The 134,822-nt window shown below is 56.8% G+C and overlaps 9 protein-coding genes and 1 non-coding gene across 53 annotated transcripts; 7 read left to right on the top strand and 3 right to left on the bottom strand.

Annotated features, from left to right (window-relative positions):
- Positions 1–29,238: 29,238 nt before the first annotated feature.
- Positions 29,239–45,222, bottom strand: ZNF623 (zinc finger protein 623). Of its 5 annotated transcripts, XM_063816651.1 has the most exons (3): positions 44,826–45,089; positions 39,848–40,686; positions 29,239–31,717 (listed from the first exon to the last, which is right to left on the bottom strand). In XM_063816651.1, exons 2-3 carry the CDS (start codon positions 39,924–39,926, stop codon positions 30,132–30,134), a joined length of 1,665 nt encoding a protein of 554 aa, XP_063672721.1. In that variant the 5' UTR covers positions 39,927–40,686; positions 44,826–45,089; the 3' UTR covers positions 29,239–30,131. The 5 variants fall into 5 exon arrangements, with proteins under 5 accessions (XP_063672721.1, XP_003312006.3, XP_520001.4 ...); XM_003311958.5 differs by lacking the exons at positions 39,848–40,686; positions 44,826–45,089 and adding an exon at positions 45,096–45,222; XM_520001.9 differs by lacking the exon at positions 39,848–40,686.
- Positions 35,636–35,695, top strand: LOC112204273 (U7 small nuclear RNA). Its single transcript, XR_002937845.1, has one exon. It is a non-coding gene; the product is annotated as a U7 small nuclear RNA (small nuclear RNA).
- A 28,216-nt stretch (positions 45,223–73,438) lies between the features above and the next one.
- On the top strand, positions 73,439–78,401 carry GFUS (GDP-L-fucose synthase). 3 transcript variants are annotated; one of them, XM_520000.8, is made up of 11 exons: positions 73,439–73,546; positions 74,296–74,452; positions 74,799–74,913; positions 76,105–76,233; positions 76,323–76,396; positions 76,567–76,700; positions 76,792–76,856; positions 77,202–77,268; positions 77,416–77,495; positions 77,724–77,823; positions 78,054–78,401. In XM_520000.8, exons 2-11 carry the CDS (start codon positions 74,307–74,309, stop codon positions 78,107–78,109), a joined length of 966 nt encoding a protein of 321 aa, XP_520000.3. In that variant the 5' UTR covers positions 73,439–73,546; positions 74,296–74,306; the 3' UTR covers positions 78,110–78,401. The 3 variants fall into 3 exon arrangements, with proteins under 3 accessions (XP_520000.3, XP_001153426.3, XP_016815514.2); XM_001153426.7 differs by having other exon boundaries at positions 73,471–73,592; XM_016960025.4 differs by having other exon boundaries at positions 73,527–73,982.
- A 3,009-nt stretch (positions 78,402–81,410) lies between these two features.
- On the top strand, positions 81,411–86,986 carry PYCR3 (pyrroline-5-carboxylate reductase 3). The gene is made up of 6 exons (XM_528256.8): positions 81,411–81,571; positions 82,906–82,970; positions 83,899–84,078; positions 84,352–84,564; positions 84,877–84,969; positions 85,149–86,986. The coding sequence occupies exons 1-6, from the start codon at positions 81,445–81,447 to the stop codon at positions 85,329–85,331; spliced, it is 861 nt and encodes a 286-aa protein (XP_528256.3). The 5' UTR covers positions 81,411–81,444; the 3' UTR covers positions 85,332–86,986.
- An 836-nt stretch (positions 86,987–87,822) lies between these two features.
- On the bottom strand, positions 87,823–93,303 carry TIGD5 (tigger transposable element derived 5). The gene has a single exon (XM_016960004.4). The coding sequence runs from the start codon at positions 93,143–93,145 to the stop codon at positions 91,214–91,216; it is 1,932 nt and encodes a 643-aa protein (XP_016815493.1). The 5' UTR covers positions 93,146–93,303; the 3' UTR covers positions 87,823–91,213.
- Positions 93,304–93,323: 20 nt separating this feature from the next.
- EEF1D (eukaryotic translation elongation factor 1 delta) lies at positions 93,324–111,301 on the top strand. Of its 35 annotated transcripts, XM_063816637.1 has the most exons (12): positions 96,532–96,634; positions 96,981–97,159; positions 98,108–98,335; positions 100,309–100,439; positions 100,950–102,040; positions 104,180–104,300; positions 104,731–104,802; positions 109,711–109,810; positions 109,885–109,985; positions 110,312–110,533; positions 110,833–111,027; positions 111,199–111,301. In XM_063816637.1, exons 5-12 carry the CDS (start codon positions 100,950–100,952, stop codon positions 111,235–111,237), a joined length of 1,941 nt encoding a protein of 646 aa, XP_063672707.1. In that variant the 5' UTR covers positions 96,532–96,634; positions 96,981–97,159; positions 98,108–98,335; positions 100,309–100,439; the 3' UTR covers positions 111,238–111,301. The 35 variants fall into 35 exon arrangements, with proteins under 35 accessions (XP_016815483.1, XP_016815490.1, XP_016815484.1 ...); XM_054657554.2 differs by lacking the exons at positions 96,532–96,634; positions 96,981–97,159 and adding an exon at positions 93,607–93,699 and having other exon boundaries at positions 98,108–98,403; positions 104,177–104,300; XM_063816636.1 differs by lacking the exons at positions 96,532–96,634; positions 96,981–97,159 and adding an exon at positions 93,637–93,699 and having other exon boundaries at positions 98,108–98,403; positions 100,312–100,439.
- A 1,163-nt stretch (positions 111,302–112,464) lies between these two features.
- Positions 112,465–116,473, top strand: NAPRT (nicotinate phosphoribosyltransferase). Of its 3 annotated transcripts, XM_003311956.7 has the most exons (13): positions 112,680–112,966; positions 113,116–113,243; positions 113,320–113,402; positions 113,660–113,790; positions 113,882–113,997; positions 114,217–114,413; positions 114,487–114,627; positions 114,898–114,982; positions 115,388–115,468; positions 115,565–115,667; positions 115,745–115,899; positions 115,997–116,104; positions 116,190–116,305. In XM_003311956.7, exons 1-13 carry the CDS (start codon positions 112,714–112,716, stop codon positions 116,250–116,252), a joined length of 1,644 nt encoding a protein of 547 aa, XP_003312004.5. In that variant the 5' UTR covers positions 112,680–112,713; the 3' UTR covers positions 116,253–116,305. The 3 variants fall into 3 exon arrangements, with proteins under 3 accessions (XP_016815471.3, XP_003312004.5, XP_016815472.3); XM_016959983.4 differs by having other exon boundaries at positions 112,682–112,966; positions 113,882–114,413; XM_016959982.4 differs by having other exon boundaries at positions 112,465–112,966; positions 113,882–114,413; positions 115,997–116,473.
- A 1,762-nt stretch (positions 116,474–118,235) lies between these two features.
- MROH6 (maestro heat like repeat family member 6) lies at positions 118,236–124,164 on the top strand. Its single transcript, XM_024345342.3, has 14 exons — positions 118,236–118,657; positions 119,222–119,374; positions 119,586–119,740; positions 120,412–120,529; positions 120,749–120,933; positions 121,026–121,163; positions 121,376–121,490; positions 121,601–121,744; positions 121,825–121,998; positions 122,690–122,857; positions 123,148–123,267; positions 123,521–123,623; positions 123,733–123,798; positions 123,944–124,164. Exons 1-14 carry the CDS (start codon positions 118,364–118,366, stop codon positions 124,162–124,164), a joined length of 2,154 nt encoding a protein of 717 aa, XP_024201110.3. The 5' UTR covers positions 118,236–118,363.
- An 80-nt stretch (positions 124,165–124,244) lies between these two features.
- Positions 124,245–124,907, top strand: LOC129135798 (splicing factor 3A subunit 2-like). The gene has a single exon (XM_054657563.2). It carries the CDS (start codon positions 124,245–124,247, stop codon positions 124,794–124,796), a length of 552 nt encoding a protein of 183 aa, XP_054513538.1. The 3' UTR covers positions 124,797–124,907.
- Positions 124,908–128,339: 3,432 nt separating this feature from the next.
- Positions 128,340–134,519, bottom strand: GSDMD (gasdermin D). Of its 2 annotated transcripts, XM_009456114.5 has the most exons (12): positions 132,951–134,519; positions 132,603–132,720; positions 131,885–132,105; positions 131,468–131,660; positions 130,631–130,799; positions 130,298–130,400; positions 129,979–130,032; positions 129,574–129,660; positions 129,271–129,443; positions 129,052–129,193; positions 128,881–128,954; positions 128,340–128,740 (listed from the first exon to the last, which is right to left on the bottom strand). In XM_009456114.5, exons 1-12 carry the CDS (start codon positions 133,219–133,221, stop codon positions 128,498–128,500), a joined length of 1,848 nt encoding a protein of 615 aa, XP_009454389.4. In that variant the 5' UTR covers positions 133,222–134,519; the 3' UTR covers positions 128,340–128,497. The 2 variants fall into 2 exon arrangements, with proteins under 2 accessions (XP_009454389.4, XP_001152706.3); XM_001152706.8 differs by lacking the exon at positions 132,603–132,720 and having other exon boundaries at positions 132,951–133,587.
- Positions 134,520–134,822: the final 303 nt, after the last annotated feature.

Genomic DNA, 134,822 nt, shown 5'->3' with positions numbered 1-134,822 from the left:
TCGGCACCTATGTAATACTCCACCCACACAAGGGCGGCCAGCTGTTCAAACCTAGACACGCCTTTCTATAGATTCCAGGTCTTAGGTAATCACTTAACTTAGTCAACCAATTGCCAATCAGAAAATCTTTGAATCCACCTATGACCTGAAAGCATCCAAAGTATAGCCAAGAAATATATTTAAAAGTAAAATAGGCCGGGCACGGTGGCTCCCGCCTGTAATCTCAGCACTTTGGGAGGCCGAGGCGGGTGGATCACGAGGTCAGGAGATCGAGACCATCCTGGCTAACATGGTGAAACCCGTCTCTACTAAAAATACAACAAATTAGCCGGGCGTGGTGGCAGGCGCCTGTAGTCCCAGCTACTCGGGAGGCTGAGGCAGGAGAATGGCGTGAAACCCAGAGGCGGAGCTTGCAGTGAGCCGAGATCGCGCCACTCCATTCCAGCCTGGGCGACAGAGTGAGACTCTGTCTCAAAAAAAAAAAAAAAAAAAAAAAAAGAGTAAAATATTTTGATTTCCTTTATCTGTCATGTGACGTTATGCCAGAGTCAGGTTGGAAACTAAGCCAATTATATAGGGTTAAATAAAACCCATCTGATGACATTTTATGGTTTGTAGGGCAGACTCCCCAGGCCCTTTAGATAAGAACTTGAGCAAGAGAGAAAAAGATCAGTTTAGTCCTCACTGGTAAAGGAGTGATAGCGACAGGAGGCAGGCAGCCAAATGCCCAGCCAAATGGGGGCAGGTCCCCAGTGAAACCTCCACCTCGAAGCTGAAAACAGCTTAAAGCCTGAAAGCCAAGCTGCAAGTCGAATCCTCAGACCGGATTGAGAGCCTGTCTTCCTGTCTGGCGCACTTTCCTCTGATTGGTCCCACCCTTCACCTATTTTACATATACCTACCCTTTTCTAATTGGCTTTCTACACTGTCATGCCCACCTTTCAGTGGTGCCTTTGCTTTAACCTTTTTTGCATTACTCACAAACCAATCAGCACGCCCTCCCCATTCTGAGTCCATAACACGGGGAACTTTCCTGCCTTCATGTGGGGGACCACGCCATGTCCCCTCTCCACTGAAAGCCGCCCCGTCACCCAGTGAAATTCCCCGCCTTGCTCACTCTTCGATTGTCAGAGCCTCCTCATTCTTCTTGGCCGTGGACAAGCATTCCGGAACTCGGGGGAGTTGGCGGGCTGTCTCCTGCAGCAGGTAGTGTGGTCAAGCGAGGCCTGGGCGGGTCGTCGCTGGCTGGAGGTCCCTGGCTTGCAGAATGACTAAGAAGAACATCTGTGTCAATAGGAATGTCTTCAAAATTGTTAGTTACATATAATTTAATACTTGTTGATTTGCTGTTACTTATGTTTTTGGTTTTGAGCCTCTGGAATCGGGGCTGGACAGGTGGCCATGGTGAGGTCTGGGGACAAGTTCTCAGTGCCTCGACCAGCAGCTCCCAAGCAGAATCCAACCCCATATGGTCCCCTTTCGCCAGTTTTGCCTCCTGGCTAGTCTGGGAGAGGTTGGATCCTCCAGGCATCGCCTTCACAGCTCTGTCTTCTGTCCTGAGCTCTAACCTAGGATGTAACTTCGGGCCTCAGACAGTGAGGACTCAGACAGCCTTGACAGCCTCCCTGGGTGCCACATGGCTACTTGAGACCCAGCAGGACTGGGAAAGACTGTAGGGAGGGCACCTGTGTCATAGCTTCATGCAGGGAGCCGAAGGCCCGTGGGACGTGACCAACTCAGCATTCTGCTGGAGGCTCTATGATCAAACAGCAAACTGTTTACCATGAATGCAGGATGTGGGTGAACTCACACTGCCCTGCCACCAAAAGGTTTGCTGAGGGCCTCGCCCCCTGGCGCTGGGCTCCTTGAAGTTATCTATTGAGAAATACAGCGCCTTTTGTCCAAAGGATGCAGCCTGTTCAAGGCCGACTGACAATTACCCGACAATCACCCCCCTTTTCTCACTATCTCTTTTGCCTAATAGATACGGAGGGCTGTGTAAAGCTCAGGGCCCTTGTCCATTAGAGGCAAGGTGCCCCCTGACGCCCTCTTCCAAATATACTCTTTTGTCTCTTGTCCTTATTCCCGAGTTTGCCCCCTTTGTTCAGTCCCCTTAGGTCCGTGCAGGTTACAAGTGGCGCCCCGATCAGCGATAGAATCAGGTGCTCAACACTTTCAAAACTGTTTTTTTTTTTCGGATGGAGTCTGACTCTGTTGCTCAGGCTGGAGTGCAGTGGTGCAATCTCGGCTCACTGCAAGCTCCACCTCCTGGGTTTAAGTGATTCTCCAGCCTCAGCCTCCCGAGTAGCTGGGACTACAGGGGCCCGCCACCATGCCCAGCTAATTTTTTGTATGTTTTGTAGAGACAGGGTTTCACCATGTTGGCTAAGCTGGTCTCGAACCCCTGACCTCAGGTGATCTGCCTGCCTTGGTCTCCCAAAGTGCTGGGATTACAGACGTGAGCCACTGTGCCCGGCCAAGACCCCATCTCTTAAAACATTGGGAAGAAAGAAATCTATAATATTATAAAAGGTGTATGGGCCAGGTGCGGTGGCTCATGCCTGTAATCCCAGCACTTTGGGAGGCCGAGGCGGGCAGATCATAGGTCAGGAGTTCGAGGCCAGTCTGGCCAACAGGGTGAAACTCCATCTCTACTAAAAATACAAAAAATAGCCGGGCGTGGTGGTGCGCGCCTGTAGTCCCAGCTAGTCAGGAGGCTGAGGCAGAAGAATTGCTTGAACCCAGGAGGCAGAGGTTGCAGTGAGCTTGTAGCAGGACAAGACGCAGACAAAACTCCTCAGACACCAAGTCAAAGAAGGAAGGAGTTTATTTGGCCGAGAGCATTGGCAAGACTCCTGTCTCAAGAGCCGAGCTCCCTGAGTGAGCAATTCCTGTCCCTTTTAAGAGCTCACACACAACTCTAAGGGGGTCTGCGTGAGAGGGTCGTGATCGATTGAGCAAGCAGGGGGTACGTGACTGGGGGCTGCATGCACCGGTAATCAGAAGGGAACAGAACGGGACAGGGATTTTTACAATGTCTGGAATCTATAGGTAACACAACCCGTTAGGTCAGGGGTCAGTCTTTAACTATCAGGCCCAGGGTGCGGCGCTGGGCTGTCTACCTGTAGATTTCATTTCTGCCTTTTAGCTTTTACTTCTTCTTTCTTTGGAGGCAGAAATTGGGCATAAGAGGATATGAGGGTTGGTCTCCTCCCTTATTCCCCCTCTTTGAGACTCTCACTCATTTTATTAGTGGGAGTTCTCACCTTCTTCGTCACTACCTATGTCTTCCTGCATGACAGAGCGATAGTGATTCATGAAGTACACTTGTGCTGAAGCTTTTTTTTTTTTTTTTTTTGAGATAGAGTCTTGCTCTGTCGCCCAGGCTGGAGTGCAGGGGCGCGATCTCGGCTCACTGCAAGCTCCGCCTCCACAGTTCACGCCATTCTCCTGCCTCAGCCTCCTGAGTACCTGGGACTACAGGCGCCCGCCACCATGCCCAGCTAATTTTTTTTTGTATTTTTAGTAGAGACGGGGTTTCACCGCGTTAGCCAGGATCTTACTCCCGGCCCCTTACTCTTGCTATACAGTATTGTCTAGTGATTGAGGCTGTTAGGACCCGGAAGTTATCAGGGTGATTTTTCTGAGCCAGGAATTCGTCAGGAACTGGGTCTGTAGGTACTAATTCTTGGGCTTCCCGTGGCCATTGATCTTTTATTATAGTTCCTCCACACACATAGCATGAAGTGACATTGAGAGACTGGGCTACATGCTCGGCTAATTGCAAACAAATTTCTTATTTTTCCTGGAATTTCTGGTACTGACACATTCAGTTCATCATAGAAGGTTTGAAATACTGGCTCAGGAGAGCGTTTATAAACTTCTCCTCAAACCACGATATTTACTTAAAGATCCAGTCCAGCCCCATCAATTTCTAGGGTTACGGCCGGGCGCGGTGGCTCACGCCTGTAATCCCAGCACTTTGGGAGGCCGAGGCGGGCAGATCACAAGGTCAGGAGATCGAGACCATCCTGGCTAACACGGTGAAACCCCATCTCTACTAAAAATACAAAAAATTAGCCGGGCGTGGTGGCGGGTGCCTGTAGTCCCAGCTACTCAGGAGGCTGAGGCAGGAGAATGGCGTGAACCTGGGAGGCAGAGCTCGCAGTGAGCCGCGATCGCGCCACTGCACTCCAGCCTGGGCGACAGACCGAGACTCCACCACACACACACACAAAAATAATAATTTCTAGGATTACACGTTTCCTTTTTTCCAGCGAGGATGAAGGGGGTTGGTTATTCCTAGTTCTAAGGGGTGACACTGGCCACTGGTACAGGAAGGGCCACTTTTCCTTTTCTGAAGGTGGACATTTTTTTCATTTTTTATCCAAGTAGCCTAAATGACACAAGACCAGTAACCACGTTCATTTCCACACAGTCCTAACTCATGATAAATGTATTTATTTTCTGCCATACAGCCTCTTTCCTAATGAAGAGAACCACGTCCTATTCCTAACTTATTACTATTAATGAAGCACAGGCATCAGACTTCAGGGTGACTTGTTTGGGCACCTCTTTTTGTTTGCTTGTTTTGGCTCACACTTTCCTCATATTGTTCATGAGCCCCCACCAGTCCTTAGTTCTTAATCTTATTTGAAAAACTGTGGTCATGGGAGGCTCAGATGGGTCATAACACACATCGGGTTGGTCATTTCCTGGGCACATACCTTGTACAGAATAACATTATACAAACGAGTTCTTTTTAGAGTCCCAGTACACTTACAATAACCGTAAAATAATGGGACTGTAGCAACCTTTTGTCCTCCCTCAGTGACTTGATGTATACACTAGGAACAGTCCTCAGTCTGAGGAGGGTCAGTTGAAGTCCTTACTGTACAAGTCCAAATTTTAAGGAAAATGAGTCCTGCGATGAGTTTCCTCATGCTTCGGCCGTGCATGGACCAGTCTGCTTCTGGGTGTGACTGGAGCAGGGCTTGTCGTCTTCCTCAGAGTCACTTTGCAGGGGTTGGCGAAGCCGCTCCCGTCCACGTACAGCTCACAGTCTACTGATGTTCAAGGATGGTCTCGGAGGTCGGGCCTGCTAGAATAAACTGAGTCCAACACCTCTACACAGTTATGTTTAACTGGGCTCCCTGATACCGGGAGCAAGGTGGCAGCGTTTAGAGTGTTGCAAACTGCAGTGATTATGTGGGGATTTTCACACAGCAAGCTTTGGTACTTGGTTAATCTAGCATTTGTTAGCCAATGATGTCCTTTGGTATTCATCAAAGTTACCACAGCGTGGGGGGCCTTTATATTCAGGTTTTGTCCAAGAGTTAGTTTATCTGTTTCTCGTGCTAACAAGGCTGTTGCTGCCGGGGCCCTTAGACACGGGGGCCAGGCTTTGGAAACCCCATCTAGTTGTTTAGAGAGATAGGCCACTGCCCTTAGCCAGGGCCCCACAGTCTAGGTTAAAACTCCAAATGCCATTTTTTCTCTTTCTGACACATAGAGTGTAAAAGGTTTTGTCACGTCAGGGCTGGGGCCAACAGGAGTTTTTCTTTTAACTCATGAAAAGCTTGTTGCTGTTGGTTGTAATAGATGTAGTTTATCTAATCTACACGTTTATTAACTGTCACCTACTAAAATATTGACGTAAATCCTGTAGCTATTTGATTTCAAGCTTTAAATTGATCTGGTGTTCCTTGTGGGGCCCCAACTGCATCCAAATAGACATGAGAGTTGAAAGACCCATAAGGGGCTTCTCTCGCTTTACGATGCCTTATTTTTTCTCCCTTTGGTTGATGAAATGCCAGGGTGAAAGGGATAGCCAAACGGACTAAAGCACAAGTGCCACTCCAGTTATTCGGCAGAGTGCCCAGTAAAGGTCCACCACAATACCACCACACATCCACTCGGGGATGAACAAGGGCTGACTGATTGATAAGCTCTTGAAAATTCTTAAGCTCATCGCATCCCTTCAGGTCTCCAACGAATGCTGTTTCCTCCCTGTCGTGAGAGACACGAAGTGAACTTAGTGTTGGGAGACGGAAGCTGGATGGCCTTCAGGGGGCTGACCCGCAGGGTGCCGGACTTCCGGATATAGCAGAGAGAGCTTGGCACGTCTTGTTACTCCAGGCTGTAGAATCCTGGAAAAGAGCTACTATGCAGCCACGCCTGGTCGACTGGCGACCACCTTAGTGGAGGGGACAATCTGGGCCTCTGGCCTGCCATGTGCACAAGCATCACAATTGCTTTTGTTTAATGTGTAGATGGAATATTTGATCCATTTCAACCAGGCATTTGCACCTTGGTATCCTGTCTTAATTGTTAAGGTTTGTTTTAAGTCTTTAACTTCTATAATCCTCTAGTATTCTCCATTCCCCTCTTCTGCAGCCCTGGCAACCACCGTTCTACTTTGTTTCTATGAATCTGGCTACTGTGGATACCTCGTAGAAATGGAATCACACACAGTATTGGTCCTCTTGTGACTGATTATCTCACTCAGCACAATGTCCTCAAGGTTCATCCCTCTTGGAGCGTGTGTCAGAATTGACTTCTTCTTTAAGGCTAATATTCTGCTGTGTGTCCATACCACATTCGGTGTATCCATTTGTCCATTGACGGACTCTTGAGCCGCTGGGAATGGGCTGCTGTGAACATAGGGGTGCAAACGTCTGTGTGAGTGCCCGCTTTCACAGCTCTGGGAATATGCCCAGAAGTGGAATGGCCAGGTCACAAGGTCACTCCAGGCATCACACGCCAAGGATCCACCAGTCACTCCAGGCACCACACGCTGAGGACCTGCCATCACTCCAGACACCACACGCCGAGGACCCGCCGGTCACTCCAGGCACCACATGCTGAGGACCCACCATGCTGCTCTCCTTAGGAGGTGTACTATGTACTATTTTACATTCCAAACAGCAGCACACAGGGTTCTAGCTTCTCCACAGCCTTGCCAATACCTGTTATTTTTCTGTTTTCAGTTGTTTCTGTTTTGTGTTTGTTTTGTTATTTTGTTTGCCATCCTAATGGGTGTGAGGTGGTATCTCATTGTGGCTTTGATTTGCAGTTCTCTAATAACGAGTGGTGTGAACATCCTCTCATGTGCTTATTGGGCCACTCTTTTCTTTTCTTTTTTTTTTTTTTTTTTGAGACGGAGTCTCACTTTGTCGCCCAGGCTGGAGTGCAGTGGCGTGATCTCAGCTCACTACAACTTTCACCTCCTGGGTTCAAGCAATTCTCCTGCCTCAGCCTCCCGAGTAGCTGGGATTACAGGCACCCACCACCACGCACCGCTAATTTCTTATTTTTAGTAGAGACAAGGGTTTATCCATGTTGGTCAGGCTGGTCTCGAACTCCCAACCTCAGGTGATCCGCCCACCTCGGCCTCCCAAAGTGCTGGGATTACAGGTGTGAGCCACCACGCCTGGCCTATTGGGCCATTCTTGGGAGAGAGGTCTAATTAGTCCTTTGCCTATTTTTGAATCAGGTTGTTTTTTGGCAGTCGTTTTCTGGAGTGTTCCATGGTAAGTAGGTCTATGTAAACCTGTCTCCAAAGTCCGAGGAAGCTGAGAGGTCAAAGAAAAAGGCTAACAAACCCAGTTTCTTAGAAAGAAACACTTAATAGGGACTTAGAAAAAGAAGCCGTGTCTGTCTTGGCAGCGGCGAGAGGAGACACTGGATCCCACCATTGCCCCCGCCCAGGGCTTGTGTACCACGGGGAGGGTTGGGAGGGAAGTGCAGGACAATGGGCGGCATCAGGGCCGTCTGACCCTGCGGCAGGGTTTATGGCAAGTGCCTGCCCTTACACAAGGAACAACAGATCACCTGGAAACGTCGGAGGCCTTCCCTGGACGGGTTAGTCGAAAGCCCACACAATAGTCACCATCCAGGCTGGAGCGGCTTTGGCCTCCACAAGGAGTTCCTTCGATATTTTGGATATGAGTCCCTCATCGGACACGTGATTTGCAGATATTCTCCCGTTCTGTGGGGAAGGGGCAGCTTTTCACTCTTTTAGGAGTGTCCTTTGATGAACAAAAGGCTTTAATTTTCACGAAGCCATTTGGCTGTTTGTTGTTGTTGCCTGTACCTTTGGTGTCCAAGGGATCATTGCCAAACCCAGTGTGTGTCAAAAGCTTCTGCTCCCAGTTTCTAACAAGAGTTTACTGTTTCAGGTCTTGCATCCAGATCTTTGATCCATTTTTACTTTTTATTTTACTTTATTTACTTATTTTTTTGAGACAGAGTCTTGCTCTGTTGCCCAGGCTAGAGTGCAGTGGCGTGATCTTGGCTCACTGCAACCTCTGCCTCCCGGGTTTAAGGGATTCTCCCACCTCGGTCTCCCAAGTAGCTGGGATTTCAGGTGTGCACCACCACACCTGGCTAATTTTTTTTTGTATTTTTAGTAGAGACAGGGTTTCACCATGTTGGCCAGGCTAGTCTCGAACTCCCGACCTCAGGTGATCCACTCTCCTCAGCCTCCCAAAGTGCTGGGATTACAGGTACAAGCGGTGCAAGCCACGGTGCCCAGCATGATCCATTTCTAGTTAATTTTTGTATGTGGTACTGACGAGGGTCCAACTTCATTCTCTTGCATGTATCACACTTTCCCAGCAACAGCCACTGTAACCTCTACCTCGTGGGCTGAAGCCATCCTCCCGCCTGAGCCCACCACGTAGCTGGGCCTGCAGGAGTGCATCACCACACCTGGCTAACTTTTCAAAATTTTTTGTAGAGACAGGTCTCAATATGGTGCCCAGGCTGATCTGAAATTCCTGGCCTCAAGCAATCCTCCAACCTTGGCCTCCCCAAGTGCTGGGATTACAGGCATGAGCCATGGTGCGCCCTGGCCCCACCAGGAGATTGTATATCCATGGGTACTGGTGACACTGGGCCTCAATAGCACAATTCCATATATACTGTATATGATTCCATTCACAGGACATTCTTGAAAAGATGGAATTACAGAAATGGGCCAGGCACTGTGGCTCATGCCTGTAATCCCAGCACTTTGGGAGGCTAAGCGAGGTAGGCAGATCACCTGAGGTCAGGAGTTCCAGACCAGCCTGGCCAACATGGTGAAACCTCGTCTCTACTAAGAATACAAAAATTAGCCAGGCATGGTGCGTGCCTGTAATCCCAGCTACTGGGAGGCTTGGGAAAATCTCTTGAACCTGAAAGGTGGAGGTTGCAGTGAGCTAAGATCGTGCCACTGCACTCCAGCCTGGGCAACAGAACAAGACTGTCAAAAAAAAAGAAAGAAAAGAAAAAGAAAGAAAGAAAGAGAGAGGGGAGGGAAGGAAGGAAGGAAGGGAGGAAGGAAGGAAGGAGAAAAAAAGAAAAGAAAAGGAAAGGACAAGAAAAGAAAAAAGAATTACAGAAATGGACAGAACAGATGAATGGTTGCCAGCCCTGAAGGAGGGTTGGAGGGAGGGAGTGGGTGTGGCTGTGGGAGGGTGAGGACCATATCCTGACTCTGTGAACATCAATACCCCAGCTGTGTGCACTGCAGGGTTCCAGGTGCTACCACTGAGGGAGGGAAAGGGTGCCCAGCATCTCTCTGTAAAACACCTTACAGCTGCATGCAAATCTAAAATTATCACAAAAAGCTTAATTAAAAATAAATGTGTTCCTGCCTAGCTGCCTAGTCTAATTAAATTAGGGTGGGTGCAAGTGGGACCTGGCTGCCGCAAGTGACGCCAGTCCATAACCGGGGCTGACACCATTGCCTCTGGGGTGCCCACCAGGTCCCCCGCCCTGCGCAAGGCACAGGTTACCATTACTGCTAAGGTTCTAACTATGTGAACCCCTTCTAAAGGGCGAGCCAGGGAGAGAGGCCCCAGAGGGCCGGCACTCTCCCGAAACCAGCTGGGAGAGGATGTGGACACCACACAGAAGGTCCATCGCACCCCTTTCGTAAACCGTAAGTCTCATAATCCCAGCAGTTCAGGAGGCTGAGGCGGGTGGATCACCTGAGGTCAGGAGTTCAAGACCACCCTGGCCAACATGGTGAAATCCTGTCTCTACTAAAAATACAAAAATTAGTCGGGCGTGGTGGCGTGCACCTGTAATCCCAGCTACTCAGGAGGCTGAGGCAGGAGAATCGCTTCAACCCAGGAGGCAGAGGTTGCAGTGAGCCGAGATCTCACCACTGCACTCCAGCCTGAGTGACAAGAGTGAAACTCTGTCTCAAAAAAAAAAAACCCTTAACTAATGGGTACAAAAAAATTAGAAAGAATAAGACCTAGTATTTGATAGCACAACAGGGTGACTATATTCAATAATAATTTAATTGTACATTTTAAAGTAACAGAGTATAATTGGATTGTTTGTAACGCAAAGGATAAATGCTTGAGGGGATGGATACCCCACTATCCATGATGTGATTATTACACTTTGCACGCCTGTATCAAAACATATACCCCATGGGAGGCTGAGGCAGGTGGATCACTTGAGGCCCGGAGTTCGAGACCAGCCTGGCCAACATGATGAAACCCCATCTGTACTAAAAATGCAAAAATTAGCCAAGTGTGGCGGTGCTCGCCTGTAGTCCCAGCTACTCGGGGGCCGAGGCAGGAGGATCGCTTGAACCTGAGAGGCGGAGCTTGCAGTGGACTGAAATCACGCCACTGCACTCCGGCCTGGGTGACAGAGTGAGACTCTGTCTCAAAAAAAAAAAAAAAAAGAAACAAAAACATGTACCCCATAAATACGTACGCCTACTATGTGCCCACAAAAATTCAAAACAACGCAAAACAAAACCTCTTAACACCAAATCCTAAAACTCTTAGTCTTCATATTTGATTTATTTCTTTGAGGCAAGGTCTTGCTCTGTTGCCCAGACTGGGGTGCAGCAGCCCAATCACAGCTCACTGCAGCCTAGACTTCCTGTTGTCCAGGCTGGTATCAAACTCCTAGACTCAAGCAATCATCCCACCTCAGCCCTCTGAAGTGCTGGGATTATAGATGTGAACCACTCCAACCCCATATTTGACTTTTGTACAGCAACAGTTCCCAGATATAAAAACAGGCTAACCATGATGGCTCACAGCTTTAATACCAGTGCTTTAGGAGACTGAGGCAGGAGGATCATTTGAAGCCAGGAGTTAGTTTGACACTTGCCTGGTCAACATAGTGAGACTTCATTTCTACAAGAAATTTTTTTAAAATTAGCCAGGTGTGGCCAGGCGCAGTGGCTCACTCCTGTAATCCCAGCGCTTTGGGAGGCCGAGGCAGGTGGATCACCTGAGGACAGGAGTTCAAGACCAGCCTGGCCAATATGGTGAAACCCTGTCTCTACTAAAAATAAAAAATTAGCTGGGCGTGGTGGCTGGCGCCTGTAGTCCCAGCTACTCGGGAAACTGAGACAGGAGAATCTCTTGAACACGGGAGGCAGAGGTTGCAGTAAGCAGAGATTGTACCACTGCATACCAGCCTGGGAGGTTGCAGTCAGCTGAGATCACACCACTGCACTCCAGCCTTGGCAACAGAGTGAGACTCCATCTAAAAAAAAAAAAAACACAAACAAACCAAAAAAAGAAAAACAATTAGCCAGGTATAGCATTCCTGTAGTCCTAGCTCTTCAGGAGTGATATGGTTTGGGTCTGTGTCCCCACCCAAATCCCATGTCAACTGTCATCCTCAATGCTGGAGGTGGGGTCTGGTGGGAGGTGATTGGATCATGGGGGCGGATTTCCCACTTGGTGCCCTTCTGGTGATAGTGAGTTCTCTTGAGATCTGGTCCGTTAAAAGTATGTGGCACCCCAGCCTCAGCATCGTCTGGGAAGTGAGGGGCACCTCTGCCCGGGTCCCCCCACTGTCTGGGAAGTGAGGAGCGCCTTTGCCCGGCTGCTGTGCAACCCTCCAAATGTGAAGTGATAGCCTTGTGTGTAATCTTTCTGCCTGCCCCAAGTTTGCATTTTCAACATTAAAGTTTACTTTTTAACTAAAAGTTTTAAATTGGAGAATTAAAAAAAAAAAAGTATGTGGCACCTCCCCACTCCTCTCCTCCTCCTGCTCTGGCCATGGAAAACGTGCCCACTTCCTGGGATTACAGGTGTGAGCCACCGCAGCTGGCAGGAAGTTTTGAAGTAGACTCGACATAATTGGATTTACATTTGTTAGATACAGTGAGTTCCTCTTCAAAGGTTCCACTTTACAGCAAACAACCTTCCCGCCAGTCCCAATCTATAACCCAATCTATAACCCACATCTGTTCCCAATCTGTAACCCATATCTGTTCCCAATCTGCAGCCCAATCTGTAAAACCCACATCTGTTCCTTATTTGGCTACTGTAGCCACCCCTGCTCCATTTGAAGTAGCCAATGGGGATCGGCTTAGATTGTGTGGTGTGACGCCAGCCAATGGGGACTGGACACAGTAGCAGGGTGTGACTGCATTAGGGATAAACACCCCTGCCCTGCTTTGTTCGGTGTGCTCTCCCAGTGGCCAGAAGAGAGAGCAGCACTCTTCTGCAGAAGTAAATTTGCCTTGCTGAGAAGGCAAATTTGTGAGCACTCAAAAAAAAAGCCAGTGGAAGTTTTTTTTTGTTTGTATTTTGAGATGGAGTTTTGTTCTTGTTGCCCAGGCTGGAGTGCAGTAACACAGTCTTGGCCCACTGCAACCTCTGCCTCCCAGGTTCAAGTGATTCTCCTGCCTCAGCCTCCTGAGTAGCTGGGATTACAGGTGTCTACCACCAGCCCTGGCTAATTTTTTGTGTGTGTGTTTAGTATTTGAGTGCTCATTTTCTTTTTTTTTTTTCTTTCTTTTCTTTTTTTTTTTTCAGACGGAGTCTTGCTCTGTTGCCCAGGCTGGAGTGCAGTGGTGCAATCTCAGGTCACTGCGAGCTCCGCCTCCTGGGTTCACGCCATTCTCCTGCCTCAGCCTCCCGAGTAACTGGGACTACAGGTGCCCACCATCTCGCCCGGCTAATTTTTTGTATTTTTTTTAGTAGAGACGGGGTTTCACCATATTTGCCAGGATGCTCTAGATCTCCTGACCTCGTGATCTGCCCACCTTGGTCTCCCAAAGTGCTGGGATTACAGGTGTGAGCCACCGCGCCCAGCCTTGAGTGCTCATTTTCTTTGCGACTCCAAGCTCTTATTTCCAACACATTTGAGAGGAAGCTGTCCTTGTGCAGTCTCAGCTGTGTGATTGTGTGGGCCAGCTGTGCAACATGTCAAGTTACTTTACCTTTCTGCATCAGGGCGCAATCAATCAGCAGACAGAAACTGCACAGTCATTTGGGCAAGGAAAGTTTAATATAAAGGATTATTTACTATAATGGAATTATCTGTACAGGGCTAAAGATAATGCAAAAGAATACTCTGGGCTGACAGAGAGTTCCCAAGGAAGGAGAAAATGTGAAAGATGGCCTCCTCCCCAAGGCTGGGGCTCAAATCTTGGAAAAGGTGTGGTTGCAGAGATGCTGTTTGGTGCAGTATGGATGATGGAGAGGTTCTCTGGTTTTCCCCTAGCCAGAGCTGGTCCACAGTCAATGGGCAATCACTCCTGCAGGTGTAGAGGGGTTGAAGGTGGCAGGTAGGGAGCCTGGCCAGGACTGGCAAGCAGGAAACACCTCTCTGGGGCAGGCTGAGGCTGGATGCTGACCAGTGGAGCACCTGCAAGACTCATGGGGATCCACCCATGGCATTGCAAGTGAAGTTGGCTGGGGGTGAGCAACACTGAGTGTGCTGGCAGCCACATGGCAGGAACAAGAAGAAAACAGAAGAAAGTGCAGAACAGGAAGAGAAGCACTTTCCTCCTGCAGGGTCCCTCCAGTGCCCTCTACTTACAAAGCTTAACGTCATACCTGCTTTAAAGGAGAAACAATTTAGGGCCCAGCTCCATTTTCACCAAGCAGGCGATGAAGTACGTATTTGAAGCTGAAAGACAGTAAATGGAGAATTGGCAGTTTCAAGCCTCAGTTGGGCCCTTGGTTTTCTCAGTACTCACTCTGTGCCTCCCAACAACTAATCTTCTTTCTGATTCTCCAAGTAGCTCTATCAACACTCTGTAAAAATCCTATCCCACCATCTTTCTTCCCACTTGGAAGAAAACCTTGCCTTTTTTTTTTTTTTGACAGGGTCTCACTCTGTCATTCAGGCTGGAGAGCAGTGGTGCGATCTTGGCTCACTGCAACCTCATCCTCCTGGGCTCAAGCAATCCTCCCACCTCAGCTGCTTGAGTAGCTGAGACAACAGGTGCATGCCACCATGTCTGGCTAATTTTTGTATTTTGTGTGGACACGACATTTTGCCATGTTGGCCAGGCTGGTGTCAAACTCCTGGGCATCTGCCTGCCTCAGCCTTCCAAAGTGCCAGGATTATAGACCTGAGCCACCAAGCCTGGATCTTGTCTCTTATTTTACAGGGAAAATACATAATAATGTGTGTTTGATTACAATTGAATAACACAGGCTTTGGGAAATCCACCTGTTATGGGTTGATTTGTTTCCCCCAAATTGAAATGCTGAACCTAACGCCCGGTACCTCAGAATGTGATTGGATTTGGAGATAGGGCCTCTAAAGAGGTAGTAAAGTTAAAATGGGGCCTTTGGGTGGGCCCTAACCTGATCTGACTAGGGTCCTTCTAAGAGGAGGAAATTTGGATGCACAGAGAGACATGGGATGTGTGTTTGCACGGAGGGAGGGAGGGCCTTGCGGGGACACAGCATGGGATGTGTGTGCACACGGAGGAGGGAGGGCCTCACAGGGACACGGCATGGGATGTACGTGCCCACGGAGGAGGGAGGGCCACGCAAGGACACAGCATGGGATATGTGTGCACATGGAGGGAGGTAGGGCCTCGAGGGGACACAGCATGGGATGTACGTGCACATGGAGGAAGGAGGGAGGGCCACGCATGGACACAGCGTGGGATGTACATGCACACGGAGGAGGGAGGGCCACATAGGGACACAGGATGGGATGTACGTGCCCACGGAGGAGGGAGGGCCACGCAAGGACACAGCATGGGATATGTGTGCACACGGAGGGAGGGAGGCCACGCAGGGACACAGCATGGGATGTGTGTGCACACGGAGGGAAGGAGGGCCTCGTGGGGACACAGGATGGGATGTGTGTGCACATGGAGAGAGGGAGGCCACGTGGGGACACAGGATGGGATGTGTGTGCACACGGAGGGAGGGAGGGCCTCGTGGGGACACAGGATGGGATGTGTGTGCACACGGAGGGAGGGAGGCCACGCATGGACACAGCATGGGATGTGTGTGCACACGGAGGAGGGAGGGCCACGCAGGGACACAGGATGGGATGTGTGTGCACACGGAGGGAGGGAGGGCCTTGCGGGGACACAGGATGGGATGTGTGTGCACACGGAGAGAGGGAGGCCACGCAGGGACACAGCATGGGATGTGTGTGCACACGGAGGGAGGGCCTCATGGGGACACAGGATGGGATGTGTGTGCACACGGAGAGAGGGAGGCCACGCAGGGACACAGCATGGGATGTGTGTGCACACAGAGGAGGGAGGGGCACGCAGGGACACAGGATGGGATGTGTGTGCACACGGAGGGAGGGAGGCCACGTGGGGACACAGGATGGGATGTACATGCACACGGAGGAGGGAGGGCCACGCAGGGACACAGGATGGGATGTGTGTGCACACGGAGGGAGGGAGGCCACGCAGGGACACAGCATGGGATGTGTGTGCACACGGAGGGAGGGAGGGAGGCCACACAAGGACACAGCAAGAAGGCGGCCATCGGCAAGCCAAGGAGAGGAGCCTCCGGCAAAACCCAACCTGCGACACTTTAGTCTCTTCTGGCTTCCGGAACTGTGAGAGAATAATTAATTTCTGTTGTTAAGTCACCTATTCTGCAGTATTTTTAATGGCACCCTGGTGTAACTAACATACTACTGGTGTTGGAGTATTTTATAACTTGTGGAGGCCATGGAAGCATCCCCCGCGCTGTCAGGGAGGCAGAATGTCCTGTGAAAGGAACAAAATCACTTTGGACACACCTGGCAACTGGGCAAAACCTCAACTGGTTCCTTGATCAACAGAGTGAGTCTTGTAGTGGGAAAATCAAAGTGGAAGCTCCTGCAACTCTACCCTCTGTGGAGAATGGCAGGCGTTAGGGCCACCTGCGAAGACATAAAAGATCCACACTCGCCTTGCTCCCATCCCCCTCGTCCCCAGGCCCCTCGTCCCAGTGCCCCTGGTCCCTGTGCCCCTGGTCCCTGTGCCCCTCGTCCCCACCCACCTTCTTCCTGTCCCCCTTGTTTCTGTCCCCCTCATCCCCACCCACCTTATCCCCATCCCTCTCATCCCCATCCCCCTTGTCCTCATCCTTCTTGTCCCCATCCCCTTATCCACCTTGTTCCTGTCCCCTTAATTCACATCCCCCTTTACCCTGCCCCCCTTGTCCCCATCCCCCTTATCCCTGTCCCTCTTGTCCCCGTACACCCCCTTGTCCCTGTCCCTCTTGTTCTTGTCCCCCTTGTCCCCATCTGCCTGTCCCCACCCGCCTTACAATCTGGAAACCCAACCCCTGCGGAAGCTGCATGACCGTGGTGGACAGCAGTGGACTACCACAGGCTTAAACAGTAGTAGCTGAGGCACGCTTGTGGCCATCCACATGGTCTTTCCAGAAGAGACTGATGTGGCCACGTGCATGTGGTTTTTGGCTACTGGTCTGATAAACACATCATTTCCGAAACCTGTTTGGAAGGGGAATCGGAGCAGTTCCTGCCCGTGCGGGGCAGACAGCGGCACACAGGTACGGTCGCTCCAGAACTGAGTGGGGTGCCTCGTCCCAACGTGGCCCAAAGGCCTGACCCACTGGATGGTCCACGAGCAAAGGTTGGCCCATTCAGTGGATGCCTTAATGGGCACTGGACTCAAGCAGAGATAGCAGGTGCACTGATGGCCTCAGAAAAACACGGGAGCTGTGGAGGGCAGGAGGCAGACTCCGTACACTTCAGAGACCTGCCCCATGAGCAATGTTCTCAGGGTGCGGTGGCCTGTAGGGTGCTGGGGCAGGCCCGATGCCTCTTTGGGCTTGAAGGCAATATGTTCTGCCCTTGGCGGGGAGAGGGAAAGCTGTCGGCTCTGAGTGGGGTCTGGAGCAAGGGAAGGGGCTGAGGCAGGCCCAGGCTGGGTGACAGGCAGTCCTGCCACGTGGGTCATGTGGCCGTGAAGTTCCCACAGGCTTCACATGTGTGGCAAAGACACGAGTGGCGCCCGTGACGAGCCTCAGTGCAGGATGTGCAGCCCAGGCCCAAGGCCACCGGCACAGGGCCCCGTCATGTTCAGGGGACTCCACCAGCTGGTAGGTGGTGCAGGCAAGTGTTCGGGCCCTGACCGTGGAGGCCACGATGTTTATGAGACTGGCGCTGCCCATCGTGACTGGGTGCTGTCGGAGCTACCAGTCGCACATCCAAGGGGCCGTCAGGAGTTTACTGGGAGATGGAAGTGGAGTCCAAGATTGGGCTTGGGCAGGTCCAGAAGGCACGAGGATGGCCCAGGTCCCCGTGCCACCCTCTATTCTCCACTGGGCCTCTCTCCCCAAGCCCATGCCTGTGGCTCCATGGGGAGGTCCCCGAGCCCTGCTGCAGGAGACGGGGAGTCTCGTACCTGGCTTACAGGGGGGCCCGGTGTGCTCTGTGGCCCTCCAGTCAGAGCAGGGCTCCTGCAGCAAGGCAGTCGGTGAAATGCAGCTCCAGCCCACCTCACAGTGGCCCAGTGGGTCCCCGAACCCAAAAGGCAACACTAGAGCTCCACAGCCTAGAAGCCGCACACCGCAGCACACCGTCTTCACCCTTCCTTGGAAGCCACGTGCCGCAGCGCGCCGTCTTCACCCTTCCTTGGCTATGAGCTCTTCCAGGCAGCACAAAGCACAGGGAAATGCCCCAGGGTGACGATATGACTGCTTGCAGCCTGCTTTCAAAAAGAACGCCAGGAACACAGGCAGGAAAGGCGGGCAGGAGAGAGAATGAGACTGATAGCCACCAGGTAGCTGACTCCAAATTAATAGGATTGTCAACTCCTTACCAATTTATATTTACCGGTTACATAAAAAATGGTACGGTGACCTCCCCTTCCAGCCATGATTAACAAGTATTGGACTTGCCCTCCTGCCCTAAACTAGAAAGCTGGACAAAATCCATGCAACAGCTGCTGTTAGATGTTGGAGGGTGCAGTGCTGTGACCTGCCCAGGAGGATGGAGATGGGGGGGCACCTCCCATGATGCCAGCTCTCTGCCTGGTGGCATTTTCTAGAATACAGCATATGAAGGGGAAACACAGGCATGGTATCAACTCACTAAGTTGAGGAGGCAGAGGTTGGACTCTGGGGAGGTACAGAAGGCTCGCATTTATGGGGTCCAGTAGGAGAAAGAAACTGGGACCCATGAAGAGGAAGTCCCCAGTGCTGCCATGAGTGTTTGGATGAACGTTAAGCTGCACACACCATGGGGCCAGGCCACAAGCCACGGGGAGCTGACAGCAGACAATCCCCAAATAGCTTGCAGGCCTGGGAGGTGCTCAAAGTGTGATGAGCCAGAGTGGTGGGCCTTGCTGCCCAGTGGCGGCACTCAGTGAGAACTGCAAAGGGTCCAGCCCCACCAGGAGCACGGCTAACCTGGAGTAAAGGCCGCTGTAGGCCAGCCTCAGCCAAGCTCAGAAACAAGCCTCAAAGGACCAAGCTGATCTACAGTCATTAAGCTGCCTGCAAAAAAATTCAATAATTTTGAAAGGAAGACAAATTTCAGACCCTCAACAATGTAACATTCACAATATCTACCAAAAAAATTAGTAAACACACAGAGGTGAAAATGTCACCCATAGCCAAGAGAAACATCCATCAACTGGAGAACATCCAGGCCGGGCATGGTGGCTCACGCCTGTCATCCCAGCACTTCGGGAGGCTGGGCGTGCAGATCACTTGAGGTCAGGAATTTGAGGCCAGCCTGGTCAACATGACAAAACTCCATCTCTACTAAAAATACAAAAATTAGCCGGGCGTGGTGGCGTGCATTTGTAGTCCCAGCTACTCGGGAGGCTGAGGCAGGAGAATCGCTTGAACCTGGGAGGCAGAGGTTGCAGTGAGCTGAGATCACGCCACTGCACTCCAGCCTGGGTGACAGAGTGAGACTCCATCTCAAACAAAACAAAACAAAACCCTGAAGAACATCCAGACATGATAAAGATGGTGGAATTAGCAGATAAGAACTTTTAAAAGGCCAAGTGAGTAATTTCACAGGTTTAAAGGAAAACGTGGTAAAGAGGAAAGGAATGAAAGGTATAAAGAAGAATCCAGTAGAACTTCTACAGCTGAAAAACCTACATCTGAAATGAAAAGTTCAATGGTGGAATGAACATGAGACCACAAAGGCTTCTGAACCCAAGGTGACCTTTTAGAAATAAAAAAAAAACAAAATAAACAAACAAAAACGACCTCAAAGGCAAAAGAAAAGGTCAATGGACTTGAAGACAAACCCACAGAACATGCCCACATTGCAGCACAGCGAGGGAAGGGGCAGGAAGGCACCAGCAAACAGGGCCACAGTGCCCCGAGGGTGAGCGAAGGAGCAGGAAGGCACCAGCAAACAGGGCCACAGTGCCCCGAAGGCGAGCGAAGGGGCAGGAAGGCACCAGCAAACAGGGCCACAGTGCCCCGAAGGCGAGTGAAGAAGGAGCAGGAAGGCACCAGCAAACAGGGCCACAGTGCCCCGAAGGCGAGTGAAGAAGGGGCAGGAAGGCACCAGCAAACAGGGCCACAGTGCCCCGAAGGCGAGCGAAGGGGCAGGAAGGCACCAGCAAACAGGGCCACAGTGCCCCGAAGGCGAGCGAAGGGGCAGGAAGGCACCAGCAAACAGGGCCACAGTGCCCCGAGGGCGAGCGAAGGGGCAGGAAGGCACCAGCAAACAGGGCCACAGTGCCCCGAAGGCGAGTGAAGGAGCAGGAAGGTACCAGCAAACAGGGCCACAGTGCCCCGAAGGCAAGTGAAGAAGGGGCAGGAAGGCACCAGCAAACAGGGCCACAGTGCCCCGAAGGCGAGCAAAGGGGCAGGAAGGCACCAACAAACAGGGCCACAGCGCCCCGAAGGCGAGTGAAGAAGGAGCAGGAAGGCACCAGCAAACAGGGCCACAGCGCCCCGAAGGCGAGTGAAGGAGCAGGAAGGCACCAGCAAACAGGGCCACAGTGCCCCGAGGGCAACAGGAAGCAAATTTCACCTAAAATTGCAATTCCTGGCTAGGAGCGATGGCTCACGCCTGTCATCCCAGCACTTGGGGAGGCCGAGGTGCGTGGATCACCTGAGGTCAGAAGTTTGAGACCAGCCTGGCCAACATGGTGAAACCCCATCTCTACTAAAAATACAAAAATTAGCTGGGCGTGGTGGTGGACACCTGTAGTCCCAGTTATTTGGGAGGCTGAGACAGGAGAATTGCTTGTATCTGGAAAGTGGAGGTTGCAGTGAGCAGAGATCATGAGACTACACTATAGCATGGGCAACAGAGTGAGACTCTGTCTCAAAAAATAATAATGAAAACAAAAATAAATAAATAAAATTAGAATTCCTCTTGGTGTGGGAGGGTGGCAGAAAAACATTGTAAGAAACTGTGGGCTGGGTGCGGTGGCTCACGCCTGTCATCCCAGCACTTTGGGAGGCCGAGGCGGGTGGATCACCCGAGGTCAGGAGTTCAAGACCAGCCTGGCCAACATGGCAAGACCCTGTCTCTACTAAAAATACAAAAAAATTAGCTGGGTGTGGTGGCAGGCGCCTGTAATCCCAGCTACTCGGGAGGCTGAGGCAGGAGAATTGCTTGAACCTGGGAGGCAGAGGTTGCGGTGAACCAAAATCGTGCCATTGCACTCCAGCCTGGGCAACAAGAGTGAAACTCCGTCTCAAAAAAAAAAAAAAAAAAAAAAAAAAAAAAGAAACTGGGATGGAAAAGATTCCAAATAAAAGGAAAATAATAGAGCCACAAATCCAAGATCAATAACCCCCAAGAAGGATAAAAACAAAGAAAGCCACACCAAGGCACATCATAATCAAACAGCTACAAGCCAGTGATAAAGAGAAAATCTTACAAGCACTCAGAGGCAAAGTAAATTACATATTCTATATCCAGCAACATCCTTCAAAAATGAAGGCAAAATCAAAATATTTTCCAAAGATAAAAGTTGAAAGAACTTGGCCGAGCATGGTGGCTCACACCTGTAATCCCAGCAGTTTGGGAGGAGGCCAAGGCGGGAGGATTGCTTGAGCCTAGGAGTTCCAGACCCGCCTGGGCAACATAACGAGACCCTTTTTTTTTTTTTTGGAAAAAAAAAAGAGCCAGGCATGGTGGCTCATGTCCATGTCATCCCAGCACTTTGGGAGGTTGAGGGGGGCAGATCACCTGAGGTCAGGAGTTTGAGACCAGCCTGGCTGACATGTTGAAACCCCATCTCTATTAAAAATACAAAAAATTAGCCGTGCATTGTGGTGGGCACCTGTAATCCCAGCTACTCGGGAGGCTGAGGCAGGAGAATCACTTGAATCGGGAGGCGGAGGCTGCAGTGAGCCAAGACCGCATCATCGCACTCCAGCCTGGGCAACAAGAGTGAAACTCCATCTCAAAAAAAAAAAAAAAAAAAAAAAAGGAAAGAAATTTAATCTCCAGTCTCCAATGTGGCAGTACTGAGAGGTAAGGCCTTTAAGGGGGTGACTGAATCACCAGGGCTCTGCTCTCATTTGTGGATTAATAGATCAATGGGTTACCAGGGAGGGGATCTGAAGGCTTTGTAAGAAGAGGAAGAGACCTGAGCTATCCCGTAAGTATGCTCAGCGCCTCACCATTGATGTCCTGCACCATCTCTGGACTTTGCAGAGTCCCCACTAGCAAGAAGACTCTCACCAGATGCAGCCCCTTGACCTTGGACTTCTCTGCCTCCATAGCTGTAAGAAATAAAATCCTTTCTTTTATAAATTACCCAGTTTCAGGCCAGGTATGGTGTCGCACACCTGTAGTCCCAGCTACTCGGGAGGCTGAGGCAGGAAGATCACTTGAGCCCAGAGGTTTGAGGTTGCAGTGAGCTATTGTGGCATCATTACCCTCTAGCCTGGGCAACAGAGTGAGATTCTGTCAAACAAACATAAGTAATCCAGTTGCAGGTATTCTGTTGTAGGCAACAGAAAATGGACTAAGACAGAAAATTGGTACTGAGAGTGGGGTGCTGCTAATAAAAAATAACCAAAAATGTAGAAGCAGCTTTGAAACTGAGTAATGGGCAGAAGCTGCAAGAATTTGGGGGAGCAGGCTAGAAAAGGACTAGATTCTGGTGAGGGCTTAGAAGACAAGACTAGGGAAAGACTGGACCTCCTTAGAGATCCATTAAGTGGTCACAACCAGAATGCAGATAGAAGTATGAACTATAAAGGCCATTCTGATGAAGTTTCAGATGGAACGGAGGCACAAAGTGTTGGACAGTGAAGTAAAGGTCATCCTTAATATAAATTGGCAACGAGCTTCGCTGAATTGTGTCCATGCCTCGGGCTTTGAGGAAGGTCAAACTTAAGAGTGATGAACTAGGATATCTGGAAGAAAAAAAGAGAAGGAGCTGCTGGTGGCCGGGCGTGGTGGCTCACACCTGTAATCCCAACACTTTGGGAGGCCAAGGCGGGCAGATCACCTGAGGTCGGGAGTTCGAGACCAGCCTGGCCAATGTGGAGAAACCCCATCTCTACTAAAAATACAAAATAAGCTGGGTGTGGCAGCACATGCCTGTAATCCCAGCTACTCGGGAGGCTGAGGCAGGAGAATCACTTGAACCCGGGAGGCAGAGCCTGCGGTGAGCCGAGATCACACCATTGCATTCCAGCCTAGGCAACAACAGCAAAACTTCATCTTAAAAAAAAAAAAAAAGAAGAAGGAGCTGCTGGTTACTTTTGGCCTCTTATGCTGAGCTTTGAGAGCAAAGGAATAGTTTAAAAACAGAATTTGTAAATTAAAAGGAAGCAGAGTGGAAAGATTTGGAAAACTCAGCCTGGCCATGTAGAGTAAAAGTATGTTCAGCAGAGGAAACCAAGGGTATAGCCCAGTGAAGTTTGTGAAAGAAATTAGCTTGGGTAGAAGGGAGCCAGGTGCAATTCTCCCAAGACAATGAAACTAAGTCCCAGCAGGCATTTCAGATTATCGAAGCTGCCTCTCCCATCAGAGGCTCAGAGGCCTAGGAAGGCAGAATGCTTTCGGGGGACAGACCCCAGGAGCCCTCCACAAGCTCGCCCAGGGCCACCTTAGGACTCTGCTCTGGGCACCACAGCCGTTGTTCAAGCAGCCCCAGATGTGAATGCCTCACTCCAGAAGACACAAGCCCTAAACCTTGGTGGCATCCATGTGGTGCTAGTTCTGCTGGCTTAGGGAAAGCCAGAGCTGTGAAGGCTTGGCAGCCTCCATCCAGATTGCACAGGATACCAGTGAAAGCTGAGGGGCCAGGCAGAGACTTGTAGCAGGGGTGGAGGCACTACAGAGAACCCCCACTAAAGCAATGCTGAGTGGAAATGAGGAGTTGGAGGTGCTGGAGAGTCCCCACCAGGGTAATGTCTAGCGAGCCACAGGAGTGGGACCACCACTGGGACCCAAGAACCGTGGAGTCACTGGCAGCATGCATGCTTGCCTGGAAAAGCTTCAGGCACCAGACTCTAACCCATAGGAGGTAGAGCAAAGCCATAGAGTGGGGGTGCCTGAGGCCTTGGGGACCCAACCCTCGCCCTGGGGTGTCCAGGAAGTGGCACATGGAGTCAAGAGATGATTCTCCAACTTCAGGATTTAATGCCTTCCCTGCAGGGTTTTGGACTTGCTTGGGACCTGCTAACCCTTTCTTATTGCTTACCCCTCCCTGATGGAGTGGGAATGTCTGTCTTTTGCCTGTCACCATCATTGTATCTCGGAAGTAGATAACTTATTTGATTTCACAGGCTCACAGATGAGACTCTGGACTCTGGACTTTTGATTCAGTGCTGGAATAAAATCTGGGGACTATGGGATTGCAACAAATCTGTTTGTTTGAGAAGGACATGAGTTTTGGACAGAATGCTGAGTGTCTGCCCCTCCAAAACTCATGTAGAAATTTCATCCCCAATACGGCAGTACTGAGAGGTGGTGTCTAAGACGTGATTGGATCATGAGGGTGAAGCTCTCAGATGAATTAATCTACTCTGGCCGGGCGCGGTGGCTCATGCCTGTAATCCCAGCACTTTGGGAGGCCGAGGCAGGCGAATCATGAGGTCAAGGGTTTGAGACCAGCCTGGTCAACATGGTGAAACCCCCGTCTCTACTAAAAATACAAAAAATTAGTTTTGCATAATGGTGGGTGCCTGTAATCCCAGCTACTCAGGAGGCTGAGGCAGAATTGCTTGAACCCAGGAGTCAGAGGTTGCAGCGAGCTGAGATCTCACCACTGCGCTCCAGCTCGGGCGACAGAGTGAGCCACTGCGCCCTGCCAGAGGACATCCTTTTAAATATAATTAAAATAGAATGTCGAATAAAATGTAGTGGAATGTTTTGAAATTTATGCCAATAATTCACTGTTTTACATGAAATGAATAATTCTTTGAGAGATAAAAGTTACCAAACTTGGCACAAGAAGAAATAGAAAAACCTGAACTGTTATAGCTGTTTAAAAAAATTGAATTTATGGCTGGGCACAGTAGCTCACTCCTGTAATCCCAACATTTTGGGAGGTCAAGGTGGGCAGATCACGAGGCCAGGAGTTCAAGACCAGCCTGTGCAACATGGTGAAACCCTGTCTCTACTAAAAATACAAACACCTGGGCATAGTGGCATGCACCTGTAGCTCCAGCTACTCGGGATGCTGAGGTGGGAGAATCGCTTAAACCTGGGAGACAGAGGTTGCAGTGAGCCGAGACCATGCCACTGCACTCCAGCCTGGGTGACGGAGTGAGACTGGGTCTCAGAAAAAAAAAAGGAAAGAAAAGAAAAGAAAAAAAAGAGAGAGAAAGAGAGAGGGAGGGAAGGAAGGAAAGAAGGGAAGAAAACATTTAAGGAAGAAATAATAGTATCAATATTACATAAACAACTTCAGAAAACAGAAGAGGACAGAATAATTCGCAATTCTTTGGGAGTAACAGTATCCTGATACCAAAACAAGGACACACTCTTACCAATTCTAAGGAAAACAGAACAAGATGCCCTAGTCAGTACAATAAGAAAAAGGAACAAAGTCCATATAAATTGGAAAAGTAAAATACTTTATTCACAGATGACATGATTATCTACATAGAAAATGCTAAAGAATCTAGAAAAAAGCTACTAGAATAAGTTAACTGATCTAAGTTGCTTGATACAAGATCAATGTACAAGTCTAATGCATTTCTATATACTAGCAATAACTAGAAAATAGCTTTTTAAAAACCTTACCACTTGCAATAGCATGCAGAAATATTAAATACATGAATTTAACAAAATGTGAGAGCTGCAAACTAAGAGAAATTAACAGATCTAAATAAATGGGGCAGTACACCATGTTCAACAATTGGAAAACTCAGAATTGTTAAAATGTCATTTCTCCCTAAATTGATCTATAAATCCCAGAAGACTTTCTTTTTGCAGACATTGATAAAAGTTGTTTTTTGAGACAGTTTCACTCTTGGTTGCCCAGGCTAGAGTGCAATGCCACGATCTCAGCTCACTGAAACCTCCACCTCCCAGGTTCAAGCAATTCTCCTGCCTCAGCCTCCCGAGTAGCTGGGATTCTACAGGCGCCTGCCACCACGCCTGGCTAATTTTTTTGTATTTTTAGTAGAGATGGGGTTTCACCATCTTGGCCAGGCTGGTTTTGAACTCCTGACCTCAAGTGATCCGCCTGCCTCGGCCTCCCAAAGTGCTGGGATTATATAGGCATGAGCCACGGGCCTGGCCTGAAGTTGATAGAAGTTGACTTCAAATTTTATATGAAAATGCAAAGGATCTAGAAGTCAAAAAAAAAATGGGAAAAGAACAAAACGGAAGCCCTTCCAATACCTGAGTTCAACTACAGTTGGCCAGGAGTGGTGGCTCACACCTGTAATCCCTTTGGGAGGCTGAGGCAGGAGGATCCCTTGAGGCCAGGAGTTCAAGACCAGCCTGGTCAACACAGTGAGACCCCCATCTCTACAAAAAAATATAAAAAATTAGCAAGATGTGGTGATGCATGCCTACAGTCTCAACTACTTGGGAGGCTAAGGAAAGAGGCTCACTTGAGCCCGGATGTTCGAGGTTACATTAGCTGTGATTGTGCCACTACGCTCCAGCCTGGGCAACAGAATGAGATTTCTGCCTCAAATAAAACTACAGTAATCAATATAGTGTCATATTGGTGTAAAGTTATACACACAAGAAGAATGGTGTCCAGAACAGACCACTTCTATGTCACTTCAGTTTTTACAAACCTGTGAAGACTTGGTCATTGGGAAAGTAGAGTCCCAACAAATAGAACCGAAACAACCAACCACACAGATAAAAAAGTGAATCTTGACCCTTATCACATATGGTACACAAAAATGAACTCAAAATGGATCACAGACTTAAATGTAAAAGGTAAAACTATAAAAGTTCCATAAAATAAAAAACATAGGAAAAAATCATGTCCTTTGAGTAGGCAAATTTCTTAAACTCAAATTATTATAAAATATCATACATCATTATTATCTTGGTTTACTGCAACCTCTGCCTCCTGGGTTCAAGTGATTCTCCTGCCTCAGCCTCCTGAGTAGCAGGGACTACAGGGGTGTGCCACCCGCCCAGATAATTTTTGTATTTTTAGTAGAGACGGGGTTTCACCACGTTGGCCAGGCTGGTCTCAAACTTCTGGCCTCAGGTGATCTGCCTACCTTGGCCTCCCAAAGTGCTGGGATTACAGACATGAGCCACCACACCCAAATCTTTGATAAATTAGGCTTAATAAAAAATATTCAAAAGACACCATTAAGAAAATGAACAGGCAAACCAAACATGAAAATATTCACAATATTTGTCACAAATGGAGACAAAGAATTCTATATATTACATGTATGTTTTTCATGCAGAATATGGAAAGAACTTGAGTCAACAATAAGCATCCCAACTTAAAAACAGGCAAAAGGCACGAACAGACACATCACAAAAGACGACACAGAAAAGCAATAAGCAGATGAAATCATAGACATACATTATTCAGTGGGCAAATACAAATTAAAATCATAAGGAGGCTAGAGTGGAATAAATTTTAAGAGACTGAAAATGCCAAGTGTTAGCAAAGATATGGAGCAACTGGAATCTTCCCATAATGTAGTAATAGTGTAAAATGATTCAACCACTACAGAGGGCTGTGTGACAATTTCTTAGGAAGTTAGAAACACGTATTGCAATGGACTGAATGTTTACATCCTTGCACAATTCATGTCAAATTCCTAACCCATAAGATGATATGAGGTGGGGTCTTGGGGAGGGGACAGAATCACAAGGCGAGAGCCCTCATGAAAGGGGTAAGCTTGCTAGTCCCTTTCCACCACGTGCAGTCACAGTGAAAAGACATCTACTTAAAAGGAAGCAGGCCCTCACTAGACACCAAATGTTGACACCCTCATCTTGGACTTCCCAGCCTCCAGAACTGTAAAACATAAATTTCTGGTGTTTATAAGCCTCCCAGTTGATGGTATTTTGTTATGGCAGCCTGAATGAACTAAGACACTTACAACACAGCAATTAAAGTCCTAGGTACTTACCCAAGAGAAATAAAAACACATGTGCAAATACATACTTTTACACAAATGCTCATAGTTTTAAGAGCCGAGACTGGAAACCCATTAACACGTGGATGAATAAACAAATGATGGCTTATCCACACAATGGAATACTATTCAGCAAGGAGAACTACTGAAACACAAAACAGCTTGGATGAGTCTAAAAACATGCCAAAGTGAGACATCAGACGCAAAAGAACACATACTAAATGAATCCATTTGTATGAGGCTCTAAACCAAGCAACACTAATCTATGAGGATAGAAAGTGGTTATCTGGGGCTGGAGTGGGCTTAACTAGGAAAAGGCAAAAGGGAACTTCTTTGGGTGACAGAAACGTTTTTGGTTCTGGCGGTGGTGGTTACACAGGTGGTGGTGGTTACACAGGTGTATAGATTTTTCAAAACCTTGTACACTTAAATAGGCGTTTTACTATATGAAAACTGAATCTCAATAAAGTTGATTAAAATGGTCTGGTAAAATCTACATTTGAAACATCTCTAGTAATGCTGATTTTCCAGAAAATGTAGATCTCTTTTTTGAATTATCTGTCCTGAGACGTTCAGGGTTGGTAGTATTTAAGAACTCAAAATATGGCCTCATGAGAAAAAAATTATATCGTTACAAAACTGGACTTTGGGGTTCATGTCCAGATGAAATTCAGAGGTAAAGACTAACAGTTTGGCGAGGTGGCTGTCCACTGTCCATTTACCTCGCCTGCTTTCGAACAGTCCTAGCCAAAAAGCCATCTGTCATGGCTCCATGTTTCTGCAGATCCCTCTCCTGTTCCCTATTTTCTTCTTCAGCTGCTCTCTACTGATCTCTGGCCCAGCTGAATGTCACCTCTTCTGTAAGGCCTTCCCAGCTCTGTGCCACAGCAGGCACCCCCTCACCTGTGCTCCTTCACACCTGAGGGCACATACTTAACTCACCCTACTGTGATCTCCGTCTTCCCCACTACACGGTGGATGACTTCAGGGTAGTGGGTTGCTCATCTGTTTTCCCAACATTGAGGACTATTCCTTATAGATATCAATACATTTTGAAATGACACAATAAGCCAGAGAGCATGGAAAATGACAAGAGCTCAGTTCAACCTCAGAACTGCTACAACAGAAGAGTTACGTAGCGCATTGAGACTGTGCCTTTCGAGTGAGACAGAAAGATACAGACAAGTAAGTGAAGACCTTCTCTTGAGACCTGCCTCCTCCTGTCCCCACTGTTCCAGCTGAGCCAGGTGTCAATGCCCTCCAGATCAAGTAGACAGTTCTGCATGAGCTGTAAGGTGGCACACAGGAGGGCGTGGATGTGCACAGGATATTGCCTGCAACTTCTAAGTAGGAGCAGCAGACAGTAGCAGGGCTGAGAAGATACTTCTAACAGAATCGTAGATTATACTGATACAAAATGAACAAACAACAAAAAAAAACAGCCAACAGCTGAAAATTTTTAGAATGGCAGTATAGAAAGGACAAAGCAAGAGAGATGCCAATTACACATAGATTTAGGGGTGTATTTTTTATTGCCCTGTGCTAGACAGTGGACACATGGAAATCAATCAGATATGATCACTGTCCTCAGGAACCCAACAGCATAGTGACAGAGATAGTCTATCATGTCATTCTGACATATGCAAGTAAATATAGTAATAGCAGTAATCACTGAGCCACAGAAGTGTGGAGAGTGCTGCCAACTAAGCCTGAGGGAAACACCCATTGACATGATGCCTGAGGCATGTCTTGAACCATGATTCAGAGTTAATTAGCTGAGAAGAGACCCTTCAACAAGAACAAAGGCGAGAGAGGTAGGAAGCCACGTGGAGCACAGGGAAGATGAAGCAGTCAGTGTTGCTGCAGCATTAACCGTGTGGCAGGAAGTCAGGCAGTGGGAGGCAGGGCTCCAGGACGCAGGAGGCCTTAGGGCACACGATGGGAGGCCTGGAGTTCCTCCTCAGGACAACAGGGAAATGGCTCGGGGTTCATACACGAGTTACCTTTCTTCAACTTAACACATCAAAATGTCCTAGGTAACATTCTCCTAAGTCGTAAGATTAGATACACAGTTCTGCTGTAATAAGGGATTTAAGTCAAGGATGGACTCTGCTTAACTGGGGATGAAACTTCTTAAAAACCTTTTCTTGAGACCTGTCTTCTCCCTGCCCCTACTGTTCCAGCTCAGAGTCAGGTGTCAAGCCCTGTGACTCTCCTGAGGACAGTGCTCACAGCTGAGGAGAAGGGCTGAGCCGAGTAGGGCTGCACAGTGGCAGGTGGCACCCACTGCAAAAGCAGCCCCATCCATGACTCACAAAATTCTGACATGTCCAAATCTTAGAAACCACATGAATCCTAATTCCACGCATTTCCAAACATCACTCACTGGGCGGGAGAATAATTATTTTATAAGTTACCTGTGTGTTCCCCCTTATCTACAGACCTCTCACCCAAATGTATGGGGGCCTTACTCAAGGAGAGTCCCTCTTGGTGAACACTTTGATTATTTTTAAAGTTTGTAGTTGAGTTAAAATCTCTCCCATACTGACTACATTCATAGAGCTTCTCTTCAGTATGAATTTTCTGGTGTTGAAGGAAGTTTGACCTCTGAATAAAGCCTTTCCCACAATAACTGCACACATAGGGCTTTTCTCCAGTGTGAATAATCTGGTGCAGAAGCAGCTTGGAGCTCTGGATGAAGGCTTTCCCACAGTCTTTACATTCGAAGGGCCTGTCCCCAGAGTGGATCTTCTGGTGCTCAGTGAGATGGGCTTTCTGGAGAAACGCTTTCCCACATTCCTTACATTCATACACTCTCTCTCCAGTGTGGATTTTCTGGTGTCGAATAAGGTATGAACTCAGAAAGAAAGCTTTCCCACACTCGTTACATTCATAGAGTTTCTCTCCAGTGTGAATTCTCTGATGCTGGGTGAAGTTTGACGTCTGGCTGAAGCGCTTTCCACACTCATTGCATACGTAAGGCCTCTCCCCAGTATGGATCCTCTGATGCTGAATGAGCTTTGAACTCCGAATAAAGGCTTTCCCACACTCATTGCATTCAAAGGGTCTCTCTCCAGTGTGAATTCTCTGGTGTTCAATAAGGTCTGAGCGGTGACGGAATGCCTTCCCACATTCTTTGCATTCATACTGTTTCACTTCTGTGTGGATCTGATAATGGCGAATGAGGCTCGAGCTCCTTATGAAGGATTTCCCACATTCATTGCACTCATAGGGCCTTTCTCCCGTGTGAATCCTCTGATGGCGAATAAGTAAGGAGCTCTGACTGAAGCCTTTCCCACACTCTTTGCATTCAAAAGGTCTCTCTCTGGTGTGAACTCTCTGGTGCCTAATCAGGTCTGAACTGTGACAAAACGCCTTCCCACACTGCGCACATTTGAAGGGCTTTTCTCCTGAATGAACGCGCTGATGCTCAATGAGACCTGAATAGTGAATGAAGTCTTTCCCACACACATTACAGACGTAGAGTCTCTCTCCAGTGTGAATTCTCTGATGCTCCATAAGGTGTGAGCTCTGGCCAAAGCCTTTCCCACACTGATCGCACGTGTAAGGTTTCTCCCCAGCATGCGAAATCCGATGCCTAACTAGGTCTGAATTAAACGTGAAGGTTTTGCCACAGATATCGCAAGGATTGGCTTCCCCCTCTATGAGCTCTCTCTGAAGCAGAAGAAGGTCTGAGTTCAGAATACGGTTTCTTCCTGACTTGGTGCACACTTGAGCTGTCTCTCCTGTCTGGATCTTCCAATGGGTCACTGTCACCTGCTTGCAGCCCCTGTCCTGAGAGGGGGAACTCCCCAGGCTCTGACCTTCTGGATTTCCCAAGAGCTCCCCTAATCTGGGCTCGTGGACTTCCTCAGACTCGGGAGAGGGGAGCTCCATCACCGTGAGTCTGTCTGACGTCGTCCTACGTGAGTTTTCATCCTCAGAAATCCAGGCTTCAGTCACCTCCTTCTCACCAGTTCCTACATTAGAATCTGAAACAAAAGACAACAAAATCATCTTTCCCCTTACTTAACACATGGGGATCTCCTGAATCAGGGCAGGATAAAATCCATATCCAAGAGGTGGAAAGTGTTTCCTCTGCCCCTCATCCTGACCCAACATGCTGCTACCCACAGCTCTGGTCTCACACCCAAGCCTGTCCCACATAAGATGGCTTCTTTGTGGCTCCACTTTTAACATCCAACACCAGGACAGACTGGTCTGTGGTGCACAACACTCCTCTGACCATTAGTGAATCCTGGATGAGTTGCAGAGGGGTGGGGATATGCTTGAACTCCATTAAAAAACCGAGACAGATATTTTAAACAAACGTATAAACACATCAGCCCTGCCACCTCTTCACTGTTCCTCATTCCTTCCTTCATGTCCTCTTCTCCCCTCCGTATCTAGCTTAGAGCCCATGATCTGGGGCACTGTGTTCACTGTAAGTTGCATGAGAATCACCCTCCTGCACAGAATCGGGCTCCCCTACCCTTTTCTCCCTCCATGATACTTGGATGGGAAAGCCCAACCTTTGGTTAAAACGAGGTTGTGTTCTGATTTGTGCCTGCACTCTTGCTGTTTTTTGTTTGTTTTTGTGTTTTTTTTTTTAGATGGAGTCTCGCTCTGTCGCCCAGGCTGGAGTGCAGTGGTGCAATCTCGGCTCACTGCAAGTTCCGCCTCCTGGGTTCACACAATTCTCCTGCCTCAGCCTCCCAAGCAGCTGGGACTACAGGCGCCCGCCACCACACCCAGCTAATTTTTTTGTATTTTTAGTAGAGACGGGGTTTTACCGTGTTAGCCAGGATGGTCTCGATCTCCTGACCTCGTGATCCGCCCGCCTCAGCCTCCCAAACTGCTGGGATTACAGACGTGAGCCACCACATCCAGCCAGCTGACTGAGCTCTTTAAATTCAGAGCTGCTTGCCTAATGGGGCCTGAGAGCTGCCAGCAACTCCTACCCTTCCCACTCCCCACAGGACCTTCCACTTCTCCTATCTTCTTACAAACCCAGCACTCCCTCCTCCCTCCCCACTGGTGACCTTGCTTCTTGTTTCAATGAGAAAACAGAAGAAATCAGGCAAGGACATCCACTGCCTCCCACATCTCCTGCCAGCCTGTATCTCCACCCATCCTCTGCCAGGCTTGTTACCTGGGTTAAACTGCCCTTGTTCTGACTTAAAGGCAACACTTCCACTTGTGTGTGAGCTCCCTTTCCCTCTCACACATGCAGGGACAGCACCCGAGCACCCATCCCTCTCCTCCATCCTGAAGTCCTTGCCCTCCAAGCCCACCACTCCCCTCAGCATGAAGAAGTGCGCCAGTTCCCAGCGACCTGAAAAATGCACGTCATGGGCCCCATGTCCCACCAATTACTACCCCATGACTCTCCTCCTCCGCAGCCCCATTCAAAGAGCCCCCACCCCACGCTCGATTTCTCCATTTCCTCCTTCCCCTGAGCCTACTACAGTAGGGCTCTCACCCCAAACATCCACGTCACCAAATCAGGGGTCAGCTATGGCCACGCTTCCAACTCAACCTGCGGCGGCACTGACACAGCCCCGCTCCTTCAGAAGTTACTCTCCTTATGTGAATCTGGGACAGCCTTTCTCTGTTCCCTACCCGCCTCACTGATAGCTCCTCCCAGTGTCCCCTGACGCCTCAAAGCCCTGGCGTGTCTAGGGCTCAGCCCTCATCTCTGTCCATTACAGAGGGGAGTGCACTCATTATCAGACACCAGCGCCATCTATGCTGAACACTCACATGCCTGCCTCCAACCTGGCCTTCTTTCCAGCCCCCACACCTGACCAGCTCCTCACCCAACACCTTCATTTGGATGCTCTCACAAGTTTTTCAACCCTAATGCATCCAGCCTCACTTCTGATTTTCCTCCTTCTATAGTTTTCTCCATTATCTCATTTGTTCAGGCGACAAACACTGCAATAACCCTTGAATCCTCTTCCCTTTGTTCACACTCCACATCTGTTCAAAACCATGCCCAGCGCCAGATGCCCACAGCCTACAGGGCTGCCATCTGCACCATCGCCTCTCACCATGAAGTGTGACCGCCTCCCACCTTCTTACTTCTCCCCTTCTCCAGCTCTTTTCTACACAGCCAGCAGAATTACGCTTTAAAATCATAAATCAGATGTCACTTTTCTACTCAAAACTGACAAGGGTTTCCCATCCCCTACTCTGGCCCCACAAGGGCCACCGGGCCTGGACTCCTGCTGCTCACCCTGCCCTCCCCTTCCCTCTTCTTTGGTCACACTGGCCCCTGCAGTCCCTGCCCCCTCGGAGCCTTTGCACTTTCGTAGAAAGACTCCAAAGATATTTGCAGGGTTCACTCCTAGATGTCCTTCAGGTGTCTGTGTTGACGTCACCTGATCAGAGTCCCTCCTAGTCACACTATAAAACAGCAAGGCTGGCTGGGCACGGTGGCTCACGCCTGTAATCCCAGCACTTTGGGAGGCAGAGGCGGGCGGATCACAAGGTCAGGAGATCGAGACCATCCTGGCTAACACACTGAAACCCCATCTCTACTAAAAATACAAAAAAAATTAGCCGGGCGTGGTGGCAGGCGCCTGTAGTCCCAGCTACTCGGGAGGCTGAAGCAGGAGAATGGCCTGAACCCAGGAGGCAGAGCTTGCAGTGAGCCGAGATTGTGCCACTGCACTCCAGCCTGAGTGACAGAGCGAGACGCCGTCTCAAAAAACAAAAAAACAAAAAAAAAAAAACAGCAAGGCACCCCCACCCTCAGCATGCCCTCTCTCCTGCCTCTGCTTTCTCTGCACAGTTCTGACCACTTGACCAATCATAAGTCACCCAATCAAAGCAGCCATCGACTGCGAGATGTGACACAATTTTATGAACCATGAAGGAAAATAAAAGTACCAATTTAAACGAAAACACTCCATCAAGCCAGGCACAGTGGCTCACTCCTGTAATCCTAAGACTTTGGGAGGCAGAGGTGGGAGGGTCACTTGAGACCAGGAGTTCAACGTCTGCCTGGGCCAGGTAGAAAGAACCCATCTCTACAAAAAACATTTTTAAAAACAGCCAGGCAAGGTAGCACACCTGTGGTCCCAACTACATGGGAGACTGAGGCAGGAGAATCACTTGAGCCCAGGAAGTTGAGACTGCAGTGAGCCGTGCTTGTGCCACTGCATTCCAGCCTGGGTGACAGAGCAAAACCCTGTCTCAAACAACAACAAAAAACACTCCATCAATTCTAACAGGCAACTCAATTTCAGAGACATTAAAATATGGAGAAAGTGTATCTTAGAATCAATGAATTGTGATATATACATGCATGCACACACACACACACACGCACACACCCCACAGGCAACAAACTATGTGTTTTGTTGTCTCCCCCACAAGTATGTGAGTGCTGTGTGGGCAGGAACTTTGTTCTGTTCTTTATCCTCAGCAACCCAAACAATTTCTGGCATAAAGTAATACATTTCATCAATATCTGCTGTATGAATGAATGTTCTAATCATGCATACATAATACACTCAATACAAGGTAATAAGCCAGGTACAGTGGATCATGCCTATAATCCCAGCATTTCCAGTGGCCAAAGCAGGAGGACTACTTGAGGCCAGGAGTCCAAGACCAGCCTGGGCAACATAGCAAGACTCCATCTCTAAAAAAAAATTTTTTAATTAGCTGGGTGTGATGTTGCATACCTGTGGTCCCAGCTATTTGGGAGGCTAAGGCAAGAGGATCACTTGAGCCCAGAGGTTTGAGGCTGTAGTAAGCCATGACTATGCTATGGAACTCCAACCTAGGTGACAGAGTGAGACCCTGTCTCTAATTTAAAAAAAAAGCTCCAACACTTCTAGTATTAAACACTGAAATAAATGTGAGTTATACATACCTTACCTTAAAGAAAGATTAACAGTGCTTGCTACAGCTCTTTTAGAATGTCTAGCAGGTTTCTCAGTTTTTACTGGAAAATCTCCCATAAAAAAAAAAATTAAGAAAAACAAGATAATTATTTACCCACTTATTTTAATGCAGGGTCCTGGGTAGCTGGAGCCTATCCTGGCAGCTCAGGGTGCGAGGTGAGAACCAGCCCTGGATAGGACAGGGTCCCACCACAGGGCAACTCACACACCCAAACCCGCTCATGCTGGGACCAAGGAGACACCCCAGTTCACCTAATGGACACATCTTTGGGACGTGGAGGAAAGCAGGCGGCCGTGGGGAGAATGTGCACACTCCACACATGGTGCTCCCGGCCAGGAATCACTTTTTCCCTCATAGATGTTATAACGAAACAATGCTATCTGAGGCTCTGCCATGGAAAGGGGGGAAGCCAGAATCCACTCTCTGAAAGCAGAGACCAAAGAACAGTGACTGCTTTGAGAGAAAGTTTCTTTCTTGGCGCCTGCACTTTACCAGCCTCAAGTCTGAGGATTTGTCTTTTTTTTTTTTTGAGACGGAGTCTCGATCTGTTGCCCAGGCTGGAGTGCAGTGGTGCCATCTCAGCTCACTGCAAGCTCTGCCTCCTGGGTTCACGCCATTCTCCTGCCGAGTAGCTGGGACTACAGGCGCCTGCCACCACGCCTGGCTAATTTTTTTGTATTTTTAGTAGAGACGGGGTTTCACCGTTAGCCAGGATGGTCTCGATCTCCTGACCTTGTGATCCGCCCGCCTTGGCCTCCCAAAGTGCTGGGATTACGGGCATGAGCCACCACGCTCGGCCGACCATTTGTATTTTCTCTTTTTTTTTTTTTGAGATGGAGTTTTGCTATTGCCCAGGCTGGAGTGCAATGGCACGATCTCGGCTCATCGCAATCTCCAGCTCCCGGGTTCAAACGATTGTCCTGCCTCAGCCTCCCAAGTAGCTGGGATTATAGGCTTGCGCCACCACACCCGGCTAATTTTGTATTTTTAGTAGAGATGGGGTTTCTCCATGTTGGTTAGGCTGGTCTCGAACTCCCAAACTCAGGTGATCCGCCCACCTTGGCCTCCCAAAGTGCTGGGATTACAGGCTTGAGCAACTGCACCCGGCCTTTTTTTTTTTTTTTTTTTTTTAAAGATAGTCTTGCTCTCTCGCACAGGCTGATTGCATGATGGCGTCATCTCAGCTCACTGCAACCTCCGCCTCCTGGGTTCAAGCAATTCTTGTGTATTTTTAGTAGAGATGGGGCTTCTCCATATTGGCCAGGCTGGTCTCAAACTCCTGGCCTCAAGCGGTCCACCCACCTTGGCCTCCCAAAGTGCTGGGGTTACAGGGGTGAGCCACCACACCCAGCCATGTATTTGCTTTTTAATTTCCATATATATTCTGCTTATGCACTGAGGACCCATTAATGTGGCTCTCAGGATGAGAAGGCTGACTGTCTCGCCTCAAGAGCCTTCTCTTTGGGGTTCTTGCTGGGCAGTGGGAGCTGGGCCACTGCGAAGATCAGTAATGTTGCCTTCCCATCCACTACTACTGTCTTCAATACCTCAAGGCCACTGCCAATATAATGAGGGAGGGGGGATCAGCCCAGCCCAGAAGCCAGTAAATAAAACTGGAGGTTCTGCTCGTTTAAAAACCAGAGCTGCACCAGGTACAGCGGCTCATGCCTGTAATCCCAACACTTTGGGAGGCTAAGGTGGGTGGATCACTTGAGGTCAGGAGTTCGAGACCAACCTGGCTATGGTGAAACCTCATCTCTACTAAAAATACAAAAATTATCCAGGCGTGGTGGCATGCACCTGTAATCCCAGCTACTCGGGAGGCTGAGACAGGAGAATCACTTGAACCTGGGAGGCAGAGGTTGCAGTAAGCAGAGATCACAACACCGTACTCCAGCTTGGGTGACAAAGTGAGACTCCATCTCAAAAAATAAAAAAAATAAAAAACAAAAACAAAAACCAGAGCTGTGACGTGGGATGCACTGGCAGCAAGCAGCCCCAACAGTGAGGATATTTTCAAGGGAATTAGTTTGCTGGAGAAACTGCAAGCCTACCCTGCAGAAGTCTGTAGCTAGAGTGTTCTTAGCAACATTCTAACACCCTAAATATCTAGCAACAGAAGACTCACACAAACAATAATGCACAGAAAAAAAACTGCCACACACAAAAGCACAGGCGGACCTCACAACAGACGAAGTGCTGAGCAAAAGCAGCCAGGCACAAAAGAGCTCATATTGTACGACTCCATTTACATAAAGCTAGAAAACAGAGAGCCAATCCCTGGTGGAAGGATGTAAGCTGCAATGGTGTTCAGGAGACACTGTCACTGGCAGGGGCACATGGTGCCCTGAGTCACACAGGTGCTCACTTTGGAAAAGCTGACTGGACCCGGAATTATGCGACCTCACGCAGGCACTGGGATGCTCTATCCAACCCCGCTGTGCAGGGCAATGCCCCAGCCTGCAGTTTGGGAATCCTCACTCTGGGAACTGCTTCCAAGAAGGGGACTCCACCCGCCCAGTGCCAAGCCCTCTCCCAGTTATCCACTGCTCCAAAAACAATTTACACAAACTCAGCAGCTTAAAGCAGCATGCATTTGTCACCCCACAGTTCTGTAGGTCACACATCCAGGCCAGGCCAGCTGGGATCTCCACGCAGGGTCACGCAAAGCTGCAACTGTATGTCATCGGGCTGAGCTCTCATCTGGAGGCCCTGGGGAAAACTGGTTTCCAAACTCATTCAGATTTCATGGCAGAATCCAGTTCCCTGCAACTGTAGGACTGAGAACCCTGTGTGCTTACTGGCTGTGAGCAGGAGCCGCCCCTAGGGGCCACCTGAACCTCAAGGCAGGCACAGCACATCACATTTTTCTCACGCATCTAATCTCAGCCTCTGTTCTCCAACCAGATGGAGGAACCTCTGCTTCCCAGGGTCTGTGTGATTAGGTCAGGCTCTCCCAGACGGCCTCCCTTCTCACCTCACTGACCTGGGACCTCCCGACATCTGCAAGTCTCTTCATGACAGTACCAGATGAGTGTCTGAATGAGTAACTGGAAGAAGGGGTGTGTACATTAGGGGCCAGGAATCTAAGAGACCACCTCAGAACTCTGCCCTCCACACCCATGCCAGGTGCCCGGCAGGTAACAGGAATCTAAAACTATTGTCACTGTTTGGGGCACCATGAACCGCACCCATATAAGAAACTGAATTATCAATCTGTGTTTCCTACATCCACCACCGACCGGCTGTTCCCCATCTCTCCCTTTCCTCCAGCCTCCCCCTTCCCTGGATATAACAATATTGAGATTAGGCTAATTAGTAACCTTACCATGGCCTCACGTGAAAGGAGGAATCCCACATCTCTCACTTTAAACCAAAAGCTAGAAATGATTAAGCTTTGTGAGGAAGGCATGTCTAAAACTCAGTCAGAAAGCCGGGCCTCTTGCATCAAACGGCCGAGCGGCAAAGCAAAGGAAAACCCCCAGAAGGAAATTAAACGAGCTGCTCCAGTGAACACACAAATGACAGGATAGCAAGACAGCCTTATTGCTGATGTGGAGGAAGTCTGAGTGGTCTGGAGAGATTAAAACAACAACTTTGCCCGACGGCTGGTGTGACTGGCAACCAAAGCTGAATCCACAGCAAGGTCCTAACCGTCCTCAATTCTATGAAGGCCGAGACAGGTGAGGGAAGCTGCGGAAGAAAAGCAGAAAACCAGCAGAGGTTGGTTCATGAGGTTTAAGGAAAGAAGTCACTCCCACACATAGAAGTGCAAGGTGAAGCCGCAAGCTTTACGGGAGAAACTGCAGCAAGTTCTCCAGATCTAGCTAAGATGGTTGACTAAGGTGGCTACTCTAAAAAGATTTTCAGTGTGGATAAAACCGCTTTCTATTGGAAGAAGATGGCATCTAGGACTTTCACAGCTAGAGAGAAGTCAATGCCTGGCTTCAAAGATTGAAAAGGACAGGCTGACTCTCTTGTTAGGGGCGAATGCAGCTGGTGACGTGAAGCCAATGCTCATTTCCCATTCCAAAAATTCTAGGACCCTTAAGAATGATGCTAAATCCACTCTGCCTGTGTTGGAAATGGAATAACAAAGCCTGGATGACAGTGCATCTGTTTACAGCATGGTTTATGGAGTATTTTAGGCTCATTAATGAGACCTACTGCTCAGAAAAAAAGATTCCTTTCAAAACACTACTCACTGACAATGCTCCTGGTCACCCAAGAGCTCTGATGGAGATGAACAGGGAGACTGATGTTCTTCTTTTGCCAACACAACATGCATTCTGCAGCCCCTGGCTGGGAGTCACTCCAACTTTCAAGTCTTATTAAGAAATATGTTTCACAAGGCTGTACGTGCCATAATGATTCCTCTGATGGATCTGGGCAAAGTCAGCCGAAAACCTTCTGGAAAGGAGTCATCATTATAGATGCCACGAAGAACATTCACGATTCGTGGGAGGAGGTCAAAACATCAACATTTGGTATTTTGGAAAAACCTGATTCCAGCCCTCATGAATCTTTGAGGGGTTTGAGACTTCAGTGGAGGAAGCAACTGCAGATGTGGTGAAAATAGCAAGAGAGCTAGATTTAGAAGTGTAGCCTAAAGATGTCACTGAATTGCTTCAATCTCGTGATCAAACTTGAATGGATGAGGTGCTGCTGCTTTTTTTTTTTTTAAGACAGAGTTTCACTCTCGTTCCCCAGGCAGAGTGGAGTGGTGCAATCTCGGCTCACTGCAACCTCCACCTCCCGGGTTCAAGCAATTCTCCTGCCTCAGCCTCCTGAGTAGCTGGGATTACAGGAGTGCGCCACCACGCCCAGCTAATTTTTGTATTTTTAGTAGAGACGGGATTTGGCTATGTTGGCCAGGCTGGTCTCAAACTCCTGACCTCAGGTGATCCACCTGCCTCAGCCTCCCAAAGTGCTGGGATTACAGGCATGAGCCACCGTGCCCGGCTGAGGTGTTGCTTCTTAGAGATGAGGAAAACAAGTACGTTTCTTGACATGGAATCTGCTCCTGGTGAAGATGCCGTGAACACTGTTGAAATGACAACAAAGGATTTTGAAGATTCCATAAACTTAGTTGATAAAACACAGGCAGGGTTTGAGAGGCTTGACTCTAATTTTGAAAGAAGTTCTACTTGGGTAAAATACTAGCGAACAGCTTTGCATGCTACAGAGAAATCTTTTGTGAAAGCAAGACTCCACTGATGTGACAAACTTCATCGTCCCATTTTAAGAAACTGCCAGTCACACCAACCTTCAGCAACCATCACCCTGATCAGTCAGCAGCCATCAAGAAAGGCAAGACCCTCCACCAGCAAAATGATTACAACTTAAGGCTCAGATGATCATCTTTTAGCAATAAAGTATCTTTAAATTATTTACATTTTTAGACATAATGCTATTGCATACTGAATAGTAACCACAGCATACCTAAACGTAACTTTTATATACACCGGGAAGCTAAGAAGTTTCTGTGACTTGCTTTGTTTTGCTATTCACTTTATTGCAGTGGTCTGGACCCACACTGGCACACCCCCATGTGTGGGATGAAAGGTCCACTGGACACTTGGGTAGCCAATGTGGTTCCCCAGCATTCCTGTTTCCTTCTTCCTTTAAGTGTTAGAAACCCCATCAAATTACTAATGACTGCCCCATAAATGACATTTCCTAGTGTCCCCTTAAGTTAGGTGAGTTTGTGACCAAGATGAGGCGAGAAGGGAAGTGATGTGTGCGTGCTGTCCACTCTCTCCCCTCCCCACAGTGCTGATGAGGCAGGGCAGCCAGAGTCCCTGGAGGCCAACCCTACCTTTAAGAGAGAATAAGACAACTCAAGTTTCTTATTTGAAACACCGTATTTGAATCTGTTACAGCAACTTTAACCTACGTCTTAAATAATGCTAATATACAACTCAAAATATTCAGATTCAATTCTCCCCATGATGATAAATTCAAACTGGGCCAGGTGCGGCGGCTCACACCTGTAATCACAGCACGCTGGGAGGCTGAGGCAGGTAGACTGCTTGAGCTCAGGACTTAGAGACCAGCCTGGTCAACATGGTGAAACACAGTCTGTATTTTAAAAAGACAAGCCAGATGCGGTGGCTCACGCCTGTAATCCCAACACTCTGGGAGGCCTAGGCAGGCACATCACCTGAGGTCAGGAGTTCGAGACCAGCCTGACCAACATGGAGAAACCCAGTCTCTACTAAAAATACAAAATTAGCTGGGCATGGTGGCACATGCTTGTAATCCCAGCTACTTGGGAGGCTGAGACGGGAGAATCACTGGAACCCAGGAGGCGGAGGTGGAGGCTGCAGTGAGCTGAGATCAAGCCATTGCACTCCAGCCTGGGCAACAAGAGCGAAACTCCATCTCAAAATAAATAAAAATAAAAATAAATTAAAAAGGGGGTGGGCCGGACATGGTGGCTCATGCCTGTAATCCCAGCACTTTGGGAGGCCGAGGCAGGCAGATCACCTGAGGTCAGGAGTTCGAGACCAGCCTGGCCAACATGGTGAAACCCCATCTCTACTAAAAATACAAAATTAGCCAGGTGTGGTGGCACACGCCTGTAATCCCAGCTTCTCGAGAGGCTGAGGCAGGAGAATCTCTTGAACCCGGGCGGCAGAGGGTGGAATGAGCTGAGATCGCGCCATTGCACTCCAGCCTGGGCAACAAGAGCAAAACTCTATCTCAAAAAAAAGAAGTGGGGGAACGGTGGGGTGGAGATGTTGGTTTCTTGTTTTGGAACTCAGTTGATACCTTCTGATTTTAAATTTTAAAATGGCTGTTATACTACCTGGAAACAAGCGATTTAATTTTTTTTATTTGATATATATATATTTTTTGAGACAGAGTCTCACTCTGTCGCCCAGGCTGGAGTGCAGTGGCACAATTTCGGCTCACTGCAATCTCCACCTCCCTGCAATCTCTGTCTCGTGGGTTCAAGCGATTCTCCTGCCTCAGCCTCCCAAGTAGCTGGGATTACGGGCAGCTGCCACCACGCCCGGCTAATTTTTTTGCATTTTTAGTACAGATGGGGTTTCACTTTGTTACCCAGGCTGGTCTCAAACTCCTGACCTCAGGTGATCCACCCACCTCAGCCTCCCAAAGTGCTGGGATTGGATTACAAGCGTGAGCCACCACGCCCGGCCAGAAACAAGGTGTTTCTGTTTACGAGAACATATCTTAAAACCATATGTGTGCCTCTTAATAATTTTCATAATTTTTTTAACTTTTGAGAAATTTTTTTTTTTTTTTAAGACGGAATCTCACTCTGTCGCCCAGGATGGAGTGCAATGGCATGGTCTCCACTCACTGCAACCTCCACCTCCCAGGTTCAAGTGATTCTCCTGCCTCAGCCTCCTGACTAGCTGGGATTACAGGGGCGTGCCACCACGCCTGGCTAACTTTTGTACTTTTAGTAGAGATGGGGTTTCACCATGTTGGTCAGGCTGGTCTCGAACTCTTGACCTCATGATCTGCCCGCCTCTAGAGAAAGTTTTTAAAATTGCAAATATCTTGCTTTGAAGAAACAGTTATCTCAAAATAGCTATCTTCAGTTTTTGCTTAACTTTTTCTTGTATGAATTTAAGTAAAATTAAATCAATACATTTTCATTTAAAGAAACTGACATGAAATGCAAAAAAAAGGAAGCCACCTGACTTGTGACTCCACACAACGAACTGACTAGCATGGACCCATCTCCTGTTGTAACACAGAATTTGCTGGATAAAACATCACCTGAGGCCAGGCGCGGTGGCTCACGCCTGTAATCCCAGCAGTTTGGGAAGCCGAGGTAGGCAGATCACAAGGTCAGGAGTTCAAGACCAGCCTGACCAATATGGTGAAACCTCGTCTCTACTAAAAATACAAAAATTAGCCGGACGTGGTGCCGTGTGCCTGTAGTCCCAGCAACTCAGGAGGCTAAGGCAGAAGAATCACTTGAATCCGGGAGGCAGGGGGTGCAGTAAGCCGAGATCATGCCACTGCACTCCAGCCTGGGCGACAGAGCAAGACTCCGTCTCAAAAATAAATAAATAAATAAATATCACTTGAAATTGTCTCAACAGCAGATGTTGTGTATCATCAGCAACCACAGCAGCTCTGGGGTGTCTAGGGGTGTCCCATCTGGCACTAGAAGCCCCCAGCCCTTGCACCCACACTGGTAAGGGGATATTCCAGCCTCAAGCTCCCAGCCAGAGTCACTGTGTGTTGCTTACAGCCTGAAGAAATTAACAGGATACACCAAGCTTCACCCTCAGGAAACAGGAAAAGCAGAACCAGAGGGCAACCGAGTGAGACGTGGACTAGAGCTCCACTAACATCTGGACCTCCTTGCCCCGCGCCACACCAAGGGGCCTACTGGGCGCCACAGGCTAGGCAGGGAGCGCTTCTGTTCCTAGTGCTCCCCACGATGCCCCGGAAGTTCAGGGAGGTAAGAAGCGTAAGGTCAGAGAACTGGAGCCAGCTGTCAACTGCCCCCGCCCCACCCAGGCCATTTGGCTTCTGCTACCGGCATGCTGCTCAGGGCTCTGCCCAAGGACAACGACGAGCCCCCTGTGTCCTCTCCTGGGTCATCTTCCATGACCCTGAGGCAGCGAAGACAAGCTCGGCAGCTCCCTGAGCTGCTTCACACCAACTACCTATGAGTCTGAGGCCAGCATCCAGGCGCTGCCCAGACCCTGAGAGTCCCTGGACCATGACGTAGCCTGTGTGTGAAGGGAGCAAGACAGCCTTGACAGAAGCACAGAGAACGCCACTGGGATTCTTAACGACGCGAAGGGAAAAGGGTACCTTCAAGAAAAAGCAGGACAGCGTAGCCACACCACCTCTCCCCATCGGGGAATTCTCCAGGTCCAAGTCTCGTACTTAATTCTAATTCTGCCCATCACGTTTCCCTCCCCACCCCTATCCCCAACAGCACAGAAGATGCTGGCGCTGCATCTCCTCCAGCACCGAGAGGCCTCGAGGCCCCAGGGAGCGGAGGCCGGGTTCAGGCACAGCCGCGGGAACGCCCACACCCAGTCCTGTCACACCGTAAAACACGTCTGCGGCATTACCCTCACGCAGGCCTGGCGGACCTGAAGACTGCGACACGGAAACTCAAGCCCGCGGCTCTCCGGCCTGGGCTCAGGGCGGGGGGAAGGAGAGGGAACCAGGGGTACCCACACGGCGCTCCTCAGGGAGAAGACCCCAGGCTCGGGCCCGAGGCGGGCTCGCTGGAGAGACGCTGCAGCCTCGCGGGGGCGGCCGTGGCTGCGTCCGGGAGACTGGCTAGCCAAGGCCCCGCTCCTGGACGCCCTAGCGGGGCGGGCAGCGGCCTGCGGACCCCGCCCGGCCCTCTCGGCGGACTGTGCCCTGGCAAGGCAGCCGGGCTCCGGAGCCAGCCGGGGCTGCGGCTAAGGCGTTGCCCGCCCCCGTCCGGAACGCGCCACTCACCCGGCGCGGGCGGGGAGAGGACGGCGCGAGCCCGACCCCGCAGCCGCTGACTGGACCCCGCGGGCGCGGGCCCCACAGATCAGCCCACAAAGCCTGCACCGCCGCCAACCCGCCGCGACCGGAAGTCGCGAGAGGCCCCGCCTGGGAAACTTCCTGCGCCGCTCTAGGAGCGCCAGGGATCGGCTCCCCTCTCAGTGGTGCGGACTTCCGGGCGCGGGGCTAAGACCCCCGGAGGGACCAGGGGTGTCCGGCAGGAGCGGCGTTGCTACGCGGTTGGGAGGGTTGCGGGCCGGGAAGCGCGGGCTCGGAAACTCGGGTCTGGAGCTCGCGGTGAGGTCCGACCGCAGCCCAAGACCAGCTTCTCAGGAGGCGAGGATCCAGGGGAAGTAAATACCGTGAGGGCCAAACTTCACCTCTTTCTGCGCCCCAGAGAAGTGGGGAAGCGGCGCGCTGTGGAGTTTTTTGGTTTTCGGGTTTTGGTTTTTTTAAGACAGGGTCTCGCTCTGTCGCCCAGGCTGCAGTGCAGTGGCGCGATCTCGGCTCACTGCAGCCTCGACCTCCCGGGCTCAGGTGGTCCTCCCATCTCGGCCTCCCAAAGTGCTGGGACCAGAGGCGCGCGCCACCGCGCCGGCTCATTGATTCTTGGTAGACATTACTCATTGCTAGAATGAGTCACAGTCCGAAATAATCGAAATAATTACATTCCCCTGCCCCCCCACCAAAAAAACATTATATTCGTATTTTGGGTTTTCTTTTTCCATTTTTCTGCTAGCACTGAGGAAACTTGTTTACCTAAATTGTTAGATAGGATTGGGAGGAATTTTGTTTTAGCAATGACGCTCAATTTATTTTATTTTATTTTTTTTTGAGATGGACTCTCGCTCTGTCACCAGGCTGGAGTGCTGGAATGCAGTGGCGTGATCTCTGCTCACTGCAACCTACGGCTCCCTGATTCAAGCGATTCTCCTGCCTCGGCCTCTGGAGTAGCTGGGATTACAGGCATGCGCCACCACGCACAGCTAATTTTTGTATTTTTTAGTGGAGACAGAGTTTCACCTTGTTGGCCAGGATGGTCTTGATCTCCTGACCTCGTGATCCACCCGCCTTGGCCTCCCAAAGTGCTGGGATTACAGGCGTGAGCCGCTGTGCCCAGCTGACGCTCAATTTCTTTAGCTCTTTCTGACTTATATGCAAAAAACATAACAGCAGTTTATCACCAAGTGTACTTAATGACCTGTCAGTTGACCACTTGAATAGGTCCTTTTTAAATTTTGACAGAAGCAAACAAAGAATTAGAAGTAACCTAAAGTGCAAAACTACATGAAGTCTTTCCCAGCCAATAAATTCACCTACTTTCTTAAAATCAACTGCAGAGTTTTGAATTGTCCCTTTGATGAGGAGGACAGCCCAGGTACCAAGGCCAGGTACCAGGGTGAATAAAGGAAGAGAAGCAACGTGGGAGAAGGAGCTGTGGCCAAGGGGGACGCGCTAGGCGCGTGCCCTCATCCAAGGACCTTCTACAGGAATTCCAGGGCAGAATCCATGTGGAACTCCTGCTGTGATTCTCCAGGGGCTCCCCGGCTCTTGGAAAGGCTTCTGTGTTCCAGGGGTGTGTGTGAAAGCCCTACACTGAGCGACCCCACCTTTCATCCAGGCCCGGAGACCTCGGCTGCTGCAACCCTATTGCCAGCTTACCATGGGACCCAGCTCTTAAGGCGAGAAGGGCTTACAGACCTTTCAGCCTCCCTGTCCGCAGGCCCAAAGAGCTTGAGAACACCACCTGAGTAGGTTGTCACAGATCAAAATCTGCCTTGTACACCTGACGCCTGCCACTTCAACCCCACCAACAGCTAACACATGGCTGCAGCTTGGCACTTAATACTTTTTTTTTTTTTTTTTGAGACAGAGTCTCTCTCTGTCACCCAGGCTGGAGTGCAGTGGCGCGATCTCGGCTCACTGCAAGCTCTGCCTCCCGGGTTTATGCCATTCTCCTGCCTCAGCCTCCCGAGTAGCTGGGACTACAGGTGCCTGCCACCATGCCCGGCTAATTTTTTGTTTTTTAGTGGAGACAGGGTTTCACCGTGTTAGCCAGGATGTTCTCGATCTCCTGACCTGGTGATCCACCCGCCTCGGCCTTCCAAAGTGCTGGGATTACAGGCCTGAGCCACCGTGCCCAGCTGGCACTTAATACTTTGAGTTTACTTGTTTGGTACTGATTGTCCCTGCCAGTAGAAAGGAAGCTCCGTAAGGTCAGGGACCCCCGTCTCGTTCCATGTCTAGCCCAGTGCCTGGCCCCTGTGGACCTCAGCAACTGTGGTGGACGCTGTGATGAGAGGCCCCGGGAGACCCCTCCAGTGACAGGCTGGGTGTCCCAGTTGTTCAGGGTGTGGTAAGCGGCCTTCAGCCATCAGCTGCAACTCGCCAGGGTCACACCCTTCCCTGGGACAGCCCACATTGCAAAGTCCTGGACATTCTGGTCCAACCGAGGACAGCCCTGAGGACCACTTCTGTGGCAGAGCTCCCTACGGGGGACCAGTAGCCGCTGTGCTTGATGGCATCACAGCACCACTCCTGCCTCTTGTGTCTTCCCCTCCACAGGTCCAACACCACTCCGTGAAAGTCTGCTCCCCACCTAGGAGCCCCCTCGAGCCACAGCAGCCTTGCCAGGCGACTTCTAATATTATCTCCATTTTATAGATGAGGAAACAGAAATAGGGAAGCCGAATGGCTCACCTAAGGCATCAGCCAGGACATGCTGGAGGAGGCCTCAGATGTGGCCATCTGCCTCCAAAGCCCTTGACCTAGAGCAAGTACAAAGCCAAAACCAAGGAGTGTGGCTGGAAGGCAAAAGGCCCGAGGGGAGGCTGCCATGCAAGATGAGGCTGGTGCTGTTGCCATAACCAGAGCTCAAGAAAGGAAAGCTGTCCAAAGAAACTGCATTCAGCCAGAAAGGGAATTTGTAGGGATTTGAGGGGACGGAGCCATTCTGAAGACAAAGCAGAAATTCTGATAAAAGATCCCAAAACATAGTTTCAAGCTATCTGGAATGTGGGGTTTAGGAAAACAGGCCATGGGTGGTCTTGGTGCGGGAGCAAGCACAAAACTGTCTGGGAAATGTCCCTGAGGAAGGCCACTGTGTCTTTGGGCCATGAGCAGAGCTTTCCTGCTTTGGGCGAATGGAGTCTGGGGACAAGTTGATGACAATGGAGGGCTGAAGACAGCTTGGGAATTAGTCTTTCCGAGATAACTACTGGGTGGGGCAGATTGTGTGGTCCCGGTCCAAGCCACACAGGAAGCCCACACTGGCTTCTGAGCAGGAGTGTAACAAAAGCCAGATGACACTGGAAAGACACGTTGGCTGCGTGGTGACCACAGAGGACAGGGTGAGGACGGTGGCAGTGGCACCCACACAGCAGAGCACCTGGGGTGAGACTGGACAGAGCCAGGAAGAGGCAGGGACCGGCTCTGAAGGCCGAGGGAGGGTTCACAGGAGGGTGGGGAGTGGGCAGGAAGCTGACATCCATGGTGACGCAGGGTGGGGCAGGTGGGAGAAAGGTGAAAGAAGAACAGAAGGTCACTTTGGGATGTAAGTTTGACACCTTGCTGCTAAGCGAGGCCAAAAAATTAAAAGATTTTTAAAATCTGCTGGTAGCTGGAGAAGGACCTGAGACGTGCAGATGGGAGTTGTGGCAGTAGTGGCCATCTTGAGGGACAGACACCGGGAGAAAACAAGTGATGCGTGCAAGGAGGGGCATCGCTGAGCCCACACAGGACTCGAGATGGATGAGACAGAGGCGGACTCAGGTGCCTGCAGGTGGAGAGAGAAGGTAGGGGTGGCCTGGAGGCAGGTCTCTTCTGAGTATCACAAAGCACATCCAAAAGTAAATGATGCCGGGTGTGGTGGCTCTCGCCTGTAATCCCAGCACTCTGGGAGGCTGAGGTGGGCGGATCAGCTGGACCAACATGATGTAACCTCGTCTCTACTAAAAATACAAAAATTAGCTGGGTGTGGTGGCACGTGCCTGTAATCCCAGCTACTTGGGAGGCTGAGGTAGGAGAAGTGCTTGAACCTGGAAGGTGGAGGTTGCAGTGAGCCAAGATCATGCCATTGCACTACAGCCTGGGCAACAAGAGTGGAACTCTGTCTCTAAAAAAGAAAAAAAGAAAATGAGGTAGGAGGTGGAGCTCAACTCCGGAGGCAGGGCTTGGACATGGGACCAAACTGAGGACTAGCTAAAACAGGTCCAGGGCAGAAGAGCCTCCTGTAAGGCACACCCACCAGTGTGCCATATCAGTTTACCATTGCCATGGCAACACCGGAAGCTACCGCCTCTTTCCATGGCAACAACCAGACAATGCAGAATTTACCAAGATAATTCTAGAAATTTCTTTTTTTTTTTTTTTTTTTGAGACAGGGTCTCACTCTGTTGCCCAGGCTGGAGTGCAATGGCGTGATCTCGGCTCACTGCAGCCTCTGCCCCCAGGGTTCAAGTGATTCTCCTGCCTCAGCTTCCTAAGTAGTGGGACCACAGGCGTGTGCTACCACACCTGGCTAATATTTGTATTTTTAGTAGAGATGGGTTTCACCATGTTGGCCAGGCTGGTGTCGAACCCCTGACCTCAGATGATCTGCCTGCCTTGGCCTCCCAAAGTGCTGGGATTACAGGCATGAGCCACCTCACCTGGCCTAATTCTAGAAATTTCTGCATAAGCTACCCCTTAATTTGCATATGATTAAAAGTGGATATACATGTGACTGCAGAAGTGCCTCTGGGCTGCTTCCCTGGGCTCACTGCCTATGGGGTAGCCCTGCTCTGCAAGGAGCAGTCCCTCTGCTGCTGCTGTACACGCTGCTTCAATCAAAGGTGCTTTGAACACCACTGGCTCACTCTTGAATTCTTTCCTGGGCAAAGCCAAGAACCCTCGTGGGCTAAGCCACAATTTTGGGGCTCGCCTGCCCTTCATCAAAAATATTTTTTTAAAAGAGCTCTGGCCGGGCGCGGTGGCTCACACCTGTAATCCTAGCACTTTGGGAGGCTGAGGTGGGTGGATCACCTGAGGTCAGGAGTTCAAGACCAGCCTGGCTAACATGGTGAAACCCCATCTCTACTAAAAGTACAAAATTAGCTGGGTGTGGTGGCGCACACCTATAATCCCAGCTACTTGGGAGGCTGGGGCAGGAGAATCGCTTGAACCCAGGAGGCAGAGGTTGCAGTGAGACAAGATCACACCATTGCACTCCAGCCTGGGCAACAGAGTGAGACTCCATATCCAAAAAAAAAAAAACAAAACAAAACTCTATGGTTAAAAGTCAGCTTAACTGAAAGCTGAGGTTCAAGCTCCTCCCTCCTCTGCTGTCTTGGTATCACAAGATGTCCAATGTCTCAGACCCCTTAAGGAACACAGAAAAAGGCAGCACTCACACCCTTTTGGGTCGTCCTGTGGAGGCTGAAGAGTCATGGACAGGGTCCTCTCAGGTCTAAAACTCTGCTCTCTTTGTATTGTATCACCTGATCTCTTTGGCTTTGGGGGGCACCAGAGATTACTTTGTTTTTTTTGTTTTGTTCTGTTTTGTTTATTTTTTATTTTTTGAGATGGAGTCTGGCTCTGTCACCCAGGCTAGAGTGCAATGGCACGGTCTCAGCTCACTGCACCCTCCACCTCCCGGGTTCAAGCGATTCTCCCACTTCAGTCTCCTGAGTAGCTGGGATTACAGGCAACCACGACCACGCCAGGCTACTTTTTGTATTTTTGTAGAGACGGGGTTTCACCATGTTAGCCAGGCTGGTCTTGAACTCCTGACCTCAGTTGATCCACCAGCCTCGACCTCCCAAAGTGCTAGGATTACAGCTGTGAACTACTGCACCTGGCCACCAGAGATTACTTTGTACCGTGAGACACTATGTGCTTTTGCGTGTGTGATGGCTAGTTAGTCATAGGTGAGAGCTGCAGTTTTGGAGGTGGCTGACAGCAGTGGTCTGCAGTGAGTGTTAATTACACAGGGGGCTGTGCAGTTTTGGAGGTGGCCAACAGCAGTGGTTCACAGTGAGTGTGTGTGTGTGTGTGTGTGTGTGTGTGTGTGTGTGTGTTGTTTTGTTTTGTTTGAGACGGAGTCTCGCTGTGTCGCCCAGGCTGGAGTGCAGTGGCACGATCTCAGCTCACTGCAACCTCTGCCTCAGGTTCAAGCAATTCTCCTGTCTCAGCCTCCCGAGTAACTGGGACTACAGGCACCCGCCACCACGCCAGCTAATTTTTGTATTTTTAGTACAGACAGGGTTTCACCATATTGGTCAGGCTGGTCTCGAACTCCTGACCTCAGGTGATCTACCGGTCTCGGCCTCCCAAAGTGCTGGGATTACAGGCATGAGCCACTGCACCCGGCGTCTCGTTCTGTTGCCCAGGCTGGAGTGCAGTAGTGTGATCTTGGCTCACTGCAACCCCCGCCTCCCAGGTTCAAGCAATTCTCCTACCTCAGTCTCCCGAGTAGCTAGGATTACAGGCGCCTTCCACCATACCCGGCTAATTTTTTTATATTTTTGGTAGAGGCTGGGTTTCACCATGTTGCCCAGGGTGGTCTCGAACTCCTGACCTTGTGAACCACCCACCTCAGCCTCCCAAAGTGTTGGGATTACAGGCATGAGCCACCACACCTGGCCAATTTTTTTTCTTTTACATAAGAGAATTTTGTGTGGTCAAAATAATGGGGGAAGGAAAAAAATTTTGGTCCTAATACAGAATGCCAATATAAAAAGGAAGTATAGGCTAAAACTGGAGGGGCAGTGAGTTGTACAAGGTTTGTGGAAGATGAATCTTGTGAAAAGAATTTTCTGGCTGGGCTCAGTGGCTCACACCTGTAATCCCAGCACTTTGGGAGGCCAAGGTGGGAGGACTGCTTGAGCTCAGGACTTCAAGATAAGCCTGGGCAACATAGCAAGACCTCATCTCTACTAAAAATCCAAAGAATTAGCCAGGTGTGGTGGCACATGCCTGTAGTCCTAGCTACTCAAAAGGCTGAGGCAGGAGGATTGCTTGAGTGTAGGAGTTCAAGGCTGCAGTGAGCCACGTTCACGCCACCGTACTGCAGCCTGGGCGACAGAGTGAGCCACGTTCACGCCACCGTACTCCAGCCTGGGCGACAGAGGGAGCCACGTTCACGCCACCGTACTGCAGCCTGGGCGACAGAGTGAGCCACGTTCACGCCACCGTACTGCAGCCTGGGCGACAGAGGGAGCCACGTTCACGCCACCGTACTCCAGCCTGGGCGACAGAGGGAGCCACGTTCACGCCACCGTACTGCAGCCTGGGCGACAGAGGGAGCCACGTTCACGCCACCGTACTGCAGCCTGGGCGACAGAGGGAGCCACGTTCACGCCACCGTACTGCAGCCTGGGCGACAGAGGGAGCCACGTTCACGCCACCGTACTGCAGCCTGGGCGACAGAGGGAGCCACGTTCACGCCACCGTACTCCAGCCTGGGCGACAGAGGGAGCCACGTTCACGCCACCGTACTGCAGCCTGGGCGACAGAGGGAGCCACGTTCACGCCACCGTACTGCAGCCTGGGCGACAGAGGGAGCCACGTTCACGCCACCGTACTGCAGCCTGGGCGACAGAGGGAGCCACGTTCACGCCACCGTACTGCAGCCTGGGCGACAGAGGGAGCCACGTTCACGCCACCGTACTGCAGCCTGGGCGACAGAGGGAGCCACGTTCACGCCACCGTACTGCAGCCTGGGCGACAGAGGGAGCCACGTTCACGCCACCGTACTGCAGCCTGGGCGACAGAGGGAGCCACGTTCACGCCACCGTACTGCAGCCTGGGCGACAGAGGGAGCCACGTTCACGCCACCGTACTGCAGCCTGGGCGACAGAGGGAGCCACGTTCACGCCACCGTACTGCAGCCTGGGCGACAGAGGGAGCCACGTTCACGCCACCGTACTGCAGCCTGGGCGACAGAGGGAGCCACGTTCACGCCACCGTACTGCAGCCTGGGCGACAGAGGGAGCCACGTTCACGCCACCGTACTGCAGCCTGGGCGACAGAGGGAGCCACGTTCACGCCACCGTACTGCAGCCTGGGCGACAGAGGGAGCCACGTTCACGCCACCGTACTGCAGCCTGGGCGACAGAGGGAGCCACGTTCACGCCACCGTACTGCAGCCTGGGCGACAGAGGGAGCCACGTTCACGCCACCGTACTGCAGCCTGGGCGACAGAGGGAGCCACGTTCACGCCACCGTACTGCAGCCTGGGCGACAGAGGGAGCCACGTTCACGCCACCGTACTGCAGCCTGGGCGACAGAGGGAGCCACGTTCACGCCACCGTACTGCAGCCTGGGCGACAGAGGGAGCCACGTTCACGCCACCGTACTGCAGCCTGGGCGACAGAGGGAGCCACGTTCACGCCACCGTACTGCAGCCTGGGCGACAGAGGGAGCCACGTTCACGCCACCGTACTGCAGCCTGGGCGACAGAGGGAGCCACGTTCACGCCACCGTACTGCAGCCTGGGCGACAGAGGGAGCCACGTTCACGCCACCGTACTCCAGCCTGGGCGACAGAGGGAGCCACGTTCACGCCACCGTACTCCAGCCTGGGCGACAGAGGGAGCCACGTTCACGCCACCGTACTCCAGCCTGGGCGACAGAGGGAGCCACGTTCACGCCACCGTACTCCAGCCTGGGCGACAGAGGGAGCCACGTTCACGCCACCGTACTCCAGCCTGGGCGACAGAGGGAGCCACGTTCACGCCACCGTACTCCAGCCTGGGCGACAGAGGGAGCCACGTTCACGCCACCGTACTCCAGCCTGGGCGACAGAGGGAGCCACGTTCACGCCACCGTACTCCAGCCTGGGCGACAGAGGGAGCCACGTTCACGCCACCGTACTCCAGCCTGGGCGACAGAGGGAGCCACGTTCACGCCACCGTACTGCAGCCTGGGCGACAGAGGGAGCCACGTTCACGCCACCGTACTGCAGCCTGGGCGACAGAGGGAGCCACGTTCACGCCACCGTACTCCAGCCTGGGCGACAGAGGGAGCCACGTTCACGCCACCGTACTCCAGCCTGGGCGACAGAGGGAGCCACGTTCACGCCACCGTACTCCAGCCTGGGCGACAGAGGGAGCCACGTTCACGCCACCGTACTCCAGCCTGGGCGACAGAGGGAGCCACGTTCACGCCACCGTACTCCAGCCTGGGCGACAGAGGGAGCCACGTTCACGCCACCGTACTCCAGCCTGGGCGACAGAGGGAGCCACGTTCACGCCACCGTACTGCAGCCTGGGCGACAGAGGGAGCCACGTTCACGCCACCGTACTCCAGCCTGGGCGACAGAGGGAGCCACGTTCACGCCACCGTACTCCAGCCTGGGCGACAGAGGGAGCCACGTTCACGCCACCGTACTGCAGCCTGGGCGACAGAGGGAGCCACGTTCACGCCACCGTACTGCAGCCTGGGCGACAGAGGGAGCCACGTTCACGCCACCGTACTGCAGCCTGGGCGACAGAGGGAGCCACGTTCACGCCACCGTACTCCAGCCTGGGCGACAGAGGGAGCCACGTTCACGCCACCGTACTCCAGCCTGGGCGACAGAGGGAGCCACGTTCACGCCACCGTACTGCAGCCTGGGCGACAGAGGGAGCCACGTTCACGCCACCGTACTGCCAGCCTGGGCGACAGAGGGAGCCACGTTCACGCCACCGTACTCCAGCCTGGGCGACAGAGGGAGCCACGTTCACGCCACCGTACTGCAGCCTGGGCGACAGAGGGAGCCACGTTCACGCCACCGTACTGCAGCCTGGGCGACAGAGGGAGCCACGTTCACGCCACCGTACTGCAGCCTGGGCGACAGAGGGAGCCACGTTCACGCCACCGTACTGCAGCCTGGGCGACAGAGGGAGCCACGTTCACGCCACCGTACTGCAGCCTGGGCGACAGAGGGAGCCACGTTCACGCCACCGTACTGCAGCCTGGGCGACAGAGGGAGCCACGTTCACGCCACCGTACTGCAGCCTGGGCGACAGAGGGAGCCACGTTCACGCCACCGTACTGCAGCCTGGGCGACAGAGGGAGCCACGTTCACGCCACCGTACTGCAGCCTGGGCGACAGAGGGAGCCACGTTCACGCCACCGTACTGCAGCCTGGGCGACAGAGGGAGCCACGTTCACGCCACCGTACTGCAGCCTGGGCGACAGAGGGAGCCACGTTCACGCCACCGTACTGCAGCCTGGGCGACAGAGGGAGCCACGTTCACGCCACCGTACTGCAGCCTGGGCGACAGAGGGAGCCACGTTCACGCCACCGTACTGCAGCCTGGGCGACAGAGGGAGCCACGTTCACGCCACCGTACTGCAGCCTGGGCGACAGAGGGAGCCACGTTCACGCCACCGTACTGCAGCCTGGGCGACAGAGGGAGCCACGTTCACGCCACCGTACTGCAGCCTGGGCGACAGAGGGAGCCACGTTCACGCCACCGTACTGCAGCCTGGGCGACAGAGGGAGCCACGTTCACGCCACCGTACTGCAGCCTGGGCGACAGAGGGAGCCACGTTCACGCCACCGTACTGCAGCCTGGGCGACAGAGGGAGCCACGTTCACGCCACCGTACTGCAGCCTGGGCGACAGAGGGAGCCACGTTCACGCCACCGTACTGCAGCCTGGGCGACAGAGGGAGCCACGTTCACGCCACCGTACTGCAGCCTGGGCGACAGAGGGAGCCACGTTCACGCCACCGTACTGCAGCCTGGGCGACAGAGGGAGCCACGTTCACGCCACCGTACTGCAGCCTGGGCGACAGAGGGAGCCACGTTCACGCCACCGTACTGCAGCCTGGGCGACAGAGGGAGCCACGTTCACGCCACCGTACTGCAGCCTGGGCGACAGAGGGAGCCACGTTCACGCCACCGTACTGCAGCCTGGGCGACAGAGGGAGCCACGTTCACGCCACCGTACTGCAGCCTGGGCGACAGAGGGAGCCACGTTCACGCCACCGTACTGCAGCCTGGGCGACAGAGGGAGCCACGTTCACGCCACCGTACTGCAGCCTGGGCGACAGAGGGAGCCACGTTCACGCCACCGTACTGCAGCCTGGGCGACAGAGGGAGCCACGTTCACGCCACCGTACTGCAGCCTGGGCGACAGAGGGAGCCACGTTCACGCCACCGTACTGCAGCCTGGGCGACAGAGGGAGCCACGTTCACGCCACCGTACTGCAGCCTGGGCGACAGAGGGAGCCACGTTCACGCCACCGTACTGCAGCCTGGGCGACAGAGGGAGCCACGTTCACGCCACCGTACTGCAGCCTGGGCGACAGAGGGAGCCACGTTCACGCCACCGTACTGCAGCCTGGGCGACAGAGGGAGCCACGTTCACGCCACCGTACTGCAGCCTGGGCGACAGAGGGAGCCACGTTCACGCCACCGTACTGCAGCCTGGGCGACAGAGGGAGCCACGTTCACGCCACCGTACTGCAGCCTGGGCGACAGAGGGAGCCACGTTCACGCCACCGTACTGCAGCCTGGGCGACAGAGGGAGCCACGTTCACGCCACCGTACTGCAGCCTGGGCGACAGAGGGAGCCACGTTCACGCCACCGTACTGCAGCCTGGGCGACAGAGGGAGCCACGTTCACGCCACCGTACTGCAGCCTGGGCGACAGAGGGAGCCACGTTCACGCCACCGTACTGCAGCCTGGGCGACAGAGGGAGCCACGTTCACGCCACCGTACTGCAGCCTGGGCGACAGAGGGAGCCACGTTCACGCCACCGTACTGCAGCCTGGGCGACAGAGGGAGCCACGTTCACGCCACCGTACTGCAGCCTGGGCGACAGAGGGAGCCACGTTCACGCCACCGTACTGCAGCCTGGGCGACAGAGGGAGCCACGTTCACGCCACCGTACTGCAGCCTGGGCGACAGAGGGAGCCACGTTCACGCCACCGTACTGCAGCCTGGGCGACAGAGGGAGCCACGTTCACGCCACCGTACTGCAGCCTGGGCGACAGAGGGAGCCACGTTCACGCCACCGTACTGCAGCCTGGGCGACAGAGGGAGCCACGTTCACGCCACCGTACTGCAGCCTGGGCGACAGAGGGAGCCACGTTCACGCCACCGTACTGCAGCCTGGGCGACAGAGGGAGCCACGTTCACGCCACCGTACTGCAGCCTGGGCGACAGAGGGAGCCACGTTCACGCCACCGTACTGCAGCCTGGGCGACAGAGGGAGCCACGTTCACGCCACCGTACTGCAGCCTGGGCGACAGAGGGAGCCACGTTCACGCCACCGTACTGCAGCCTGGGCGACAGAGGGAGCCACGTTCACGCCACCGTACTGCAGCCTGGGCGACAGAGGGAGCCACGTTCACGCCACCGTACTGCAGCCTGGGCGACAGAGGGAGCCACGTTCACGCCACCGTACTGCAGCCTGGGCGACAGAGGGAGCCACGTTCACGCCACCGTACTGCAGCCTGGGCGACAGAGGGAGCCACGTTCACGCCACCGTACTGCAGCCTGGGCGACAGAGGGAGCCACGTTCACGCCACCGTACTGCAGCCTGGGCGACAGAGGGAGCCACGTTCACGCCACCGTACTGCAGCCTGGGCGACAGAGGGAGCCACGTTCACGCCACCGTACTGCAGCCTGGGCGACAGAGGGAGCCACGTTCACGCCACCGTACTGCAGCCTGGGCGACAGAGGGAGCCACGTTCACGCCACCGTACTGCAGCCTGGGCGACAGAGGGAGCCACGTTCACGCCACCGTACTGCAGCCTGGGCGACAGAGGGAGCCACGTTCACGCCACCGTACTGCAGCCTGGGCGACAGAGGGAGCCACGTTCACGCCACCGTACTGCAGCCTGGGCGACAGAGGGAGCCACGTTCACGCCACCGTACTGCAGCCTGGGCGACAGAGGGAGCCACGTTCACGCCACCGTACTGCAGCCTGGGCGACAGAGGGAGCCACGTTCACGCCACCGTACTGCAGCCTGGGCGACAGAGGGAGCCACGTTCACGCCACCGTACTGCAGCCTGGGCGACAGAGGGAGCCACGTTCACGCCACCGTACTGCAGCCTGGGCGACAGAGGGAGCCACGTTCACGCCACCGTACTGCAGCCTGGGCGACAGAGGGAGCCACGTTCACGCCACCGTACTGCAGCCTGGGCGACAGAGGGAGCCACGTTCACGCCACCGTACTGCAGCCTGGGCGACAGAGGGAGCCACGTTCACGCCACCGTACTGCAGCCTGGGCGACAGAGGGAGCCACGTTCACGCCACCGTACTGCAGCCTGGGCGACAGAGGGAGCCACGTTCACGCCACCGTACTGCAGCCTGGGCGACAGAGGGAGCCACGTTCACGCCACCGTACTGCAGCCTGGGCGACAGAGGGAGCCACGTTCACGCCACCGTACTGCAGCCTGGGCGACAGAGGGAGCCACGTTCACGCCACCGTACTGCAGCCTGGGCGACAGAGGGAGCCACGTTCACGCCACCGTACTGCAGCCTGGGCGACAGAGGGAGCCACGTTCACGCCACCGTACTGCAGCCTGGGCGACAGAGGGAGCCACGTTCACGCCACCGTACTGCAGCCTGGGCGACAGAGGGAGCCACGTTCACGCCACCGTACTGCAGCCTGGGCGACAGAGGGAGCCACGTTCACGCCACCGTACTGCAGCCTGGGCGACAGAGGGAGCCACGTTCACGCCACCGTACTGCAGCCTGGGCGACAGAGGGAGCCACGTTCACGCCACCGTACTGCAGCCTGGGCGACAGAGGGAGCCACGTTCACGCCACCGTACTGCAGCCTGGGCGACAGAGGGAGCCACGTTCACGCCACCGTACTGCAGCCTGGGCGACAGAGGGAGCCACGTTCACGCCACCGTACTGCAGCCTGGGCGACAGAGGGAGCCACGTTCACGCCACCGTACTGCAGCCTGGGCGACAGAGGGAGCCACGTTCACGCCACCGTACTGCAGCCTGGGCGACAGAGGGAGCCACGTTCACGCCACCGTACTGCAGCCTGGGCGACAGAGGGAGCCACGTTCACGCCACCGTACTGCAGCCTGGGCGACAGAGGGAGCCACGTTCACGCCACCGTACTGCAGCCTGGGCGACAGAGGGAGCCACGTTCACGCCACCGTACTGCAGCCTGGGCGACAGAGGGAGCCACGTTCACGCCACCGTACTGCAGCCTGGGCGACAGAGGGAGCCACGTTCACGCCACCGTACTGCAGCCTGGGCGACAGAGGGAGCCACGTTCACGCCACCGTACTGCAGCCTGGGCGACAGAGGGAGCCACGTTCACGCCACCGTACTGCAGCCTGGGCGACAGAGGGAGCCACGTTCACGCCACCGTACTGCAGCCTGGGCGACAGAGGGAGCCACGTTCACGCCACCGTACTGCAGCCTGGGCGACAGAGGGAGCCACGTTCACGCCACCGTACTGCAGCCTGGGCGACAGAGGGAGCCACGTTCACGCCACCGTACTGCAGCCTGGGCGACAGAGGGAGCCACGTTCACGCCACCGTACTGCAGCCTGGGCGACAGAGGGAGCCACGTTCACGCCACCGTACTGCAGCCTGGGCGACAGAGGGAGCCACGTTCACGCCACCGTACTGCAGCCTGGGCGACAGAGGGAGCCACGTTCACGCCACCGTACTGCAGCCTGGGCGACAGAGGGAGCCACGTTCACGCCACCGTACTGCAGCCTGGGCGACAGAGGGAGCCACGTTCACGCCACCGTACTGCAGCCTGGGCGACAGAGGGAGCCACGTTCACGCCACCGTACTGCAGCCTGGGCGACAGAGGGAGCCACGTTCACGCCACCGTACTGCAGCCTGGGCGACAGAGGGAGCCACGTTCACGCCACCGTACTGCAGCCTGGGCGACAGAGGGAGCCACGTTCACGCCACCGTACTGCAGCCTGGGCGACAGAGGGAGCCACGTTCACGCCACCGTACTGCAGCCTGGGCGACAGAGGGAGCCACGTTCACGCCACCGTACTGCAGCCTGGGCGACAGAGGGAGCCACGTTCACGCCACCGTACTGCAGCCTGGGCGACAGAGGGAGCCACGTTCACGCCACCGTACTGCAGCCTGGGCGACAGAGGGAGCCACGTTCACGCCACCGTACTGCAGCCTGGGCGACAGAGGGAGCCACGTTCACGCCACCGTACTGCAGCCTGGGCGACAGAGGGAGCCACGTTCACGCCACCGTACTGCAGCCTGGGCGACAGAGGGAGCCACGTTCACGCCACCGTACTGCAGCCTGGGCGACAGAGGGAGCCACGTTCACGCCACCGTACTGCAGCCTGGGCGACAGAGGGAGCCACGTTCACGCCACCGTACTGCAGCCTGGGCGACAGAGGGAGCCACGTTCACGCCACCGTACTGCAGCCTGGGCGACAGAGGGAGCCACGTTCACGCCACCGTACTGCAGCCTGGGCGACAGAGGGAGCCACGTTCACGCCACCGTACTGCAGCCTGGGCGACAGAGGGAGCCACGTTCACGCCACCGTACTGCAGCCTGGGCGACAGAGGGAGCCACGTTCACGCCACCGTACTGCAGCCTGGGCGACAGAGGGAGCCACGTTCACGCCACCGTACTGCAGCCTGGGCGACAGAGGGAGCCACGTTCACGCCACCGTACTGCAGCCTGGGCGACAGAGGGAGCCACGTTCACGCCACCGTACTGCAGCCTGGGCGACAGAGGGAGCCACGTTCACGCCACCGTACTGCAGCCTGGGCGACAGAGGGAGCCACGTTCACGCCACCGTACTGCAGCCTGGGCGACAGAGGGAGCCACGTTCACGCCACCGTACTGCAGCCTGGGCGACAGAGGGAGCCACGTTCACGCCACCGTACTGCAGCCTGGGCGACAGAGGGAGCCACGTTCACGCCACCGTACTGCAGCCTGGGCGACAGAGGGAGCCACGTTCACGCCACCGTACTGCAGCCTGGGCGACAGAGGGAGCCACGTTCACGCCACCGTACTGCAGCCTGGGCGACAGAGGGAGCCACGTTCACGCCACCGTACTGCAGCCTGGGCGACAGAGGGAGCCACGTTCACGCCACCGTACTGCAGCCTGGGCGACAGAGGGAGCCACGTTCACGCCACCGTACTGCAGCCTGGGCGACAGAGGGAGCCACGTTCACGCCACCGTACTGCAGCCTGGGCGACAGAGGGAGCCACGTTCACGCCACCGTACTGCAGCCTGGGCGACAGAGGGAGCCACGTTCACGCCACCGTACTGCAGCCTGGGCGACAGAGGGAGCCACGTTCACGCCACCGTACTGCAGCCTGGGCGACAGAGGGAGCCACGTTCACGCCACCGTACTGCAGCCTGGGCGACAGAGGGAGCCACGTTCACGCCACCGTACTGCAGCCTGGGCGACAGAGGGAGCCACGTTCACGCCACCGTACTGCAGCCTGGGCGACAGAGGGAGCCACGTTCACGCCACCGTACTGCAGCCTGGGCGACAGAGGGAGCCACGTTCACGCCACCGTACTGCAGCCTGGGCGACAGAGGGAGCCACGTTCACGCCACCGTACTCCAGCCTGGGCGACAGAGGGAGCCACGTTCACGCCACCGTACTCCAGCCTGGGCGACAGAGGGAGCCACGTTCACGCCACCGTACTCCAGCCTGGGCGACAGAGGGAGCCACGTTCACGCCACCGTACTCCAGCCTGGGCGACAGAGGGAGCCACGTTCACGCCACCGTACTCCAGCCTGGGCGACAGAGGGAGCCACGTTCACGCCACCGTACTCCAGCCTGGGCGACAGAGTGAGCCACGTTCACGCCACCGTACTGCAGCCTGGGCGACAGAGGGAGCCACGTTCACGCCACCGTACTCCAGCCTGGGCAACAGAGTGAGGCCTTGTCCCAAAAAAATAAGAGGCCAACATGGGTGAAACCCCGTATCTACTGAAAATACAAAAATTAGCCGGGCATGATGGTGCACCCTGTAATCCCAGCCACTCGGGAGGCTGAGACAAGAGAATCGCTTGAACCTGAGAGGTGGAGATTACAGTGAGCTGAGATCGCGCCACTGCATTCCAGCCTGGCGACAGAGCGAGACTCCATCTCAAAAAAAAAAAGAAAAAAGAAAAGAAAAAAGTGTGTGTGATCAAGATGGCTAAAATTAGAAGGGGGTCATTTAGTTTTACTAAAAATTGAGCATTAATATACAAAGCACACAGATGCAGAGCCAGAGTCTGGGCCCTGTGTTGGAATAACAGAGTTTTCCCGGAGCATTGATCCGCTCTTTAATAGATAGTTGTAAAAGGTTATAAAATGTTTTTGGAAATCTTATCTTCTGTGATAAAAACTGAAATCGGATAGATATGTTTATAAAGTTATATTAAAATTAACTTTAGGGGCCGGGCACGATAGCTCACACCTGTAATCCCAGCACTTTGGGAGCCAAGGCGGGCGGATCACCTGAGGTCAGGAGTTCAAGACCAGCCTGGCCAACATGGTGAAACCCTGTCTCTACTAAAAATACAAAAATTAGCCAGGCATTGAGGCAGGCATATGTAATCCCAGCTACTCGGGAGGCTGAGGCAGGAGAATCACTTGAACCCAGGAGGTGGAGGTTGCAGTGAGCCGCGATCATGCCACTGCACTCCAGCTTGAGTGACAGAGTAAGACTCTGTCTCAAAAAAAAAAAAATTAACTTTAGTATTAGTAGTATACCGATGCAAAGATAAAAATTGGTTTTCTCTTTAGAGAAAGATTATTGGAGGTATTAATAAGAAATCATTTAAAATGGTTTACCTTTGGAGTAAAAACAACAGAGGGACTGGGCACAGAGGCTCACGCCTGTAATCCCAGCACTTTGGGAGGCCAAGGCAGGCAGATCACTTGAGGTCAGGAGTTTGAGACCAGCCCGGCCAACATGGTGAAGCCCTGTCTCTACTAAAAATACAAAAATTAGCTGGGCATGGTGCCAGGGCCTGCAATCCCAGCTACTTGGGAAGCTGAGGCAGGAGAATTGCTTGAACCCAGGAGGTGGAGGTTGCAGTGAGCCGCGATCATGCCACTGCACTCCAGCTTGAGTGACAGAGTAAGACTCTGTCTCAAAAAAAAAAAAATTAACTTTAGTATTAGTAGTATACCGATGCAAAGATAAAAATTGGTTTTCTCTTTAGAGAAAGATTATTGGAGGTATTAATAAGAAATCATTTAAAATGGTTTACCTTTGGAGTAAAAACAACAGAGGGACTGGGCACAGAGGCTCACGCCTGTAATCCCAGCACTTTGGGAGGCCAAGGCAGGCAGATCACTTGAGGTCAGGAGTTTGAGACCAGCCCGGCCAACATGGTGAAGCCCTGTCTCTACTAAAAATACAAAAATTAGCTGGGCATGGTGCCAGGGCCTGCAATCCCAGCTACTTGGGAGGCTGAGGCAGGAGAATTGCTTGAACCCAGGAGGCAGAGTTTGCAGTGAGCCGAGATGGTGCCACTGCACTCCAGCCTCGGCCACAGAGAGAGACTCCATCTCAAAAACAAAAAAGTTAATTAATTAAATTAAAATTTAAAAATACAAAAAATGTCATGTAATACATCAACTCTCCTGAAGTTGCCTACATCCCCCTGCATCTCCCCTGTGCTGAGAGTGTCAGAGCTTCTAGGTCTCCCTGGGTTTAGTGTAGATATTTACTTTTCTTTCCGGGGATGGCCCTGTGCATGGAAGATACTTGTCCACCTTTTCTCCTGTTCATCTGCCTGTGGTCAATTGATTCACAGGCTCAGGTATCAAATGCTCAGAGGGTGGAGGGGAAGTTCTCCCTCCCCGTCAGGGCACTCATCTGCACAGGCAGGATGTGTACGCAGGCCTGCAGACACCTCGTGGGGCTGCCTCAGCTAATTGCCACAAAACAACGCAAGGTTATTGTCCTGTAGTTCTAGAAGCTAAACGTTCAAAATCAGGGTGTCAGTAGCACTGTGCTCCCTCCAAAGGATCTAGAGAGGAATCTTTGCAGCCTCTTCCCGATTCTGGGGATGGCCGGCAATCCTTGGCACTCTCTGGCTGTAGCGGCATCTCTCCAACAGCTGCCTCTATCATCACTGAGCCGTCTTCTCCCTGTGTCCAGATTTCCTCTCTTTATAAGAATATCGGACTGGGCGCGGTGGCTCAAGCCTGTAATCCCAGCACTTTGGGAGGCCGAGGCGGGCGGATCACGAGGTCAGGAGATGGAGACCATCCTGGCTAAAACGGTGAAACCCCGTCTCTAGTAAAAATACAAAAAAAATTAGCCAGACGAGGTGGCAGGTGCCTGTAGTCCCAGCTACTCAGGAGGCTGAGGCAGGAGAATGGCGTGAACCCCGGGGGGCGGAGCCTGCAGTGAGCCGAGATCATGCCACTGCACTCCAGCCTAGGCGACAGTGAGACTCCGTCTCAAAAAAAAAAAAAAAAAAAAAAGAATATCGGGCCGGGCACAGTGGCTTACGCCTGTAATCCCAGCACTTTGGGAGGCCGAGGTGGGCGGATCACCTGAGGTCGGGAGTTCAAGACCAGCCTGACCAATATGGAGAAACCCCATCTCCCCATCTCTACTAAAAATACAAAAAATTAGCCGGGCGTGGCGGCGCATGCCTGTAATCCCAGCACTTTGGGAGGCCGAGGCAGGCGGATTGCCTGAGCTCAGGAGTTTGAGACCAGCCTGGGCAACACAGTGAAACTCCGTCTCTACTAAAACACAAAAAGTTAGCCGGGCGTGGCAGCATGCGCCTGTAATCCCAGCTACACTGGAGGCTGAGGCAGGAGAATTGCTTGAACCCGGGAGGTGGAGGTTGCACTGAGCCAAGATCGCGTCATTGCATTCCAGCCAGGGCGACAGCGAGACTCTGTCTCAAAAAAAAAAAAAAAAAAAAAAGACCAGGCGCGGTGGCTCATGCTTGTAATCCCAGCACTTTGGGAGGCCAAGGCAGGCGGATCACGAGGTCAGGAGATCAAGACCATCCTGGCTACAGTGAAACCCCATTTCTACTAGAACTACAAAAAATTAGCCGGGCGTGGTGGCAGGCACCTATAGTCCCAGCTACTCGGGAAGCTGAGGCAGGAGAATGGCGTGAACCTGGGAGGTGGAGGTTGCAGTGAGCCAAGATGGCACCAGTGCACTCCAGCCTGGGCGACAGAGGTAGACTCTGTCTCAGAAAAAAAAAAAAAAAATCAGTCACTGGATTTGGGCCCACCCTACCTCCATATGACCTCATGTTAACTTGATGACATCTGCAAAGACCCCATTCCCAAAAAGGTCACCTTCACCAGTAAGTTGGGGGTTAGGACTTGAATATAGCTTTTTGGTTGACATAATTCAACCCACAGCACTGCCTTTTTCATTCCATGTTATGTTTTTTGAGATTTTTGAGATTTGCCAATAAATGAAGCTATAAATTATCAGTGAAAATAAATAATTCAAAATCTAAGCTGTTGAAACTCTAAATTATTTTAAGCCTTAAAAGAATGATTATGAGACGAGGCCCGGTGGCTCATGCCTGTAATCCCAGCACTTTGAGAGGCTGATGGGGGTGGATCACTTGAGGTTAGGGGTTCAAGACCAGGCTGGCCAACGTGGTGAAACCCTGTCTCTACTAAAAATACAAAAATTAGCCGGGTGTGGTGGTGTGTGCCTCTAGTCCCAGCTACTTGGGAGGCTGAGGCAGGAGAATTGTTTGAACCTGGGAGGCAGAGGTTGCAGTGAGCTGAGATCACGCCATTGCACTCCAGCCTGGGCGACAGAGCAAGACTCCATCTCAAAAAAAAAAAAAAAAAAGAATGCTGATGGACCTGAGTCATGTGACAGACAGTTGTATGTAACCTAGGCAACTAGAACCTTTTTTTCTCTGATTTTAGATTAAGCCTTCTTCCTTGCATGCATTGTTTCCTAAAAGGCTGTCAATGGCTGAAGGGCACCAGGGAAGAGCCCTTGCCTCTCCAATGTCGACTTTCACTGTAGATTAACCTCCTTCTCAGCTGCCTCAACAAAGGCTTCATGGCTCTCAAGCTGTATTAAGATGGAATGTTAAATATACTCTTTTAAGTTAGAAAGGAAAGGAAAACAAGCTGTAGGGAAAAGAAAACACACTGAAACCAACTAATTAATTTGTTGTACCTCTTAAACCAGCCTTGTATAGAAAATTTTGTAATCCAGGTAAACGTCTTTGTTTTCTGTCTCTAATAAGCAAGAACTTAACTTTTAACTTTGGAACTGATATGGTTTGGCTGTGTCCCCACCCCAATCTCATCTGGAATTCCCATGTGTTGTAGGAGGAACCTGGTAGGAGGTAATTGAATCTCAGGGGCAGGTCTTTCCTGTGCTGTTCTCGTGATAGTGAGTACGGCTCACAGGATCTGATGGTTATATAAAGGGGAGTTTCCCTGCACAAGCTTTCTTGCCTGCCACCATATGAGACGTGCCTTTCACCTTCCATCATGATTGTGAGGCCTCCCCAGCCACATGGAACTGTAAGTCCAATAAACCTCTTTCTTTTGTAAATTGCCCAGTCTTGGGTATGTCTTTATCAGCAGTGTGAAAGCAGACTAATACAGGAACACTGAACCCATTTCTCCGCAGTCAGTGTCTCCTAGGTAGCTATTCCCAGCTTTTTGCTTGAATAAACTCTAAAACTAATTCTGGGTTGGGCATGGTGGGTCAGGCCTGTAATCCCAGCACTTTGGAAGGCCAAGGCAGGAGGACTGCATGAGTCCAGGAGTTTGAGGCCAGCCTAGGCAAAATAGGGAGACCTCGGCTGGGCACAGTGGCTCACGCCTGTAATCCCAGCACTTTGGGAGGCCGAGGCGGGCAGATCATGAGGTCAGGAGATCGAGACCATCCTGGCTAACACGGTGAAACCCCGTCTCTACTAAAAATACAAAAATTAGCCAGACACGGTGGCAGGCATCTGTAGTCCCAGCTACTCAGGAGGCTGAGGCAGGAGAATGGTGCGAACCCGGGAGGCGGAGCTTGCAGTGAGGCAAGATTGTGCCACTGCACTCCAGCCTGGGCGATAGAGTGAGACTCTGTCTCAAAAAAAAAAAAAAAATAGGGAGACCTCATCTTTACAAAAAAATGCAAGAATTAGCTGGGTGTGGTGGTGCACACCCGTAGTTCCAGCTACTCAGGAGGCCAAGGTAGAAGGATTGCTTGGACCCAGGAGGCCAAAGATTCAGTGAGCCATGATTGGCCACTGCACTCCAGTGGGCAGTTGAATTTTTGTTTTGTTTTGTTCTGGGACAGGGTCTAGCAATAGAGCAAGACCCTGCCTCAAAACAAAATAATACAAAACTGATTCTGGGCCAGGCGCAGTGGCTCACGCCTATAATCCCAGCGCTTTGGGAGGCCGAGGCAGGCAGACCACCTGAGGTCAGGAGTTTGAGACCAACCTGACCAACATGGAGAAACCCGTCTCTACAAAAAAAAAAAAAAAAAAAATTAGCCATGTTGGTGCATGTCTGTAATCCCACCTACTCAGGTGGCTGAGGCGGGAGAATCACTTGAACCCAGGAGGCAGAGGTTGCGGTGAGCCGAGAGCACGCCATTGAACTCCAGCCTGGGCAGCAAGAGCGAAACTCCATCTCAAAACAAAACGACACAAAAAAACTGATTCTAACCTTTTGATTACTTCAGGCTGACATATCCATTTTCACAGAAAAATAGCTTCTGGTATCAACATCACTTATCCATCCATTCTCCTGTCCAGGCCATCAGTGCTGTCTGCATCTTTTTGCTTTACCGCAGGGCTGCTGTGGAATTCCTGCGCCGTCTCCCAGTGCACACACAGGACACCCTCTCTGGTAGACTCTGGGAGCATCGCTGCTGTGCAGACAGGGATCGGCCTGCGACTCTGCGAGGGGGACCTCCTGTCTCGTAGTGTCTGTGCCACCTGTAGCTCTGCATCCTCACCAACCCTAGGCACCATCTGATGGTTAAATGGGCCAATCTGGTGGATATAAAATGCTCTTTTTGTGGTTTTAGGGTTTTTTTACTCCCCTCTCCCTCTCTTTGTGGTTTTAATTTGTATTTCCGCTGGACATAGTGGTTCACACCTGTCATCCCAGCACTTTGAGAGTTAATTAATTAACGTCCTTCACCATATTGGCCAGGCTGGTCTTGAACTCCTGACCTCGTGATCCACCCGCCTCAGCCTCCCAAAGTGCTGGGATTACAGGCGTGAGCCACCGCACCTGGCCGATTGGGTTTTTTTGTTTGATTTGAGACAGGGTCTCACTCTGTCGCCCAGGCTGGAGTGCAGTGGTGTAATCATAGCTCATTGCAGCCTCGACCTCCTGGGCTCAAGTGATCCTCCCACCTCAGCCTCCCAGGTAGCTGGACCCACAGGCATGCAGCACCATATCCAGCTAATTTTTTTTTTTGAAACGGAGTCCCACTCCGTTGCCCCTGCTGGAGTGCAGTGGCACAACCTCAGCTCACTGCAACCTCTACCTCCCGGGTTCAAGCAATTCTCATGCCTCAGCCTCCTGAGTAGCTGGGATTACAGGTGCCCCTCACCATGCCTGGCTAATTTTTTTTTGTATTTTTAGTAGAGACAGGGTTTTACCATGTTGGCCAGGATGGTCTTGAACTCCTGACCTCAGGTGATCTGCCCACCTCAGCCTCCCAAAATGCTGGGATTACAAGGGTTAGCCACCGTGCCTGGCCTCTGGCTAATTTTTTATTTTTTGTAGAGACGGGGTCTCACTATGTTAGCCAGGCTTGTCTCAAACTTCTGGCCTCAAGGGTGATACCTCCACCTCGCAAAGCACTGTGATTACAGGCGTGAATTACTGGCCTGGCACATTGTTTTAATTTGTTACTAAGAGATGTGGATTCAACTGCACATCTGAGACCAGTGATATTCCTTATAAGAGGGATCCCCAACCCCCAGGCTATGGACCAGTTCCGGTCTGTGGCCTGTTAGGAACTGGGCCACACAGCAGGAGGTGAGGCCAGGCGAGTGAGCATTTCAGCTTGAACTCTGCCTCCTCTGGTATCAGTGGTGGCATGAGATTCTCATCGGAGCACCAACCCTATTGTGAACTGTGCAGACAAGGGATCTAGGTTGTGCACTCCTTTTGAGAATCCAATGCCTGAGGATCTGAGGTGGAACAGTTTCGTCCTGAAACCACCCCCGCCCTGGTCCATGGAAAAATTGTCTTCCACGAAACCGGTCCCCGGTGCCAAAAAGGCTGTGGACCGCTGCCTTAAAACAATTCAAAATTACAAATGCTATTACTATCTCTTCTTTTTCTTAAGAGACAAGTTCTCACTCTGTCCCCAGGCTAGAGTGCTGTGGCACAATCACAGCTCACTACAGCTTCAAACTCCTGGGCTCAAGGGATCCTCCTGCTTTAGCCTCCCAAAGGTGCTGGGATTGTAGGCATGAGCCACCGCGCCCGGCCCAATATTTCTTAAGTTCGCCCAAAGATGGAACATCTTGAAGAAATCTGGATCCGTTTTGACCTTGAACCCTTCCCTGCTTGGACACAGAATAGGAATAGTGACGTGTCAAAAGCATCAGATACAATGTAGACAGGATTTGAGAAGCTCTGAGAGAGAAGGGAAATGGTGTAGGATACCCAGATGAATACCTAATTGTCTTTCATGGGAAACAAAATTAATTTTGAATGTTCACTGCCACAGCTATTTGATATGAACTGTAGGTCATTAATAATGTTAGAGAAAGCTCACCAAAACCCAAGCAGAAAGACTGACAAATTCACTTTCGAAAGGATTTTAAAACACATTTCTTTAATTTTAGAGAAAATAGTTTTCTAAATTGAAAAAGCTGCACATGAAATACACAAGAGTGGCATACCAATAAAATAGGGGAAATTGGCACAAAAATGTTTGTATGACTATGAAGGAGAAAATTCTCACATAAATAATCCTAAGGTAATTTTAGCATAAAGGATTTTCTGACTGTTAGAGATTAAGGTATAGGGCCAATCAAAGAGAGATGTGAACAGACGGACTATCTTCCTGCTCTTTTTCTTTTTGTTTACAATACTCCAGCATTGGGAAGTCTGAAGGAGCATGAGAAAGACTGTTGCTGTAAGACACGGCGCTATCTATGGCCTGAATGTTTGTTATCTGTTGAAATCCTAACCCCGAAGGTAATGGTATGAGGAGGTGAGGACTTTGGGATGGGATGACTGCTCTCATAAAGGAGGCTAGAGAAAGGCTCCTGGCCCTTTCCAGCAGGCGAGGACACAGATGCCATCTTGAACCAGGAAGTGGCCGCACCAGACACGGAATCTGCCAGCACCTGGTTCCTGCACTTCCCAACCTCCAGATCTGTGAGAAATAAAATTCTGTTGTTTACAGCCATCCACTCTGTGCTTCAGAGACCTGAACAGACTAAGACAGATGGTGAGCAGTGCTCTATAAAGGTGGTGATTATAAAGTGAAATTAAACATTATATATAAAAATCCATGACTGGCTGGGTGCAGTGGTTCACACGTGTAATCCCAACACTTTCGGAGGCTGAAGCAAGCGGATCACCTGAGGTCAGGCGTTCAAAACCAGCCTGGCCAACATGGCGAAACCCTGTCTCTAATAAAAATACAAATATTAGCCAAGTGTAGTGGCGGGCGCCTGTAATCCCAGCTACTCAGGGAAGCTGAGGCACGAGAATCGCTCGAACCTGGGAGGCGGAGGTTGCAGTGAGCCAAGATCGCGCCACTGCACTGCAGCCTGGGCAACAGAGCAAGACTCCATCTCAAAAAAAAAAAAAATCCACGACTAATTTCTGAATCTAAGAAATTATGGAGGCCAGGCGTGGTGGCTCATGCCTGTAATCCCAGCACTTTGGGAGGCCGAGGCAGGCGGATCACGAGGTCAGGAGATCGAGACCATCCTGGCTAAGAGGGTGAAACCCCGTCTCTACTGAAAATACAAAAATTAGCTGGGCGTGGTGGCACACACCTGTTGTCCCAGCTACTCGGGAGGCTGAGGCATGAGAATTGCTTGAATCTGGGAGGCAGAGGTTGCAGTGAACTGAGATCACGCCACTGTACTCTAGCCTGGGCGAGAGAGCGAGACTCCATCTAAAAAAAAACCAAAAAAAGAAATTTTGGATTTCTTTGATAATTTCAGTTTCTACTGCCTCAACAGAAAAAAGTCTCCAAATTGAATCTTTTTTTTTTTTTTTTTTGAGACGGAGTCTTGCTCTGTCACCCAGCTGGAATGCAATGGCACGATCTCAGCGCAGTCACCTCTGCCTCCCTAGTTCAAGCGATTCTCCTGCCTCAGCCTCCCGAGTAGCTGGAATTACAGGCATGAGCCACCACACCCAGCTAATTTTGTATTTTTAGTAGAGACGGGGTTTCTCCATGTTGGTCAGGCTGGTCTCGAACTCCCGACCTCAGGTGATCCGCCCACCTCGGCCTCCCAAAGTGCTGGGATTACAGGCGTGAGCCATCACATCCAGCTGAACCAATTTTTAAAAAGAAGAGTACAAGCTGAGTGCAGTGGCTGATGCCTGTAATCTCAGAGGTTTGGGAGGCCAAGGCAGGAGGAATGCTTGAATTCGAGTGATCAGGACAGGAATTTCAGACCAGCCTGGGCAACACAGCAAGACTCCATCTTTGAAAACAAAAAAGAAGTACAATGACTTAAGAAAGATTGTGTAGTTTGACACTATGGTCAATAGAATACAAATTATGTGACTTTAATATCATAATTAGTAACCGCTGAAATGAAGAAAACTAAATTTTTATGGAAGAAATATATAACAATTTAGAAACTGTGAAGTCTTTATTTTTTATTTTATTTTTTATTTTTTTTGAGATGGAGTCTCGCTCTGTCGCCCAGGCTGGAGTGCAGTGGCGCAACCTCGGCTCACTGCAAGCGCTGCCTCCCGGGTTCAGGCCATTCTCCTGCCTCAGCCTCCGGAGTAGCTGGGACTACAGGCGCCCGCCACCACGCCCGGCTAATTTTTTGTGTTTTTTTTTTAGTAGAGACAGGGTTTCACCGTGTTAGCCAGGATGGTCTCGATCTCCTGACCTCGTGATCCGCCTGCCTCAGCCTCCCAAAGTGCTGGGATTACAGGCCTGAGCCACCACGCCCGGCCTAAAATTGTGAAATCTTTATTAAGCAACGCTGCCTGCCCATCACCAGAGCAGGTGGACATACCCAGCAGCGACTCACTTCAGTCATCTCTAATGTTTTGCTAACTTCCAGTCAGATAAAAGCCATCGCCTTACGGATGTCTTTAAACGTTATCATCATGAAACGTCCTTTCATAGCAAGATGTTAAGGTGGCGGGGGCGGACCACATTTCCCTTACCCTTGTCAGCCTGAGTGACTGTTTTTATTTATTTGAGATGGAGTCTCGCTCTGTCGTCCAGGCTGGGGTGCGGTGGCGCCATCTGGGCTCACTGCAACCTCCGCCTCCCGGGGTCAAGCGATTCTCCTGCCTCAGCCTCCCAAGTAGCTGGGATTACAGGCGCGCGCAACTACCCCCGACTAATTTTTCATTTTTATTAGATACGGGATTTCACCATGTTTTGCCAGGCTGGTCTCGAACTCCTGACCTCAAATGATCCGCCCGCCTCGGCCTCCCAAAGTGCTGGGATTACAGGCCTGAGCCACCGCGCATGGCCGCGACTGCTTTTAAACGCCTTTCGATGGAAGACGTTGACGGTGGCCTCTCGATGTCAGGGCCGCGCTGCCACCCCCTCCCGTCCCAGGCAGCAGGACTGGGCTCTGAGCTGAGGGCAGGAGCAGCTGGAGGCTCGCAGCGCGACCGTGGGACCCACTGTGAGCCGCTGCGACCCTCCTTGACTCGCCGTGAGCCATCGTGATCCGATGTGATCCTTCTTAACCCGCCGTGACCCGCTGTCACCCACAGTCACCCAACGTGATTCGCCGTAACTCTGGTGTTGTTTGCTGCTTGCTGCCCGAGCCTGGGCGTCCCCGTCGGCGCGGGTGACAGTGCAAGTGCTTGGGACGACAACCCGGGCTCCTCATCGCGGCCGGAATCCAAGAGGCTGCGGCGCGAGGTCTGCGTATTCGGGGGCGGAACCCCGGGAGGGAAGGAGAGCCGAGGGAGACGCCGCAGCGTGAGCCGGCCTGGCCCCAGCGCCTGCGAGGCTCCTTCCGACGCCGCGGGCAGCCCGCGCGGCGCTGCCTGCCGGCCCTCGTCTCGTGTCCTCCCGCCGTCCCAAGCAGGGCCTGGGCCCAGCGCCCCGCGGGCTAAAGAGGTTGCGGCCCGGGACCTCGTCCGGGGACCCGCCCGCGCGCGGCCGGCGGACGAGACTGCGCTTCCCAGGCGGCTTTGCGGCCGCGGACTCCAAGTCCCAGCTGTGCCCGGGACGCTGCGCGCCCCCGGGACTCCATTTCCCAGAGTGCCCCGCCCCAGCCTCCCGGCCCCGCCCCCCACCTGGCGCCGCGGGCAGCCGGAGCGCACCCGGCCGGAAGCCGCTGTCGGGGAGCCGGCGGTGGGGCTGGACGCAGGTGAGGTGGCACCGGACTCAGCCGCGCCCTGGGCCCTGGATGCTCCGTGAGAGTCAGGAAACGCTGTGGGGGTCTGGGATCGAGGGGCATGGGGGCAGCCTGAGGCTGTGGTAGGGGGTCTGGCTGCGGTGAGGTCTCCCCGCGTGCTTGGGAGCCGCGCGACGCCTGCGCAGGGCCCCCTCCCCTAAGGGCTGGCCTTGGGGCCCTGCCGGGGAGCCCGAGCAGGTTTCCGCCTCCCAGGATAGGATCCTTGAGGGTGGCTGCGCCCCGAGGCCTGTCCTGCCCTGGAGGAATCTGGCTCGCCAGGGCTCTCCAGGACCAGCCAGCCTCGAGTGGGCGTGGGCTGCACACAGGCGCCGTCTCGTGCCTGTCCCTAGCATGCGGGCTTTAGCTGCGAACCGTGTTAACGACCTGCGCCAGGAGCCCCAGTCCCAAGGTTGTCTGCCTCCCCTCTTGTCAGTCAGAGGGGAGTAGAATGTACCTCTTCTCGGCCTAGTGGGGAGTCGTGGGTTGGGACCAGCTGCTCTGGGCTGGGTGGTAGCTCAGGACCCCTGCGGCGCTGTAGACTGAGAGCTCCCAGGGGAACAGGGCTGCGACGAGGGAGTGCCTCGGTCCAGCTGGGTCTTTCTGGTTGCCAGTGGACTATGCCCCACTCTGAGGGCCTCACTCTGTGCCAGTTGCCACAGAAGAGTGGGGCTCCAAAGGATGAGAGCGTGATGACCTCAGCCTCCCACTATTTGACACTACAGGTACAACTGACATGGGTGAACCCCAGGGGTCCATGCGGATTCTAGTGACAGGGGGCTCTGGGCTGGTAGGCAAAGCCATCCAGAAGGTGATAGCAGATGGAGCTGGACTTCCTGGAGAGGACTGGGTGTTTGTCTCCTCTAAAGACGCCGATCTCACGTGAGTGAGCCCATCCCCAGATCAGCCCTTCCTCTCCATCCTACCCCGCACCCTAGAACTAAGAGTTCCAGGCTGGGCCTGTTCCTGAGTCTAACAGTAGCTGTGTGTCTGGGTCCTTCCTGCCAGGTGGCTGGCCTGGCCTGGGTGTGCTTGGCTGTGTTCCTGGACCAACAAACACCCTCCCATCTCTTCCCAGAAGCCTGCACCCTCATATCAGCCAGGCCCTGGGGCCACCCTCCCTTTTGACTGTCCCTCCTGCCATAGTCCCACCCAATTCCTGCACTTGGCACCCAACCCTGGGGTGCTGGTTCCCTCCAGAGCCTCCTGACAGCCTGGCTTCCTACAGGGATACAGCACAGACCCGCGCCCTGTTTGAGAAGGTCCAACCCACACACGTCATCCATCTTGCTGCAATGGTGGGGGGCCTGTTCCGGAATATCAAATACAATTTGGACTTCTGGGTAAGTGAGGGTGGCCCCAGCAAGCACTGGAAACCAGGATCCCAGGTTCTGGGAACTTCCTGGCGGGCTTCCCACTCTCACAGGCCCACATTCCCACCCCAGGAAGTCCCTGAGGATCAGGGCTTGGCACAGCCTGGTGGGGGCAGCCCCTGAGAGATCCCCAGTCAGTCACACTTGGTGCTGTGGACAAAGGGCCATGCAGGGGGGCCTGGAGGCACTTGGCCCAGTAGGCAAAGCTGTGGAGCTGACTTGCAGCATTGGGAGGCTGAAAAGAGCCAGCGGCCATGTGGGACTGGGAGCTGGTTCCTGCCCCCTGAGTCCCCAGGGCCTCTGGAGCCTCTGGCTCCCAGGACTGTGCTGGCCCAGCTCCCCTGAGCCGGGCCCACCACACACTCCGGGGTGCAGGGGTGTGAACAGCGCTCTGTGCATCTGCTGCCTGTGTCTGGGGGAAGGGGGCGTGGTGTAAGGGCCCTGCCGCGGCTAGCTGTGTTCCGGAGGGTTGGCCCCACCAGTCACTGGGCAGCAGCCTTGCCTTAGCTGGCTTTGCTAAGCATAGGAGGCACTAGGGTGAGCAGAGGCTCAGAGGAGATTCTGCCCAGGAGCCCTGTCACCCCAGAGCCCTCCTTGTCGGTGTCTCGGCCTTCCCAGCAGGCTCCCTGGCCACCACCTCTCCCTTCTCCCAAGAGCAGTCCCAGGGCTCCAGCCATGCCGTGTCTAGTTCATGCACGGGAAGTGGGGCCCGTGGGGTGGACCTGGCAAGCGCAGGCTCCATTGATCCTGAGAAGTAGAGCCAGGTGGGAGCTCCTCCAGGGTGGGGAAGTAGACCGCCCTGTTCCCCGTGTAGTGGGAGCCCCAGCCCAGCCCAGGGCCAGACTGGGCTCCTTCCCAGCCTCCAGTGGGGTCCCATGCCCTGACCTCAGCAGCCTCCTGGGTGGGGCCCAGCCCTGAGCTGGGGGTGTGGTTCTCCTCATAGTGGAAGGCAGAGCCAGCCCCTCCTCCAGCCTTGGTGGGGCTGGAGAGCAACGGTGTCTGTAAGCCCACTGCCTTGTCCGGAAACGGTTAGGATGGGCAGGCTTGGGTCCTACCAGGGCTGAAGGGCCAGGGTGTGTCTCCACTTCTGTGTCTGGAGGAGCAGGTAAGGGCTGGGATCTGGCCTGGGGAGCCTGAACTGTCCCCGCCTCACCCCTGCAGAGGAAAAACGTGCACATGAACGACAACGTCCTGCACTCGGCCTTCGAGGTGGGCGCCCGCAAGGTGGTGTCCTGCCTGTCCACCTGTATCTTCCCTGACAAGACGACCTACCCGATAGATGAGACCATGGTGAGGGGCAGGGCCTGGCTATGGGTGGGGCCGGGGAGCCTGTGGGCAGGGCCGGGAAGTAGCGGCCTCTGCCTCTCCCGCCCCCGCAGATCCACAATGGGCCTCCCCACAACAGCAATTTTGGGTACTCGTATGCCAAGAGGATGATCGACGTGCAGAACAGGTCCTCGCGCCCATCCTGCTGAGGCCCAGCCAGGAGTGGGGGAGAGGGCCCCCAGGGGCGGGTGGGGCCGGCTGGTCGGGTCTTCGTGCCAGCCTCAGTAAGAGGCCAGCGGCAGCCTGGGGTGGGATCGCGGGCCCAGGACGAGGGCAGGAGACGCTGTGCCTCCGCAGGGCCTACTTCCAGCAGTACGGCTGCACCTTCACCGCTGTCATCCCCACCAACGTCTTCGGGCCCCACGACAACTTCAACATCGAGGATGGCCACGTGCTGCCTGGCCTCATCCACAAGGTGCACCTGGCCAAGAGTGAGTGCGTCCGCCCGATGGGGTGCCCGGGCTCAGCTCGGGAGGAGGTGACCCAGTGCCTCTGACACCTGCTCCTTCCCTGAATCTGCAGGCAGCGGCTCGGCCCTGACGGTGTGGGGTACAGGGAAGCCGCGGAGGCAGTTCATATACTCGCTGGTGCGTAAAGGAAGGCACAGCTCTCCCCAGAGAACCTGCCCTATTGAGCCCTGGCTGGCCCCTGCTGGGCTGTCGGGGAGGTGGTGCAGGAGGGAGGCTCCCACCAGCAGAGAATCTGGGCTGAGCTCCGAGAGAAGCCATCTCTGGTCCTCGTGGAGGCCCCATAGGCTCCTGTCTCCAGGAGTCACTGGTGTAGCTCTGAGCTCCGAGGGAGAAAGGAGGGACCCCTGGTCCCCAGGCTGAGCCCCCACTGAACAAGGACAGCAGTATGGACTCCCCGGCAGGGGCGTTTGGGAGAGGGGTGGCTATACCCATGGTCTCTGACCCTGCCTGTCTGACCTCTAGGACCTGGCCCAGCTCTTTATCTGGGTCCTGCGGGAGTACAATGAAGTGGAGCCCATCATCCTCTCCGGTGGGTACCTCAGCCCTCAGCCCCCTTCCTCCATGGTAGGACAGGATCCAAGGCTGTCCTGGGAGGCTGGCTGAGGGGTGGGAGCAGGAATATTCATGGGCCGTCGGGCGGCACCAAGGGGAGGCCTGACCCGGTGGCTCCCCACAGTGGACGAGGAAGATGAGGTCTCCATCAAGGAGGCAGCCGAGGCGGTGGTGGAGGCCATGGACTTCCATGGGGAGGTCACCGTATCCTCTGGCTCCAGTGCTGGGGGTTGGGCGGGGGCCCCTTGGGTGGCCTCAGTGGCCACCTGGTGTAGGGCCAGCGTGGGTGGGACACTGCGGAGGGAGGACGCTCACCCTGGCAGGCGGAGGAGCTCTGCTGTGGCTCCCCTGGGAATGGCAGAGGTTCAAGGGCAAGCTGCGGGGGCTGGGGTGGAGGTGCTCCCCTCGCTGTGGCCTTGACAAAGCCTCCAGTTTGATACAACCAAGTCGGATGGGCAGTTTAAGAAGACAGCCAGTAACAGCAAGCTGAGGACCTACCTGCCCGGCTTCCAGTTCACACCCTTCAAGCAGGGTGAGCCCTGACCCCACAGCCCTCCACTTGGTGGAGGCCTGCCCCAGCCCCTCCCTCATGCTCGCTACCAGGGCAGAGGTGAGGTGCCCCCTCAGAGCCCGTACTGCCCTGGAGGTGGGACACCAAAGCTCTGAGGGGTGACTTCCCTGTCCCTGGGCCTCCTCCCCCCACTTCCTCCCATGCGGCCCCGACCCTCCCTGTCCATGGCCCTCACCTGCCTGCCTCTGCAGCGGTGAAGGAGACCTGTGCTTGGTTCACTGACAACTACGAGCAGGCCCGGAAGTGAAGCTGGAAGACAGGATCAGGTGCCAGCGGACCATCGGCTGGCAGAGCCCAGCGGCCACCACCCGTCAACCCTGCCAGGAGCTGAGGGCACCACCCAGCAACCTGGGCCTGCATTCCATCCGCTCTGCAGCCCCAAGCATCTTTCCAGTGGGGCCCCCGTTCACGTTGGTCCTCAGGGAAACCAGGGTCCCGGGCAGGCCCGGCGCTTTGCTCCCCACACCAGCCCCCTGCGCGTGTCCACTCTGATCCTGCATCCCACTCCCTGGGAGCCAATAAAGTGCATTTTCACAGGCCTGGCCTTGGCAGCTCTGTGCTGAGCCGTCCCCCACACCCAGGCACTGCCCCCTAGCCTGGCCAGTCCCAGGACCCACTATCCCCCTGGCTTACTGTTCAGCCCCCAAGAGCTGGCGACTCCCTGGGGTGGAAAGGCCGCAGAGGCTGGAGATGGGAAGGCACACGTGGGCAGGCAGGCAGGCAGCAGTGAGACTGGTGTGGACTGTCAGCTGGACAAGGATGTGCAGGGCAGGGCCAGTCCCAGCCCCTCCACATGTGGCTACCTGCAGGCCTGAGTAACTTGAGCTCACCCGGACCTCCCTGCCTCAGCCTGAGGGCTCTGGGGAAGTTGGTCTAGTGGGCCAGAAACGTCTAGTGATCCAGCCGAGCTGGGCCCATGGATGGTTATGAGGGGAGGCTGATGATTGGGTGGCTCGGGCTTCCCCTGGCCTGGCCCCTCCTCTCTGTGGCTCTCAGGCTTGGGCATGGGTCCCCCACCTGGCCTTATCCCATGGAGAGGGACAGGTGCCTGCTGGACAGGTCAGCTCCAGCTACCAGAGGTGGGGTGTCATTGCTCGCCGCCCCCGGCCATTCTCAGAGGGGAGACAGCAAAGTCCAGAATGGTTCCCGGGCCAGTGCCTCAGCCAGGCAGGGTGGCGCTGAGGTATGGACCAGGAGCACTGGGCTCCAGGCCCCGGCTTGCCCGTGACCCCCTTTCTCAGTGCCTCGCACAGAGGGAGCCCCTAGGCCAGAACCCTCTGGTCCACTGCATCTAGGACCCAGACGCCCTCCCTGGCTCCTGGCCCAACTCTGGGCCCACGTCCTCAGGGTCCCTCTCCTGGGCGCCCTGTGCCGTCTTCACGCACATGATGCCTTTTGGCTGCAGGTAGGGCCTGCTGCTTCACTTCTTTGTTCATTCCGGCAGCGGTGATATGTCCTCCCTGTCCCAGCACTGAGTCCAGACCGGTGTGTCCTGCACCCAGCGAACCGCTTACCTCATCTGTCACTGTCCCTTTGTGTCCAGCAAGCCGAGGTGTCCTCCAGGCCTCCCCTGAGACTGGCCCCCTCTTGGGTCAAGGCCTCCCTACCTTTTAGGCCTCAGCTGAGGTGGCCCAGCCTCCAAAACCTTCCCTGATGGCACTTTCACAGCGCCTCTCGGAGCATCCACCCTGCCCCGCTGGGATTGTTTGTCTGGAAACCTCTGGGAGCCCCGCCTCAACCCCTAACCCTCCCGCTGACACCCCAGGACCTGGAGCTCCAGGAGATGGGTTGGCCTCGTTCACAGTGTATCCCCTGGCCCCAGCCCTTTGTGATAAAGGCTCTGCCCATGTGGGGGTTCAGGAAAGGCCTCCTGGAGAGGGTGGCGCCTATGTGGCTGCTTGGATCCACCAGGTGAACAGTGGGAAGAAGCCCAGCCAAGAGCAGAGAGGTGCCCTGGACACAAGCCTTGGCTGGCTGGGTGTCCACGTCAGCTGAGGGCTCCCAGCTGATGCTCAGAAGCCCAGCCCGGCATGGGACGGAGAAGCTGAATGGGGCTGGGCCCCTGGGCCTTCTTTTACCCACTGTGGCCCTGGGCACTCAGCCAGCAATCCTCCTTCACCTCGCCTCAGTCCACTTGTTTATGATGAGCTTTGTCCTTATGTATGATGGCATGGCACTGGATGCCTCTGGCCCCTCTCACCTCCCCACAGCCTTGGTCCTGAGCCATCACTGGCCCAGGGGGCCTGGGAGAAAATCCAGGGAGTCTGTGGGAAGGGGCCAGGAGGATCCGAGGTGGCAGGAGATACAGCTGCTGACGCTGTGTGCTGGTGCAAAGTGTCCACCACCCACGTTTCTCGGCTGCAGTGGCCGAAGCAGCCTCCTGGTGGCTTTCTGTCCCTTTCCACCTCATTTGCTTCAGAGCCTTGACACACTGGCTGTCCCGCGTGTGTGCTGACTGTAGTCTGTCTACACTGCCACCAAGCAGGGCTGCAGGGTGGGGTCCAGCCTGTCCCATCTGCTGCCGTGGGGTGATCTTGCCCAGGCCCAGAGCAGGGCCCAGAAGCTGCAGCTGCACAGTGAATGTTGAATCAATGAGAGGATTTCATTACTGAAGAGCTTAGAAAATGTCAAAGGCTTGGGCCGGCACGGTGGCTCACGCCTGTAATCCCAGCACTTTGGGAGGCCGAGGCAGGTGGATCACGAGGTCAGGAGATTGAGACCATCCTGGCTAACAAGGTGAAACCCCATCTCTACTAAAAATACAAAAAAATTAGCCGGGCGTGGTGGCGGGCGCCTATAGTCCCAGCTACTTGGGAGGCTGAGGCAGGAGAATGGCGTGAACCCGGGAGACGGAGCTTGCAGTGAGCCGAGATCGCGCCACTGCACTCCAGCCTGGGCGACAGAGCGAGACTCCGTCTCAAAAAAAAGAAAAAAGAAAATGTCAAAGGCTTCAAAAGAAAATAACATATGTAACATGCAGCTTTAGATTGGATGATGAAAAAACCGCACTCAGATCTTCAAGCCTTATTTTCCTTGTGTCATTAAAAATGAAGAGTACCCCCCTCCCCAACTGTCCCCTCTGTCGGTCTCAGGCCCCTGGCCGTGGCCTGCTCTCCGTGACCTGGGTCTCCGCCCCTAGTGCTTCCCCGCAGCTCCACCGTCTGTGGTCGGCGGGGCCTCAGTGACCGCACGCTCTGGACCAGCCCCGCAACCCGCTTCGCTACCCCTCCCCTCCGGAAAACCAACATGTGCTCCTCGCACGCGCGACCGGGACCTCTCCCCGCTCCTCCGGCGTCTCCGAGCGCGAGTACCCCGCCGGCCCCGCCCCTTACGGCCCCGCCCCCATTGGCCCTGCCCCCAGTTTCTCTCAGCCAATGGGCAGTGAGGGGCGGCATAGCCCTTTCGGGCCAATAAGCAGCGAGAGGCGGGGTTCCCGCGCCTTGCGAACCTGTAGAGTGCGGACAAAAAGCCGGCCGGAGTGTGCCGTCCCAGTAACCAATCGGCGAGGGTGGGGACGGGGAGGCGAGTCCTATTGGAGGGCGGGGGTGGGGCCTAGATCTGTGGGCGGGGCGCGGCCTGTGGATGGGCGGTGAGCGCAGCGGCGTCCGAGGCAACAAGATGGCAGCTGCGGAGCCGTCTCCGCGGCGCGTGGGCTTCGTGGGCGCGGGCCGCATGGCGGGGGCCATCGCGCAGGGCCTCATCAGAGCAGGTGGGGCGGCGCGGGGCTAGGCCTGCGGTCTGGAGTGGGAGCAGCCCCGTGGGAGGTGTCCTGCCGCGAGAGTGGGGCCGGGGGCGCGGGCCCAGCCAACCGGGTCTCCGCTCCGCTGGGCGCAGCCGGGGCCACGCCTGTTTGCTCTTACTTTTTTGACGTGGCTGCGGGAAGATTTGAGTCACACGTGGCTAGGTGCCGCTTCCGTGGCCGGCTTCCTGGCCGCGTGGCGTTGGCCAGGCTCACCTCTTCCAGCCTCTGATTTTCTCTTTGCGCGCCAGCCCCTCTCATGGGGAGCAGCAGGGCTTCTCCCCCAGACACCTTGGCTCTAGGGACACCTGGGCCAGACTATCCATCCTGTGCCAGCAGCACCCCCACGTTGTGACAGCCAAAAATGCCTCCAGACACTGCCGAATGTCCCCTGGGTGGGGGGAGGAGACAGGCAAAATCATCCCCTGTTGAGAAACACTGCTTTATACCCGGGATATTTATGCTGACCATATACTCCTCCAGGTATTTAGAAGCCTCTCTGCAGATTGTGGATAGGGAGAGCTGGGTGACTTTTGACTCTCTGCCTTCAGCCATACTTCAGGGTCCAGAAGAGTCAAGATCAATCGGGAAATAGCTTACTATGAGTCTCAGGAGTCTTCCCTGTGAAACCTGGCAGTACCGCATGCCTCCCAGAGCTGTACAGGTTAAATGAGACATAAATGTCTAGTGTTGAGCTTAGTACTGGTGTGTGTGGCTGCCACTGTCATGATTAATTGCTGTGTTCAGGTTGTGGTGTACACTTGTGCCTTCCTGTTCGACCTTACCAAAATCTAACCCAATCTCTCCACCCCGTACCCGACAAAAGCAGATAATTTCTACCAAGTAGGCATTTAGCCTTTTCTTAGACATTCCAGCATAGACTCTCCCTCTCGAAGAACCTGGGCCCCGATTGGGCCTTCTGTGGCCAATCAACTGCCTTTGTACCCACCACACTCCCCCAAGGCCTGGTGTTCCTCCAGAGGTACTGCCTCTTCTGCTCCAGGCAGCCTTCCCTTCCCTGGAGGCAGAGGCCCCAGGGATCTGTGTCCTCACCAATGAGGTAAGCTCCTGGCCTCCATACCCAGCAGCAGTCAGGGGCGTTGACCGCCAAGTAGAATCAGTGGATCTGATTGCCTGGGCCCAGTGAATGGTGCATCCCGCTTTGGGTTCCTGGGGCCAGGAGGGGGCCCAGGATGGGCCAGGCGTGGCTGAGCCTGAGAGGCCAAGTGAGCTCCTCCCTCTCCTCTCAGTGCCATCCTATCCCACCCCTTCACCAACCCCTCTTCCTTTTCCTTTCTTTCCAGGAAAAGTGGAAGCTCAGCACATACTGGCCAGTGCACCAACAGACAGGAACCTATGTCACTTTCAAGTGAGCATAGAGCCCAGGTTCTTCATACCCTCAGGAGCCCAGGATAGCTCTTGGCTCCTGTCCCACTAAGACACTTATCAGAGCCAGGGATGGGTGGTTTATTTAGCTGAAGTTTGCAGACTGGCTGGTCTGGGCTGGGAAAAGGGAGATTAGAGGCCAGGAGGAAAGTAAGGTTGTGGAGGGCCAAAGCAAAGTGTTTGTGTGTGTGTGTGTATGCGTGTGTGAGTGCATGTCCGTGAGTGTGTGTATATGCACGTGTGTATATGTGAGGCTATGCATGTGCATGTGTGTATGTGTGTGCTCATGTGCGTTTGCACGTGCGCTTGTGTGTGCGTGTGCACGTGCGAGTGCATGTATGTCAGTGCATGTGTGTGCATGTGTGTGTATGAGTGCATGCTCATGAGTGCATGTGCACCTGTGTGGTCGTGAGTGCATGTATGTGCTCGTGCATGTGTGCCTGTGCAGATGTGTATATGAGTGCATGTGCGCGTGTATGAGTGCGTGCGTGTACACATGAGTGCATGCTCGAGTGGGTGTGTGTGCACGTGTTTGTGCTCATGAGTGCATTCATGTGTACATGTGTATGTATGCTCATAAGTGCATGTGTCTGCGTGTGTGTATATGAATGCATGCTCGTGAGTGCGTGCATGTGCATGGGTGTGTTTGCATGCTGGGTGGTGGTCACAGACATTCACTGGGGATGGAGGGCTCAGGGCTTGGGGAGGCGCTGACATCAGGATGGCCTGTGAGGAGTAGGGCTAGTCTGGGTGAGTCTTGGGCACTGGAGACGTTGGGGTGGTCTAGACACTTGCAGTGGGAGAGGCCCTGGGACCATGGGAACGTGTGGCATCCAGCAGGAAGGGCTGTGATGGAGAGGGTGCACCGCTTACATGGCCCCTGAGGCTTGGTCCTGGTGTCCCTGGCGCAGGCTCTGGGTTGCCGGACCACGCACTCCAACCAGGAGGTGCTGCAGAGCTGCCTGCTCGTCATCTTTGCCACCAAGCCCCATGTGCTGCCAGCTGTCCTGGCAGAGGTGGCTCCTGTGGTCACCACTGAACACATCTTGGTGTCCGTGGCTGCTGGGGTGTCTCTGAGCACCCTGGAGGAGGTGAGTGTCCCTTGGGCTAAGGCCTTGGTCCCAGTATAGGCTCTGCTGGCCAGGCTTGGGCGGCAGGCAGCCCCCCAGAGAGCCTGAGAGGTGGCCGTGTGGCCCACCTGGATCAAGTGGCTGGATTTAGGGTTCCCTCCTGGTGCTGTACCTGGGAGGCAGACGCTGGAGCCCACCGCGAGCTGACGTGGACCTTTCCTGAGGCCCCTGCTGGGGCCTGCCCAGCAGGGCCCAGTCCTACAGACTCCCTGATTCTGACCTCTCTCTGGCCAGCTGCTGCCCCCAAACACACGGGTGCTGCGGGTCTTGCCCAACCTGCCCTGTGTGGTCCAGGAAGGGGCCATAGTGATGGCGCGGGGCCGCCACGTGGGGAGCAGCGAGACCAAGCTCCTGCAGCATCTGCTGGAGGCCTGTGGGCGGTGTGAGGAGGTGCCTGAAGCCTACGTCGACATCCACACTGGCCTCAGTGGCAGTGGCGTGGCCTTCGTGAGTATTGCCTCGTCCATCCCCAGCCCCACCCTCGGCAAAGAGGGGGCCCACCCAAGTCCCTCTGACAGCCTCTGCCCTCAGAGTCCAACCTTGAGGCCTGCGTGGTTGCTCCCCAGGCCCACTGGGAGCTCTGCTTGTCCCCAGGACTTCACTGCCTTGGGGATCTTTGAGGCCAGCCCCTTTGCAGACCCTTGGGCTCAGGCCTTGGTTCTGGCCATCCATGGCTACTGCTCTGGGCATTGTTCCTGAAGGTCCTGAGCCCCCAGGCTTTGACACCTATCCCCCCCAACCACCATGCCGCGGCTACAGGTGTGTGCATTCTCCGAGGCCCTGGCTGAAGGAGCCGTCAAGATGGGCATGCCCAGCAGCCTGGCCCACCGCATCGCTGCCCAGACCCTGCTGGTGAGTGAGGGTGGCCCCTGCGGAACATCGGGAAGGCCCAGGCCTGTACCACTTCCAGTGCGCAGGGAAACAGCAGGCTCAAGAAGCTGGGGCCAAGGTTGGGGGATGCAACGAGGGCAGGCCGCACAGTGGGGACCGCGCCACCTCCCCCGGTCACCAGGCCCTAACGCTCTCCTCAGGGGACGGCCAAGATGCTGCTGCACGAGGGCCAACACCCAGCCCAGCTGCGCTCAGACGTGTGCACCCCGGGTGGCACCACCATCTACGGACTCCACGCCCTGGAGCAGGGCGGGCTGCGAGCAGCCACCATGAGCGCCGTGGAGGCTGCCACCTGCCGGGCCAAGGAGCTCAGCAGAAAGTAGGCTGGGCTCTGGCCATCCTTTCCTGCCTTTGTGCCCCTGCCTCTCCCTGTGTCCCTTCCCCTGAGGACTGCGGCTCCCTCCCTCCTGCATGAGGGTCTCCTACTGCTCCTTCTCCCCTTGCACAGGGAAATGCAGGGGGCAGGACTTGAGAGGTTCCAGCAGGCGGGGGAGCCCCGACCAGTGGGGACACTCCTCCCTCCCCAGTGAGCAGAAGGCACCGTGGTGGTGGCTCTGCCCCTTGCTGCAGTGAGCCCACCTTGCTGCAACATTGGTTCTGAGGGGCCCAAGAGATGGCGTCTTGGTCATTTGCCCGCATGGTTGGGCAGTTGGTTGAGGCCATGAACAGAACTTACGGTAACAGGCACGGCTGGCCCAATGCCTGGTCTGGAGCTGGAGCTTGCCTTTGGCTTTCCAGGTGGCTCCGTGCAGCTACAGCCAGGCCAGCTGCTTCATCTCAGCTCTAGGGGGCACGAGCCATATGGGGTCTGCACAAGAGACCCTCTCCCCTGCAGTAAAGCCAGGGGCCCTGGACTGCTGGCCTGATGGGGCCCCCATGGGGAGCTGGAGCCTGCCCTGCAGCCTGGAGAAGAGGGTGGCTGTGGTGGGCGTGCTCATCCCTTGCTAAGGAGCAGGAGCTGCTGGGCCAGGTCTGCGGCAGTGCTGGGGTGGCACCAGGTGGGCAGTGGTAGGTGGGGTGGCTTGAGGTCTGGGAGGGTGGCCCTGGCCAGCCAGGACACATGCAGACCCTTGGCTTTAGTTTGGATACAGGCTCCCTCTTTCCTCCCGATCCTAAGCTCCTGGCAAGTGGCCAGGTGGCTCTGGGCCCTCCTGCCCCGTGCCTAGGTCAGGGGTCCTGGAATACCCCGTAGCTCTGGCACCACCACACTGGCCTCTGATGGCAAGACTTGGCCCCTCCACCTGTCCCTAATGGACGGCAGGTCAGGAAAGCCAGGACTTAGGGGAGAAGCAAACCCCCAGGATTGAAGGCTAGGGTTCTAGGGCCTTTGGGTGGGGAGGGCCCGGGCCAGACAGCCTCAGCTCCGTCCCCTGCCCCACAAGATTCACCTGGGCCTCCAGTCCCACGCTGGCCCCAACTGCTGCAGCTCTCGGCTTCCACCCAACAGCCTCTGGAGGTGAGGCGGGAGCATGCCCTCAGCGAGGCTGGGCGGCGGGTCCTGCTGTGCCATCTCCCTGTGCGCCTGAGCAGATCAACCCCCCAGTGCAAAACAGGGCTAAGGGCACCTGCAGGACAGCAGCATGCTCCATCCCTCATGCTCAGCTGCCTCTGCGGCCACGGACTTCTGCCCTTCATCTGCTCTCTCTTACTCTCCTGAGCCTAGCCCGTCCGTAAGCTCCCTCCCCTGCCTGGTTCCCAGGGCAGGCTGACTCAGTTGACTGCTTGGTCCAAGCCTGGCCCTGGCACTTGTCAGGGTCAGCCTAAGGAGATGGGAATAAAGAGGCCAGAGAGCACCAAGTGAGCTCATGTTTCACCAGAGGTGGATAAAACCGAGTTCTGGGCTGGGCCCAGTGGCTCACATCTGTAATTCCAGCACTTCGGGAGGCCGAGGCGGGCAGATCACGAAGTCAGGAGTTTGAGACCAACCTGACCAACATGGAGAAACCCCATCTCTACTAAAAATACAAAATTAGCTGGATGTGGTGGTGCGTGCCTGTAATCCCAGCTACTTGGGAGGCTGAGGCAGGAGAATTGCTTGAATCCAGGAGGCGGAGATTGCAGAGAGCCAAGATCATGCCACTGCACTCCAGCCTGGGTGACAGCAAGACTCTGTCTTGGAAAAAAAGAAAAGAAACAAGGTCCAATGCCTGCCCCATAAGTTGAGGCCTGGAACCTTGGTCAAGCACAGGTGTCAGCCGATGGGGGTGCTGGCACTGTGGACAGCAGAGGTCTCCCCATGCCTGCTACAGGCCTCTACATCACCTGGGGGCTTTGTAGGGCATGGAATTGCAGTTTCCCTTGCACGCTGTCACCCCAGGGGACTGTATGCCAATCCTGGGCAGGCCTGGGAGCCTGGAGTCTGGTGCAGGCGGCCCCCTGAAGGAAGGTGGACAGCCCTTCTGACGGCCACCTGCATTCACACCAAGCCCATCTGCAAGGAGAAATCATTGACTTTGCAGCAACACCTGTCTCCCCCGGGACCTCTGACAAGCCCTGGGCACTAGGTGAGCTCAGCTCGGGAGGTGGAGATCCCAAGCCAGCCACTCCTGGCCCAGCTGGTGAGGGCCTGTGACAAAGACACGGGCTCAGTTCTCGGCACGGCAGGGAGCGTTGTGGTGAGCCAGGCCTCCCCTGTGCCTTCTACTTCCAGGTGAAAACTGTTCTTCAAGATAGAAAACGATGGATATGATTACGGTATCTTTGATCAATGTTCCACTTTTATGCCCTATGCCCCAACTGTTAATCTAGGGGGTATTCCTGATCCAAGCGTTGGATCAAGAGTTTAAAAATAAGACTTCAAAACAGGGATGCTCATGAAGTGGACATGTCCAGCCTTTATTAGATAAAGCCACTGGGCCCATCTGACCAGGCGAGCTCAGCTGTAAACAAGCTCGCCAGTTAGAGGAAGGGCCCTCAACAGAGCATGACCCCGCAAGCCTAGGGACTCCGACATGCTGTTGAGGCTGCTCCCCATGGGTGTCTCAACTAGGTAGGTAAGGGGTTGGGGTCTCTGCAGGACCCCCCCGTCTAGGGGTGCTCCCCTTCCTTTCCTACCACAGTGTGATGTTTCATCCACAGCCCAGTGGACATCGAGGGGGTTCCCCAAGCCTGCAGGTCCTTGGGCCAAGGCAGTGGCCTCGTCCCCCTGAAAACGCGGGTCGGGTGGTTTCAACAAAACCTGCACTCATCTTTCCCTCCTCAGCTCCTTCCCTTCTCCAGCCCCCACAAGCCCAGGAACTCTGACAATGATGCTGACACGGGGGTCACTAACTGGAAGAGCAGTGAACAGGAGCTGGGGGCTCTTGGGGGCCATCTGAGCTGAGGACAGCTGGCTGCACCTCCGAGGCCACAGGCACCCCCACCCACCCCTGCGCCTGCAGGGAATGTGCAGAATCTGCCAGAGCGGGAGGCCAGAGCCCGCAGGCAGCCACGGCTGTTAGAGGAAGCAGATGCAGCCTCACCCCAGCCCCCGTCTGTCACCACAGCCAGGGCCTGGCAGGCAATGGCACCCGCGCAGCTTTGGGAAAGAACACTTGGCCTCCCAAAGGGTTCTGCCACCCCCGGGGGCCACTACAGCCACCAACCCTGGGGTCTTTCCATCACTTCAGACACTGAGCAGAACCCAGAGAGGGTTAGTGAGCTGCAGGTAGGGCTGGGATGGGGCCCCAGGTTCCAGCCCAGGGTCTCAGGGATCCATGGCTGGCACTGCCCACAGGGCCAGGCATGGGCAGAGCAGCCTTCTCAGCAGCGGGGCCCAGCGGCCAAGCCTCTGTCACACAGCACCTTGTGCCAGCATGCCCCATGCTAGGGAGAAGATGCTTTTTAAGCCCTCTTTAGGGGGTATTTCCCGTCTAGTAAGTGCCAGCAGGCAGACCCACTCTTGACAGGCTCCCAATGTCCCCACCAGCTTGCACCTGCATTTTTTTTTTTTTTTTTTTTTTTTGAGACAGAGTCTCGCTCTGTTGCGCAGACTGGAGCGCGGTGTTGTGATCTCGGCTCACTGCAATCTCTGCCTTCTGGCTTCAAGCATTTCTCATGCCTCAGCCTCCTGAGTAGCTGGGGTTACAGGCACCTGCCACCACGCCCAGCTAATTTTTGTATTTTTAGTAGAGACGGGGTTTTCACCATGTTGGCCAGGCTGGTCTCGAACTCCCAATCTCAGGTGATCCACCCGCCTCAGCCTCCCAAAGTGCTGGGATGACAGGTGTGAGCCAACGTGCCTGGCCTCTTTTTTCTTATAGCAAAAATTAGTGCTGCCTTGTTTATAGAAAGTGACCATTGAGGGACTGGGGGACAGGCCACAGCCACCCCGATGAGAGGAGCGGGCCTGCCCTCACCGACGCCAGCCTCCTGGGACCCGGGCCAACAAAAGGGCTGAGATGGGAAGAAAGGTTGGAAATGAAAGCCTCGCCAAAGACGCAGCAGCAATGAGTAGTTGGGCTGAAGGGCAGCGCCACGGGCCGCCCAGACTACGGACAAGGCCCGGCTGTGCAGCCCTCACTGGCACCGCGGCCATGAAGTCAGCTTCTCCTCAGAGCCCTGGAGGCAGGCCTGGCAGAGCAGAGGTGGTGTCCCCGCCTTGGGGGCCTGTGCCCCTGGGAAGGTGCTGGCCCAAATGTCTCAGGCTTTCTGCAGCCCATCCCCAGCAGTTCAGGCCAGAGGCTCTTCCTGCAGGTGGCGGTGGCCTGATGGGCTCAGCAGGCATGCCGGGAGCTGCTGCCCTGAGCTCTGCTCAGGGAGTCTGTTTCTTCTTCCCCAAATTTCCACGGCCTCCCGGAGCTCTCAGATTTTGAGATATAAATATATACATATATATGTATATATTTCTTCACTTGCGGGCAGTTCCAAGGAACTGTTTGTTCCTTGACCTGTATAAAAGTCACTTTTGGGGGACACCCTCCAGCTGCCCCACTGCCAAGCTGGTGCACAGCCCTTCCCTTCCCCGTGCAGGCCTCCAGCCTACCCCTGCACTCCACAACTCTGGGTTTTCAAGGTTCCCTCTGCTAGGAGGACACTGGGGGCAGATGGGGACGAGGGGTCAACACCTGGAGGCAAGCAGGCCAGCTCCCTGCCCCTCACACCAGCTCGGGCAGCATCTCTGCAAAGGCAGTTCCCACCCTACCTGAGGAGGCATGGGCATCCCTGGCCCCAGTCCAATCAGAAGGACTGTAGGTCTAGACCTGGCCAGAGCAGAACAGAACCAGGGTTTGACAGGCCCTGGGGCCCTTTCCTCCTTTCAAACTAGGCCTCCCAGGAGCAGCTTGTCAGCCACATCCTTGGCAGTCCCAGGAGAGGCAGAAAAGTCTGAGGGTGGGGAGGAGAGCCCACAGAGGGTGGCACTGCGTATTGCCCTGGGGGCTAATGCCAGGGCCTGCTTCCAGGTAAGTCAGGTGGCTCCAGGCCCTGGGACTGGACAGAATGGTCTGTGGCTGATGAGGAAGCAGGGGAAACTCTCCTGCCATTGGCCAAGTCACCAGGGCCCAAAGCCAGGCAGCTGCCAATCCCACGGAATAAGAGATCTGTTCAGTTTTCTTAGGGAAAACTAAAAATCCAAGGAAACGGAACTCTACACCTCCCTGCTGCACCCAGAACCTAATACAGGGCTCCACCCCTCCCACTCCACAGTGATGCTCCAGTACCTGGGGCCTCTGACCTCCAGAGAAACCGCAGGGCGGCCCGAGACCAGCCCACCCGGCCCCTGTTCTCACGGCCCCTCTGAAGAGCATCTTTAAAAACAGATTTAATGTGTTAAAAAAAATAGAATCAAGTGGTGTGCTTCGCCACTGAGATGACTGTGCTGTGGCTCCGGGGCCACATAGCACCAGGGCTCGATAGCAGACAGGAGTTTCGGCCCTCGTCCAGTGCATGTGACTGGTGCAGGGGCGGAGGCCCAGCCCCACGGGGGCCAGAGCAGGAACACAGCCACCTGTTCCAACAGGCGCTGTGCCTTGTATGCCCTGCACATGTGCCTGCCCTGAGAGGAGCATGGGCCAGGCCTCTCTTCCAGCTGTGCCCCCAGGGTGCCAGTGAGGCAGGGCAACCTCTCACCAACAGAGCTCCTCCAAGCCATGCTGGATTTGGATTTCTGGAACCCCCTGTACCCATGCGGTGGGCCACCCCAGGGGGAGGGGAGGAGAGATGGGAGACTGTGTGTGTGTCCCCTCCCTCCAAGTGCAGCAGGAGAAAGGTCACTGGGCTGGCCTGGTCACACACCGTCATAGGGGCCTGCTGGGGTATGCCCGATGCCCCCCAGCCTCCGGGCCATGCTGATGAGTGAGCGCAACTGCACCAGCCTCAGTGGCCCCACCTCTCTGGGGTCCTGGTTCTCCAGCCACCGCAGAGCTGTTTCTAGCCCCCGCACGGCCTCCCCGGCAGTCGGCACTGAGGTCCCTCCATACTCGGTGGCCTCCTCCTCGTCCTCTCCGCCCCCAATGGCAGAGGGCAGACCGGCTGGGGCCGGAGGCGCTGCAGGGGGCAGGGCTGGGCCCACCTCCTCCCTGCAGCCCTCGGGCGGACCCCCATCATCGTCCAGGTGCAGCCACTCCGCAACCTCCTCCGGAGCCAGGCACTTGTAGGCCAGAGCCGCCAGGTGGGTGAGGTCGCTGAGCACCCTGCTGTGCTCGGCGGCTTCCTCGGCCTGGGCCGGCTGCCCAGCACTGTCCTCGCCGGGCCGGGGCTCGAAGGCGGCCCGCAGGCCCAGCAGCCAGCAGCGCTCAATGCTGCCCGCCTGCACCAGGTCCCAGGAGAGGCCAGCCAGGTAGAGCATGTCCTTGAGCATGAAGCTGCGCATGAAGTCCAGCGGGGAGCCGCTGGCGCAGGACACAGCCAGTCGCAGCAGCTCGCGCTTGTACAGCTGTTTGAAGGCGGCCACCACACCCTGCTCCAGCGGTGCGGGGATATGTGCCCGGCTGCTGCCTTTGGACAGGAACAGCACCCGCACAGCGCCATCCGGTGTCTGCAGCTCCTCCGGGGGACCGAGGGGCTCCGGCCTGCACCGCACGGGGGCATCCTCGCTGTCCTCCAGGGCGGGCATACTGGCAGCTGGGCTTGGGCAGGGCGGGTGGGCCACCAGCAGCACGGCCTTCTGCTGCAGGCAGCTTCGGCGCAGGTAGCGTTTGACGCCTGGGACAAATTCCTCAAAGAACCAGCCCCGCAGCAGCGGGCGGCTGAGCCAGGCGTCGGGGCTGTAGCGGTAGGAGGCCGGGAACTTGTCCTGGTTGTGGTGGCGCAGGCTGGGCGGGTCCGGCAGCCGCCCGATGACCAGCGGCTTCAGCTTGTGGCTGCCGGTCAGGTTTGCGGCCAGCAGCACCGTTACGCGGTCGCCCCGCCAGCGCCGGCCACAGCCCCCCGCCCCGGGGTCCCCTGCGCCCGGGGGCGCAGCCTGCTCCGGAAGCAGCTTCCAGTAGAGGCCGGTGACGCTGGCGCTGTAAATCTGCTCGTCCCCGTAGCCGCCCTCGGCCGGGGGCGGCGGGGCCGGGGCGCGGTCGGGCAGGGGGCCGGCACCGGAGGGCAGCGCGGGCTCCTCCTTGACGGGCGGGCCGGGCGCGGGGCTCGGGGCTGGGGGCCCGGCCTCGCCGTAGAAGCGCTGGCTGGAGATGCCGTGGCGCTTCTGCCAGCGCCAGAACCAGCCGTGGCTGGCCTTGAAGGTGCACTCGGGCCCGTAGATCTGGCGCGCGAAGGCCTCGGCCTGCGCCTGGATGAGCGGGCCAGAGAGCGGCACCCCGTGCTGGCGCAGCGCCAGGAACCAGGCGTACACGGCGCGGTCGATCTCCTCCTCGTTGGCCAGCCGCATCTTCTTGCGCTGAGTACCCACCTCACCGCCCAGCTGCTCCAGGAACCAGCGCAGCTTGGGCTCGTCCTTAAGCCAGCCGCGCAGCGTCCCGCCCGGCACGCCGAAGTCGCGGCACACACTGGCCTGCCGCTCGCCGCCCTTGACGCGCTCGATGGCCTGCAGCTTGTCCTTGATGGAGTAGGCCTTGCGGAAGGCCATCTTCACGGCCACGCGGGGCCGCGGCCCGGGCGCGGGGGGCGGCGGCCGTGCAGCGGGGACGGGGGCTGGGGCGGGCGCGGGGGGCCCGGGCAGGGGACGGCGGCCGCGGCGCGGTACCGGGCCGGCCGGGGGGCCCGCGGGGTACATGGCTGCGGCTGGGGGACCCGGGCCGCGCGGGTCGCGGGAGCCACACGCCCAGCCGCTCGGGGCGGGGCACTCGGGGGCGGGGCCGCGCGGGTCCCTCCCCTTTGTCCCGCAGCGTGGCGGGCGCACGCGCGCTGACCTAGCCCGGCCCGGCCCCGCCCCGCGCCTGCGCGCTGGCCGCCTCGTGCGTCACTCGGCCCTTGCCGGCTGCCGGACCCGCCCCCACCGGCGACACCACTGGCCGCGAAGCGCAGGGGGGGCGCGCGCGCTGCCGCCCGTTCCCAGCACTTGTGCAGACTCCTCCGGGGAAGAGCGGCCTCCGCGGTCATCTCCAACGGAATTCTGCCTTTGAAGTGTCGGGGCACGGCGCGTCGAGGGCCCTGGCGGCCAGGCGGGGCATGTGCAGGGGTCGCGTCCCCCCCCGGGCCCCCGGCCCGTGGCTCTTGGTAGAGCCCAGTGCTTCATTTCCCGTGCGCGGCCCGGGCGGCCCTCCCTTTCATCAGTCTTCCCGCGTCCGCCGATTCCTCCTCCTTGGTCGCCGCGTCCTTGGCTGGCGTGTGAGTACCGCGGCCCCCGCCGGAAGGAGTCGGGCGCGACAGAGACGCCCGAGGGGCCGGGAGGGCGGGCGGCCCGGGCTGCGCCAGAAGCTCGCGCCGTTAGGGACTGAGGCACAAGTGCGCCAGCGCGGGCTTAGGGGCCGTGGGCCAAGTGCGGCACTTGGGGCGAGCGCAGAGAGGCGGGGCGACGGAGGCCACGTGGCCGGCCTGGAGGGCGTCCGCGGGACGGGGGCGCCGGGAGCACTGGCTCACGGTGCATCCCGGTCGTGGAAGCCCCTCGGCCAGGCTGCTGGGGCCTAAGGCCTGTGTTTGCTGCCGTCTCCGTGGGAGACCAGACATCTGCCCCAGCTGTGCCTCTGGCCTGCAGACCTTCGTACACCACGTGTTTATCAAGCACCAGTTACTGCACGCATCAGCTGAGCACGGAGGGGATAGGCACGGACGCAACACTTTTGGAACTTAGACGCTAGTGAGCACGGAAAGGAATAAGCCTGTACTGTGACTGGGTCAAAATTTCTGTCTCTTGATTTGGATAGGGTGGTCGGGCAGTCTCTGAAGGGGGCGGGGATGCTGTTGCTAAGAAGTAGTACTTTCAGAGGCTTTAAGTGGAAGGAAGAAGGCAAAGGGGGCGGAGTGGGTTGGGGACCTGATGAGACGTCAGGATTGGTTTCCAGAATGAAGGACCGCCTGGCAGCAGAAGAACTGTGTAGCTAAACTTGGGGTTGTCCCTGCCCGACAGGGCGGGTGCTTCTTAAGTTGACACTGCCTGCGGCTCACCTCCCAGGGAGGCAGGCCAGGCCATCTCACCTGAGCAGCCTCCTTCTACAGCTCCGCCCACCCCGTCATCTGGACCCCATGAGCCTTAAGCAGCTGGCTCGCAGGCAGTTGGTTACTTCCGGAGCCCGTGTGTGCCCAGCCCCGTTCTGGGGGTGGGGGATGCAGCTGAGGTGCTGGGCAGGTGTGGAAGGAGCCCCCGAGCGTCCTCTGAGGAAGTAGACGCTCACCTTCGCCTTCTCACCCCATGCCTCAGGCCCAGCCAGGCTCCTAGACCTGCCTCTGTAGAGGCTTTCTGGGCGCAGTGCCAATCCTGTGAGACAGCAGCATCTCCCCTGGGCTGCTGCAGGGTTCACACGCAGTCAGTGCTGGCAGAGTGAGCGCCCAGCCGACAGAGCCCCCGCTGCCTCCCGCCCCCTCTGGAGGACTAGGCCCTCTGGGCTTTGCTCCCGGGTTGCTGGGTGAGGCTGCAAGGTTTAGCACAGGTGGGCACACGTGCTTGATGATGGACAAAGAGTACCTGGGCTGTGCCGTGCACTGGCGTCAGCCTTCTGGGGGCTGAGGACAGGAAATGTGGCATTGAGGATTTGTGGGTCATCATCCTGTGCCAGTGTGTTAAGGTGACATCAGCGTGTTGGAAGCTGGTGGCAGTGAGTTATGCTAAGTGCTAGTGTAGGAGCCTGCCACAGGTCTCCAGCTCTCCCACCTCGCTGACAGCCAAGGGTGCCGTGTGAGGTGTGGCGTGGGTATTGTCTGGGGTTCCGGAAAGCCTGTGCAGTGCTGGAGTCACCCAGGAGGCACGGGGGCTGCGCCGGGCAGGCAGGTCGGCCAGAACCCCTCAAGCAGGGCTGGCCATGGAGCTGGCCTGCAGTGGCATTTAAGAAAAGACGTGGTTGGGGCGGGGCTTGGCCTGGGGCAGGGTGGGTTGGGTAGCTACAGTGAGTGCTCTGAGATATGCAGGACAGGCTGGCTTTTCCCAGTGGGGCTGGAATATCCAGGGGTCAGACAGGAAAGTGGCTGAGTGGGAATGTGGAACTGTGGAGTTTTTTTCTCTTAAAAAGACCAAAGGCGGCTGGGCGTGGTGGCTCATGCTGGTGATCCCAGCACTTTGGGAGGCCGAGGCAGGCAGATCATGAGGTCAGGATATCGAGACCATCCTGGCCAACATGGTGAAACCCCGTCTCTACTAAAAATACGAAAATTAGGCCGGGCGCATGGCTCATGTCTGTAATCCCAGCACTGTGGGAGGCCAAGGCAGGCAGATCACCTGAGGTCAGGAGTTCGAGACCAGCCTGGCAAACATGGTGAAACCCCATCTCTACTAAAAATATGAAAAAAAATTAGCCAGGTGTGGTGGCAGACGCCTGTAATCCCAGCTACTTGGGAGGCTGAGGTAGGAGAATTGCTTGGACCCGGGAGGTGGAAGTTGCAGTGAGCTGAGATCGTACCACTGCACTCCAGCCTGGTGACAGAGTGAGACTCCGTCTCAAAAAAAACGCAAAAATTAGCTGGCCGTGGTTGCGCGTGCCTGTAGTCCCAGCTACTTGGGAGGCTGAGGCAGGAGAATCGCTTGAACCGGGGAGTTGGAGGTTGCAGTGAGCCAAGATCGCGCCACTGCACTCCAGCCTGGTGACAGAGCGTGACTCCGTCTCAGAAAAAGACCGAAGGCCTCACTCCAGGCAGGAAGACATTGATCTGTCCTGTGGCTGCTCTGCCGTGCGGTGGTTTTGCCTAAAGACCCGCTTCCTCAGGGGCTCCAGCCTCATTTTAAGGGCTAGTCGTCGCGCCCTTTGGGCACTGAAGATACTGAAAGTTCTATCAGGCAGTGCCAGTCCACAGACTCAGGCCAGCCAGGTGGGCCGGAGAGGGGTGCTGCTGGGAGGGGTGGGCGTGCACAGGCTGAGCCGGTGGCTGACCCCGTCCCCTGCCCACCTCCCTGACTTCTTCCTGTGGAGGGTGGACAATCTGGGAGCCTGTCTGTGTGTGCGACTGTGATGGGGTGGTGTGGAGGGCAGGGCCTGGGAGCCAGCTCCTCCCAGAAAGCTTCCGTTTGCCCAGATGTGTGGAGACCTCCAGGCCGTGCAGCACCTTGGTGGCCACAGCTCTCCAGGATGTCCTCACCTTCCTCAGGGCCCTGCCCTCCTGACCTGGAGTGTTCTGGGTAGGAGTCTTTGCCGGGGCTGCTCCCAGGACAGGGACAGGGGAGGCTGTGAGGGCCATGCCGCTGCAGTGGGTCTTGCTGGCTGCCACCTGTGTCACAGGCCCTGTTAGCTGGGTGGAGCCTTCCAGAGCCAGGACCCCAGGGCACTCTCAAACTCTGGGCAGCTGCCAGAGGCTCAGGTGCTCGGCAGACACTGTCTGCCCCTCAGGGAAGAGCCTTGGTGGTGAGCCTGGCCTGCTTCCAGGAGCAGAGTAGGGACACTTGGGCCATTTCCCCCTGGGGCCTGGCTCTGGCGTTTCCAAGACTGCTTCTCTGGCAGCCGGCTGTCTCCCTGTGTTCTCTTTAGAAAGCTCCTCCTGAGCTTGGATAAACTGCAGGAGCGAAGGGGCTGACCGTTTGTCGGGACGCAGTTGAAAGAGTCGCTGTGTCCTGCTCCGGGCTCTCCTGCTGGAGAGGAGAGGCTTGCACGTGCCTGTCGTCTGCGCAAGCGTTGAAGCTCAGACTTGGTCTCTGTTAGGAGAGATGGTGCGCTGCGTCCGGCAGGTCCTCCCGTGCTTGGGAACGCGGGAAGCGGGGAAATGAGGAGGTGGGCTGGGACGTGTGGGGGTCTGTGCTGGCTGTCCTGGGAGGCTCTCTGCCCGCTGTTAGTGGCCAGCTCCCCAGGTGACGGGCCTGGCCTCCAGGTCTCCAGCATGGCTTACTGTGGTGTCTCCTGAGGGCTTCCTCTCTGCAGGGAAGCCCACCCAAGATCCCTCTTACTGGTCCCATGGGGCAGCTGCCTCCGTAGCATCCTCGTCTCCACCAGACCCCTGCAGGGTGCCCAGTTCCTCCCTGCAGGGTGCTCCCTGCTGCAGTGTGGGGTGCACAGAGGTGGGCAGGGCCCTGGGGCCGGAGCTCCCGTTGGTGAAGGAAGACGGATCCCAGCCAGGGCTCTCGGGTTGATCAGCAATAGGAGGTGGCCCCTCCTGCCCAGTCCCACCCAGGACACGGGCTGGTGGCTGGGCTTTCAGCTGTGCCCAGCTGCCCTTCGCAGAGCTTGCAGGGTTTATGAGGTGGCTCTGGTGAGATTAGGGGCAGGACACCTAGTGTCCAGCTGAGGAGTGAACTGCGTGGAGGTCCTGTCCTTGTGTGCACATTGTGGGAGAGTCAGTCTGGGAGGCCTTTGCGGCTTGTGCTGGGCCCCTTGGGTGCCAGCCCTGTCTTGACGGTGGCTCCTGCTGAGAGAGAGGCCCTGTGTCAATGTGAGCCCTGGGCTGCCTCCCCCTTGAGGGTCCTTGTCATCTTCCGGGCCTCCTTCAGCAGACCGGACACAGGGGCAGTGCAGGGGAGGGGCTTGGGGGAGCTCCTTGGCAGCTCCAGGGGATGCTTGTGGGCGTTGGCTTATCTTGTCTCAGGCTACCTTGCTCAGGTGACCACAGGGTGGGTGGATTTGGGAAAGGTTGGCTCAGATAGTGGTCCCTGCTTGTCCCCCAGGGCCTGCCTAGGCTCCAGCTGACAGTAATCCCAAGAGCTCCCCTTTCAGGGGATAACGGAGTGACGTCACCTGTGTGGACTCAGCTGCCACCTGGGATTGTGGTGGTGGCGGGTCTGTCTGGCGCTCAGCTTCCATCTCCACCAGTGTCACCTCCACACCACCTCGCCAAGCAGCTTCTGGAAAGGCCCCCGGCCGCCTCGGGCTGACCTGCTGCTGTGTCTGACCCGGTTAGTCTTTCTGGCTGCCTCTAACCTTGCTGCTTTTCCTTCATGCTGTCCTAGGAGGCCAAAGCAAAGTAAGTACTCGCCTGTCCTCGTGCCCCATTCCCCTTCATTTGACCGGGGAACCCCCAGCCCTCGCTGCACCGGAGGGAACCCAGCACCACCTGCGCATGGCCCAGTCTGCCCAGAGGGCCTCAGTTTCCCATCTGGAAAGTGGAGGAATTGGGTTTTCTGGATGGGGCAGCAGGTGGGCACCCGGTGTGGCCGTGAGCAGGGTCCTGGCCTGGGCTGGCAGGTCAGCAGCTGACATGCGGCTCCCTGCAGGGAACGGGTGGCAGTGCCAGGTCTCGGTAGGAGCCTTGAAGTGGCTTCCCCTCCCTGAGCGGTGGCTTCTGCCCGGAGCCCCCAAGAACATAGTCTGAGGCCACTTTGGCCAATAAAGTCTGGTAGGGCATCGACACTGGGGGCCAGCTTAGTGGCACTGCTGATGGGACCTGCACGGCTCCATGGGAGCAGAGAGACTGGCGGGGGTACCACCACACGATGTCACAATGCCCTGTCTCCTGGGCTCTTGCTCCCACCCCACCCCCAACCCACAACCCCTGCCTCTGCCCATCAGCCTGGCCTTGGTAAGTGCTGCCCCAGCCTGGAGAAGGAATGAGCAGGAGAGCCTAGGGAGCGTCTTCATGGACTCTGTGGCCTCCCATGGGCCCCGGTTCCTCGTTGGTGCCATTAGAACTTGTTGCTGGGACTGAGGGATTCGGGCCACATGCCCGCAAAGAACTCCATGTTCCACTTAGAGGCTTCAGAGTGCAGTGCCGGGGGGGCCTTCCCAAAAGTCCTCCCTGCCTGGGTGGAGCGTAGACAGCTCAGCACCCCACAGGAGGCGTTGGAGCCAGCCTTGGTTTTGTTGGGTAAGGATGTTAGAAGAGGGGCGAAGACCCATAGCCACTGGTGTGAAGGGTCTGCTCTTGACCGAAGGCTGCCTCCCTCTGGGTGCAGACCAGGCAGGTGGTCCCAGTCACGGTGCCCTGGGGCCACTGGGTCTGTCTGCCCTCAGGCTCCACTAGACACACCTGCGGAGGCAGCAGACTAGCAGCGGTGTCTGTGAGGGGCAGCTGCACAGCCCCCTCTTGAGGGTGCTCCTAGGCATTGGTTAGGCCCAGGCGTTTCTGCTTTTGGGGAGCAGAGCCTGGAGTCGGGCATGGCTGGGGAGGAAGCTATCACAGGCTGAGCGCGGGCTGGGGTGCTGACCTGCATCCCAAGAGCAGATTTGCCCCTGGCTTTCTGGGCCTGTCCTTTCTGTAACACCACACTGGACACCTGGGAGCAGAGCGTGCCCCCGGCAGGATCCCACATGGCTGCTGGAGCACTGGGGCAGCAGGTGACTGAGGTCGCCCAGAGCTTGAGGGAACACCTCATCCAGGGAGGAGGCTGAGGCTCCCAGGCCACAGTAGCAAGTGGGGAGTGGAGCCTCACAACCTGCCTCCCACCAAGATGGTCCCTCTTAACATTACACAGAACCAAAACCTTAGAGGGGGCCCTGATGTCCTGGGACTGTGAGAGCCCTATGATTCCCCTTTAGCTTGGATGGACCCAAAGGTATGGACTCCAGCTGGGAGGCGGGGGCAGCTGATAGAGAGCCTGGAGCCGTCTCAGTGCTCCTGGCGCTTGGCCCCTCCTTTCTACACAGTGGTCACCAGCATCCTCCCTGGCGTCTCCTTCATGAGTGGGCACTCCACCCTCTGCCCGGCCACCTGGCCCCCTCCTGGGGAGGACAGTCAGGCCCACAGAGAAGCTCCCTCTTTTTTTTTCTTTTCCCCTGCTCTGTTGTCCAGGCTGGAGTGCAGTGGCGCCATCTCGGTTCACTGCAAGCTCCGCCTCCCGGCTTCACGCCATTCTCCTGCCTCAGCCTCCCTAGGAGCTGGGACTACAGGCGCCTGCCACCACGCCCGGCTAATTTTTATTTTTATTTTTAGTAGAGACAGGGTTTCAACGTGTTAGCCAGGATGGTCTCAGTCTCCAGACCCTGTGATCCGCCCGCCTCGGCCTCCCAAAGTGTTGGGATTACAGGTGTGAGCCACCGCGCCTGGCCGAGGCTCCTTCTTTTGTAAGAACTTTGAGGGTGCTCTGGGTGTGGCAGTGGTGTGGCCAGGACAGCCACAGGGACCGTTCTGTAGAATGGGAACACCAGCCACCATGGTGGGGTGGCCAGGCCTGGCCTGTGCAAAAATGCAGGGAAAGCTAGTTAGCCAGTTAAAGCTTATTTCAGATAAATGACGAAAAATTTTTAGTATAAGTATGTCTCAGATACTTCATGGCCATACATTCACTAACAAAATTATGTATTGTTCATGTATTGGGAGGCACTTGGCCTCCCAGAGTGCTGAGATTACAGGCATGAGCCACTGCGCCCGGCCTGTTTTCTCTTCACAACAAAACGTCCCCACATGGGCTTGACTTCGAAGTCCTCGAATGTCATCTCATGGAAGCCCCACTGGGGAGCATCCTCAGCCCCTGCCCAGGGAGGGCAGCCACGGGGAGGGCGGGCACGGGGCTGCGGCCACCCGCTGTGTTGCAACTCTGCCCTCTGCTTGCTTTTTATCGCTGTGTCCGGAAGATGAGGAGCGGGAAGGCCTCCTGCACCCTGGAGACCGTGTGGGAAGACAAGCACAAGTATGAGGAGGCTGAGCGGCGCTTCTACGAACACGAGGCCACACAGGCGGCCGCCTCCACCCAGCAGCTGCCAGCCGAGGGGCCAGCCATGAATGGGCCCGGCCAGGAGGACCCTGAGGACGCTGATGAGGCGGAGGCCCCTGACGGCGGCAGCAGGCGTGATCCCAGGAAGAGCCAGGACAGCAGGAAGCCCCTGCAGAAAAAGAGGAAGCGCTCCCCCAAGAGTGGGCTCGGCCCCACGGACCTGGCCCTCCTGGGCCTCTCGGCCGAACGCGTGTGGCTGGACAAGTCACTTTTCGACCAGGCAGAGAGCTCCTACCGCCAGAAGCTGGCAGATGTGGCTGCCCAGGCAGCCTGGCCTCCTGCCTTGGCCCCTTGGGGTCTCTGCACCCATGGAAACCAGGTGGCCTGCCACCACGTGACCTGGGGGATCTGGGTCAACAAGTCCTCCTTCGACCAGGCTGAGCGGGCCTTCGTGGAGTGGTCTCAGGCCCTGTTGCTGGTCCCTGAGGGCAGCCGCAGGCAGGGGACTCCCAACACAGGCCAGCAGGTGGCCGTCCCCGACCTGGCCCACCAGCCCAGCCCACTGGTCAATGGCCAGCCCCCGCTGGGCAGCCTGCAGGCACTGGTTCGGGAGGTGTGGCTGGAGAAGCCCCGGTATGATGCAGCCGAGAGGGGCTTCTACGAGGCCCTGTTTGACGGCCATCCCCCAGGGAAGGTGCGCCTGCAAGAGCGAGCCGGCCTGGCCGAGGGTGCCCGGCGGGGCCGCAGAGACCGGCGGGGCCGCAACATCTTAGGGAACAAGCGGGCCGGGCTGCGGCGGGCCGATGGGGAGGCCCCCTCTGCCTTGCCCTACTGTTACTTCCTGCAGAAGGATGCAGAGGCCCCCTGGCTCAGCAAGCCTGCCTACGACAGCGCCGAGTGCCGCCACCACGCTGCCAAGGCCCTGCGCATGGCCTGGTGCCTCGAAGCTGCCTCCCTGTCTCACCGACCCGGTCCTCGGTCTGGCCCATCCGTGTCCAGCCTGAGACCCAAGTAGGAGAAACGTGCTGGGTGGGCACCCAGCCTGGGCTGTGGGCACAGGGACAGCCATCCCAGGCTGGGGCTCCTCCAGCTTCTTCCCCTGCCCGCCTGGGGTGGGGGCTCCCCGAGACCCGTGGGTCCAGCAGAGTTGAATGCAGGAGCAGGCTGAGTAAAGGTGGTGCTGCGCTTGTGGGTTCCAGGGACACTGCTTGGGGTTACAAAGTTCCAGGCTGTCTGGATGGGGGCAGGGAAGGGCTCAGCACAGGGCGGAATCTCTGCCTTGCCCAGGGTCCCTCTTTGGCTGGGAAGCTGTGGCTGTCACATGCCAGGGCTGAGAAGATAAGGCTACTTATAGGGGCAGGAAGCATTGAAGCTGGTTTCTGGCCCTAGCGCTTCCCTGCGATGAGATGTGGGAGCCAGTGTGTCCCTGCCTGTCCATCCTGTGCACCCCCAGCTTTCCTTGTTACCTGAAACCACCTCTGAGGGAAGGTGGTGGCGTCTCAGATGCATGGGCATGTGGCTGGTCAGGTGGCCTCCATCCCAGGGTGCCCGGTCTGTGTGACCTCCCTCTGGGTGCTGTGGGCTTGCTCCAGGGTGCAGGTGCAACCCCAGCAGCGGTCTCTGGGGCCAGGCAGGTGGGTGGACGATTGGACTTGGAGGGGAATACAGAGGGCATGGAAGTGGCGAGGCTGGCCTGTTGGCGAGGGTGTCCTGGTGGTGGGGCGGGCTGAGTCAGGGAAGGACTCTGAAGGTCCCAAGCAGCTGCTGAGGCCCCCAAGGAAGTGGTTCCAACCTTGGACCCCCAGGGGTCTGGATTTGCCGGTTAACAAGATAACCTGAGGGCGGGACCCCAGAGGGGAATGCTACCTCCTGCCCTTCCACCTGCCCTGGTGTTCACGGTGGCCTGGTCCCTCCTTGCCAAGAGTGTCCTGGGTCAGGGACGCAGAGGACGCTCACAGACTCCAGCCCTTTGTTACCGAGAGGACACTTGACAAGGTCCAGCGACGGTCCGGAGTCCACACACAGACTGGCGGCAGAGCAGGAGGGGGACAGTTGTGTTGTACTTGGTTGGACAGTAAGAGGGTCTTGGCCAGTCCAGGGTGGGGGGCAGCAAACTCCATAAAGAACCAGAGGGTCTGGGCCCCGGCCACAGAGTCATCTGCCCAGCTCCTCTGCTGCTGGCCAGTGGGAGCAGCACGAGGTGGGGCTTTGTGCCAGTAAAACCACAGGCTGGATTTGCCTGCGGGCCATGGTCCCTGTCTAGGGCAGCAATTCTCAACCTTCTTGCTCTCAGGACCCCAAAGAGCTTTCATTGTATCTATTGATTTTTACTACATTAGCAATTAAAACTGAGAAATGGGCCGGGCACGGTAGCTCACGCCTGTAATCCCAGCACTTTGGGAGGCCGAGGCGGGTGGATCACCTGAGGTCAGGAGTTCAAGACCAGCCTGGCCAACATGGTGAAACCTTGTCTACTAAAAATACAAAAAATTAGCCAGGCATAGTGGTGTGCACTGGTAGTCCCAGTTACTCGGGAGGCTGAGGCAGGAAAATCGCTTGAACCCAGGAGGCGGACGTTGCGGTGAGCTGAGATCGCGCCGCTGATTCCAGCCTGGGCGACAAGAGACTCCATCTCACACACACAAAAAAAACTCAGAAATGCTAAGTGTACTTATTTGTTGAAGAAGAAACTTGTTACATATTACTAACATCTTTTTTTTTTTTTTTTAATGAGAAATACTTTTCCCATAACCAAAAAATTCAGTGAGCAGAATGGCCTTGCTTGAGGTTTTTGCAAATCTCTCGGGTGTCTGGCTTAGTGGGAGGCAGCTGGGCCCTCATACCTGCCTCCGCACTCCAGCGGTTTGACATAAACCCAGCTTCGTGTGAGTGAAAGGGAAGGGCCTGGGGACCCTCAGAGGTTCTTGGACCACACTTTGAGAACTCCTCGTCTGGAAGACAGGCCTGGGGATGCCATGTGGGGTGAGGGCTTACGGGCTTGGTGTCGCTTTGTGGAGAACTGCTGGTGTCTGAAGCAGGTGTCAGCCCCACTGCACCTTGGTGCTTCTGGGCTGTCCTGATGCCGAGGCCGGGGCTGTCTCGGCCCCACTTCCCAGCCATGCTGACTTTGCCTCTTTCCCCTCCCAGCAGAAAAATGGCTACAAACTTCCTAGCTCATGAGAAGATCTGGTTCGACAAGTTCAAATATGACGACGCAGAAAGGAGATTCTACGAGCAGATGAACGGGCCTGTGGCAGGTGCCTCCCGCCAGGTGAGAGCTGCACGTGGGGCGGCTCTGCTGCCTGACAGGAGTGGCCGGGGCACACAAAGCGGGTTCAGCCAGGCCAGGAAGGCAGAGGCACCCTGGCCCAGTGGCTCTGCTGTGGGTGCTGGGAGTGGGGTCTCAGGGCAGGCGGCCTTGGCCAGGCCCCCGGGCCGGGTCTGCTCAGGGCCCTCCTGCCAGCGCCTGTGCACACGGTGTGGGGCCAGGCCTGGCACTCCTTCCCCCGCAGACATGGGTGCCTTTGCCTGTCGTCACAGCCTCAGGCACCTCCCGCTTTTCTGGCCCGCTGAGCTCTCGTTCTGTGCAGTATTTTCTTGCTGTCTATGTGAGGGTTCATGGGGTTTTTTGGTTTGTTTTTTAATTAAATTCTTTTTTAATAATAAAAAAAAAAGACTGGTTCTTTCTGCACTGTCTGCAGGAGAACGGCGCCAGCGTGATCCTCCGTGACATTGCGAGAGCCAGAGAGAACATCCAGAAATCCCTGGCTGGAGTGAGTACCCGCAGCCCACGGACCTGCGGGCTCCTGCTCGGCCAAGCAGCATGTCTGATTTTTCCTGATGCTGCTGGTTGTTTTGGCTTCACAGCAGAGTCAGGGCAGGGTGCACGGCGCTGTGCTCCTTGGGACGTGTGGCTCTGTGACCTCCATGCCCGGACTGCCACGGACAGTGTTCTTATTCTCGCGTCTCTTCTGTGCTTACCTCGTCTGCCGGCTGGCGGTCACACTGGCCGCTCCTGTGGGGCCGGCTGGGAGCTGAGTGGTGCCATTCGCAGGGCGTGCTGTGGGCACCTGGCACGAGAGCCTGTGCCTCCCTGCTTGCTCCCTGTGGCAGGACTGTGTGTGTGCTGGGCCTTCCCACATTCCCTCTTAGATCTTGCCTCACTGGGGAGAGAGAAGTGGTGGTTCTGCAAGGCGCAAGGAGTTCAGAGCCTAGAGTTGGCACCGTCTTGAGTTGGAGACCCAGAAGGAGCCCTGTATCCCTGCTTGGCCTCCAGGCCCCGGGCCAAGATCAGGAGTTGGAGGCAGTAGCTGTGGCCTGACAGGCTGGCTGGGGAAGGGGTGCCTCCGGGAGGTGGCAGCCCTGGTGTTCCCGAGGAGTTGGGACTGCGTTCTCCCCGGGACGGGGTGGTGTCCTGGCCCCAAGAACAGGGTCAGTGTTTCTGTGGCTGCTGCTATGGCTTTCCACAGCTTTACGCTGGAAACAGTACATCTGTATCATGCCGGGTTTCCAGGCCAGAAATCTGAAATGTGTCTCACGAGGCTGTCCCCACTGTCAGCAAGGTCGCCATCCTTCCAAAGGCTCAGGAGGAGTCTGTTCCTTTGCCTCTCCCAGATTCTGGTGGATGCCCACGTTGCTTGTTTCAAGGTGCTCAGCAGGCAGCCTCATCCCCGCCCCGCCTCCACTTCCATCTCGCGCCTCTCTCGAACCTCCTGCCTCGCTCTGTCACTTACGTGGTTCTTGTACTTGCTTTGGGCCCCCAGGATCCCAGGTCCAGGATGTTCCCACCTCAAAATCCTGAATTTAATCGTGTTTGCCGATTCTTCTTTTTGCCATGTAAGGTAGTGGATTTGCAGGCTCTGGGGGTTGGGACATGGGCGTCGGAGATTCTCATTGTCTCATTTGTAAGGTGCATTGCTCCTCACCAACATCTGCAGAAGCCTGGGTCCCCCACAGTGTCCCTCCAAAGTCCAGAATCCCATCCAATCAGGCATGGGGGATTGCGTGGTCCATCCTGAGGCAAAATTCCTCTCCATCTGTGGACCAGTGAAACTGGAAAACAAGTTATCTGCTCCCAAAATACAATTGTGGGACAGGCATTCCCTTTCAAAATGGGAAAAAGAAGGAGGAAACAGGGCGTCACTAGTCCCAGGCAGTTTCACAGTCCAGCCCGGCGGGTCACGTGAGGTTTGAAGGGAGCGCTCCTGTGTGGCCCATGGTCCCCCCCGCTGTCATTTTTTAACATCCCTGTTCCTACCAACAGCATGTTCATGGCAGTTTAGGTTTAGATTGTTCTAGAAGATGACGTGTTTTCTCTGCCCTGCTCCTCACCTCCTCTGAGTCCTCACCGAGGACCCTAGCATCTGAATTCTGCCAACAGGGTGCTCAAGACAGGCTAGGGTTTTTCTTTCGGAGGGGGTGGGTGAGTTGTGGACAGAGTCTTGCTCTGTCGCCCAGGCTGGAGTACAGTGGCATGATCCTGGCTCACTGCAACCTCCACCTCTGGGGTTCAAGCGATTCTCCTGCGTCAGCCTTCCAAGTAGCTGAGACTACAGGTGCCTGTCACCAAGCCCAGCTGACTTTTTTTTTTCTTTTTTCTTTTTTCTTTTTTTTTAGTAGAGGCAGGGTTTCGCCATGTTGGCCAGGCTGGTCTTGAACTCCTGACCTTATGATCTGCCCACCTCGGCCTCTCAAAGTGCTGGGATTACAGGCGTGAGCCACTGTGCCCGGCCCAGTCTAGGGTTTTTCTGTCACGCTCCTCAAAATTCTTCCCGCCTCACCACTGCCCAACTCCAAAGCCATCTCCAGATTGTTAGGTATTCCAGCAGCACCCCACTTCCTGGGCCAGGATCTGTGTTGGTTTCCACTTGATGTTGCTGTAACGTTGCCACACTTCCGTGGCTTAAAACAGCACAAGTTCCTCACCTTACAGTTCCGGGGACCAGAAGTCTGAGATCATCTTATGGGGCAAAATCAAGGCTGTGGTCCTTCTGGTGTCTCTGCGGGGAGAATCCGCTTCCTTGTCTCTTCTGGCTGCTGGAAGCTGCTCACGGTCCTTGGCCCAAGGCTCCTAGGCAGCCGTCTTGTCACTCAGCCTCCCTCTCCCCTCCCTCGCTCCTGCTGCCTAGTGTGGGCCCTTGTGATGACAGTGGGCCCACCTGGGTGATCCAGCATCCTCTCTCCCGCTTAACTTAATCTTATCACATCTGCAGAATCCCTTTGCCATGGGAGACCATATTTACAGGCTCTGCGGACTCGTATGTGGATATCTTTGTGGGGGCCATTATTCTGTCTGCCACAGCCACAGCCACCTAGGGGTGTGCTGGCTCCCGGGCCATAAGCTGGGCATCCCTGGGTGGGTGGGCCCAGGAAGGGCTGCCACTCCTGTCTGCCAGGTGGGGTGCTCCTTTGTGCCTTGCGTTCTGCCCACTGGCTTGCACCCCTGGCTTGCCCAGGCACCTGACCAAGTCCAGGCTAGGCAGACATGAGATTAAGGGAGCACAGATTTCTGCGCCCAAGTCAGGCATATTGCACTCCAGTGCCCAGAAGGCAGCGGTCGGGGGCTTGGCCCTGGGGCTGCAGGAACTCTTCAGCCCTGGCTGTGTGGGGTCAACCCTAAGGTGTCTCTGGGACAGGCAGGTGGTCGCACTGTTAGGGCTTAGGGACTGGTTTGCTGCTATAACAAAGGTCCATAGACTGGGTGACTTAAACCACATGTATTTTCTCACAGCTCTGGAGGCTGGAAGTCCATGATCGAGGTGGCAGCAGGGCTGGTTTCTCCTGAGGCCTCTCTCAGCATGTAGACCGTCTTCTCCGTGTCTTCACACGGTCATCCATCTGAGTGTGTGTGTGTCCTGATGTCTTCTTATTGGACACCAGTCAGATTGGATTAGCCCCCTGCCCCTCAGTGACAGTTACCTCTGCAAAGGCCCTGTCTCCAAATAAGGTCACATTCTAAGATACCGGGGGATAAGACTCCAGCATGTGGATTTGGAAGGACATTATTCAGCCCATGGCAGGGGCCCAGTCTCATCTTGGATTTGGGGTGGGAGTGCTCAGCAGACACTGGGGTTTCAGAACTGCAGGGTTTCTGGTAACGTGGTGCTGGCACAGGGTTACAGGCATGGGTCTGGCTCTGAAGTGTTTGCCTTTGGCATCCCCCAAGTCCCTGAGGGGCTCTCTGAGGCCCGCTGTGACTGCACTGGGTGACCTGAGCCTGCCCCGTTGAAGCTGTGCTCAGGGATTCTGATGCCTGGCATCCCTAGTCCCCCCCGAGTCAGCATCAAAGGAGGGGACTCTCCCTGTGTCCTGAGTGCTGTGAGCTCTGGCCTAGTGGCCCGCAGAGCCAGGCAGTGGTGAAACGGCCCCCACTGCTCATCATGCAGCCCGGGGCCAGTGCTGACTTAGTGCCTCTTCCAGAGGGGACCTTTTCCCTGTCCTTGGGCCTGCTGTGTGGGGTGCATGAGGCCTCAGGTGCCACTCACAGATTCTGGCCTCCTCAGGACCCAGCCCCACTCCCGCAGGAGGTCTGCTGTGATTCTCCATGCCCCCTGACGCCCCAAAGCCTGGCCCTCCCGTGCTCCAGCTTCTGCCCCAGAGTTTGTCAGAGTTTCTGCCGGTGCTTCCCGTACCCCCACCACCATTCACACGCCTCTGCCAGCCTGGCCTTTCCCTGTCCATTTCCTCCTGGCCTTGCTGCCAGGTGGGCCTCCTGGGCCATTTTGGCTCGGCCTTGCCCATGATCTGCGGGGCTTAGCTCCCACACTCTCCAGATACATAAACAAGCATTCCCCACAGCAGGGTCCCAAGGACGGTGGCAGGAGGGCCCCAGGGATGGGGCTGCACGTTGGGCAAAGGCCTGAGTATGTCCGCACCTGCTGCAAGGAGCGGCTTTGCCTGCCCGGCTACTCCAGGCCCCTCCCCACAGAGAGGGAGCCCCGGGGAGCTGCCGAGATGGGGTTTGCTGAGAGCTCCATGCAGCCAGGTGCACCCTGTCCTTAGAGCCATCCTGTTGGAGGGTGGGCAGGCTAAATGGCCCATGCGTGCAGGTAGATGCCTAAGGACTGGCTAGTGTTAAGGGCCAGGAGGCTGGGAGCCTGTCTGGGCCCCGAGGCATCAGTCTCAGCTATGGCAGAGTATGAGGTGGGCTTGGGGCCCTGAATCACCTAGAGACTGGCTTGCTGAGTGAGATGGCAGGCGTGAGGCCCAGGGAGACAAAGCTTTGGGTGGCTGCTGTCCACACAGGTGGGCTCCTTCCTTCTTCCCCCACTGGGCCCTCAGCTGCTCCTGCCTCCCATTTCCAGTGCTGCCTGGTCCCCTGAGGCCTGTCCCAGGTTGTCCCTAGGACTGTGAGTCCTTCAGCACCTCCCACCCAGCCTCTGAGCCTGGCTGCTCAGCAGGATTCCGCCGGGCAGCAGCAGCCATGGCCCAGCTCCCCACAGCCTCCGTCTTTGGGGCACCAAGAGCCTCCTGTCCTGGACTTTGCCTGGCTGAGAATTTCACTGTGGTCTGTGGTGGCCGCCACCTCTGAGGTCATAAGTTTGAGCTGGGCATCAGCAGGGGGCACCTCCTGCTCTCCCGAGCTGTAGTTTTCCTTCCGTGAGTTCCTGCAGTCCTGAGCATGGCAGGGGGACCCTAGGAGCAGGCTGGGCACTGAGCCCTCCCCTCCTCCTGCCTTGCAGAGCTCAGGCCCCGGGGCCTCCAGCGGCACCAGCGGAGACCACAGTGAGCTCGTCGTCCGGATTGCCAGTCTGGAAGTGGAGAACCAGAGTCTGCGTGGCGGTGAGACCCCGGGCCAGTGGGTTGGGGCTGTCCCTGGCCCCTGCCATCTAACCGTGCTCCCCTTGCCCCCCCAGTGGTACAGGAGCTGCAGCAGGCCATCTCCAAGCTGGAGGCCCGGCTGAACGTGCTGGAGAAGAGCTCGCCTGGCCACCGGGCCACGGCCCCACAGACTCAGGTGAATGCTCTCCCCACGCCTGACACTGCAGGGGACCACGTGGCCCTGCTGGCTTCCACGTCGCCCTGTGGGCTGGCCCCAGCAGCAGTAATGAGCTGGCAGCCAGGATACTGGAGTCCTCAGGTCCCCAGGAAGGTTTACAGTTAGCCCTGGGCAGGTGGAGGCAGTTTTTGTCTTTCCTGGGGCCCTGCATGTATACAGCTGCGGTACACAGGGGCTGCCCTTCCTCCGGTCAAGGGAGGGAGGAGGGCCAGGAGGTGGCCAGGCAGCTCTGGGCCCTGGTTGGGGCGTCTCAGCCGTGCCTCCTGTCCCTTCCCCTGTGGCAGCACGTATCTCCCATGCGCCAAGTGGAGCCCCCAGCCAAGAAGCCAGCCACACCAGCAGAGGATGACGAGGATGATGACATTGACCTGTTTGGCAGTGACAATGAGGAGGAGGACAAGGAGGCGGCACAGCTGCGGGAGGAGCGGCTACGGCAGTACGCGGAGAAGAAGGCCAAGAAGCCTGCACTGGTGGCCAAGTCCTCCATCCTGCTGGATGTCAAGCCTGTGAGTGGGCGGGGTGGGGCTTCAGGGGGCCAGGCACTGCCCTGGTGCCCGCCTAGCCAGCTCAGCCTGTGACCCTCCCCCTGCCCTCTGGGTTCTGGGGAGACTTTAAAGCCGAGTTTAGAAGTCTTGGGATAAACACAAACTTGGAGGCAGGAAGGTGTGAATTTGGATTGTTTTCTGTGGGCCCTTTAAGGAAACAGAATTGTGGACACACAGTGGTTGAGGGTAGGGTGCATGCAGGTACTTCCTGGGTGTTCTGAGGGTGGCTGACCCCAGCTTTTCCTCCCCTTTCCCCACAGTGGGATGATGAGACGGACATGGCCCAGCTGGAGGCCTGTGTGCGCTCTATCCAGCTGGACGGGCTGGTCTGGGGGGCTTCCAAGCTGGTGCCCGTGGGCTACGGTATCCGGAAGCTACAGATTCAGTGTGTGGTGGAGGATGACAAGGTGGGGACGGACTTGCTGGAGGAGGAGATCACCAAGTTTGAGGAGCACGTGAGTGAGCCGGCCGGGGAGCGGAGACTGGGGACCCTGGCCCATGCCCTGCACTCCACCCCACAGCAGTGGGGAGCGAGTCCCAGAGTGAACCCCACCTCAGAGGAGGCTCCTGGCTCCGAGTGGGCTGTAGGGGAACGGCCCTGACCATCACCCTCCGCCTCTCCTCAGGTGCAGAGTGTCGATATCGCAGCGTTCAACAAGATCTGAAGCCTGAGTGTGTGTACGTGCGCGCGTGCGTGAGGCCCTGCCACGATTAAAGACTGAGACCGGCCCTCTGGCTCCGTCCTGGTCATTGCCTGCTCGTACCTGGCCTGTCTCCCTCCCTGTCTCAGCCCCATCTTTGCCCTGCTGTTCCCACACAGTCATCTTGGCTGCTGCCACCCTCTGTGGCCATGTCACCTTGCCCCCAGCAGACCTCCGCCTGTCCCTCCATCTCCTGGCCACTCCCTCCCAAAGCTCTGGCCCTCCCTCTTCTTTCCATTGCAAAAGCAAGTCCAGTTCAGGGGGTTTAAAAAGCAGAAACAGAAACTGTTAGCTCACTATCTGGAGAGGCCACCACCCCACCACTCTGCCTCCTGTTGGCATTGTCCCCATGGGAGCAAGCGTGCAAGCCTGGAATTGTCCAGGAAAGAAGTCCCAGTAGCACCCGGCCCTGCTGCCATGCCCTTTGTCATGTGCTGTCCCGGCCCTCCCCTCACCTCATTCATTCCTGGAATCCCTGCCCCTTGCTCCAGGGACTGTGCCCCTCCCATGATGTTCTGGGGTGGCCAGAGCGTGGCTGCCTGGGCTCTGTGGAGCTGTGCCTCAGCATCCTGACAGCCGTATGTGGTCAGCATGGGTGGCCACACTCCCTCCCCTGGACCACCCGTGTTTGCATTGGGGTGAAAGAGGATGGGGTGTAATTACTTGATTACTTCTGGTCAGACTCCGTCCTCGGGGCCCCAAGCCACAGGGGAATGGATTCTCCCTGGGTAGTGGCCCCTGACTTTGCCCTCAAACCTTTAGAAAGTTTCCTGTGGGGCTTGGAGTGCAGGACCCCATAAAAGCCACCACTGAGGGACACTGGGCCTTCATAGCCACAAAAGGTCTTTTGGTGCCAGCCAACAATGGGCATGCGCCCCCCTGCCCCACGCCGCCCTTTCCTGGGTGCCAAGCTCTTTCCAAGCGACATTTGCGTCCATCTGGGCTGCCTCGTCCTAGCCTGGCTGCTCAAGCTCTAACTAAGGCAGGCTCTGGCCTCCCTCCCCAGGCCCAGGGCAGAAGCTGGCTGCTGGCCAGCGGTTGTCTTCTGGGTCGGTGGGGGTGGAGTCTGGCTGGTCTGTCCTCCACCCTTTCCGCCTCCTGGCAAGTCCTGAGCTGCACCTCATTGCCCGGCCAAAGGGCAGAGACACGAGCGACTGGGGGCACCTCTGGTGACCAAGACCGGGCTGCGCTCCAAAGAGGCCGTTGGGCCTGGAGTGGGGTTGGGGGTCCGAGAGGAGTTGGGTGACAACCCCCACCCCATCCCGGGTCCAGCTGTTTCAGCCCCTCTCGGCGCGCCGATACTATCAGCCCCACCCGCCCTCCATCGAGTCCCGTGCCGCTCCCAAACCGCACGATAAGCCCCACAGGGAGTGCGCCATAGGCCGGGGCGCGTCACGGGGCCAGGGCGGGGCGGGCCGGAGTCCGGACGTCGGGAGCAGGATGGCGGCGGAGCAGGACCCCGAGGCGCGGGCGGCGGAGCAGGACCCCGAGGCGCGGGCGGCGGCGCGGCCGCTGCTCACTGACCTCTACCAGGCCACCATGGCGTTGGGCTATTGGCGCGCGGGCCGGGCGCGGGACGCCGCCGAGTTCGAGCTCTTCTTCCGCCGCTGCCCGTTCGGCGGCGCCTTCGCCTTGGCCGCCGGCTTGCGCGACTGTGTGCGCTTCCTGCGCGCCTTCCGCCTGCGGGACGCCGGTAGTCACCCGTCCGCGCGACGAGCCCCCCACGCCCGGCAGAAACCCCCACCTATGGCCGGTGGAAGTCCTTGCCCCCCAGTGGAACCCCCCATGTCCCACGACCGGTCTGTCCCCGCGCTGGTCTCAGCGCAGTTACCTCGTTTCCAGACGTGCAGTTCCTGGCCTCGGTGCTGCCCCCAGACACGGACCCTGCGTTCTTCGAGCACCTTCGGGCCCTCGACTGCTCCGAGGTGACGGTGCGAGCCCTGCCCGAGGGCTCCCTCGCCTTCCCGGGCGTGAGTAGGGGTAAGCGGGCGGCGCGGCGGCCACGGGGTGCTGGGCCGAGCGCGGAGCTGACTTCTCTCCCCGCAGGTGCCGCTCCTGCAGGTGTCCGGGCCGCTCCTGGTGGTGCAGCTGCTGGAGACACCGCTGCTCTGCCTGGTCAGCTACGCCAGGTGGGCTGCGGGCCACTGGCAGGGAGCGTGGGCATGGGATGGGCCCCCAGCGCCGGGGCTCCGTGCTGGACTGTGGCGGCGGGGCTGGCTGCCCAGGGGTCCCAGGACGGGCCTCCCGCCCCCACTGTTCAGGGTGTAAGGAGGGGCTGGGTGAGGGTGGAGCTCCCAGGTTGGAAGTTCCAGGCCCCAGGTAACCGCCGTCTTGGGTGGCCTAGCGACCTTCACCCTGGGACCCCCTGACTCTTGGCTCCCCACAGCCTGGTGGCCACCAATGCAGCGCGGCTTCGCTTGATCGCAGGGCCAGAGAAGCGGCTGCTAGAGATGGGCCTGAGGCGGGCTCAGGGCCCCGATGGGGGCCTGACAGCCTCCACCTACAGCTACCTGGGCGGTGAGTGTCTGGTGCGGGGCAAGGCAAGGGCCGGGAAGGAGGAGCCCCGTCTTGGCCGGAAGTCCCCCAATCCCACCGCCTTCCTCCCCAGGCTTCGACAGCAGCAGCAACGTGCTAGCGGGCCAGCTGCGAGGTGTGCCGGTGGCCGGGACCCTGGCCCACTCCTTCGTCACTTCCTTTTCAGGCAGCGAGGTGCCCCCTGACCCGGTCAGTCCCTCCTCTAAACCCTGCTGTCTCCAGGCGACAGGCCCCAAGCCAGCCGTTGCCCTGGCGAGAGGTGTGCCACCCAGGCAGGTCACCCCAGTGCTGTCCCAGGAAGCTGGCACGGGCTGCATTACCTTTGCTCTCAAACTAGGGTGTCCCTGGCTGCTCCCAGGCCTCATCTTGCATTCCTGGCCCCCATTCTTCACCGACTCTGTTCTACAGATGTTGGCGCCCGCAGCTGGTGAGGGCCCTGGGGTGGACCTGGCAGCCAAAGCCCAGGTGTGGCTGGAGCAGGTGTGTGCCCACCTGGGGCTGGGGGTGCAGGAGCCGCACCCAGGCGAGCGGGCAGCCTTTGTGGCCTATGCCTTGGCCTTTCCCCGGGCCTTCCAGGGCCTCCTGGACTCCTACAGCGTGTGGAGGTGAGCCTGGGCACTTTCGGGGTGGGCTCAGCAGAACCTCAGCAGCCTCTGGCCCCCTTATCCATTCCTGCAGGAGTGGTCTCCCCAACTTCCTAGCAGTCGCCCTGGCCCTGGGAGAGCTGGGCTACCGGGCAGCGGGCGTGAGGCTGGACAGCGGTGACCTGCTACAGCAGGCTCAGGAGATCCGCAAGGTCTTCCGAGCTGCTGCAGCCCGGTGAGTTTCCCGGGGAGGAGGTGTGCCTGGTGGGAGATCCCCGGGGTTTGGGAATGGGACAGGGAAGGACAGTGAGGTACTCTGCTGAACTTTCAGCAGTGATACTGCAGGCCGTGGCAGGGAGGTAAGTGGTGGGGCTCCCTAGGAGCTCCCAAGCAGAAGGTGAGCATAGGTGTCCTTGACTGAGGCGGGGCAGGGAACAGGGGGACACCAGGGTCAATCAGGAAGACCCGAGGGGTGGCCCCCACCCTTTCTCCACCCACGCGGCAGGTTCCAGGTGCCCTGGCTGGAGTCAGTCCTCATCGTAGTCAGCAACAACATTGACGAGGAGGCGCTGGCCCGACTGGCCCAGGAGGTGGGGTGGATGAGTGGGTAGGCGGAGGGTGGCTGGGGGGCTCTGGGGGCCCCTGCAGGTTCTGGCTGGGCTCATTGCCACCTCCTTCCCCACCCAGGGCACTGCCACCCCCTTCCCCACCCAGGGCACTGCCACCTCCTTCCCCCACCCAGGGCACTGCCACCCCCTTCCCCACCCAGGGCACTGCCATCCCCTTCCCCACCCAGGGCACTGCCACCTCCTTCCCCACCTAGGGCACTGGCACCTCCTTCCCCACCCAGGGCACTGCCACCCCCTTCCCCACCCAGGGCAGTGCCACCTCCTTCCCCACCCAGGGCAGTGCCACCCCCTTCCCCACCCAGGGCACTGCCACCTCCTTCCCCACCCAGGGCAGCTGGGCTCACGGCCACCCCCTTCCCCACCCAGGGCAGTGAGGTGAATGTCATTGGCATTGGCACCAGTGTGGTCACCTGCCCCCAACAGCCTTCCCTGGGTGGCGTCTATAAGGTAGGGACAGTGTCGGGGGCCCAGGTGGGGACAGGTCTGAGGGATGGTGCTGGGTGGGGGATAAGGACCAGCCAGCTCAACGCCCTCTTCCTGCAGCTGGTGGCCGTGGGGGGCCAGCCACGAATGAAGCTGACCGAGGACCCCGAGAAGCAGACGTTGCCTGGGAGCAAGGCTGCTTTCCGGCTCCTGGGCTCTGACGGTGAGGCCCTCCCATCCCCCCTGCCGTCCACCTTCAAAGCACCAGGGCCCCCGCTTATTCTTGCCCCGCCCACACAGGGTCTCCACTCATGGACATGCTGCAGTTAGCAGAAGAGCCAGTGCCACAGGCTGGGCAGGAGCTGAGGGTGTGGCCTCCAGGGGCCCGGGAGCCCTGCACCGTGAGGCCAGCCCAGGTGGAGCCACTACTGCGGCTCTGCCTCCAGCAGGGACAGGTGGCTGCCCCACCGCCCTCATCCTGCCCCCCAGCCCCAGTAGAGCCCTGACTGGGGGCCAGCCCCAAGCTTCTCTTTCCTTACCTCCTCCCTGCAGCTGTGTGAGCCGCTCCCATCCCTGGCAGAGTCTAGAGCCTTGGCCCAGCTGTCCCTGAGCCGACTCAGCCCTGAGCACAGGCGGCTGCAGAGCCCTGCACAGTACCAGGTTGGGGGGAGGCCCGCCCTGTCATTCTGCCCTGTGCACCCCCGCCCTCACCCTGCCCACCGCTCCCCTCCTCTGCTCCCTGCAGGTGGTGCTGTCCGAGAGGCTGCAGGCCCTGGTGAACAGTCTGTGTGCGGGGCAGTCCCCCTGAGAGTCGGAGCGGGGCTGACTGGAAACAACACGAATCACTCACTTTTCCCCACAGCTTGTCCTGTGTTGTTTGTGTCGTTTGTTCACCCAGCCCACGGGCTGCGCCTCCCGGGCTGGGGCTGGGCTGGAGTCGGGAATCTGAGCTCGAGGTAGCAGGAAGATTTGCATCCCAGTGAAAGCACAGGCCCTGCCGGGGTGGGAGACAGCCCTGTGCTGAAGCCCGAAGGGCAGTGAGGAGTTCCCCGGCTTGGGGTGGGCTGTGGGGAGTCAGATCCCACACTAGAACTACAAAGCCACAGGCAGGGAGGGCTTTGGTGTCTGCCTTGGAGTTGAGGGAGTTGCTGCGGACCTTTCCTTGCTAGAGGCAGGCTGGGGACAGGACAGGGTTGGGGGTAGTGCCAGGTAAGAGGGTCCAGCCGTGGCCCTGGGCTCCCACGCCTGCCTAGGCACTGCCCCCCAGGCTCAGGGTCAGTGAAGACATCTCAAACTCCCCAAGTCAAAAGGGAGTGCTCAGGTGTCTCCTGCCACTGCTGCTGCCAACCCAGCACCACCCTGGCATCTGGCGTCAGGGACACAGCTCCTGACCCAGCAGCCCACGGAAGGAGAGGAAGAATGGGGAAGAAGTTGAAGCTCCAGGAGATGACTCAGCCCCAGACACCTGGCCGGAGTGGCGCTGCACGTGGCTGTGCTGGGCTGGCCCTGCCTCTGCACCAGCAAGTTCCTGATCTCAGGGTTCCGCCAGTTTGGGCAACATGAGCTTCAGAGGAACTGCTTGGGGGAGAAGTTCTAGGCTTGGCAGGAAGTGGAGGCTGGGGGCCTGGGCCTCTCTTGTCGAAGCAGCCTGAGGTGGCACAGACAGGCAAGGGCGTGGGGGGAATGCTGACCGCCTGGGGTGCGTCAGGGGCACTTCCGTCTGCCCAGGCATTCCACCAGACCAGCTCATCTGGCTGCCCGGGGTTCAGGGTGGGCAGCACCACTGTGTGGTTGGCTGAGGGTGGAGGGTGGGGACTTGGAGCAGAGGCCCAGTCCAGCCAGCCCCGGGGAGTACGAGCTAGGAGAGAGATACAGACTCACACACATTGGACAGAACACACCACACCCCAGGCACCCCCAGGGCACCCGCGCACTCCGAGGGGCCCAGCCAGGGTGGCTGTATTCTTCCGTTCTTGCACTGCTGTAAAGAAATACCTGAGACTGGGTAATTTCTAAGGAAGAGAGGTTTAATTGGGCTGTGGTTCTGCAGGTACAGGAAGCATGGCTGGGGAGGCTTCAGGAAACTTACCGTCTTGGTGGAAGTGGAAGCGGGCAGGTCTTACATGGCCGGAGGAAGGGGTGGGGCGGTGCCACACACTTCCAGACAACCAGATCTTGAGAAGCCTTATCATGGGAACAGCACCAAAGGGAGAAGTTGCCCCCAGGATCCAATCACTTCCCACCAGGCCCCACCTCCAGCACTGGGGATTACGTTTCAACATGAGATTTGGCCAAGGACCCAGGACCCAGAGGGGCCTGCACAAGCTCTGGAGGGGCCACCGCTCCTCTGGTGTCTTCGCTGCCCCCTCCACACCTCCGGGCTGCCCCAAGCTCACCCAGTCATGCCTGTTCCAAGGTGTCTGACAGCCAGCGTGCAGGGAGCGGGGCCAGCCCCTAGCCCCAGGCCCAGTGGGGAGCTGACTGCTGCTTGGGGGCTGAATCAGGCCTCGACTCAGGGCGGGGCCCAGACTCCTGGACCCTGCGAGGACCTCCTCAGAGCTGTCCGCAACTGCCCTGAGCCCCCTGGTCAACAGGGGCTGGTAGTCAGGGTGGGGGCCCTTCTCCCCCTTTCTTTGTGGATCTGCCAGCTCTTGGGGATCCTGTTCTCAGGGCCCTGGTGGGTAGAGCCACACCACAGGCACTCAGGCTGCAGGTGGCCACTCCCCTCCAGCTGCCCAGGCAGGAGGGCCCCTCAAAGGCCCATTGTAGGCACCTCCGTGTGGCTCCCCAGCCCCCGCAAGCTCACGCTAGCGCACGCCACCACGCCCGTCCGTGGTCCCGCCCGGGGCGGCTTCTAGGTCAGTCCTGGGCACAACTTCGCAGGAGGAGCAGCGGCAGGTGCTGCGGGCAAGGGCCGCCATGGCTGGGGGTGTGTGGGGCCGGAGCCGGGCCCGGGAGGCTCCCGTGGGGGCTCTAACCCTGACAGCACTGACTGAAGGAATCCGGGCCAGGCAGGGGCAGCCCCAGGGACCCCCTTCCGCAGGCCCTCAGCCCAAGTCCTGGGAGGTCAAACCTGAGGCTGAGCCACAGACCCAGGCACTCACCGCCCCCTCTGAGGCAGAGCCTGGACGTGGGGCCACCGTCCCTGAAGCTGGCAGCGAGCCCTGCTCCCTCAACAGTGCCCTGGAACCAGCCCCTGAGGGGCCCCACCAGGTGAGGGGTGAGGGAAGGGATGTTGTGCGAACCGGCCTGGGGGTCCTGTGGATGGTAGGTGGAAGGCGGGGTGGCAGGGGGGCGGTGCTGGCCCCGGGGGAGGTCAGGGTCTGTGGATGCTAGGTGGAAGATGGGGTGGTGGGGGGCGGTGCTGGCCCCGGGGGAGGTCAGGGTCTATGGATGCTAGGTGGAAGGCGGGGTGGTGGGGGGCGGTGCTGGCCCCGGGGGGGGGGTCAGGGTCTGTGGATGCTAGGTGGAAGGCGGGGTGGTGGGGGGCGGTGCTGGCCCCGGGGGGGGGGGTCAGGGTCTGTGGATGCTAGGTGGAAGGCGGGGTGGCAGGGGGGTGGTGCTGGCCCTGGGGGGGAGGTCAGGGTCTGTGGATGCTAGGTGGAAGGCAGGGTGGCAGGGGGGCGGTGCTGGCCCCTGGGGAGGTCAGGGTGAAACAGGCTGGTGAGCAACAGAGGAGCAAGGGATTTTGTAGGAAGCCAGGTGGGAGGCCGAGGGACCAGGAGGAGAGCTAGGAGAGGTTTGGGCACTTCAGACGCTCCACCTATCCTGCCCTAGGTTCCCCAGAGTTCCTGGGAGGAGGGAGTTCTTGCCGACCTCGCGTTGTACACGGCTGCCTGCCTGGAGGAGGCTGGCTTTGCAGGGACCCAGGCGACAGCGCTCACCCTGTCCTCAGCCCTGGAGGCCCGGGGGGAGCGGTTGGAGGACCAGGTCAGCCTCCACCCACTTCATGCCCTACAGAATCCTGCCGGTTCGGGCACCAAGGTGGTGGGAGGGGCCTGGAGAGCGCAGCCTGACCCTGCCATCTTCAGGCTGCTCCTGCCAGGCGGGATCAGGGTGGGGGTGGAGGTGGGGTGCAGGCCAGAGGGGAATGGACGGTGGAGGAGGCCTGACTGCTGAAGTCTGCCCCCTTCCCCACCAGGTGCATGCTCTGGTGCGTGGGCTGCTGGCGCAGGTGCCCAGCCTAGCGGAGGGGAGGCCCTGGAGGGCGGCCCTGCGAGTGCTGAGCGCACTGGCCCTGGAGCATGCGCGGGACGTGGTGTGTGCGCTGCTACCCCGCTCTCTGCCCCCCGATCGGTAACCCAACCGTCCTGGCCCTGCGGTCCCCACGCGGCTTCCTTCCCTCTTCCCGCTTGGCGGTGGAGTCTGGCCCCAGAAGAGGGAGCTGAAAAGGGGCAGGGCCTCCTTATTCCAGCCCCGCGATGACTCATGCCCCGTATCCATTCCCGCTCCCCTCATTTTTAGCTCCGCAAACTCCCCCCACACTCCTGCCACAGAGTTTCTGATGCTGGGCTCCTCTCTTGGAGCCACCTTCTATCTTCGGGTGGCCTCCCCTGGAGACCGTCCTGGGGTTGGCTCCGGAGTGGGGTGAATGAGGCTGGGGGGCTAATGTGCCTGGACACCCCTGGCTCTTTGGTTAATTGGCCCCAGAAGTTATCTTTGGTTTTATTCTCTGTGGCAATTTTTTTCTTTTTAATAATGCCAGGTTTGTTTCACTGTCGCTGACCCAACGGACTCCCAGTGGGTCCCCACCCTGCAGCTCAGCTTGAGATAGGCTATGTTGTGGTCTGCACAATTAATACTTCATTTGTTTCTCTGAGATTTGGGGATGGGGGGAGATGGGAGGGGTTTCCTGCTCCTCCCCTGCTGGAGTGCTACTGGCTGCCTCCACCCTGGCTGGGGACTCCCTACATCCCCTGGACACCCACCCATCTCTTGTCTCACACCAGCCCCCTCCAAACCCTCAGGGTAGCAGCCGAGCTCTGGCGCAGCCTAAGCCGTAACCAGCGTGTAAATGGGCAGGTGCTGGTGCAACTGCTGTGGGCGCTGAAGGGTGCTTCGGGGCCCGAGCCCCAGGCACTGGCGGTAGGTGGCTCCAGCCATTACCAGGGGGTGGGGGCGGGGGTGGGGGGTGGCGAGGAGGGGGGAGGATGGGGATAGGGAGTTTGCACCTAGGTAACTGCTCCTGGAATGTCCCACGCGTGTCTGAGGCTGTCCCCATCCTGTTGACAGCACGCCTGTCCCTCTGCTGCCCAGTGCAGCTCCAGGCGTGCCCCAGGCCTGAGTGGGCCACTTGCTCCACAGGCCACACGTGCTCTTGGGGAGATGCTGGCTGTTTCGGGCTGCGTGGGAGCCACGAGGGGCTTCTACCCACATCTGCTGCTTGCGCTGGTCACACAGCTGCACAAGCTAGCCCGCAGCCCGTGCTCCCCTGACATGCCCAAGATTTGGGTTCTGTCCCACCGAGGGCCACCACACAGCCATGCCAGGTGAGAGGCAACACCAGGTTACGTGGGGCGGGCCAGCATGCTGTCACCCTCTCAGCTCCCACTGCCCACCTGCTCACTGTCCCCACCACCAGCTGCGCCGTGGAGGCCCTGAAGGCCCTGCTCACCGGGGATGGAGGCCGCATGGTGGTCACGTGCATGGAGCAGGCGGGAGGCTGGAGGAGGCTGGTGGGAGCCCACACCCACCTGGAGGGCGTCCTGCTGCTGGCCAGGTGAGGAGGGTGAGGAGGGTGAGGAGGGGCCCCAGGTGAGGAGGGTGAGGAGGGGCCCCAGGGTGTCACACCAGGAAGAGAGTGGTTGCTGGCCAGGTGCTGGGCAGGGGGACAGGGAAAAGGCAGGGGCATGAGGGTCGTGTTGGGATGGGGTCTTCTCGAGGAGTAAGGCCGCCAAACGGAGCGAGAGCTCCCATTTCCACCCACCCCAGTGCTATGGTGGCACATGCCAACCACCACCTGCGAGGCCTCTTCGCAGACTTGCTTCCTCGGCTTCGCAGCGCGGACGACCCGCAGCGTCTCACGGCTATGGCCTTCTTCACAGGGGTGAGCCTGCTTCCCGGATGGGTGGTGAAGGGTGACCCTGGACTTGATCCCTGAATCGCAGCGGCCTGCACGGGGACCGCGGGCGTGCTGACCCCATGTGCCTCGCCTAGCTGTTGCAGAGCCGGCCCACCGCACGGCTCCTGCGAGAGGAGGTCATCCTGGAGCGGCTCCTCACCTGGCAGGGAGACCCCGAACCCACGGTGCGCTGGTTGGGTCTGCTGGGCCTGGGCCACCTCGCGCTGAATCGCAGGAAGGTGAGAGAAGGGGAGGGGTGGAGAGGGGCTTGGCCCGGTCGCGGCGAGGTCTGCAAGAGGCTGACCCCGAGTCCCAGCAGGTGCGGCACGTGAGCACGCTGCTGCCGGCGCTCCTGGGCGCACTGGGCGAAGGCGACGCGCGGCTCGTGGGCGCAGCGCTGGGCGCCCTGAGGAGGCTCCTGCTGCGGCCCCGGGCGCCTGTGCGGCTCCTGAGCGCGGAGCTGGGACCGCGCCTCCCTCCGCTACTGGACGACGTGAGCAAACGCCCCGCCTCCGGGCCCCGCCCCTCCCGCTGTCACCGCCCCCGCCCCTCCAGTTTCTCCCTCCCAGGCCCCGCCCCCGTCTCTCCCGCCCAGGCCCCGCCCTCTCAGGCCCCGCCCCGCCCTTCCAGTCTCTCCCTCCCAGGCCCCGCCCCCAGTCTCTCCCTCCCAGGCCCCGCCCCGCCCCTACAGTCTCTCTCTCCCAGGCCCCGCCCTCCCAGGCCCCGCCCCGCCCCTCTAGTTTCTCCTTCCCATGCCCCGCCCCCCAGTCTGTCAGTCTGTCCCTCCCAGGCCCTGACCTCCCAGGCCCCGCCCCGCCCCTCCAGTTTCTTCCTCCCAGGCCCCGTCCCACCAGTGTCTCTGTCCCAGATTTCTTCCCTCCTGACCGCCCCCGCCCCTCCCGCCTGCTGTCGCCCAGCTCCGCCCCTCCAAGGCCGTGTCCCGCCAAGCTCCTCCCCGCTAGACTTTTCCTTCCGGACCCCATCCCTTCAAGCCCCAACCCCTGCAGGGGATCTCCAGGCTTCCCAACCAGGTCCAGCTCCAGGCCCTGTGCCCTGTCCCCAGATCACACCGAGTCAGCAGCCTTCCCTAGACCCGCGGCTTCCTCGCTCCGCGCTGGCCGCCCCCTCCCACCCTTGCAGCCCTTCTCATTCTCCGCCTGCCCTGACTGCGCCTTCCCACGCAGACACGGGACTCAATCCGCGCCTCGGCCGTCGGGCTCCTTGGGACTCTGGTGCGCCGGGGCCGGGGCGGGCTCCGGCTGGGGCTCCGCGGCCCCCTGCGGAAGCTGGTGCTGCAGAGTCTCGTGCCGCTGCTGTTGCGCCTGCATGACCCCAGCAGGGACGCTGCTGAGGTCAGCAGCCCCCCACACCATCCCACCCCTATGCCATCCAACACTCACCACTCCCACCGTGCCTCCCCTCCGACAATTACAGGTCAGGGACTCACCCATCCCAAGGACCTCAGTGGCAGGTGTGACGGGCGGCCAGGTTACTACTGCTCTTCCCTTGAGCAGAATCAATCCGGTCTCCTGCCCTGGGCTCTTCTGCCCCTCACCCGATGCCCTTGCTCCCCCTCTTCCCACCCCACCTTTTGCCTTTCTACTTCCTGGACCCCTGACCCGGCTCACTTCCCCTATCCCAGAGCTCAGAGTGGACCCTGGCCCGCTGTGACCACGCCTTTTGCTGGGGCCTGCTGGAGGAGTTGGTCACCGTGGCCCACTATGACAGCCCCGAGGCCCTGAGCCACCTCTGCTGCCGCCTGGTCAGTAGGGGAAGCAAGGTGACCGCAAGGGGGTATGATCAGCAGCCCACTTGTTCCAGGGTTCACCGGGGCCCCCAACCGTTTCTACTGCAGCCAAACCAGATAGGCTACTGGTGGGGCAAGTCCAAGGCCTCCAACCATGCCACCTGCCCTGGGGGCTCCCCTGGAACCCCGGCCCCTGGATTCAGCTCTGCAGCCTCCTCCGCACTCAGGATCAGCCCTCCTGTCCTGCCACTAGCCCTTTTGTCCCCAGGTTCAGCGATACCCAGGCCACGTGCCCAACTTCCTGAGCCAGACCCAGGGCTACCTGCGGAGTCCACAGGACCCCCTGCGCCGGGCAGCCTCCGTGCTTATAGGTGAGGCCGCCCGGGGTCACACTGCCCCTGGCACCGGGGCTTTGGGAGCTGGGCCAGCCTCCCCCTGGGGGGCTGTGGGGCCTGCACTCATGCATCTGCTGTGGTCCAGGCTTCCTTGTCCACCACGCCAGCCCCGGCTGTGTCAACCAGGACCTGCTGGACTCCCTGTTCCAGGGTGAGGCCCCACCTTGCCAGGGGATGGTGTCCTGGAGACGTGGCTGGTGCTAGGGCGGAGTGGACGGGAGCGGTGGGTGGAGGGCCAGGGGCCCGGGCACTCGGCCCTCCTGGGCTCCCCGGCCTGAGCCGCGATCTCCTCGCAGACCTAGGGCGGCTGCAGAGCGACCCCGAGCCGGCCGTGGCCGCAGCAGCACACGTGTCCGCCCAGCAGGTGGCGATGCTGGCCCGAGCCCGGGGCTGCCCCCGTGGGCCCCGCCTTCTCCGCATCGCCCCGCGCCCCGCCCGGCCCCCACCAGTCTTCGCCGACAGCCCCTTCCAGCGCCGGAGCGTCGCGGGCCGCTGGGGCTGCTCCGGACCCCGCTGAGCCTGAGGCTCGGGGCTGGGGCCCGAGGGCCAGGGTCCGACTCAGGCACCCCACGCGCATAGCAGCCTGTCCCCGCCCTGATGGAGGGGCTCCCTGGGCCTGGTGCTGGACGCCAATGCCCTCCCCCACCCCCCATCCCCGTGACCCCTCTTCAGGCACCCACCACCCTGATGGTGACAGAGGGGGACAGCCAGCACCCATCTGTCCCCGTCAGGGCTCTTGTTCTCACAGCCCCCTGGAGCATGCCCCATGCCCCAACCTTGGGCCTGGCTCCTGGCCCAGATGGCACCTGGCCTCTTGAGTCTGCTGGGGGACCCCAAAGTTGGTGGTCCCATAGCCTGCCTTCCTGGGTCTCCACCTCATGCCTGGACAGGACGCTGTGGCCTGTCCGGGCCTTGGCCAACCCTGCAGCTGCACCCCCGATCCTCATCCCTCACCCCATTCCCTGCCAGCATCCTAAGGCTCCTGGCGGGCATCCTCTCTGCTCAAAATTATTGACCTGTTTCCTGGCCACACCTGCTGTGCCCTCTCAGCCAGGCCATCATCACCCCCTGTTCATTATGTCAGGCCTCATGGGAGCCTGGCCTTCTCCAGAAGCTGGCCCCGGCGTCCTCCCAAGCTGGACCACGTAGGCCCCAGATCACACCTGGGGGTCCAGATGTAGGGGTCCCGTGTGCACGCCCAATCAGACCGAGCACTTGTGACACTACCCCAACACCTCTCCCAGGGCTGAATGAGGAACGCGCCACTGGACACATGAGGAAGAGGCTGCTCTGGGAGCTACTGATGCTGTGACCTCACCTCTCTGGCTTTGGGCGGCAGGTCCCTGCACCTAGGATGCCTGCCTGGAAATGTCCTTGCATTCGTGGCCTCCTTCGCAGCCTCCTCCTCAGAGAAGCCTCTGCGAGTGCACAGGGAGTGTGCGCAGCCTTGTGAAGGGCTGGGACCACTTGCCCAGACTGGGGCCCCTCGGGCACAGGCGTGGGGTCCTACTGACCTGTCTCCCCAGCTCCCACACAGAAAGCATCTAAAATAAACACACGTGGATGGAAAGCGTTGGCCATCTGTTTTGAGTGTGGTTATGGGAGCTGACCCTGGTCCAAGATCTGGCTCAGGCTGGGGTAATAGGCCATAGTCCCTGATATGACCCCAGGTAGAGTCAGTTTGGCAGCAGGGTTAAAGGTCAGGCAGGCTCCAGGCACAGGCTATGGCCAGGTCAGGTTGGGTTAACCCTAAGACAGAGAAGCTGCGCTCTGGTCTAACAGGCATGGAATGGATGGGGTTAGAGCTGTCAGCACTGGGGTGAGTGTCTCTTTGCAGGTCATATGCAGGAAGCTGAGGATCAGGTGAAGGGCCCGGGTCTTCGTGGAGTCAGGGGCAAGGTTTGGTGGATGAGTTTGGAGCCTCCACAGCAGATACCAAAACGGGATTCAACATACCAGAAACAGATTGAGAGAAAGAGGCCAGAGAGGCCAGAGGCCACCAGATGCCCAGTGAAGGTCAGATAGATGGAAGCCCCATGGACGTCCGTACTAGCCTTCAGGAAGCTCTCAAACCAGCCATCTGTCCGAGGTCCGCACCTCCCAGGACGGGCTAGGAGCACCCATGGGGGGCACACCCTCAGCACTGGCGGGGACGGGTTTCGGGACACAGCCACATGGATCCTCTCCGTAGCAGCCCCAAAGAGGGAAGCAAGCCCGGCCTCCTTGCTCACCTTGCAACCAGGAGCCAGGCCCCAGGGCAAGCATGTGCTGCCCACCTAGCACAGGCTTGCCCACACCCCACAGCACGCTGGACAGTCTGGTGGGCAAACCCAACAGTGATGCCACGCTCACCCCAGATGGGGGCTGAGGCGGGGAGCTGGCTGTGGTGGGCAGGCAGCACCCCTGCGCTCCTCCCCCTCCCTCTTGGTGCCCGGGAGAGTCCGCGCCGTCCTGCGGCAGGCTGTGTGCAGCGCAGGCGGGCTTGCACCACACAGCTCCCTGTTAGGAGTGTGTCCAGCCCCGCCTTGCTCTGGCACTGCCCAGAACCTGGTTGCCCTGCCAGGAGTGAGATTCATGCAAAGTCCACATGGCCTCTAGAGTGTGACTCTTCCCTGCTAGAATTCCTGGGAGGCTCCAGGTGGCACAGTGGGCTGGTCCCTCCATGGGGATGCTGTGTCCCCAGGGTCCATCAGATCCACCTGCAGAGAGCCCACCCCAGGGCAAATATTCCAACGGGGTCTAAGATTGGAGGGCAAGAGGGCAGGTGCACCCTGACACTCATTCCCTTTCCACCTCCAGCCAGCGGGCCGGGACAGTCTTGGCCTGGATGCCCAAACAATCTCTAACGGGCCATGTTGCCAGAGAGCTCATTGGTGGTGCAGCTCTCAAGATGGGGCTCAGGTGTGGCCTGTCACATGGCATGGCCTTGCCGGTCTCAGGGCCCTGAGGCTGTGCCTTGTGTGCCTGCCTTTCCAAATGCTTTCTAGGACCCGGGCTACTCCCACCCCACTCACCCTTTCAAGTCACCCGAAAGGGTTTTCAAAGGAGGACCATGAGTCTGAGAGGCGTTGAGTTTGTTCCTACACTGTGGGTGGGAGTGTCTAGGAGATTCTGTAACTTGGATCTGAGATACTGGAGTTTGTTTTGTCTCCTGTTTCAATGTTAATGTCACTATTCATAGCAATACCCCATCTCTACAAAAAATGAAAAAATTAGCCAGGACTGGTGGTATGCGCCCATCGTCCAGCTACTCAGCAGGCTGAGGCGGGAGAATTCCTTGAGCTCAGGAGATCGAGGCTGCTGTGAACCATGATCGTCCCACTACACAGCCTGGGCGACAGAGCAGGACCCTGTCTCTTTAAAAAAAAAAAAAAAGGCCGGGCGCAGTGGCTCACGCCTGTAAACCCAGCACTTTGGGAGGCGGAGGCAGGTGGATCACGAGGTCAGGAGACCGAGACCATCCTGGCTGACACGGTGAAACCCCTGCAGTGAGCCGAGATGGCGCCACTGCACTCCAGCCTGGGCGACAGAGCGAGACTCCATCTCAAAAAAAAAAAAAAAAAGTCTGCTGGGTGCGGTGGCTCACACCTGTAATCCCAGCACTTCGGGAGGCCAAGGTGGGTGGATCACAAGGTCAAGAGATCGAGACCATCCTGGCCAACATGGAGAAACCCCGTCTCCGGTAAAAATGCAAAAATTAGCTGGGTGTGGTGGTGCGCTCCTGTAGTCTCAGCTACTCGGGAGGCTGAGGCAGGAGAATTGTGGGAGGTGGAGGTTGCAGTGAGCCAAGATCACGCTACTGCACTCCAGCCTGGTGACAGAGAGAGACTCCGTCTCAAAAAAAAAAAAAAAAAAAAAAAGTCACTGTTGGGCCTGGATACCAGGTTTTCTGGTGGATTTAATGTCCCAGTTGTAGCCAAATCCACTGTTCCTTCTCTTTTGCAAGCTCTGCAAGTTGTGTGGCCATTGTGTGCCCTGACAGAAGTGGGGAAGGCTGGCGACCATGTGCAGGTAGACTGGTCCCCACCAAGGAAGGTTGTCCACTCTCCCAGGAACAATCACTCCCTGGCCACGTCAAGTGTTGCGTGTCCCTCCCTGGACGTGGAGGCCACAGCTGCTGAGCTCCTGCAAGTAAGCAACTGGATGTGACCCTGGACCTGCTTAGTTCGCCCAGGCCGGAGACCTCCTCTCTCCAGGCTCTTAGCTCAGGCAAGCAGATGTGGGTGAAATGTACCAAAGGTCAGTTTCTTTAGTACTGCTTCCCCAGGAACCTCCTGTGTGGCCCCAGGAGGGCAGGGCCTGTCATCAGTCACACCTGCACCCCTGAAGCCCCTGTGGGCCGAGGATGGCTACACCCTTCAGCACACGCCTCAAGCTCCCTGAAGCAGAGGTTCCTGCCATGCCTCAGCCACGGACACGCCTGGTGGAACTGTCTCACCTAAATCGCCCTGCCCTTCCTCACAGGCAGAGAAACACACGGGCCGGGGGGGCAGGGCCATGGGCCCATTACTCTAGAGAGCGGCCAAGCCCAGCAAGGGACTCCCCTTAGCTCCAGGGTGCAAAAGAAGCCGGGCAATGCAGACATCACCTGCACTTGGCCCTGATGTCCCTCCTGATCATGCATGGGTACTGTCCCCACCCCTACCCACCCTACCCCAGATCCAGGACCCCTCAAAAACTCTGCTACCAGCCTTTCCTTCGTATGCCACCTTTACTGTGTTTCCCCAACTCCTGGGCCCCATGGTAGACGGGCCACATGGCTACTGGGCTCCTGGCCTTCCTAGGGCTAGCAGCTGGTGGGCAAACACTCTGCCCTGCTGGAGAGCTGCCAGGCCATGCCCGGGCACAGGCTAGTGGGGCTCCTGGCTCAGTCCTGATAGCAGTGCCAGGGAGGCGTAGAGTGCACACATGCGGCCCTGGGCCTGCGGCTCCCAGCACACGTGGGGAGTGTCCTCCCCCAGCTCCAGGCCACACTCGTCCAGCAAGACCCAGGCCGGTGCCCCTTCGCCCCAGCTGCTCCCCAGGAGCCCGGGGGGCAGGGACATGGTGCTGCGCTCCTGCCACGGGGCACTCTGCTCCAAGAGGCTGCCCACCTGCCAAGACAGGGCAGGAGTGTGTCAGATGGGGAAACCTGGGCATCTTGTGCCTGCCCATACCACCCCTTCCCAGGTGCCACAGGGCCCCTTCCACTGGCTCAGCCCATCCTCCTGCAGCCCGAACCCAACCCTCTCACCAGCTCGAGCGGCCCCAACAGGGTCTGCGACTCCAGCGCCTCCGCCAGCAGCTTGTGCTGCGTTTCACTCAGCACTGGGAGAGAGTCAGGTAAAAGGGGGTTTCTGAAGGCCCACTGGGAAAGCCCACCTCCCTCCTTCCCACCCACCACCTGCCCCGAGGGGCCGCTCACTGGTCAGTGCCCCCAGCAGGTAGACAACAGGGATGGCGAGTTCCAGCACCAGCATTCCGGAGGAGAACACCAGGCACTCCAGGACAGCACCTGCTGGACCGTCCAGGGGCTCCACCGGCCCAAGGCTCTGGCCCTGCTCCAGCTGTGGGCATGGGAAGGGCAGGTGAGCCTGGCTGGCTGGGCAGGCCTTGTGTGCCCCAGGCATCCTCCCCCGCTCACCGCCTCCTCCAAGGCTCGCAGGGCCAGCTGGTCCCGCAGCACCCCCTCCAGGCCCTTCAGCAGCAGCTGGCACAGCTCTCTGTCCAAACGCTCCAGTTCCTTGGAGATGGTCTCCACCTCTACCCGTAGGCCCTGGAAGTCTTCAGTGAACGCCCCCTCCGCAGGGACCCCATCTGTAGGGACAGAAGGGCTGGCACTGCCCGGGTGCTTACAGGGCCCTGGAAAGCCTTGGTCAGGACAGGCAGACCCCAGGGGGCAGGAGAGCCCACCAAAGGTCCCTGGGGCGGTCAGGAGGGCACTGACCTGTCAGGAAGTTGTGGAGGCACCTCATCATGGAGAGACCAGAGGGCAGCTGTGGCCAGGCACCTTCGCTCGTGGAACGCTTGTGGCCTGGGCAGGGGCATGGGAGGGCAGGGCTGGTCAGTGCCAGGGAAGGGTGTCTGAGCCAGAGAGGGCTGAGGCCTTCCCCAGGCTGTCACAGCCCCGGTCACCACCGCCAACACTGGCAGCCCAGGGCAGGGAGGGAGGCTGGGGAGGCCCAGGGTCAGCGGTCCTGTGTTGCCCCTTGTGTGTGTATGGGGGGTGCCCACCACCTCAGGGGGCTGCCCGGCCTCCCTGTGCCCTGAGAACACGAGGAGAAGGCCTCAACTGCCCAGGGAGTGTGCTTTTCCCACCGGACACCCCATGCTGGGGGCTCTCGGCTCTCACCTGTCGGGGGTGGCTGGAAGGTCCTCTGCTTCTTATCCGGGAAGAGAAGGACGTCTGGCAGCCAGAGGGGAGCAGACAGGGACAGGCATGTCACCTAGATCCCAGCATCCCCTCCCCTCCCCTACTAGGAGCTCCCCTGTCCAGCCCAGGCCCTGCCCAATCACCCACACAGCAGAGCACAGGACCTCAGCCACCTGCCAGCCACAGGACGTTGTTCAGCCAGGGGCCCACGGCAGCCCAAGCTGGCGGGTAGCTCTCCCCAGGCCTCCCTGCTTCTCTGCCAGGGCCTGGGCCCGAGACATCCCCAACTCCAGCTCACCCAAGTCAGAGTCAATAACCAGCTGGGCCACCCGGAATGCGAGGATGCTGCCTGAGGGGATGGTGACCGTCTTCTTCTGGCTCAGGTGGCCCTGGCCCTCACCCTGAGGCATGGAGATGGGCTCGGGGCTGGGCCCTGGCACCGGGCCGTGGGGTGCGGGTGCGGGCCGGGTGCCGGGGGCAGGCCCGCCGCCAGGTGACTTCGGCTCCGCAGCCAAGCGCAGGGCTGGGAGCTGCTCCGAGGGGCCTTGGCGGAGCCCAGCCCGCCGCCTCCGTCACCCGCCGCCGCATGCCCATGTGGGGGGCCAGGCGTGGCCCGGGGCTGGCTACACACCTGCAAGCACATGGCTCCGGGCAGGGAAAACCGGCCTGAGCCCTCCCGCTTGTGGGTGCGTGTGACTTCCACCTCCTTCTGTGTCTGCAGCACCTCGGTCACCACGTACACGTTGTCCCCGCGGCTGCGCAGCTGCTGCAGGACTTTGTGTTCTGGCTGCCGCAGGTGCCTGTGTCCGAGGAGCAGCAAAGCTCGCTGGGCCGCAGCCCCCGAAGGCGTCTTCCCTCCCCTGACAGCCCCACGCCACCGGGGGAGGTGGTGCAGAGGGGCCCTCCAGAGGTCTGTGGGTGCCGGGGCACCGGCAGCCTCTCCGTGCGCTCCCCACGGGGACGGGACCCCATGAGGAAAGGTGGACTCGGGGACTCCAAGTCCAGACTCGAGGCGCGGCCCCCTCACCTGGGCCCCCGTGTTCACACCACCCCTTGTCCTCACAGCAGCCTGGGGCTCAGTCTGGTCCTTAGGATCCCGTCCTGGCAGCTGAGGCCTCAGATGACCCCTGCAGCTTCCTTCCTGCAAGCCGGTTCCGGCCACAGCGCTCTTTTGCCTCTGGGACTTTCCTGATGCCCCAAGGTTGTGACCTTCCCAAGAGCAAGGCTGGGACCCGGCACAGTGGCTCACCCCTGTAATCCCAGCACTTTGGGAGGCCGAGGCAGGAGGACTGCTTGAGGCCAGGAGTTCAAGACCACCCTGGCCGAGATAGCAAAACCTCACCTCAAAAAATAATTTAAATAAATAAATAAATAAAAGCAGGGTTGCTTGGGGTGGGTGGGGCCCTGCCCTGCCCTGCCCTGCCCTGCCCTGCCCTGCCCTGCCCTGCCCTGCCCTCTTCGGGCCCACCTCTCATGGAGCAGAGTCTGCCAGGTGTTAGGGTCCACACTCAGCGAGTACACATTCATTGAGGTGCTGGAGCTGTCAGACACCGCGGCCCCGCCTGCGATCTTTGCCTGTCCTGGGGCTGCCAGCTCCACGCTGCCCTGTATCTGCCCATCCATGGCATCGTAGAAGTGGAAGCTCCTGCCACGCTGCACGTCTAAAGCAAGGCCAGACCTGAGGCTGTGCCCAGCGCCCCGCCTCTCCCCCGCCCCCACCAGCCCTGTCCCAGCCCCAGGGCAGAGGGACCTTTGGAAAGGCCCTGGCCTCTGGAAGAGAGGCCCAGAGCTAGAGGCTGTAGAGCCCGGTGGGTGGCTGGCCCCAGCCCGCTCCCCTCTCCCATCCAGCCTCCCTGGGGCTCTGCCTCAGCACCACATCAGGCACCTGGTTCCGGGGTGTCTGGCTCCAGGATGTCCTTGATAGACAGGTTGACACACTTATAACGGGGTTTCCAGAACCATGAGCTTGAGGGCTTCCTGACCACCAGGCAGTAGGGCTGGAAGCCAGTGGAGCTCTGCAGGCTGGTCACAGGGATGAACTCCCCACCATGGTCCAGCTCCTGGACCACTCTCCGGACTACCCGCTCAAAGGCCGACCCCATGCTCCTGAGGAGGGGAAAGGGGTCAGGCATTGTGCTCTCGGGGCGGGCGGGAGGGAGTGGGAGAAGGGTCAGTACCTGGATGTCTCCCATGATGGGGGACTCCTTCCCTCCAGAACAGCCCTGCCCAGCTCATCCTGGGATGCTCCCGCTAGCAGAAAACTTCTGTCCCTGGCCCTCCCCAACACAGAATTACAGTGTTCTCCCTGTTGTCTACGGTACCATGAGCACCTCCAGCCAGGGACAGTGGGGCCTGATGCCCAGACCTGCTCTAACACAGAGGGCTCTGTCCACTAGAATGGCTGCCTCTGGCTGGGAGGAAACAAGCTGTCACCTCCTGAGCGTGGCACAGGGACCCACTGCAAAACCCAGCCAGAGTGTCGCCCCACCCCAGCTGCGTCCTCCAGGGCCTTCTCTGTGCCTGGAGCTCCATGAGCCACCTGTCCAAGGCTGAGGCTTTGGGGGTCAGAGGCCATAGCGGGCCTCCGCTGGGATATGGGTCACCTGGGCCACTGTGGAGAGGCTGCAGCTGCTCCAGGAAGCCTCTGAGTGCTGGGTCTGCTGAAAGTGGAGGCTGGGCCCAGAAGGCAGCTGGGGGCGGGACCAGCACCGGCCCGGGAACCTGGATGGCGGACCTGGGAGTCAAGCCCAAGCCCAGGTCCAAAGGCCGGGCCCCTGGGCTGGCCAGGGGCAGCCTTTCCCAAAGCCTGGAGCTTCCGCCCCCGTGTGCGGCGCGGGGCCTTCTGGGCGAACGCTGGGGCAGCAGGGCCAGCATCCCCCACCCGGGAGCCAGCGGCCGGCCCCACTCGGGAGCTCCAGCCAGGCCGGGGGAGGGGACGGGGCGCAGCTCACCGTGACCGTCGGCGCCCCGAGGGTGGCGCGTCTGGCGCGTCTGCTCTCCCTGGGAGCCGTCCGGCGAGCAGGAGCTGGAGGTGCCCAGAGCTAAAAGTGAAACTGCAGCCTGACGCAGGGCCCGCCCAGGACGCCCTCCCGGAACCGTCCCGGAGAGCCCGCCCCGGCCCCCTTCCGGCCCCCTCTTCCCGCCAGCCCGCCTGGAGCACCAGCCTCGCGCGTCCGGAGGAACCTTGGCTTGGCGCCCCATCCTGGTAGCCTCAAACTTCATAGCACTTTGTGGTTTTTCTTAAAACTCTGAGCCTGTGCCCGGGCGGATCACCTGAGGTCGGGAGTTCAAGACCAGACTGACCAACATGGTGAAACCCCGTCTCTACTAAAAATACAAAATTAGCCGGGCTTGGTGGCGCATGCCTGTGATCCCAGCTACCTGGGAGGCTGAGGCAAGAGAATCGCTTGAACCTGGGAGGCGGAGGTTGCAGTGAGCTGAGATCATGCCATTGTACTCCAGCCTGGGCGACAGAGCGAGACTCCGTCTCAAAAGCAAACAAGCAAACAAACAACTTTGGGCCTGTGCCGAAGGGTCTGGGCAGATCTTCCAAAGATGTACAAAATGTAGAAATTGCCCTCAAGCAAATGCAAAGATGCTCAACACCCTTAGTCATCAAGGAAATGCAAATGGAATCCACAGAGAGATACTGCACACTGACAAAGATGGTCGTATTACTAAAGGTGAATAACCAGCGCGGGGGGCACGTGGAGTCACTGGAACGTTTGTGCAATGCTGGTGGGAATGTCAACCCGTGCGGCCCTCTGGAATAAGCCTGGCAGCTCCTCCAAGAGTTACCGTGTGACCCAGCAATTCCACTCCTAGCTCCACCCACAGGAATTGAAAGCAAAGACGCAAACAGATGCCTGTGCACCAAAGTTCATGGCAGCATCCGTCGTCACAGCGGCATCATCCTTCATCATAGCGGCAGCATCCGTCGTCACAGCGGCAGTATCCGTCGTCACAGCGGCATCATCCTTCGCCATAGCGGCAGCATCCTTCGCCATAGCGGCAGCATCCTTCGTCATAGCAGCAGCATCCTTTGCCATAGCGGCAAGGTGGAAACCCTGTCCATCCACTGAGGCGTGCATAGACTAAACATGGCCAGTCCAGGCACTGGAATCCAGGCCGTAGAACGGCGCCCACGGTCAAAAGGAATGAGACCCTGATGCACTGGGCGACACAGACAGGCGACACAGACTTGGAGACATCATGCTAAGTGAAAAGCCAGGCACACGGAGCGGACGGCGTGATCCTGCTCACATGATGTGTCCCGAATGGGCACGTCCAGAGGGAAGAAGGGAGATGGCGCTGCCAGTGCCCAGGATGGGGGTTGGGAGCGACGGTTGCTGGTTTGGGGTTTCTTTCTGGGGTGAGGAAGTGTTTTGATATTGGCCGTTGGTGATGTTTGCATACCTCTATGCTAAAACCCACAGAATTGCACACTTTAAATGGATGAATTGTATGGTATGGGAATTATATAATTATGTCTCATTAAAGCGGTTATTTTAAAAATCTAGTGCCCAGTAGCAACACCTAGTCTCGGCACAGGCTCCCTCAGTGCCCTACTGACCTAAGTCATGGTGGGCCCAGGGCCATGGGCCCACCCCTGCACACGGTAGTCCTCACACCCGGCCCTCCCAGCCGCTCCGCGGTTGTGGATGGGGCCACTTGGGCTTCAGCCCCACTCCTAGGCCTGACCACAGTGGGGACGCAGTGGTGCCCTGTGGGTCCCTTCTGGTGCTGTCTCCTGGCTGTTTTGTGTATTTTTTGTTGTTTGTTTTGTTTTGTGTGAGGCAAGATCTCTCTGTCGCCCAGGCTGG

Source organism: Pan troglodytes, chromosome 7 (genome assembly GCF_028858775.2).
Source record: "Pan troglodytes isolate AG18354 chromosome 7, NHGRI_mPanTro3-v2.0_pri, whole genome shotgun sequence".
NCBI classification, from domain to species: Eukaryota; Metazoa; Chordata; class Mammalia; order Primates; family Hominidae; genus Pan; species Pan troglodytes.
This window is presented reverse-complemented; position numbering and strand designations above follow the sequence as displayed.

What these genes read in the sequence shown, in the direction of transcription:
- GSDMD (XM_009456114.5), bottom strand. Translation starts at nt 133,221, where the DNA reads ATGAAGTTTGAGGCTACCAGGATGGGGCGCCAAGCCAAGGTTCCTCCG. An exon ending in GCCAGACACCCCGGAACCAG is followed by an intron (nt 131,661 to 131,884) that starts GTGCCTGATGTG and finishes GCCTTGCTTTAG; the next exon opens with ACGTGCAGCGTGGCAGGAGC. An exon ending in CCTCCACAACTTCCTGACAG is followed by an intron (nt 129,444 to 129,573) that starts GTCAGTGCCCTC and finishes CTGTCCCTACAG; the next exon opens with ATGGGGTCCCTGCGGAGGGG.
- GFUS (XM_016960025.4), top strand. Translation starts at nt 73,925, where the DNA reads ATGCGGGCTTTAGCTGCGAACCGTGTTAACGACCTGCGCCAGGAGCCC. An exon ending in CAAGGTGCACCTGGCCAAGA is followed by an intron (nt 76,701 to 76,791) that starts GTGAGTGCGTCC and finishes CTGAATCTGCAG; the next exon opens with GCAGCGGCTCGGCCCTGACG. An exon ending in GGAGCCCATCATCCTCTCCG is followed by an intron (nt 77,269 to 77,415) that starts GTGGGTACCTCA and finishes GGCTCCCCACAG; the next exon opens with TGGACGAGGAAGATGAGGTC.
- LOC129135798 (XM_054657563.2), top strand. Translation starts at nt 124,245, where the DNA reads ATGGAGGGGCTCCCTGGGCCTGGTGCTGGACGCCAATGCCCTCCCCCA.
- EEF1D (XM_016959985.4), top strand. Translation starts at nt 98,836, where the DNA reads ATGGGAGCAGAGAGACTGGCGGGGGTACCACCACACGATGTCACAATG. An exon ending in TGCCCATCAGCCTGGCCTTG is followed by an intron (nt 98,959 to 100,949) that starts GTAAGTGCTGCC and finishes TGTGTCCGGAAG; the next exon opens with ATGAGGAGCGGGAAGGCCTC. An exon ending in TGGCAGGTGCCTCCCGCCAG is followed by an intron (nt 104,301 to 104,730) that starts GTGAGAGCTGCA and finishes CACTGTCTGCAG; the next exon opens with GAGAACGGCGCCAGCGTGAT.
- MROH6 (XM_024345342.3), top strand. Translation starts at nt 118,364, where the DNA reads ATGGCTGGGGGTGTGTGGGGCCGGAGCCGGGCCCGGGAGGCTCCCGTG. An exon ending in CCACCACACAGCCATGCCAG is followed by an intron (nt 120,934 to 121,025) that starts GTGAGAGGCAAC and finishes CCCCACCACCAG; the next exon opens with CTGCGCCGTGGAGGCCCTGA. An exon ending in GCTGGACTCCCTGTTCCAGG is followed by an intron (nt 123,799 to 123,943) that starts GTGAGGCCCCAC and finishes ATCTCCTCGCAG; the next exon opens with ACCTAGGGCGGCTGCAGAGC.
- ZNF623 (XM_063816651.1), bottom strand. Translation starts at nt 39,926, where the DNA reads ATGTTGTGTTGGCAAAAGAAGAACATCAGTCTCCCTGTTCATCTCCAT. An exon ending in GGTGACCAGGAGCATTGTCA is followed by an intron (nt 31,718 to 39,847) that starts GTGAGTAGTGTT and finishes CTTTTGTTTCAG; the next exon opens with ATTCTAATGTAGGAACTGGT.
- NAPRT (XM_016959982.4), top strand. Translation starts at nt 112,714, where the DNA reads ATGGCGGCGGAGCAGGACCCCGAGGCGCGGGCGGCGGAGCAGGACCCC. An exon ending in GCTCCCTCGCCTTCCCGGGC is followed by an intron (nt 113,244 to 113,319) that starts GTGAGTAGGGGT and finishes CTCTCCCCGCAG; the next exon opens with GTGCCGCTCCTGCAGGTGTC. An exon ending in GACTCCTACAGCGTGTGGAG is followed by an intron (nt 114,414 to 114,486) that starts GTGAGCCTGGGC and finishes CCATTCCTGCAG; the next exon opens with GAGTGGTCTCCCCAACTTCC.
- TIGD5 (XM_016960004.4), bottom strand. Translation starts at nt 93,145, where the DNA reads ATGTACCCCGCGGGCCCCCCGGCCGGCCCGGTACCGCGCCGCGGCCGC.
- PYCR3 (XM_528256.8), top strand. Translation starts at nt 81,445, where the DNA reads ATGGGCGGTGAGCGCAGCGGCGTCCGAGGCAACAAGATGGCAGCTGCG. An exon ending in GCAGGGCCTCATCAGAGCAG is followed by an intron (nt 81,572 to 82,905) that starts GTGGGGCGGCGC and finishes CTTTCTTTCCAG; the next exon opens with GAAAAGTGGAAGCTCAGCAC. An exon ending in TCGCTGCCCAGACCCTGCTG is followed by an intron (nt 84,970 to 85,148) that starts GTGAGTGAGGGT and finishes CGCTCTCCTCAG; the next exon opens with GGGACGGCCAAGATGCTGCT.